General features: G+C 41.5%; 2 protein-coding genes and 1 pseudogene across 3 annotated transcripts; all 3 read left to right on the forward strand.

The window, feature by feature from the left end:
- The window catches only part of LOC117517992, a 26,955-nt pseudogene extending 19,004 nt beyond the window's left edge, over window positions 1–7,951 (forward strand).
- A 26,398-nt stretch (window positions 7,952–34,349) lies between these two features.
- Window positions 34,350–90,213, forward strand: vps11 (VPS11 core subunit of CORVET and HOPS complexes). Its single transcript, XM_034178858.1, has 16 exons — window positions 34,350–34,522; window positions 36,581–36,729; window positions 36,822–36,957; window positions 37,068–37,231; window positions 37,547–37,794; window positions 37,981–38,182; window positions 38,588–38,739; window positions 54,801–54,987; window positions 55,187–55,330; window positions 56,770–56,967; window positions 62,609–62,770; window positions 66,493–66,626; window positions 73,302–73,504; window positions 73,740–73,911; window positions 89,283–89,505; window positions 89,698–90,213. Exons 1-16 carry the CDS (start codon window positions 34,381–34,383, stop codon window positions 89,860–89,862), a joined length of 2,781 nt encoding a protein of 926 aa, XP_034034749.1. The 5' UTR covers window positions 34,350–34,380; the 3' UTR covers window positions 89,863–90,213.
- A 2,387-nt stretch (window positions 90,214–92,600) lies between these two features.
- Window positions 92,601–135,654, forward strand: hyou1 (hypoxia up-regulated 1). Of its 2 annotated transcripts, none has more exons than XM_034178860.1 (24): window positions 92,601–92,605; window positions 102,124–102,196; window positions 102,835–102,928; window positions 105,664–105,742; window positions 105,883–106,037; window positions 107,873–107,949; window positions 108,029–108,210; window positions 109,706–109,821; window positions 114,072–114,258; window positions 114,395–114,529; window positions 114,699–114,781; window positions 114,949–115,081; window positions 118,572–118,756; window positions 118,884–119,022; window positions 119,114–119,171; window positions 119,528–119,604; window positions 121,377–121,550; window positions 124,620–124,786; window positions 124,883–124,970; window positions 127,110–127,366; window positions 127,442–127,526; window positions 127,624–127,888; window positions 129,213–129,305; window positions 133,223–135,654. In XM_034178860.1, exons 2-24 carry the CDS (start codon window positions 102,130–102,132, stop codon window positions 133,270–133,272), a joined length of 2,946 nt encoding a protein of 981 aa, XP_034034751.1. In that variant the 5' UTR covers window positions 92,601–92,605; window positions 102,124–102,129; the 3' UTR covers window positions 133,273–135,654. The 2 variants fall into 2 exon arrangements, with proteins under 2 accessions (XP_034034751.1, XP_034034750.1); XM_034178859.1 differs by lacking the exon at window positions 92,601–92,605 and adding an exon at window positions 98,475–98,649 and having other exon boundaries at window positions 102,122–102,196.
- Window positions 135,655–143,660: the final 8,006 nt, after the last annotated feature.

The raw sequence follows: 143,660 nt of genomic DNA on the forward strand, positions 1-143,660 counted from the left end.
CTTTGAAGCAGGCTGTTCATGCTCTGTAACATCCACAGACGGACTTGAATGCTGAGATGGCTGCAAACCGCTCTTCTTGCATGTGATTAAGCCCTGGGTACCAAAACTTGGCACCGAAAGACGAGGCATGTTTTGATACTCGGTACTACCAAAGCATTTTGGTCTGTGCCACAAAAGAACCAAAGTTCGGTACCCAGCCCTACAATAAACATAATTTTACAGATACATTATCTAACTCATAAGAAGGAATGACATGCCAACCTATCACAATATAAATATTATGAATAATTACCTTTTCAAGACAATTCCAAATGTGTTCTCCACCTCATGAAGCACACGAGACAAGCTGGAGCTGTAGATAATTTCTCTGTGATTCCAAGAACGATGAGAGAATGTTTCATCAGCCAAGTTCTGAGAGTAAATGAGTCATCGGGTATGAAATAATTATTTTATATAACGCAGTGTCCAGCGGCACAGAGCGTGGCATCCAGTAGGACAAAGCGGGTCGCATTGGCACAGTGAATTGCACGGCAGTGCGGGGTTAAATTTGTGCAAGTGTCAAGGTGCCTTCAGTGTAAATAAAAGTGTATCTCCATCATGCACTTATTCAAGTAAAATTAATATTGTGATATACACTTGACTTTTTAATCCCCTTTGTTTGTTTCGTTTCTTTGTTTGTTTTGGTTTATTTATAAACAATATAAATTCATGTAAAAAGTAAACATGCTGATAAGTATAAAGTCAGCTTCTTTAGTTGAGTTTCCCATCCTGGGACTAACCTGTCAGATGTGTAGTTTTAAAACATACTTTTTGCTAAAAGTTTTAACATTTTACAACTTTTCGGCATCAATAACAGTAACAAAACAAGTCAGAGGCTGCATTGCCATTGTGCTGCAGTGCTGCTGCTGAGAATTTTTTTTTAATTTTCTACAGAAGACAAAACTCGGGACCTGAACCAGGAACAGGAAAAGAAGCCATTATCCCAACAGACGTTATGCAATGACACAGGGTGCTACAGTAATCCCAGACCAGTGGAGGCTGAGAGGAACACAGCGTCTCAAGAACTGCCCTCTTTCTTCAGCCTGGCAGCCCTCGCTGAGGTGGCAGCCATGGAAAACGTTCACAGGTATCGCTGAAACCCAGCTTTTATGCGACATTGTCTGAATAAGTTATAGCATGCTACACTAAATCAAAGAGAACATAGTAGCAAGAGGCGACACTCGATAGAACGCCCCAGAGGCAACAGATTCCCCCATGGCTTCCTTGTGCCAACAACATGTTGGACTGTTTTAAACCTGTCAGAGTACACGATATGGATGACGAAAGAGGCCAAGATCACCGCAGTTGTTGCAGAGGTGAACTTGTCTTCTCCTCAAACTTTGATGCTTTGAATAAGTAAAAGAATTACATTAACACATGAATAGCCTTAACATGTTAATAACAGGTAATGAGCCAACACTTCAACCGTACAGTCGCTTTCACTTATTGGGGTCAAATCTCACGTATTGGAATAATATAGTTTGACATCACAAATTTAAAGCATATTACAGATAACTGAATACGCGCCACAAAATGATGATCTGATGTATTGACAGCATTGTGGCTCTTCCTCAAAAATCAAAGCTGACATTGGAACATTATGCTTTATTTTGCATTTGCGTTGCTTCATGTTGGTCATTAGAGTGTGGGTTTTCTGACCTGCGATTCATATTTCTGTCCAAATCCAACGCTGTTAATATCTCTATTTCCATTCTAAAGAAATCCACGGCCAGCGAACAGGAAGAATTGCTGTTAGATCCTGTATTTAATTATTTTTAAATGAACAAAAACAAAATTTATATCATTTGAAGCCGACCTGTTAGCAGCACAGAGTAAATGATATATTTTTTAATCTGTTGCCACTGTTTCTCTCAGAATTAAAAATCTCAGTTCAACAAAACTTAAATTCCTTATCGTGTGAATAACCGCAGCATTTTTAAAGAAGTCCCTCTGTGTTTGCTCAGGATGCATTTCTCAGCCGCCAACCAGCAGAAAATAAATCAGGTATTTTAAAAGCTGAAAGTCTTTTCTGTAATTATTTTGCTTGTCACAACTGTCCCAGCATTCACTACGGCTATCCGTTGTGTCTTTAGTATTCTGCTCATGGGGAAAATAAACCCCAATAATGAGCCATCAAGACAAAAAAAAAAATGGTATGTTAAATTACACTGTCGTGGATGCTGACGTTATCATCAGCAGTCCAAGATGGCGGCAGCGCTTCCACAGCGCCGCCAGTGGACATTTGGTGCTCTATTCTCTTAGACTAAATAGCACATCTGCTTTTATTGTCTCTTGTTGTTTTATACACCAGTTTATCCATTTTAGGCAATAATCATTTTGTCACACACCGTAAACATGTCTTACCAGTCACATTGTGTTTTTTTTTAAACTGAAACTCGTGGACTTATGCTTAGAGTTAAAATGATTACTCAATCTGAAAAATAACTCAATTTTGCTCCTTTTTGCTTTTATTTGGGGTAAAAAATGTTCTGTGTTTTCCCTGCTGCTTTGGGTGGGATGCACCCCCTCCCATTCCTTCCCCTAGTTTCATGGCAGGGGAAAATGTGTCGTCGTACTTGTTCAATTTTATCTCAGTTGAAAAGTGTCTGCTGAATTTTGCTGGCATTCATGGTTGTGCCAGTTTCCGCGATTTTAGTGTGTGTGGGTGGGTGGGTGGGGGAAGAGTGCTGGCTGAGTTTAGGGCACAGACAAGAGGAGAAAGCGATGAAGTAAAGAGTATGTTATATAAGTTGACTACTACTCGTTATGATACTGTCAGTCCAACAAAGATGGACAGATGCTGACACCAAACATCTCAAAGTATATCTGTATTTTCTTTAATTAATTAATTTGTTTATTTATTAGAAAAACACCCACCCTGAATCTGATGTCAGTGGTAAGGATGATAGACTCTCTGCTGCTGATGTCAGAGAACACAATCCTGGCCAGAGTGCTACAGTAGAGTTTTTGGCACCCCTGTATTTTTGTCTGCAGAAATAAAAATATGTTCAAGTTATTGAACAGCAATACAGAAAAGCTTTCATATAGTGTAATAAAAAAAAAACTGGTCAAATGTATGTGTGATGCTTTGTATTTTGTCCCAGCCAGTTTTCTTTAGAGAAGTCAGGGGTTAATGAACATTTCCAAGTCACTAAACAGTCAAGTCTTGGACTTGATTTACATCGGCCGTTAAGAAATACAAACAGTATTGGTACTGGATGGTAAATCTGTGTGGAATAGGCAGTTTTTAAAAACTGAGTGACCATGCAAGAATGACTCTCTTGAGGGAAGCCACCAACACACCCATGACAACCCGGAGTTACTAGTAGTTACAGGCTTCTGTGTATGTGACTGGAGAAACCGTGCACAGTGCAACCTTTGTCTGTTGTATCACCACTAATATAGATTTATGGTGGCAGCTTGTTTAAGCAGCTTAAAATATTTTAAAATCATTTTTAAAAATATAACTCAGTGGTAAAATACCCTCGGGTATATGAGCATAAAAATAGGAAACAGAATGAGACCTTTTGATCTTGTAAAATAGGTCAAGGTTAGCCATCTTTGAACTTGTCCAAGGTCTGTGTTCTAAGAATGTTCCATGTGAATTTGAAGACCCTGGCAGTAATATGAATGAACTTGTGCTGATGGCCATATTTTGGCCTTGGGTAATCAATAGTAAATATACTTTTAAGATATTTTATATCCTACACTGGTGGATTGATTGAGAAGAAGTGTGCACATGTCCTAAATTATCATTAATGTCCTGTTTCAGAGGCCAGAGAAGCTCTTCTGAGAGTCCGAAGAAAGACCTTCCACAGACTCCAGTCCTCATCTCCTGTGCTGACCAGTGAAATGCCACTGCTGTTACGAGAAGCCACTAAAATGAGACACTGGCAGTGGAGCTACATTGAAGGGAGACCTGATCAGGAAACTGTGGACACAGTGAATTTGTTAGTTCGGTTTCATGGTGGGGAAAACAATCCTCTCATCCTCCGTGCTCCTTACTATTTCAGTGTTCTCTCGAAGCCTTCCTTTGTTTGGAGGGATGATGCCTTTCTGATCTCCTCTCATCCTTGGTTAGGGCCTGTGGAAGAACTGAGCTCTCTCCCTGTGCATGGCTTCCCTTATAGATAGTTGTCATGGGTTCACCTTGTTGTCAGATAGACTATAATACGGTCAAGTCTTGCAATTAAAAAAATAGCGTTTTTGGTTGGAAGAACCCCAGCACAGCATTTGTTTTATCGATAAACACGGCTTTCTGTCACATTTTTACCTCACGCATAGCTACTGAAGACTTCCCTTCATGCTTGGTAAAATACCTCTATATTTGAAAAGCTCTTATCACCTTCAAGCTTCAATCCAAATGACTCTAACCACGGTAAATATTCAAGATGGATGACTTCTGTTATTCTTAGCATTCCCCTATAGTACACCAATTTGGTGTGCAAACGATGAGATAGAGGTAGACTATTTGATTTAAAGAACAGTGCTACTGTGAAGGGGGTAGCTGGAAATCTTCATGTAGACTGAATGTTTAGTAGACCTTTGTAGACCCTTTTGCATTTGAACTAGTTTTGCCTATAGCTGAGGGTTTTTCTTTGTCCTGCATTCAGTTCATTGGCTTTCGTTGACCCAGTCAGGGTCATGAGCTGGTGAATCAACTTACAACTGCTTCCTGTGATAGCGAGATTGTGTGGAAATGATTGAAATATAGCCTTAACCCTCCCGCCTGGACACTCTAGTCACTGCTAGCTAGCTTATCGCTTAATGCCATCGCAGTCCTGAAATGAGTGCAAACATTTGTAATAACAAAATCACAAAATCAAGTTTTTGTTCATTCTTGATATTATTGCAAAGCAATGAGTTTTATCCCTTGTCTGCAGCCTCTTTCCATGGGGTAGGTGTTTTTATTGTAATTTTTATTACATAAACACTGCACTAAGTTGTAGCTGAACTTTGAGTTGTTCTCAGTGGAGGTCTCAAAATGCCTCGTCTCTGCTCCTTAAACACAAACTATTTGGTCACTGCTAAGGCTTTTGCATTTGCAAATCCGAATACAATGTTTGCACCGTTCACTTTTGTTAAATTGGCTCATAAAATGAGCAACATGTAGGAAGAGCACAGAAATTAAAAAATTCTGTCTTCTGATTTTATACCTTGGGAACATAGTTGGAGGAGGATCACGTTGAATATCATTTTACCTGTAGTACGATTTCTTTTTAGTATTTGAGTGGAGAAAGTTTTTTTTTTTTTTCTCATTTCCAACTCTGCTTGAAATTGTCTTGTAATCCCTCCATCATCTAGGATGAGTTCTTGAATTTCAGAGTCAACTGTAGAGTCAGTGTGGAGAAAAGTAACCACAGTTGCTTCGGCATTTTTGTTATCCTTGGAAATCTTCTTGGCAGCACCAAAAGTAAAATATTAGCTTTGATGGCCTGTCTTTGGCTATTACCACAAATCAGGCAGATTAAGAGAGTTTTTATGTATATGCCATGTTTTTGGCATCCAATCTGATCCCCTCTGTGTGTTCTGCTTTCGATGTAATCACAAAATGTATATCAGGCCACGCCGCGCTACGGTTTGTCTCAGAGCAAATGGAGAAAAGGCATTTAAAAAAACTGTCCCTCTTTGTTTCCTGTAAGCCTTTTGAGATTTTATTACCACATACCAGTCTACTCAGAGATAATAAGAGATTTGTAACAGTATTTTTATTTAGGCACAGCCTGGTGGTGTTCATTCTCTTTGGTGTTGTCTTTTCCTGGGCAGAATCATTCCGTACTTTGGTTTACCGTGTTTTTGCTGTTAAGTTCCAGGTTTTCTTTGCAGCATTTAAAAGATCACGTTAAGTTGCGGCAGGCAGGTTAAACCAGACTAACCACGAAACCCTCAACCTTTTATTCTTGTGTGTTGACCAATGTATTCATCACAAGTTTTAGATTATAGTCAGCTTTATTGCTTTTGAAGGTTTTTTTGTGTGTGTGTATATTTGATGCTCTCCTTTTTAAGCTAGGTCCTTTTTCTTAACTTTAATGATTTTGTTGAGGTCAAGTTTACTGATTTAAGACTGTTGTCAAAAAGATCAAGCTCATTGGCGGCACGTATATTGATGCTTACCTGCTCAGCAACAACAACAAAAAAGAAAATGCTGAGAGGAAACGCACAGACTCGTCAATGAGCTCATCTTTTCACCTCTGGAGACATTTCTTGGTTTTGTGTTAAGATGTGTTTGAAACTAAAACACTTAATGATAACACAGACAACTAAGATATACTGTACATGGGTCTTAAAGAACTCATATCTTGAAATAGTATTTTTCTTAATCTAAAGGCATTGCTTGGGTGGCAAAAATGCGTTGCTTATAAATGTCCTTGTGTAAAAGTAGTGCAGCACATACAACAATTTTCTGATTCTCGTGAAAATTGTACTTAATGAACTGTTTCCTAAAACGTAAGGGAACCACTGTATGCTTTACGATAATCCCAGTAATATAATATATTTTCTGATATGAGAGAAACTTACATTAGGGACGATTTTATTCAAGCAGTAAACTGTATACAGTAGTTCTTCTGGTGGACATCAGTGTAGCTCTTTGCAAAGACAAATTGTCTTCCCCCGAAAAAGAGAGATATTTGCTTACAGAAAGTGAGTTTGACGTTTGCCAAAGAAGGAAAAAGGTATATTAAAATGACACGCGAACCAGTTGCACTGCATTTTCTAGACGTGTAAATCTTCAGGTAACGATATCAGCACAATTCAAATGGGGGGTTCTTTGATGTCTGAACCCAGGGTTGGAATGATGTGCAACAATATAATCAATGCCTCTTTTAATATACAGTATTTGCACCTTATGACCCAAACCAAATCATGACATTTAAAGAAAATACACAATTTTTACCCATTCTGTGGAAATTATGCATTTTAACTCTAATATGTGAGAATCAAGTCAATAACAAATCCACACATCTATACAAACAGCCATAATACTGTCATTTCCCCATGATCACACTTTTTCTATAGAAAATGCTTCTATAAAGTTGAAATTCCTATATTAGTTACCTAAATGATTATAATACCCTTTGTGCTAGTACTGTCTTCTTGAATGTAATCATTTTGTACTTGTATTTTTCTAATTCAGTCTTGATTGTACTGTATGTATGCTGTTCGTAGGTGCGTAGTTTGTTAAAACAAACGGTTCTCACAGCAACATTGCTGCTGCTGCTGCTGCTGCTGCTGCACTGCGAACCCAGTGGAAATGTGTGGAGGAATGAAGTCCAAAGGACTTAACCTTGTGACTGACAGTTGAGATTCCTGCATTTTTGAGTGGTGGGACAATATCGTCCCTGGTTTGCTGTTTAGTTCTTTTTTAATTTGCAGTAAACGTCAAGTCTGTTTAGGACAGCAAAGAAAAACAGGGACACTCCTGCAATCACACAGAACAACTGAATGCTTGAGTTTCAACTTATTTATTACTGTTCCTTTTTATAGGTTTAGTTGAATAAAAAATGAAATATACAACTGAATATGCATCCATTCATACATGAACATGTTATAAGATTATCTACCCTTTACTGGAATGTAGAACATGGATTTTTTTTTTTATGTGAAGAGGTCATGCCAGATGTGTAAATCGCTTTTCTCTGATAGTTTATACGACGTGTGCTTCATCTAATTTATGTTGATGGTAATCCTCATGACAGATAGGTATTTTGATTGTTGCAGCCCTAATGGTAAATGCAGCCTTGCCTTACTGGAACCCCAGCTTAGTGAGGGATCCCTCAGCCACCTCTCCCCACCTACCTTACCCCCAAAACCGATGTCATAACACTGTTTGTTGATGCAAGAATTATTCCTTTTACACTTTCTGCTGACGCAACTATACCTTCTTGAACACCTATTAAAGTTACATCTATTACTCGTGTGTAAAAAGCTTCTGTTCCTTGTGCTGCTGATTTATTTTGCAGGTTTTGATTCATTTATGAGCAAGTAAGCCAAAGTATGAAATGACTCATGGAGAACACATGTCCACAAAGACCAAATGGCCCTCTAATTACTCCTTTTAAAATGGTCAAATGACAGAGGAGGGTTGAGATTATTGTTTCTCAAAACAATTCAGTGGTTTTTCCTTTATGTAACATTACAAGATAGCTTTTCCCCTTATCTCTTCATGTAATATTCTTGCCTTATGACCTCACATCTGATGGAGTCCCATTTCTGTCTTACTAGAAGTAATGTTTAATTATTAATTTAAAAAGATGGTATGAACTTTAAATAATCTAAAATTAGGCAATAGCACAAATGTGCATGAAAGTGTTAAGGGCTGTGTTAGGTTTTTGAGTGCAGTTGTCTGGTAAACAATATATTGCCCTGATGGAAATCTGCAGGGATTAAAGTTCTCCGTCACAATGACAGATTTCAATCAATTGGACTGCCAAAAGGCAGCGTTCGCACTGACGCCGTCCTGATGTAAAATCAAGGCTGGACACAAGATACAAAATTACCACGTTCATTTTTTTTTAATAACATTTCTGTTTTATGTGTGTTTTTGTTTTCTCCTGGCAGCTAGTTGTGTGTCTTTCTCTGTGTCCAGTCTGCACTCTGCAGGAGGAGGAACGCATTTTTTACACGAGTGGGGTTTTGTCACTAATCTGACGCCATAGTCTCAGCGCCGCCGCGGTGACAAAAGCGAGCAAAGAGCAGAGTTTTACAAACATATTTTTAAACTTTTCTTTCAAAGTCTGCTCTGAGTGTCTCTGTCAGTGTCCTTATTGTGGTTAAACTAAACACAGCTGCAGACACGCAACACATTAAACATACCTTTTTATAGAGTTTCTATAAAAAGATAAATGCAAACATCTTATATTTAATAATACCCAGATTATCAACTGTGCGCTAGTTAATGCACGTTCCGTGATGAACAAGACTTTCATTTTGCAGGATTTCTTCTCCACACACTTTTTGGATGTATTGTTTGTGACTGAGACTTGGATCTCTGTGGGTGAGTCCTCAGCTTTTGTTGACCTGGTTCCTTCGAACTGCTCATTTATTAATGTTCCAAGAAGCAGTGGTCGGGGTGGTGGCATTGCTACTATTTTCAGAGACAGTTTGGCATATAAAAGTATTGTGCCTGGATGTTTTTCGTCATTTGAATTGTGCTGCTTTGAACTGGGACACCACAATCCTGTGTTGTGCGCACTTATCTATCGCCCACCCAAGCACAACAAAGATTTTTTAAATGATTTCTCTGATTTGCTTGCAGCTGTTATTCCACAGTATGATCGAATCTTACTTCTGGGTGATTTTAATGTTCATGTTTGCTGTCCGTCCAAGCCTTTGGCTACTGAGTTTTTAGAATTGATTGATACCTTTAATTTTATGCAACATGTTACTGAAGCAACGCACATATTTGGTTATAGGTTGGACTTGCTTTTAACTAATGGTTTTGATGTCAGTCATGTTCAGCGTTTGGATGCAGTGTTCTCTGATCACCGTCCGGTGTTATTTAATTTTATTTTGGACAGCAGTAATAAACCCAGTGTTTCTGCATGCTGTCGGCGGCAGCTGAGGCCAGAAGCGGGAGATCATTTCTCCTCCCTTTTTGTTGCCTCAAAAAACAATGTAGCTGTCACATGCCAAGACACAGAACAAATTGCATCTACTTTTCTTTTGGCATGCAATACCATTATGAACACTACTGCTCCACTCAAAGCTATGCGCCCTAAACCCAGGCAGGAGCCCTGGTTGAATGAAACTGTGCAACAGGCCAGACGTGAGTGTAGGAGGGCCGAGCGCAAATGGAAGAAAGATGGACTGACCGTCTCCTATCAAATTCTTAAAAAAAAGTTGGAGAAAATTCCAAAATATGGTCAGGTCTGAAAAGGCAAAATACTTTTCCAATCTAATTTCTGATAACTGGGACAAACCTCGTGTGCTTTTTAAAACTATTGGATCTTTGTTAAACCCTGGCCAATCCACCACTTTGGAAGCAACTCAAGTTGTTTGTAATCGCTTTTTAAATTTCTTTTGTGATAAGGTCGCCAGTATTAGGGCTGGGATGACTGTCACTTCGGCCAGTTCAATCATGGCTCACACCTGTTCTGCTGTGTTAGACCGGTTTGAACCTGTGTTATTTTCAGATTTATCAAATATTGTTAAAAATCTCAAACCTTCATTTTGTCCCTCAAGACTGTATCCCCCCACGACTCTTTAAAGAGGTCTGGGGAACTATCAGCCCTGATGTTTTGGTCAACAGCAGGCTTGTGTCAGGAAAAGTTCCTGCGTTTTGTAAGCAGGCTGTAGTTGAGCCTCTTTTTAAAGAAAGTGAGTCTTGATAACTCTGTTATCTCTAATTATAGGCCCATATCTAAGCTTCCTTTTATTTCAAAGATTTTGGAAAAAGCTGTTCTTGTACAACTACAAGAGTTTTTAGAAATGAACAACATTTTAGACAGTTTTCAGTCAGGTTATAAATTATTTCACAGCACGGAGTCTGCACTTTTAAAGGTTTATAATGACCTGTTTTTAATCACTGATTCTGGTGATTCTGCCATTTTGGTGCTTTTAGATTTGACTGCTGCCTTCGACACAGTTGACCATGCAACTCTTTTATCTCTTCTTGAGAACTGTGTGGGTGTCAGGGGGACAGCCTTGGACTGGTTCCACTCTTACCTTACAGGCCGTTCATTTACTGTCAGGCTGGGGGAGTCCACCTCGTCTTCTGTTCCTCTGAACTGTGGAGTCCCCCAGGGTTCTATTCTTGGGCCTATTCTCTTCACCCTATACCTTCTCCCGTTAGGTCAGGTGTTTAGAAAACATGGCATATCTTATCATCTTTATGCAGATGATACTCAAATTTACTTGCCTATTAAGAAGAACTCTAGCAGCCCCCTGACACCCTTGCTTGTGTGCCTGGTAGACGTCAAGGCTTGGTTGGCTCAAAATTTTCTTAGCTTAAATGAGAACAAAACCGAGGTGATCGTGTTTGGGCCCGGTGTTGGTTCCACAGCTCGATTAGACCTGGGCCCTCTCAGTCAACACATGAAGCCCACAGCCACCAACCTTGGTGTCATTATGGACTCTGATCTTAAACTGGACAGGCAGGTCAAGGCGGTTGTTAAATCCAGCTTTTATCAGCTTTGTCTTTTAACCAAAATTAAATCAATTTTATCCTTTTCTGACTTGGAGCGTGTCATGCATGCTTTTATTTCTTCACGCCTGGACTACTGCAGTTGACTTTTTTTGGAATTAATCAAAATAACTTCACAGATTGCAGTTAGTCCAGAACGCTGCCTCTTAACGGGGAGCAAAAAAACATGAACATATTACACCCGTTCTTGCATCTTTGCACTGGCTCCCTGTTAATTTTAGAATTGATTTTAAAATTTTATTTGTTTTTTAAAGCTTTAAATGGACTTGCCCCACAATATATTGTAGACCTCCTCCAAATTTACTCCCCAGCACGTGCTCTGAGGTCTGAGGGCCAGCTCCAGCTTGTGGTGCCTAGGACAAGACTTAAGACCAGGGGGAATAGGGCCTTCTCTGTGGCTGGGCCCAGACTCTGGAACGTTCTGCCGCTCCACGTTCGAACAGCCCCCAAAGTGGAGTGTTTTAAGTCTCGTCTGAAGACCCACTTTTATTCTCTGGCTTTTAGCTCTGCATGAGTTGTATGGTCCTCTGTTGTCTTTGGCCCAGTGTTTTATTTATTTATTGTTTTTATGTTTATTTATTTATTAGTATCTGAGTGGGTTTATTGTTTTGTATACTTGTATAATCATTTTTATGTGCAGCACTTTGGAAACTGTTCTGTTGTTTAAATGTGCTATATAAATAAAGTGGATTGGATTGGATTATATTTGACTGTCAAAAAAATTAATCTTTACCCAAGTGATTGACCTTTGGCTAATCTTGTCAGGGCAGTTTCAGACCCCTCCTACATACAGTAGTGTTCAGAATAATAGTACTATGTGACTAAAAAGATTAATCCAGGTTTTGAGTACATTTCTTATTGTTACATGGGAAACAAGGTACCAGTAGATTCAGTAGATTCTCACAAATCCAACAAGACCAAGCATTCATGATATGCACACTCTTAAGGCTATGAAATTGGGCTATTAGTAAAAAAAAAAAGTACAAAAGGGGGTGTTCACAATAATAGTAGCATCTGCTGTTGACGCTACAAACTCAAAACTATTATGTTCAAACTGCTTTTTTAGCAATCCTGTGAATCACTAAACTAGTATTTAGTTGTATAACCACAGTTTTTCATGATTTCTTCACATCTGCGAGGCATTAATTTTGTTGGTTTGGAACCAAGATTTTGCTCATTTACTAGTGTGCTTGGGGTCATTGTCTTGTTGAAACACCCATTTCAAGGGCATGTCTTCTTCAGCATAAGGCAACATGACCTCTTAAAGTATTTTGACATATCCAAACTGATCCATGATACCTGGTATGCGATATATAGGCCCAACACCATAGTAGGAGAAACATGCCCATATCATGATGCTTGCACCACCATGCTTCACTGTGTTCACTGTGAACTGTGGCTTGAATTCAGAGTTTGGGGGTCGTCTCACAAACTGTCTGTGGCCCTTGGACCCAAAAAGAACAATTTTACTCTCATCAGTCCACAAAATATTCCTCCATTTCTGTTTAGGCCAGTTGATGTGTTCTTTGGCAAATTGTAACCTCTTCTGCACGTCTTTTATTTAACAGAGGGACTTTGCGGGGGATTCTTGCAAATAAATTAGCTTCACACAGGCGTCTTCTAACTGTCACAGCACTTACAGGTAACTCCAGACCGTTTTTGGTCATCCTGGAGCTGATCAATGGTTGAGCCTTTGCCATTCTGGTTATTCTTCTATTTTGATGGTTGTTTTCCGTTTTCTTCCATGCGTCTCTGGGTTTTTTGTCCATTTTAAAGCACTGGAGATCATTGTAGATGAACAGCCTGTAATTTTTTTGCACCTGTGTATAAGTTTTCCCCTCTCCAATCAACTTTTTAATCAAACTACGCTGTTCTTCTGAACAATGTCTTGAACGTCCCATTTTCCTCAGGCTTTCAAAGAGAAAAGCATGTTCAACAGGTGCTGGCTTCATCCTTAAATAGGGGACACCTGATTCACACCTGTTTATTCCACAAATTTGACGAACTCACTGATTGAATGCCACACTACTATTATTGTGAACACCCCCTTTTCTACTTTGTTTTTTTTTTTTTTACTAATAGCCCAATTTCATAGCCTTAAGAGTGTGCATATCATGAATGCTTGGTCTTGTTGGATTTGTGAGAATCTACTGAATCTACTGGTACTTGTTTCCCATGTAACAATAAGAAATATACTCAAAACCTGGATTAATCTTTTTAGTCACATGGCACTGCTATTATTCTGAACACTACTGTATGGGTGACGAGATTTGTCCAAAATCAGTTGAAAATTAAATTCCTTCTCCTTGAAGGAGAGTTTCAGTGTTGACCGAATAACCACCTTTGGTATGTGCATTTACATTACATTCATTTACCTGACATTTTTAGCAAAAGAAGATTTCAAAGTGAGGCATCACAATGAAGCTACGGTTCATGGGCGGAGGGTTCAACACAACAATAAACACGGTCTTTACAATTTAAAGGAGACTTTAGCATAATGATGAAAGGCTACCTATTAGATACACTTAAAATACAATCTGCCAAGTGAAATTTTAGAAGGTAATGTGTGTGTGTGTGTGTGTGTGTGTGTGTGTGTGTGTGTGTGTGTGTGTGTGTGTGTGTGTGTGTATATATATATATAATTATTTTTTTTTTTTTCCCCACTGAAATGCAATGCATAACAGTAGTAAAAAAAGAATGAATAAAATTATGATAAGAATGAGTTAGGCATGTTGGAGAGCTAATTTCCTATTTGGTCTACTCCCATTTTGTCTGTACTAATTTTGACAGTTTTCCCATTTCATCTACCTTTGTCTAAAAGTGCTGTTTGCACTCGGGGTCGCCACAGCAAATCCAAGGTGGATATGCATATGCACACGTTTTTAGTACTTATAGATACACAGGTGTGACTGATAATCATCACACCATAGTAAATCACTTTACACTTCTAACAACATGTTATTACAAAGTTTCGTGTAACAATATCACTCGTCTGATTTATTTATAAGATCAATACTTTTGGGTAGTAGACAAACTAGGAGTTGACAATATGGGAATAGTGGTCAAAATGAATGTAGACGAAATGGGTGTAGACCAAATAGGAATCATAGAGAAGATGTTCGAGAAAGACCAAAAAAGTCTGATGTGGACAAGAATCCATGGAATTTGTCGCTGGCTTCATGAACACAGATGAAATGGGAAAAGTGAACTGTGCCATCAGGAAACATGGTATGAATTTTTCTCTTTCTGGAAAATAATCATTGTGCTGTTCAAACAGGATTTTAGACAAGATTATGTGACTTTTTTCATTAGTCTAGATGTTCTTTCATTGGAAAAAAAGACTGGCTTTGAATGGATTTAAATGAATTTACACAATAATATAAATTATTTTTTATTAATGTAGACCTTTTTTCATGGGAAAAAAGACACTGTGGCTTTGAGTGGATTTACAGGAATTTACACAAGAATATGTGGGTTTTAATGTATGTTATTGATATTTTACCATGACTTTGAAAATATTCTCCAAGCTTTAGCTTTTTGAAATGCTGTTCATGTCGTTTATTGTTCTGCGTTAATCCATAATTTGGTTTACAATTAAAAGCAAAATCATTCCACATCATATTCTGTTATTTCAACATGATTATTGACGGTTCAAATAAATGTTTGAATACAGGGTTATTTAAATATGCACGAATTTTTAGATTTTTTTTGTTCCAGGACATGCTGAAAATGTATCATTAGATAAAAAATTTATTTGGTTTCTGGGATCCCATGGGGCCCGAGACCTCAGCTCCTGGGGGCCTATGAGAGAGTAAACTGAGCGATCTTATGTCAAAAACTGATTTATGGCCCTGTCAGCCAATCAGAATCGACTACGTCACTATGTCCCGCCCTGGCTCCTCCCCTAACCCGCCCCTGGCTCCTCCCCTAGCCCCTCCCCTAACCCTGCCCCCAAGCTCCACCCCTAACCCCACCCCTAGCACCTCCCCTAACCCCGCCCCAAGCTCCGCCTCCAAGCCCTACCTCCCCTCCCACCTGGGTCTAATATTTTAATGTCATTTTATTTCATGAATTAAAGAACGATTGAAAAAAATACCTAGATCTTTTTTAATGTATTAAAGAATTAACTAATTCTGAAATAATTAAACATAAATCAGTGTCTAATATTTAATAACCCTTTAATATTTTTTAATTCTTAAATTAATGCGTCTCCTTTTCTGTTTTTTAATTCTTAAATTAAAGAAGGGTTAAAAATAACCGTCTCTCGGCTGTAACGGCTGTAAGTCTTTGCAGCAAGATGGTCAAATACCCACGCATAGAGCTCCTCACGGAAACATGACCCCACGGCTGTAATACCTGTTGCAGACGCTAGCTGTGTGCGTGTGTGTCTGTCTGGGGGTGTGTGTGCGTGTGCGTGTGTGTGTGCGTGTGTGTGTGACCTGCGCAGCGGGGGTGTCACACCGGATGGTCTTTTATAACATAGTAGACAAGCTTGAATCTTTGGTTGAAGCTTGAATGTTTTATTACATCCGATTTCCTGATGACGGGGTCACGATAGATGCAGTTTCTTTTAAGATATTACCCGGTCGATCAGGGGCTGCGGGACACCCGCTGATCAGAGATGCCGTCCGAGGTGATGAAGGCGGAAAAAACAAAGTTTCTTCTCAGTCACGTCCCCCTCTGGGAAGGAGTCACCGCTCATTTCCACTACGACCGGTGAAGAGTGAAGGTGTCTGGACCCCGCGATGGGTATAAAATAGAATTAATTTGCGGTAAAAAAAAAATCCCCTGGTCCTGAAAAACCATGTTGTTTAATTAAGTTTTCTTGTTTTTCTTGATATTGATGCTTTTGATACTGTTGACCATAAAATTTTATTACAGAGATTAGAGCATGCCATAGGTATTAAAGGCACTGCACTGCGGTGGTTTGAATCATATTTATCTAATAGATTACAATTTGTTCATGTAAATGGGGAATCTTCTTCACAGACTAAGGTTAATTATGGAGTTCCACAAGGTTCTGTGCTAGGACCAATTTTATTCACTTTATACATGCTCCCCTTAGGCAGTATTATTAGACAGCATTGCTTAAATGTTCATTGTTACACAGATGATACTCAGCTTTATCTATCCATGAAGCCAGAGGACACACACCAATTAGCTAAACTGCAGGATTGTCTTACAGACATAAAGACATGGATGACCTCTAATTTCCTGCTTTTAAACTCAGATAAAACTGAAGTTATTGTACTTGGCCCCACAAATCTTAGAAACATGGTGTCTAACCAGATCCCTAGTCTGGATGGCATTACCCTGACCTCTAGTAATACTGTGAGAAATCTTGGAGTCATTTTTGATCAGGATATGTCATTCAATGCGCATATTAAACAAATATGTAGGACTGCTTTTTTGCATTTGCGCAATATCTCTAAAATTAGAAAGGTCTTGTCTCAGAGTGATGCTGAAAAACTAATTCATGCATTTATTTCCTCTAGGCTGGACTATTGTAATTCATTATTATCAGGTTGTCCTAAAAGTTCCCTGAAAAGCCTTCAGTTAATTCAAAATGCTGCAGCTAGAGTACTGACATGGACTAGAAGGAGAGAGCATATCTCACCCATATTGGCCTCTCTTCATTGGCTTCCTGTTAATTCTAGAATAGAATTTAAAATTCTTCTTCTTACTTATAAGGTTTTGAATAATCAGGTCCCATCTTATCTTAGGGACCTCATAGTACCATATCACCCCAATAGAGCGCTTCGCTCTCAGACTGCAGGCTTACTTGTAGTTCCTAGGGTTTGTAAGAGTAGAATGGGAGGCAGAGCCTTCAGCTTTCAGCCTCCTCTCCTGTGGAACCAGCTCCCAATTCGGATCAGGGAGACAGACAGTCAGGTGAGGATTCAATAATTGAACGAGGTTTATCGCGAAACATAAACTGTTGTCAGGCATTTGGATTTTTTTCCTCAGAACCTCGTGATGGAGGAGGTCATTTATTCTGCATTTCCCCGTGCCGTTCTGGTTGCAGATGACTTGGACCACTAATTCCAGAGACTCCTCGGATAAAACGTTGGAATTCGATTGTATCAATCGTTCTAGCAGATTTTGGAAGCCCGTCACATCGCCCGCGTCATTATATGAGCTGATCAAAGCGGCCTCGTTGTAGACTGAGTCCCCACGAATCTCCATTTGGATAAAGTCCCCAGCCCTGGCGTGTGTTAAAGCCTTTTCGACCGAGTTCTGAAGAGTCCCAACGACGTTACGATAAAATTCCGCGTAGTCGGGAATTTTGTTGACGCGGTGGAAATTTAGAGGCTGCCTGATTTCGATATTGTTAAAAGCCGGTCTCCTGATGATGTTAGCAGCCCCACCGCCCGTCATGGGAGAGTGTCGACTGGACCCCGGTCGTGCATCATCCCCGCCTTCCATCAAAACAGAGATCGCCGCGTTTATCGGGGTTAAACGAGCTCTGTTTAAAATATCTTCTCCGTGCGCATTGCGCGGGGAGGGACTTCTTAAAGGTGAAAAAACGCGCGCGTCGTTAGGCATTTGATTTAATTCATCCACCGCGGATTGGACGTGAGGATTAACTTCACACGCGAGGAGGTTTACGGCGTTATTTAGAGGAGTCAGACGTACCTGGTTCAACGCCGCGGGACCGGACCCGTCTGGAGGTGAGGTGTGCGGGGGGTCAGGGGGCTCTTCAGTATCAGACTGGACCGTCGAATTTATCGCGTTAATCGCAGAAATGATGTAGGGGTTAATTTCTTCCGATTCTCGTTCAGCCGCCAAATTGTTAAGAGCATCATTTAGCGGTGTTAAACGAACATGACTTAAAAGTCTCTCTCCGGACTCGATGTTATTTCGAGGCGGCGAATTTAACGCCTCGGGTAATGGGCCATCTGTTCCAGGAGCGCTACCCGCTGAGTCGATTATTGAAGCGTTTAAATCCAATACACGTCTGAAGTTATTTTCCCGACCTGAATTCTCTCCTTCCATCTTTTAAAATCTGTACCAGGATGAATCTACCTCAAGAAAATCAATTAATATACCTCTTCAAAATGAATTCTCCTGTTCCATCGGAATAAGAAAAAAAAAAAAAAACAGAATACACCTTTTCCAAAAAGTTGCGAGATGAGATTAATCCCAGCTCAGAATATCTTCGAGCCTTGCATCTCGGTGGAAAATAGACGGTCTCCCTCCACCGTGTGCTGAAAAAAAAAGAGAAAAACGTTAGTTATTAAATATTTAAAATAAATAAATAAATAAACTCCGACTCCTTACCGTGTAAATCCGTGGATCGTTTTACGGCTCTCTGCCACTGACCCGCTTCTTCTCCACGGGCTGTAACAGAACAAATCGGGTTATTCCAGAGTTTTAACCGTGATTTAATTTCGGTCGGTGTACTTACACCTGCGTGGTGAAGTCAGGGCTTCCAGCCTTCGAACTTCTTCAGGGGGCTCTGACTTGATTTCTAGAATTAAAATAAATAAAAAGCAGTACCCTCGCAAGCAGATATTCTGTAATATTTCAAATATATTACCGAGGCCGGGTCCGAACGCACTCTGGAGCGTCTGCATGGTTTTGTCTAAAAAAGACACAGTTTCAGACCGCGTGCATCATTTAAAAACAGTCATTTCTATCAATAAAAGATTACTTAAATCACTTACCTTGAAAGCTGATGTGGTTTTCACACTCTGCTCGAAGACAAGAAAACTTAATTAAACAACATGGTTTTTCAGGACCAGGGTTTTTTTTTTTTTTACCGCAAATTAATTCTATTTTATACCCATCGCGGGGTCCAGACGCCTTCACTCTTCACCGGTCGTAGTGGAAATGAGCAGTGACTCCTTCCCGCAGGGGGACGTGACTGAGAAGAAACTTTGTTTTTTCCGCCTTCATCACCTCGGGCGGCATCTCCGATCAGCGGGTGTCCCGCAGCCCCTGATCGACCGGGTAATATCTTAAAAGAAACTGCATCTATCGTGACTAAGAATAAGATTTGTTTTCCGTCTTCAAACAAGCCCAGCGAACGACCCCGTATCCTGATCAAAAATGACTCCAAGATTTCTCACAGTATTACTAGAGGTCAGGGTAATGCCATCCAGACTAGGGATCTGGTTAGACACCATGTTTCTAAGATTTGTGGGGCCAAGTACAATAACTTCAGTTTTATCTGAGTTTAAAAGCAGGAAATTAGAGGTCATCCATGTCTTTATGTCTGTAAGACAATCCTGCAGTTTAGCTAATTGGTGTGTGTCCTCTGGCTTCATGGATAGATAAAGCTGAGTATCATCTGCGTAACAATGAAAATTTAAGCAATGCTGTCTAATAATACTGCCTAAGGGAAGCATGTATAAAGTGAATAAAATTGGTCCTAGCACAGAACCTTGTGGAACTCCATAATTAACCTTAGTCTGTGAAGAAGATTCCCCATTTACATGAACAAATTGTAATCTATTAGATAAATATGATTCAAACCACCGCAGCGCAGTGCCTTTAATACCTATGGCATGCTCTAATCTCTGTAATAAAATTTTATGGTCAACAGTATCAAAAGCATAAATATCAAGAAAAACAAGAAAACTTAATTAAACAACATGGTTTTTCAGGACCAGGGGATTTTTTTTTTAACCGCAAATTAATTCTATTTTATACCCATCGCGGGGTCCAGACGCCTTCACTCTTCACCGGTCGTAGTGGAAATGAGCGGTGACTCCTTCCCAGAGGGGACGTGACTGAGAAGAAACTTTGTTTTTTCCGCCTTCATCACCTGATCGACCGGGTAATATCTTAAAAGAAACTGCATCTATCGTGACTAAGAATAAGCTTTGTTTTTCCATCTTTAAACACCCAGCGAACGACCCCGTCATCAGGAAATCGGATGTAATAAAACATTCAAGCTTCAACCAAAGATTCAAGCTTCTCTACTATGTTATAAAAGACCATCAGGCGTGACACCCCCGCTGCGCAGGTTACACACACACACACACACACGCACACACACACATACCCCCAGACAGACACACACGCACACAGCTAGCGTCTGTAACAGGTATTACAGCCGTGGGGTCATGTTTCCGTGAGGAGCTCTATGCGTGGGTATTTGACCGTCTTGCTGCAAAGACTTACAGCCGTTACAGCCGAGAGACGGTTATTTTTAACCCTTCTTTAATTTAAGAATTAAAAAATATTAAAGGGGTATTAAAATATTCATGTTTAATCACTAAATTGAAGAAAACCTCCCATAATTGTGCAAAAGATACAGGTATTTTTAATCCTTCTTTAATTGAGGTATTAAAAACCATAAAAGGACGCGCTTTAATTTAAGAATTAAAAAATATTAAAGGGGTATTAAATATTAGACACTGATTTATGTTTAATTATTTCAGAATTTAATTAGTTAAAACTTTAATACATTAAAAAAGATCTAGGTATTTTTTTAATCGTTCTTTAATTCATGAAATAAAATGACATTAAAATATTAGACCCGGGTGGGAGGGAAGGTAGGGCTTGGAGGCGGAGCTTGGGGCGGGGTTAGGGGAGGTGCTAGGGGCTGGGTTAGGGGTGGAGCTTGTGGGCAGGGTTAGGGGAGGGGCTGGGGGCGGAGCTTGGGTGGGGCCGGGGGGGGGAGCCAGGGGCGGGGCTTGGAGGCAGGACTAGGGGAGGGGTTAGGGGCGGGACATAGTGACGTAATTGATTCTGATTGGCTGTGATGTCATAAGGGGTGGGGCTACGGCCGGGGCTTAGTGACATAGTCGATTCTGATTGGCTGACAGGGCCATAAATCAGTTTTTGACATAAGGTCGCTCAGTTTACTCTCTCCTATGCTCCCCAGACCCCCTGCAAATTTCACAGTTTTCATTTCACAGCCCTGAGGTAATCAAAACAAATGATTACTGACAAGTGTCCATGTTGCATTTGTTTTTCTTTTTTCTTTTTTTGTGCTGGCAGGATGCTGGAAAAGATTTCATCCCAGCGTCTTCATATTTTTTAAAAAGTGCAGGACATACAGCGGTCATGTATTTCAGATTCATTTTAACAAATGTTCACCTTTCTGTAGCGGTTGTTAGCTAAAATAGTTTGTTCATAATTACAAGCGGTTTTTAAAAACACATTGTACATTTTTTACTGCGGATTATTCAGTGTTTAGTGTATTTCTACATGCCATACACTGTAAAATATAATAAGTTAACTTTACAAAAAATATGCAAACTTGCTGCTTTAAAAAGAAATTTATGTTGTCTTGAATGAATCAGATTTGATTAACTTAATTATTGCGAGTGTGCAGTACTCAAACTTAAAAACCTAGATTATAGTAACTTGTTTAGTTTGCTGTACTGAAATAAATGACAGTAACGTATTTACTGTGAGCATCTAGCAAGTGACGGCTTAATTCTCTTTAGTTTTGTTCATTCATCACATTCAGGTCAACTTAATTTTCTTGAAGCTACAGCTTGAAAACTGAGTTCGGTTAACTTATCAAACTTGAGTCATTTGCATGTTAGCATTTACAGTGTACAGAGAGAGTGCAGTTTAAACCTTGTATTCTGTGGATACTTGGCCATTAAAGGCTGTTCTGATTCAGATTCTGATAAACCAGCAGGCGTTTATGAAGAAAATAACTCAGCCACATGGGGTGTGCAAACTCAGCCACATGGGGTGTGCAAACTCAGCCACATGGGGTGTGCAGCCAGTACATTCTGAGTGCCGGTTCCAAGCCCGGATAAATGAGGAGGGTTGGGTCAGGAAGGGCATCTGGCGTAAAATAAGCCAACCCAACTATGCAGACTAAGAATCGAATTTCCATACGGGATCGGTCGCGGCCCGGGTTAACAACGTCCGCCACCGGTGCTGTTGCCCAACAGGGTGCCAGTGGAAATTGGGCTACTGCTGGGCGAAGACGACAACAAAGAAGAGGAGGAGAACGTTTCCACAAACAGCGGGAGAAGAAGAAAACTAGAAGGGTGGAAATGAGAGTGGGGACTTTGAATGTTGGTAGTATGACTGGTAAAGGGAGAGAGCTGGCTGATATGATGGAGAGGAGAAAGGTAGACATATTGTGTGTGCAAGAGACCAGGTGGAAGGGAAGTAAGAGCAGGAGCATCGGCGGTGGGTACAAGTTGTACCATGGTGAGGACAGGAAGAGAAATGGTGTTGGGGTCATTTTAAAGGAAGAGTGTGTTAAAAGTGTGTTGGAGGTTAAGCGAGTGTCTGACAGGGTGATGAGTGTGAAGTTTGAAATTGAAGGGGTGATGATGAATATCATCACTGCATATGCCCCACAGGTAGGTTGTGAGATGAAGGAGAAAGAAGATTTCTGGAGTGTGTTAGATGAGGTGGTGGAGAGTGTGCCCAAGCATGAAAGAGTGGTGATAGGAGCAGACTTCAATGGGCATGTTGGTGAAGGGAACAGAGGTGATGAGGAAGTAATGGGTAGATATGGTATCGAGGACAGGAATGGGGAAGGACAGATGGTAGTTGATTTTGCAAAAAGGATGGAAATGGCTGTGGTGAATACCTTCTTTAAGAAAAGGGAGGAGCACAGGGTAACATGTAAGAGTGGAGGAAGGTGCACACAGGTGGACTACATTCTTTATAGGAGATGCAAGCTAAAAGAAATCAGAGACTGTAAGGTGGTGGCAGGAGAGAGTGTCGTTAGACAGCATAGGATGGTTGTTTGTAGGATGACTTTAGAGGTAAAGAAGAAGAAGAGAGTGAGAGCTCAACAAAGGATCAGATGTTGGAAGCTGAAGGAGAAAGACTGCTGTGTGAAATTTAGCGAGCAGGTGAGAGAAGCACTGGTTGGAGAGGAAGCAATTTTGGACAACTGGAAAAGTACTGCAGATGTGGTGAGGGAGACAGCTAGGACAGTACTGGGTATGATGTGGACAGTGGAAGGAAGACAAGGAGACTTGGTGGTGGAATGAAGAGGTCCAGGAAAGCATAAGGAGAAAGAGGTTGGCGAAAAAGTTTTGGGATAGTCAGAGCGATGAAGAAAGTAGACAGGAGTACAAGGAGATGTGGCGTAAGGTGAAAAGAGAAGTGGCAAAAGCGAAGGAAAAGGCATATTGCGAGATGTACAAGAAGTTGAATAGTAAGGAAGGAGAAAAGGACTTGTACCGACTGGCCAGACAAAGGGACAGAGCTGGAAAGGATGTGCAGCAGGTTAGGGTGGTAAAAGTGCACATGGTAATGTGCTGACAAGTGCGGTGTTGAGAAGGTGGAGGGAATATTTTGAAGAGCTGATGAATAAAGAAAATGAGCAAGAGAAAAGGCTGGATGAGGTGGTGAGAGTAAATCAGGAAGTACAAGAGATTAGTAAGGAAGAAGTGAGGGCTGCTATGAAGAGGATGAAGAGTGGAAAGGCAGTTGGTCCAGATGACATTCCAGTGGAGACATGGAAATGTCTAGGAGAGATGGCAGTAGAGTTTCTAACCAGATTGCTTAATAAAATCTTGGAAAGTGAGAGGATGCCTGAGGAGTGGAGACAAAGTATGCTGGTTCCTTTTTTCAAGAACAAGTGTTATATGCAGAGCTACAGTAACTACAGAGGCATAAAGTTGATCAGCCACAGCATGAAGTTATGGGAAAGAGTAGTAGAAGCTAGGCTTAGAAAACAGGTGAAGATCTGTAAGCAGCAATATGGTTTCATGCCGAGAAAGAGCACTACAGATGCAATGTTTGCTCTGAGAATACTGTTGAAGTACAGAGAAGGCCAGAACGACTTACATTGTGTGTTTGTGGACTTAGAAAAAGCTTATGATAGGGTGCCAAGAGAAGAGCTGTGGTATTGTATGAGGAAGTCTGGAGTGGCAGAGAAGTATGTTAGGGTAGTGCAGGACATGTACAAGAATAGTGTGACAGCGGTGAGATGTGCAGTCGGAATGACACTCATTGGGATTACATCAAGGATCAGCTCTGAGTCCTTTCTTGTTTGCAGTGGTGATGGATAGGTTGACGGATGAGATCAGACAGGAGTCCCCATGGACTATGATGTTTGCAGATAACATTGTGATCTGTTGTGAGAGTAGAGAGCAAGTGGAGTCTAGTCTGGAGAGGTGGAGATATGGTTTGGAGAGAAGGGGAATGAAAGTCAGTAGAAGCAAGACTGAGTGCATGTGTGTGAATGGGAGGGAGCCCAGTGGAATAGTGCAGTTACAAGGAGTAGAAGTTGTGAAAGTAGATGAGTTTAAATATTTGGGGTCAGCTGTTCAAAGTAATGGAAAGTGTGGTAGAGAGGCGAAGAAGAGAGTGCAGGCAGGGTGGAGTGGGTGGAGAAAGGTGGCAGGAGTGATTTGTGACCGAAGAATATCAGCAAGAGTGAAGGGGAAAGTTTACAAGACAGTAGTGAGACCAGCTATGTTGTACGGCTTAGAGACGGTGGCACTAACAAAAAGACAGGAGGCAGAGCTGAAGATGTTGAGATTCTCTTTGGGAGTGACGAGAATGGACAAGATTAGGAATGAACATATCAGAGGGACAGCTCAGGTGGGACGGTTTGGAGACAAAGTCAGAGAGGCAAGATTGAGATGGTTTGGACATGTGCAGAGGAGGGACCCAGTGTTGTGAAAGTGTAGTTGTTGGGAAAGTGTAGGAACACGGACCCACAACGGGGCGCAAATGAACGGACAATGGAGGAAGTCAAATAACACTTTTACTGTTGTGAAATAAGCACAACAAACACAACCGATTACAATAACAGACAATAAAGCCGAATCACAAAGGTGTCATGTGGGCAGGCTCGAAGATAGGAGACGTCTGTCCAAAGCAGAACCGGAACCACACGATTTCCTCCGCCACCGAACCCCGGGAATACTGGAGCCGCCAAGTCCCGAACTCCCAGGTGGCCACTGCCTCCGCTTGTCGGATCCGGTACTGCTGGCGAGAAACAGAAACAGTCAGATGTGGGTGCGCCTGCACCCAGCAACACGTATGGTGGAAAAACCACCTCCACCTCTCGTCAGGAAAAACACTGTAGTGCAGGAATGTGAGTACTTATCCAAAATACAGTCTCCTGCTGTTCTTTTCTTTTTTCTGTGTAAAGGCAAAAAGTATTTAATGGTCAAAAGATAATCTGTTTGGCTGGATACGTTACCTCCTTGGTAGAGCGATATCTCGGCAGAGAAGTGGAGATGACGTCTTGCAGATATACCGCTGCGGATCAGAAGATTGGTAACAGCTGTCGTAGGTGACAGCTGTCACCCTGGCTGCTCCTGTGAGATGGCAGCGCCCTCTGGTGCCTGGAGCCCGCACTCCAGGCAGGGTGCCCTCTGGTGGTGGTGGGCCAGCAGTACCTCCTCTTCAGCGGCCCACACAACAGTAGTGACACGGACCCACAACAGGGGGCGCAAATGAACGGCCAATAGATGAGCCAAAAAGTAACAATTTAATGTTGTGAAATGTGCACAATGAAATACAATCTCAGAATATAATTACAGTCAATTCACAAAGGTGACGTGTGGGCAGGCTCGAGGATAGAAGACGTCTGTCCTGAGAAGAGCCGGAACCACACGATTTCCGCCGCCACTGAACCTGGTGAATACTGGAGCCGCCAAGTCCCGAATTCCCAGGTGATCACCGTCCCCGACTGTCGGATCTGGTACTGCTGGCGAGAACAAAGACAGTCAAGTGTAGGTGTGTGCACACCCAGTAACAACAACGGTGGGAATGCCACCTCCACCTCTCACTCAATATGTGTTGCAGCGGTCCCTCAGAGGAAAAAGAGTGCCGTCCTGCACAGCCTCCACAAACGAAGGACCGGTACTCCTGCAAACACTCACAATAGACAGATTCAGAAAATACCACAAAGGCTGAGGATATTACCTCCAATGAAGTACGATATCTCGGCGATGAGGTGGAGATGACGTCTGGGTTTTATGGAGTGAGATGATGAAGAATGAGTGACAGCTGTCAGGAAGTAATGAGTAACAGCTGTCACTCCCGGCTGAGTCCGTGGCGGCAGCGCCCTCTCGTGCCTGAAGCCCGCACTTCAGGCAGGGCGCCCTCTGGTGGTGGGCCAGCAGTACCTCTTTTGGCAGCCCACACAACACCCAGGGTATATAGGGAGAAGGATGCTGAGGATGGAGCCACCAGGTAGGAGGAGAAGAGGGAGGCCAAAGAGGAGGTTTATGGATGTGCTGAGGGAGGTCATGCATGTGGTTGGTGTGACAGAGGAAGATACAGAAGACAGGGTGAGATGGAAATGATTGATCTACTGTGGCGACCCCTAACGGGAACAGCCGAAAGACAAAGAAGTTTATGAAGAAAATGCTGATGAACCCTGTTTTATTTGAAACTTCAAAGTTGTTGCTTCAGTTCTTTGTCACAGTTATCTGTGATTTTCAGGGAACACTTGACATAAAATGGTGACGGCTGGTGTTCATATTAAAAGAATAGATGTCACACTCGCCCTTTTGAAAACTCTCCCAAGAAATCTGATCAGAGTTTCTTGATGTCTTCAGAGTGTATTAAAAAACTAACCAGGAAAAAGCTGCTTTCAAAAACAGTTTGTTATTTTTTGACTCACTTCAGATGTTTCTTGGTCAGAATGAGGCGGTAAAGCAGGAACTTGCAACAATACAAGTGAGCAAAGAAAATATTTAGATTTAGGACTTATATCCAAGCTGCTGGCATTTGAACGTTGCTGTGACCATAAGTGTTGAGATAACGTTTTGATGTTTGAATCCCAAAATGTGTAAAATATAATAAGTTGACTTTACTAAAAAAATATGCGAACTTGCTGCCTTAAGAAAGTGTCTTTGAGCAGACTCGCCACAGGGGAGTTGAGTTTATTGTACGCAACTGGAGACATCATAATCATCTATTAGCTAATTTACCGCGACACCCAGATGGTGACCGTTTAATAAATATGGACGTATGCTTTTTTCCTTCATGATTTCCTTTATGTAAGCGGGCTTTAATAAATGTGAACAACTGCTTTTTTGTCTGTGTGACTTTAATGAATGTAATAAACCACGTATTCTAAAACTTATACAGCCTGTGTTCTTTCCTATAATAGTGTTGAAAAGGGTAAATTGTTTTTCAAACAAGGTTTTTTTTTAATAAAAGTGTTTTATGAAAAAAGGTTACGGTTCTCTTGAGATTCTAATCATCATATATTTGAGGTATGCACACTTTAAAACAGCATTATTAAAGGCAAGCGCTAATCTCTATGTGCTCCTTAAAGGTCTTCGGGGCTCATGATTGTGGTGCAGAAGAATTACACCACCTTTTTTTTTTTTTACTCTAAAAACAACCCCTCCCTCTCTGCCATTCGGTGTGACACACACACACACACAGGGTCTTGTTTCAGTGAGAGACTTCTGTTAACAGGAAAAAGAGTCAACAACTTTGCAAAGGCTATTTCTTTAATTACTCCAAAAAAGCCTTTTATTTTAACATCGATTAGGTATTAACCGGTATTTCATTAACGTTAGCGGGACACTCTGTGTGCACCTTAAAGGCCTTCAGGAGTGCTTGGTTGGTTGTTGTGCAAAAAAGAATTAGCCCTCCTTAGTGTATTAAAAAATCTGTCCACAATTACATTAAAGATACGGTTATTTTTTAATCGTTCTTTAATTTAAGAATTAAAAATATTAAAGGATATTAAAATATTAGACACTGTTTTAGATATTCAGGTTTAATTATTTCATAATTAGATAAAGAAATCCACCCATAATTACATTAAAGATACGCCTATTTTTTAATTGTTCTTTATTTCCAAAATTAAAAAATATTAAAATATTAGACACTGTTTTAGATATTCAGGTTTAATTATTTCATAATTAGATAAAGCAATCCGCCCATAATTACATTTTAAAGATACGCCTATTTTTTTAATCGTTCTTTAATTCAAGAATTAAAAACTATAAAAGGATATTAAGATATTAAAAGGATATTAGCAAGACATGCATTCTGGGCACCCAGCATTGGAAAGGGTCTCAGTGTTGAATTTTAAGGTTCATTTCATTGGGTGACTGCATATACTCACCAAGGGTGGAATGTCTTGGTTCAATGACCAAGTTATTTTGGTCAGCGTGACCTCCAAGATGCATGTGTCTTTGGTAATGCATGTCCTGCAGAATTTCCCACTTCTCTGTGTGAGTCTCCAAGCTTTCAGGAACAAGGCCAATTTGGAGTAGTCTCTTAAACCTCATCCATGAGGTCTGATTGAGACATCTTTGTAACAACAGAAAGATTGCTCTTGTTTTTTAGTGTCATGCAACTTGTGCAGTTGCAATCTGATCTTGCAACGTTCCAATGAGTGAGCTGTCACACAATCCACAATGTGATAAGGGAAAATGTGTAGAACATTTTTGATGGCAGCATATCTGACCAAGATCAGATCCAGTTCGCAGCAGTGCTTTGAGTGCATAAGTCTCCACGAAACCTCGTGTTGAGGTTTGATCTGAAACTAAGAACTGCCAAGGCACAGGTCATGCGCATTTTGAACAGCAGGTGTCCATTATCATTCATTTTGCCTGTGTTGACCTGACCAAGAGTGGGAGGCCACAAGTCATGTACTGCAACCACTCTTGGCATTTAAAGTGTCCCTGGTGAACAAGTTCCTTCTTGTTTGGTATGCTCGTGATGATGGATGTGAGATTCTTAAAGAAGTCCTTCATTGCATCTGCAGTGGCAGACAGTGCTGGGATGTACATGCTGATATGGGTAGCAGGGTCTTCGTGGTGCAGAGGCAGAGAGTCAGGAGTTGCTTTGACCTGATGCTGCCTGGTACAGCATACTCAACCACCAAGTCACAGTGAAGCCAACTGCATCCTCTCGGTGCTCATCAGAAGTCTTTCTATGCTAGCAGAACATGTAGTCCTTCTCCTTCAGTGTGCCATGTCTGCCAGCCTTCTTTCAGAAAAGCTAGTAAAATCCCAAATTCCTCTTGTAAAAAAAGGATGTTGTATGCACCCAACCAAAGACAAAAAGGACCACCAAGTGTCATGATTGGGGTCTGTGGGGAGTGTGTTTTGTTTTAACTTTATTTTGTCTCTGCTGGTTTTCTGTCACTGTCATGTTTGATTGGGGTTTTGGTGGAGAGACTTTTCTTGTCTGCTGTTTAATGCTTGGTGATGGGTGTCCCCTCCCTGCCCTCTCTCCTGCTTGCCACGCCCCTTTCCAGATCCTTCCACACACACCTGTCTTGCATTTCCTCCTAATCACTCTCTCTATTTAAGTCACACCTTTCACCTTGCCTGGTTGCAAGATTGTTGAGATTTGAGCCACATTTGAGCACTTTTCTTCTGAGCATTTTTTTTCCCTAGTTGAGCCTACCTGTGTTTTTTGACTTTGTCTCTGCCTTTTTTGGTTTCTGAATTCTTTTTCAGATCATTTTCACAGAACATTGATTATCTCTGGTATGCACAATTTGTCATTGCTTTTTGGCACTTGGTTTCTAATAACTGGAAGTCAGACAAACATGCATAAAATGGGAACCTCCATCCAATTTAGGTGGTGTAGTTAAATCCATAACAGAAAAATGACAGTGACTGAAGCACTTTTTGATTGAGATATAATGCAAAATGTACATCAAATGAGCTTTTCAATATTAAATTTAAATGTCCACAAAATCCACAATCTGGGTCAAACTTTGCCAAGTGATTGTGAGTGCCAGTCTGCACCTCACTTTAAAATATGAGAGTGATTGGGGCACGCAAGATTTGAATATAGTGTAAAATACACATTAAATGGGGTTTTCAATATTAAAATTAAATGGCCACAAAATCTGTAATCTGAATCTGATCCTGATCAAGCTTTGTCAGTCAATAAAGGATACCATCCTACATAATGCTCTCAAATACAAAAGAAATTTGATCTTTTTTGACAGAGGTATGAATTTTTGAAAATTCATTCAATGTTTAAGACAGGGATTTTTCCAATATTCCAAGATTTTTCCTGACTTTGACCTTTAACCTATGACCTTGAACACTGAACCATTTCTTGCCTATCAGGATATGAATCTTCAGTAAAATTTCATAATGATATATGAAAAATTGTGGGCTTCAGACTTTTCATAAACACAGTGGTGAAAGCATAACCTCCTACAAATAAGCACAGTCAGGTGCGTTGAGTCCATTTCAATATTCGCCTTATTTCAGGATGAGGTTCAGTAAAAAATGAGTGGAAAAAGGCCAAATAGTACAGGAAAGAGTAGTTTTCCATTCATTTTCATGTGTGACCTTGACCCTAAGGTCCAAGATGAAATGCAGTTGGCTCAAGACAGCTGGAATGAATGATTTGCTATAGGTGTTCAATGTAAATTTAGGCTTTAGAAGAGAAATTTGGTGCTGAGAAGGCAAAACCTGGGCAGAAAGTTCAGTTTTTTATCCATTTAGATGTTTGACCTCGACCACGACGTTCAAGGTGAAATGTAGTGTGGTAAAGGAAGTCAGGATACATGATTTGCTGTAGGTGTTCATTACAAATTAAGATCTAGGATTGATATTTGAAGTGAGAAAGTGGAAATCCTCTTCCTCATTTCATGGCGGGGGCAACAAGTCCAGAAGCCAGGGTCTGTCAGTTGTGTCAGTGCCATTGTTAAAGGTAATTTCAACTTCTGTCATGGCACCAGTAATGCCGGAAAGTTTCTATTCAATTGATTGGGAAAGTGTGTCCAAAGTTGTGAATTGTAGTGTCTAGTTGTAGCGTGGCAAATTTTGAAATGAAAAATGCAACAACAATGACTCGGTCTTAAGTGTTGTGAGAAGGAATGGCAACATTACATTTTTGGAATGTGTTGCAGGCCTTAAATGCAGGAATGAATATGTATATTAAATGAAATGAAGCTGACCACACAAAACATGAAATATCTTGTGTTCATATGTTCTGAATTGAAATTGAAGTCGAAGAAAATGTAATTTTCATTTCATTTCTTGGATTCTTCAGATATCCCAAATTTTTCAGATTTGGGGTTGTATTACACATACTCCTGCTCAGAGAAGGTAGGGCCTGATTACTGCATATGGTAACTGTTTGTCCACTTTTACAAATGCTTCCCCCTGATCTGTACCAACAAGAAAGGGTTATTCACATTTTGTGGATCACACTAGAGATCTTACCATTGGGCATCAGATTGTGCCAAAAATGTAATTGGGTATCAGAAAAAGTCAGTAGTCATTTCCACCACTAAGCAGTGTTCCCACAGTTACTTTGAAAAAGTAATCCAATTACTGTTTACTCCTTGAAAAAGTAACTTAATTACTTTACTGATTAATCAATTTTACAAGTAAATAAGTTACATTACTAGTTACTTTATTTGTTGCTTTCAGCAGCTGGTAACAACAACCCCCCTGCCACCTCAACATGAAAATGATAACCAGTTATATTGTAAGTGCATTTTTAACAGTAACTTAAACTAAACAATGTATGTCCTGACATTTTAAATTGAACTTAAACACTGTTTTCTGAAAAAAAAAGTTTTTGTAAAACATGTCTTTCTTGACTTCAATGAACATAAATACTTGTTTTACAAAAAATAAAATAAAGACAATCTTTGTTGACCTCATATTTAACTGTTGACAGCACTGTAATGGTAAAACTTACAATTTATAATTGCCATTGCTTATAAATTTAACAACTAAATTCTTTCTACTATTTTTCTAAATTTAAATTCTTCCTAAACATTATAAATGTTGAAATTATTATTATTATAAGTAGTAATAGTATGAAAAAATGGCTTCAAAAGTTGACCTTTAATCTAGGGGTGTTGTAGGGTTCCGCGTCCCTCCTCCCCATGCCCCCTTTCCATCTAGATTCGTCCCTGGTTTGCTGTCTGACCAGGAAGAATGGTTAACGTGTATTTATGCTGAAATCACGACCAGTTTTGACAGGTAAGACATTTTATCTGCGTTTTTTTAAATCATGTCATCCTCAGAAAGAAACTTAAGGTGCATTTGGTTGAAAAAAGTATTTGTTAACACGTTGCGGGTCTTCAGCTGTTTTAGCGAGGACACTCACAGAGCCGCTCAGAGTTAAAAAAAAAAAAAAAAAGCGAAAAAATGTCTTTGTAAAGCTCAGTACAGATGTGCTGCCATCACCGAGTTTTGAGAGACGACAACTGTTTTTTTCAACTCGGAGCTGCTGCACAAAAGAGCAGATGAACAGCTCGCAGCATGAAATGCTAAACATGGGCGAACTGGACGGTTCAGATGAACCCCCAACCTCCCCCTGCCCACGGACCAGTTTTAACGCTGTGATCGACCCACAAAACAAAAATAATTGTAATGCACAGTGGCTTGGAGAAGTAACATCAATCTGATTACAGATTTGGAAAGATTAACACGTTAGATTACTCATTACTGAAATAAAGTGGTCAGATTAGAGTAACGTGTCACCGGCATCCCTGCCACTAAAGTACCCTTGAGCAAGGTCCTTAATCCTCAAATGACTTCTGATGTGCAACTAAGCTGCTGACATTGCATTAAGAGTGTGTTTCTGAATGGGTGAATGTTTGGCACGGATGCAAAGCACTCAACATGCGCTTTAAGAAACACTATAAAAATGCGGTCAACTTGTTTTGAAACATCAGTCACGTGATTATGTTGATTTCATCTTATTTATAGTAGGTACTGCAACAGCTGCAGTACAAGGCTCTGTTCACTTTCAGCACAACCAATTAGATGATAGTAGAGGAGGTACTCTCGGGAGAGTTGGGCTTTCAAGAGATTCTTGAAAGTAGAGAGATACATGGCCCTAATAGCTCATTCCAATATTTTTTGGCTACTCCCTTCTTCTTACTCTGGGTCACCACAGCAGAGGCGAGGTAGATCTATGTGTTGATGCTACACCAGATACCATTTCTGATACAACTCCACATTAGTCGATGAGCCAGTCATCAATTTTGACCTAATCGGTACCACTTAAAGTGATGAAACGACACTTAAAATCCAGCGTCAATCTACCATGGCCTACACAAAAATTAAAAGGATTATAAATGGAATAGTTTTGACTGTTGAATGTTTGGTCTCCAAAGTAAAGGTCAAACAAGGTCGACATCCATTGGATTCTATGTCATGTGACATATGTTACCCTGTAACATGATAACTAAGCATGACAGATGGTGCAAACTATTTCTTTTTAGAGCCATATTAACCCAATCAACAATTTGCATAACCGTTTACAGAAAATGGAGCAACTTTAACTTTTGACCCCTGTACTTTGTCACCATTTTTGCTGTTTTTACCCCATAACTCCAGAACATTCAGTCATAGATTGTCCAAACTATACATTTTTGGAATCTTTATGACAAATGATGTGATATAGTTTTCAACATGATTGGAGCATTTTTACATTTTGACCTGTGCAATACTTCACTGACCCCTACCTGGTTACACCTGCCACCCTGGGATGACTGTAATATATTTTTGTGTTGGCGATGGTACACTGAGCCTGGATTCTAAGTGTCATTTCGTCACCTTAAGTGGTACCGAAAATCTGCTTCGCCCATGGGCTGCATTACATGGAGAATGGGTAGGGGTAAGGTTTTAACCGGGAGCCTTTGACACTGAAAACAAGCGCACTTAACAACTTGGCCACTACTCTTGCCATAGCTCTTGGCTCATAGCTCCTTCCAGTATCAGTGAACAAAACAAAAATCTGGACTGTCAGACACCCCTGTAAAGGACCTTGGAAACAGGTCAACAAACAGAGAAGACCTTGACCCGATCTTTGACACACTTTGTGAAATTTGGAGTGAATTTCTAAATTTTAACCTTTGATCCCAAGGAGAAAGGGGCAACAGAAAACATTCAAATTATAGTACAATTGCAGCATGACTTGCTGAGATATTGCACATTTTTCGGTGAGCACAACTGGATTCTTGTAGAGGCCTCACCAGTACTGAGCAGTGGAAAGCTCAGATTCACATCATGGATGTCACGTGGAGTAGATGTCACTTTAGTAACTAGGATGCAGCTGCCTCTGACTTAAGTTACTATTTAGTAACTAGGATGCAGCTGCCTCGGACTTAGTTGCTATTTAGTAACTAATTTAGTAACTAAGTCGGAGGCAGCTGCATCCTCAATGCTACGTTATTGAAAATTAAACAAAAGCTTTATAATCTACAATTTCGATTTACGTGTGACACCGTAAATGTACTTCCGGGTCAGCAGGGATTAGTCACGTGGCTTTTGTTAGTGTCACGTGACGTCGTTGTCTTCCTGGAGTTGCTGTGTTAACTAGCCCCAGCAAAAATGGCAGTGTTCTTACAGTGGAGAAAATTCGTTTTCTTTGATAAAGACACGGTGAAGGATCCAGTGGATAATGGGAAAAAGTTTGGTCTTCCAAGCAACATATCGACCTGTGACTCCGGCAGGGGTCATATCGTTCTCGGAGATATCCTTTTATCAGCGCGGCTAATTAATGCTATGCTATTCGAAGCTAATCACTAGCTCGTAGACCTCAAATGGTCAACTTTCCAGTTATTATTGTTTTAAAGTGAACTGCAAATTGGGGAAATATGTGTGACTTCTGTAGGTCACCGCATTCTGTGACTTAATAAGAAATTTTAGCTCTTTCAACTGAACTGCACTGTCAATATTTTTATTCATTGATTAAAAAAAAATCAGCTCTGTGTCAAATGCAGCATTTCTTTCATAAATATATTTATGAAGTGTTTGTTTGTTTAACAAATTAAAGTATTGGCTCATCAAAAACATAATGTAGGTCAGTTTTGCCTGACAACCACTTATGCCAATTAAGGGTCACGGGGGTGGGGGGGTGGTGGAGTGTGCTATCCCAGAAGTCCTAGGGCATGAGGTGTGTGCACCTTGGATAGGACAGCAGTCTGTTGCAGGGCCACATATAGACGAACGACCACATTAACACCCACACGCACACCTACGGATAATTTAAAGTTTCCTACCAACCTAACCTGCATGTCTTTGGATATAGGAACCCACGCAAACACAGGGAGAACATGCAAACTTCACACAGAAAGGTCACAGGCTGGAATCAATCCATGACCTTCTTGCTGTGAGGCAACAGTGCTAACCACTGTGCTGATTAGGGCTGCAGCTAATGATTATTTTCATTTTTGATTAATCAAGGAAACAATCAGCTGATTAATTGATTAGTTGTTAGGCCCATAAAATGTCAGAAAATGCTGATAAATGTTGGTCAAGTGATTTCAGAGATCAAAATAATGCTTTGAAATGTTTTGCTTTGTTCACAGCCCAAAGATACTGAGTTAAGAAAATTGTAAAATAAACCACAAAATATTCAGTAAAAAAAGCTGGAATCATGGAATTTGGACTTTAAAAAAAGAAGACAAAGTGATTATAGTTGTGAATTAGTGTAATAGTGAATAAAAGATTAATTTGTTGCAGCTCTAATTTAAATAAAGTCAGTCAGTATTAGTTTGTTTCCCCACATAATTTTATTAACATCATGCATATACAAACCCTACTGTGACTAATAATTCAAAACCGTTGTTAATTAAGAATGTTCCAAAACATGGGTGTTGCCAAGGTTTTGAAAAATTCTGGTGTATGGTTTGAGTTTGAACTAATTTTCAATACTGTTAAAAAGTTTTGGGATCATCACCAGCTACAAGTTCTATCGAATGTTTAATTTTGGTTTTACATTGCCGTTCTGTTCAGGGTTCTTGCCAGCACAGTTAATCATAGGGGGCCCCTTTGCTGTGATTTAACTAGCATGGGGGGCTTTTCTGTTTTTTTGTTTGTTTTTTTTTTCCTTCTTCTTTTTGAAAGGACATGTCACACATCATTTAATGTTCCAATTAGCAACACAAAGTGGCACTCAAAATGCAGGAAATAGTGTTTATTATAAATTTCAAAATTTTCTTGAGTAGATTCCCGGCCCCTCCTACAATACTTGTGCCTGCAGTACTCGTCATGTGGCTATACCCTGCTAAGTTCCCCCTATGCTGTGAAAAAATTCTTTTAAGAACCTTACTGTTGTATATTTTATCCCACATTTGTATTTGTACTGGGCAGCATGTTTCTTCTCATGATTACTAGCTTAACATGTTGGTTGAAGGTGCTCACATGAACCATCCAGCAGTTGGCAGACATTTCTGGGATATTACATAGTCAAAGCAAAGTTGCTTTTGCAGTGATGCATCTCAGTTAACTGGCATATAATCACTTAATCCTTTTTGTATGATGTTTTAATTTGGTGAGTTATAAGAGCGCATTTATTGTTTTTGAATTTTTACCTACACAAGCTGTAATAACATATCCCACAAGCTGTAATAACATATCCCATTCATCTGCATTTTTGCTGTTGCCAACACAGGTAAAAAAACATGCATTTGTGTGCTAGATTGCTGGTGCCATTGAGCATTAAAGATAATAGCAGCGATGCATTGACTTTTCTTATTATTAGCTTCCTACCACTTTAGACCATTATTCTTAACACCTATAATATTACATATGGAAGGCAAGATCTGGCTTTTGACACGCTCCTTGCAATTGGCATCTTTTCATGCCTACAAGTTGCGTGTAACACACCTCTTCCAGCTAAAGCAGCACAGCATTCTAGTGTCAGTGGGGCAGGATGAACAGGGAATAAACCCTCTGGTAAGCAAACAAATAAAAATAACCAAAAGTGGAATTCTCATTGATCAATGTGGATTAACACTAAACTGAATCCATACTCACTCATCTCACAGGTCAAAGTCTGGAACCTAGATAAGAGAGACAGTGGGAACCCTCTCTGCACTAGGATTTTTCCTGCAATTCCTGGTAACAAACCAACAGAAGTGTCTTGCCTCAGTGTCCATGAGAACCTAAACTTTATGGCCATTGGTAAGACACAGTCGGCATTAAAATGTCTTCTGTCCATTACATGTTTCCTCATTCCGTGGCTATCACAGAAGCTTCTTTTTCCACATTACGCATGTGGTATCTTTTTGCAGGCTTCACAGATGGTAGTGTCGTTTTGACCAAGGGTGACATCACAAGAGATCGCCACAGTAAAACCCTGACACTACATGAGGGAACCAGTCCAGTTACAGGCCTTGCCTTTCGCCAAGTGGCAAAGGTCACACATTTGTTTGTGGCCACTCTGGAGAAAGTCTATGTAAGTCTAGTAGCTTCCTGAATCACTTTTACTTTGTTCACACGTGTCACTGTGGAATTGTCTTGTGTATCAGTTTTTTGTTACTGTTGAGTTTGTGTGCCAAATAAATTCATTAATTCATTCATTCATTCAATCATGAAGTCAAAGGTATCTTCGTGGTTGGCACTTTTGCCTTGCATATTTTGACTTTTAGCCTGATTTCCCCACCCCCTAAATTTCACTTAGATTTACCATAGATTTTAACATGATAAATTCTTAGAAGATACTGTTCTCTGACTTTGTATCTCTTTTCCTTTTTTAATCCCACATGATCAGTGCTACACTTTGTCCATCAAGGAGTATCCTAAAGTGGAACTCGACACACATGGCTGTGGCCTGCGCTGCTCTGCCCTCTCAGATCCCTCGCAGGATTCACAGTTCATTGTTGCTGGTGATGAATGTGTGTACCTCTATCAGCCTGATGAACGAGGGCCCTGCTTTGCCTTTGATGGACTCAAGCTGTTGGCCCACTGGCACCGTGGCTATCTCTTCTTACTTATCAGGGATGCAAAGTCACCAAACAAGTAAGAATGAGATTAATTTGATTAGTTGAAACTTTTATAATTGCTAACAGTTAATTGGTGCTATTAAAGTTATGAAAAAAATTTGTATTAATTGCTGACCAACAAAAACAGTTAAAAGTACTTCTGTAACTTCTCTGAGTATTATGCCCTACACAATTGTTTCTGCACTTTATTTATTTGACACAGGACAGGGTTTGGGAGCAGAGAGAGCTCTCCATCAGATAAACAGCTTCTGACCATCTATGACCTCGACAACAAGTTCATTGCCTACAGTGCCTCTTTTGATGACGTTATTGATGTGGTGGCGGAATGGGGTTCTTTCTACATCCTCAGCAGAGATGGAAACATGTTTGTTCTTCAGGAGAAAGACACACAGACTAAATTAGAGGTGAGTCTGTGTACACCAACTAAACCAAAGTTATGTTCACTCTCGTAAATGCTTGAGAGAACAAGGGCAGATTTCTAGATTTACTCATGGAAGATATCTATAAGGGGTGTTTTATGAACTTGTGTTGTATTTATATTATTTCACAGTCATATAATACAGCAAATGATGATACAAGTAAAGTAATGTGCTATAAAACATGTTTGATAAGACGCTTAGAACTAGTGGTGCATAATAAGGCTGAGTATAACTGTGGCTGCTGTAAAAAGGCCTGGACCTGAAACAGTTGGCAGTATATTAAAAAAAATGTCTGGATGGATTAATAGATAAATTCATTGTTTGGAGTCTGGGGGTTTGTGTTCTTGTTCTGAATCAAATAACAAAGTTGTAATATCTTTGTCATTTTAGATGTTGTTTAAGAAGAACCTGTTTGTGATGGCTATAAACCTTGCTAAGAGTCAACACCTGGACACTGATGGACTATCGGAGATCTTCAGACAGTATGGTGATCACCTTTACCTGAAGGGGGACCATGATGGTGCCATCCAGCAGTACATTCGGTAATCATATCACAAAATTCAATAATTTCTCTTATTCTTCTTAAAGGATCTCAAGGCTAAAATGATCTTGATTCCATTGGAAGTCTGTGGGCCGAGGTCAGTTTTTGCATGCTTTTGACAAAAGGGGCCAGATCTTAATCTGTTACTGCAGTCTTGCTATGAACTGTAGCATCTACTGTTGCTTATCGTTTCTGGATTTGGTTCTGTTGTGTAAGAAGGCAGGTGTCGTGGTCCTTCTTTTGATCGTCTCAGGATGTCTTCGTTAGATAACACAAGCTAACTGCAAGTGGTTTGCTAGAAAAGGACACAACACTTTGGAATAATTCAGCCTTAAGCGAGATAAAATGCACAGAGTTTTTAAGTTTATTTAAGCCTTCGACACAGAGCTTATACAAACTGAGTCCTCTAGAGAGACTGAATATGTGACGACCGCGCTCATCTATTTATTGGAGACCCGCGGGCATCGCTCCTCCTTCGACTTTTTTATTTATTTTATTCCCAAGACATGGTTTTCTATTGGAAGCGTCCTCTAGTGAACCCTAAGCAGGTGTTAGGCCATTATTTCAATGTGACAAACGCTCCCATTAAAACTTGAAGGATTTACAACTGATTTTTTTAAAAGACCTTCGGCCACAGGTGCAGCTGGCCTGAGGCCCCCTGCACCTGGCCTGCGGGAAAGCACCTAAGAGGCCTTGGAAAGCCCCTGACAGACCGAATGACTAATAGAGCCCTTTTCTTTGGGTTGAACACCTGCTAGTTCAGCCAGAGGACATACAGTTCAGATCAGGACACTTGATAGTTCATCATAGTTCAAATAAGGACCTAAAAATTCTTCTACAGTCCCTCCTCTGGGACTCGAAAGAGTCCCATTACATCAACTATACTCTTGGGTTGTTTACTGACAAGACATCCTCATTTGTGCATTGCAGTAAAAAATCACATCACTCAAATTACTGATAACTCTGGTGCGGATATGAATATAAGTGATACTTTACACTGTAAATATATTTAAGTGCAGGTGAACCTACATACTAAGGCACAAGGTGATCAATTAGCTGGATTATATCAACGCAAGGTGACATTCAAACATTGAGTTTTGGTGTAATTCAAGGCACTTAAAATGGCCACATAAAACAAGATACAGCAACCTCTTAATCATGGCAAAGTAAAGGCATTACATTGACATTAGTGCAACCAATCATCTTCTGGCATCTATTGTCTCACTCAACCAGAGGCTCCAACCCATTATACTTGGTTCTACATATTATTTTGTTAAAGCGTCACACATTTATTTTTTAAATGCATCAAATAACCCCTACGTTACCACTATTTAGTCAACCAATCAAGAAACTATTCTAAGGTTAGCACAGCTATATCTAGTTAAATGATAAACACAATAAATGGTTTCCCTTCATGTCCGTCCTTAAGTCATTTGCCTTAGTCAATCATATAATGGTTTTCATTATAGGCCATTTCTCAACATTTTCCACTTTGTTTTTCTTCTTTTTCAGCTTGTTTTCTAATGCCCTTTTTGGCCAGATGCCAAATTTAGGTGATGCATGTCTCTTGAGGCATGCTATAATTTAAGAAAAAGGGGTCCCTATGGTGCATCTTTACTACTAAATCTCCAAACACGCTGTGTAAGGGTCCCCTTTTTATAACTTTGCAGTGTGATATCTATGTGTATGCATTTAGCTTTATCTGTGTTACGCAGATGATGGTAAGGACAGACATTTACCCGACCTTTGTTACTAACATATATCCTTCTTTGTTTTTATTTACACTCGGATTTCTGAAACCAGTCCGAAATTCAAACTCAAGAACCAAGGTCATCGTCCGTTTTCAGTGCCATTACATCAGTCCGCGCTCCTCAGCATTTACTCAGCGTCTGAAGTTTTGGGAGAAGTTGGGGAATATGGGGAGGTTGGCCTTTCAGGGGTAGTGGGGGGAGGATCAGGAATTTTGGCTTTCAGACAGTCGCGCAGTTCTCTGATGGATCTTTCCAGCTCCTTGTGCTGCTTGGCCAGGTTGTACAGGGCCCCCAGAGAATTCTTGCCCACATTCAGGGTGGTGGTGGCCAGCCCTAGGTGTTCCCTCTCCATATGCTCCATCATGCTGGCTAGCATGTCCATACTAGACTGAAGACCACACAGTTGAGTATGGAGGCCCTCCTGAGCACAAGAGATGTTGGCATTGTCACGGTGTATCCTTAACAGGTATGCAGCTGTCTGACTCAGTTGTGGCATGAGTTCCTCAAATAGTCCATGGGGAATGTGATTTGTGAGGGGCAGGAGCTGCTCCAAGGTTTTTGGAGCAGACTCTTGTGGAAGACAAAGCTCTCGAACCAAGATTGCCATGTCCTGTGGGGTGACCATGACCAGATTAAGGTTGTGCAGTCCAGGGGACAGGAAGTACAAGGGGGAAGGCATCTCGTGTGTGGGGGGAGTATTGCTGATGTCGCTCGGGTAAGTGGTTGGGACACTCTGGGCATTTAGCAGCCTGTACAAAGCTCCCCTCTGTCCTGGTCGGTGAGTTCGGCTAAGGTCCACCCCTGCTGATCCTCCTCCAGAGGTACTGGGCTGATCGGAATATCTCTCCTGCCTTGGGGGTGGAAAGCTGGGGACAGGTCCTAGCAGTGAATTGGGTCTAGGATGCACTCGGGCGGTTGCTGCATATGGCCGACCTTGGCTGCCTCCCCTGGAGGGTATCGTTGCCACTGGCACATGTGACTGTCTCCATGGCATCTGCGGAAGGGGTGTGTTCCCGAGTCCAAAGGGTCCTTCAGATGATGGTGGAGTCCTCGGGCCGACTCTTGCTGTAGGCAGATTCTGTGAAGCCGTCATCGCCAGGTGCTGGAACGATGAGGATCTTTCTGTTGCCAACTGGTTTAGCTGCTGGATGGATGGCGGCTGTGGCGACCAATCATGGCTCGACCGTCCCTCCAGTATATCCTCTTCTCCAAACAGTTCTGAGAGTCCAATCAGACTTGATAGAGGCAGATCAGGCATAAGTCCCTGATCAGGGGAGTCTGGTCTCTCAGCCATACTCCTGTGTCCTATTAATATACATATACATTCATTATTACAGCTCCATGTCATTCTTTCAGATACTGTCTATCCTATCCCTCATTGTTGTGGGTGCATGTGTGTGAATGTAAATGTGCGTGCATGTCTTCTTCCTCGTCTACAATATCACCAAGCACGGTCCATCCCAGTCCTCCCTATCTGGGGTATACGCCACAATATTAGGTAGCTGGGGGCTGTCGGGGAGGATAATTGGTATTTCATCCATTTCCATATATTCTGGTTCTCTGTCTATTTCGTTTGTGCTTTCTTCTAGAGCTCGGACGGCTAACAGTGGGAGCTGTCCTACTGTGGATGTAATCAATTTATTGACCAGAAATTTTATCAAGGGAATACCACAACATATTACCAGCAAGACCGCCACCCCTGTTAGTGCCAAGAGTACACCTATCTGATATAACCAGTCTTTCCATGATATCCACCCTCTCCTTAGAGCCCCAAATAGTGTAAATAGTGGGCCAATATTCACTCCATTCCCTACGATGTATCCAGAATCGTCAGTTTCATTTCTCCCTCCTATGGAGTTACTTAATAGTTCCTGTTGCATCTCTTCAAGTGTGGTTAAGAGCTCTGTCAAATTTCCATCTTCCCCTGTACGCATGGGAATAGCTGTGCAACATTCGGTGGCTTTGATCATAATACAAACTCCTTGTTCATCAGCCATCATCATCTCGATAGCTAATCTATTTTGCATTGTCATTAGCGAGGTGGCGTGCAGTTGTTCGGTTAAGGCTCCTACAGCTGCCAATGTCCAATTCAAATATCTTTGTTGATTATACCACAAGTAATTAATCCACTGCACCTCCTGGAACCTAGAACGGATTTTTGGAGTAACCCCGAACAGAGCCAATGCCCATCCCCATTTATCCGCGTCTTCATCTGCTTTAACTCTGCTACTGTCTATGGCTTCTAATTGTCGGGGTATCCCTTCTGGTATCCCGTTTCTTACTGTGACGTTGTAGTCTGTTTTAAACGTCATTATTCCTCTTTTCTTACAAAGTTTCTGTGGCATGGGTTGTATTGAATTTGGCATTTCAATTACTGTTATTGCTCCTGTGAGCATCACGGGAGCACAAAGGCCTTTCCAATTCGGGGACAGCGATGACAGGAGTTTCCTTTTTTGTCCGCATATCCAAAAGATGTCAGCTAAGGGTACCGTTCCCTTAGATAAATTTGGAGTAGATACCCATGAAGCATGGGTGAGATTCAGTCCAATTACAGACCCCCCCTGTGGCCGGTACTATTTGTTCACACTGTATGCCTGCTGCAGGCAGGGTGTGACATACGGTAATGTTCCATGATGCTTTGGCCGGTTTATATTCTTGCTGCTTTTGCATACACTGTATGTGGTGTTTTGACTGGGTCGTCCCTACCTGCCAATCGCTTATGTATTGTGCTACTAAGCCTTTAGCTATACAAAATGGGTGTATCATCCCTTTCTCTATCTTAATCATAGGTGGAACGGTTCCTTCTGTACTTAGAGGCACTGGACAAAGTTTACTGTCGGCAGCATATTTTTCGTCCCCTACTGCCATTTTCATAACACATTGTGTATAGCACTCTGCTTGGTCTGAGTTATGTTGGGGACTCCTATAACAGTTGTTGATATCAGGTAGGGGTTTAGCCTGAGGTATCACACCCTTCCGGTGACAGGCTATGCAAGGCTTTTCACTGATCTGCCTAGCCGAAAATTTCAACCATTGGTAAAATAAATTGGTCTTCAACCCTTGTGTGCGGGCTAGGTCTGTACTGGGATCCCATCTCCCTAAGTGACTGCTTGTTTCTAGGCTTCTAATTGTCCTCTTTTTCCTTGGTTTGATTTTTACCCATTTTGTGGCTTCATGTACTGTAACAGTTATGTCTTGCTTGGTTTCCCTGCATCCTCTTTTATCACAAATTACCTCTATGTTGAGTGTTCCCTCCTCTTCACATTTGATGCTAATGGCTTCGCCTAATATGTAATCCCCCAGCTTTCCCTGTATTCCTATGTTCTTGTAGGCTTTTGATTTAATGTATACCAAATTATATGTTTTTCCTGTGTTTAGAATGCCTTGTTTAGTTGCTATTGCGGCCATGGCCACGGCACAGTCCGTTGTATGTTTTGGATGTCTATTTTCTCCCATACTGACCACCAGTAGTATGGACAATCCCTTGACTAATTCCTTAATCATTGCTCTGATGACTGTTGAAATGTGCTACTAGATGTGCTACTGAGTGAGCCGTCGCTAGATGAGCTGTCACTAGGGATGTGTGGTGTATCTGTGCTTTGTCTGGGTTGTACTTCCTGCGGTTCTTCTGTCGGTAAATCTACTGAGTTGCTGTCCGAGTGTGATGTCTCCTGTGGCCTGTCTATCTGTCGGTCTGTATCTCTGTCTGTCTGTTGGCCTGCGTCTCCAGTTGTTTCTGAGTCTGCATCTGAGTCTGTCGCTGCTCTATCTGGCAGGGATCCACTACTCTCTGAAGCTGTGCGTCGTCTTTGTTCAATCAGTCTCTGTGAGCGCCTTGGCTGGTGTTCGCCTGGCTGCAGGGAGGCGTGGCCTTCCCTCGGTGCTGCTTCTGGCTGCAGGGAGGCGTGGCCATCCCTCAGTGCTGCTGTAGGGTCTCTGGCTTCTCTTGCTTCCCCCCTTGGCCCGGCGGCTCTGCCAAGACGAGCTTGCCGAGGCTGCAGGGGCGCTGGGCCACCAACCCTACAGCAGTGGTTTAAATGGAACCAAGTGTCCTTACCGTCTACTTTGACTGCTGTACGTGAGGCAAGAATAACTTTAAAAGGACCTTCTCGGCGGGGCCTGTCCCACTTCTTTTTGAACACTTTGACGTAAACCAGATCACCAGGCTGGACGGTCTGATTTTCGAGTGGAATCCCTGCTTCTCTATCTTCTGTAGCACCTTTGACCTGCAAAAAGATAGTTTTGTGTATTTGGGTTAACTGTCTCAGATAATTATGCCATTCGTCTTGTAGCTGCTCCAGCGATGGTCCTTCGTAGGGTCCTCTCAGGTATGGAATAGGCATCGGCCGACCTGTAAGAGCTTCAAATGGTGTCAAATTGGTTAGTCGGTTAGTTTGTGAGCGCATTGACAATAAAGCAAGCGGCAACGCATCCAGCCAGGTTAGTTTGCCATTGCTGTCTGCTATGATTTTTGCTAGTTTGTTCTTTAAAATGCCATTAGCCCGTTCCACCACCCCATTTGATTGGGGGTGATAAACACACCCAAATTTCTGTTTGATACCCAATTGTTTGAATGTTTCTTGTGTAACCTTGGCTACAAAAGCCCTACCGTTGTCAGATGAGATAGTATCTGGAATGCCAAATCTTGGAAAGACATCTCGGCACAAGAATTTGGCTACCGTTTTATGGTCTTGATTTGCAGAGGCTACTGCCTCAATCCATCGGCTGAATCTGCATATCACTCGATTTTCAGCTCCCATGTCTATGAAATCCATCATAAGATGTCTGAATGGCCCATCAGGGACCGGAATGTGGGCTAAAGGGGCTGTGAATGATTTCCGGACATTGTACTGTGCACATACCTCACACTCATTCAACAAACGGTCCACTGTAGCTGCCATATATGGTGACCACCAGACAGCTTTTAGTTTGTTCATAATTTGGACTAGCGAACAATGATCAGGTCCGTGGGCCCAAATGATTGCATGTCGTAATAAATTGGTGGGTAACACAAAATGTCCATGACTACTGCGCCACAGCTTGTCCGCTGGCCCCTGACTACGTGTCTCAATAGCGCCTCGTTTAGCCCACATTCGTTTTTCTTCTCCACTGGCCCTACTTTGAGCCACTATCAGTGCGTCAAGTGAAACCAGTGGGGCACAATCTTGGATGGTTAACAGGGGAAACATATTTTTCCCTTGTGCTCCTTTGCGAGCTGCGTCATCTGCTAGGTTGTTACCTTGAGCTATGATGTTATTATTCTTTTGATGACCTGCACATTTAATGATGGCTACCTCAGACGGTAATTGGAGAGCTTGTAACAGTTGGGAAATTGCTTCTCCATGAGTGACAGGGGTGCCATCTGCTCTCAGGAATCCCCTTTGTTTCCAAATGTTTGCATGTATATGACATACGCCATAAGCGTAGGCTGAGTCTGTGTAAATATTAACACGTTGATCTTTAGCTATCTGGCAAGCCATAGTTAAGGCTTTGATTTCTGCCAGTTGGGCTGAACAAGGCTGATCAATTCCTTGGGATTCCAGTAATTCAAAGGTCTCGCCATCCGTGTTTAGTTTAACAATCCCCATACCCGCATGCAATCCCGCGGCATCCCGAAAGCATGAGCCATCCACGAACAGGGTTAGATCTGCATCTATGGCGTGATTATACAAATGTTCTCTGGCTCTCAAAAATTTCTCTGTCTCTGCCACACAGTTATGTGGAGTACCATCTAACGGTGTGGTCAATTTGGTGGCGGGATTCACCGTGTGACAACGTTGTATTGTTATTTCTGGAGCGGACAACACAACTTCATATCCAGTGCGTCTAGCTTGTGTTAAGACAAAACGTTGACTGGTTAGCAGGGCATGTAACTGATGCGACGTGTACAACGTTACTGCATGTCCCATGATTATGGATGATGCTTTTTGAAATGCAAAGGCAGCTGCTGCTAGACCCTGATAGCATGGTGGCAATCCTGTTTCAATGTTGTCAAGCTTTGTACTATAATAGGCCAATGGTTGTTTTCCTTCATTTGTTTCCTGCATTAGTACAGCACAAGCATATCCAGCTTTTTCAGTAACATACAAATGGAAAGGTTTCCCATAATCTGGGTTACCTAACGCGGGAGCAGATTGCATGTCTGTTTTTAGGGCCTCAAAAGCTCCCGTTGCCTCATCTGTCCAGACGAGGAGAGCTGCATTGCTTGTTTGCCCCACTGCTCTAATCATGGCACGCAAAGGTGCAGTTTTTATAGCATAATCACAAATCCACGGCCGACTGTACCCTGCCATCCCAAGGAATGAAAGCATCTGTCCCACTGTTTGGGGTTTGGGAGCCTTGATTATAGCCTCCACTTGGCTTGGGGCTATACATCGCGTGGTCCCACACAACTGTCTTCCCAAGTATTCTACTTGTTGTTTGCAGAACTGCAATTTGTCCTTACTTACTTTATGACCTCCATCTGCCAATGCATGCAATACAATTAATTAATCTTTTTCACACTGTTCTTGAGTCTCTGATGCAATAAGGAGATCATCCATATATTGCACCAATGTACTGGGTATGTCAAGGTGTTGTAAATCTTCAGCCAGGACTTTGTTAAAGATGGCTGGGGACAGGTTCAGTCCCTGAGGTAGCCGTGTATATGTTAGCTGTTGTCCCAGAAATGTGAATGCAAACAAATGTTGTGAATCTGGGTGCACAGGCACACTGAAATAGGCTGAACACAGATCGATTACTGTGTACCATTTTGCTCCAGCAGGGATGCTTGATAGTATAGTATGCGGATCAGGTACTATAGGTGCATCCATTTCTATTATTGCATTGATAGGACGCAGATTATGTACCAGCCGATACTCTTTGGTATTGTTTTTAGGGATAGGATAGATAGGAGTATTGCATGGGCTTGCAGTTTTTATTAAAACTCCAGCTGCCATTAGTTCCTTAATTACTGGTTTTATGCCTTCAATAGCCTGAGGTTTTAATGGATATTGCCTTTGGTGAGGCAGTTTTGCTCCCGGTTTTACTTTTATTGTTACTGGTAAGGCTGTTTTTACTAATCCTACATCTGTTTTGCTTTTGGACCACACCACTGGTGGTATTTGCTCTAACAATTTCTCTTGTTGGGTCGACAACACCATCTGTCCCTCTGGTCTAGGATTGAGCTCCACTTTTTGAGCTATAGCCTCATCATTTACTTTTAAGTTAATTCGTATAAACTGCTGGTCTTTTGACAGATGTACTTGTGGACTTTACATGTTCTGCCATTCTTCAACTTCTGAGGCTGTCTTTACCATTGGACTTAGGTCATGGGATTCGTACTTTTCAGAGACTAAAAGGGTCACATGAGGCGTGGCATTCGGCACTTGATACCATTGTTGTTCAGCTGAAGTTAGCTTGACAGAAGCTGCGGCCCCTTGGGGGCCTAAATAAATTTCTGTGGTGGTTATGTGAAACAGCCGTTGATTCATCAATGCATCTCAGCAGAATGCATAGTCAGTCTGTTCTTGTTTGGCATCGAACATCAGGGTGACATGTAAAGGTAAACTAGGTGTATATACTGCTGCATAGTGTTTTTCTGCCCAGGGCTTCCATTTTTCCCATTCCAGTTGGAGATTTGAATTTTCTGGTTGTAACTTCAGCCAGTATACCATGGGTTGCACAGGTCGGACCTTGTTTTCCATGTCCATAAGCACCATAATGTTGGTGAGTGCTTCGTCAGGAAAGTGTATTTGCAGTCCTTGATGGGTACACACTATCTGGGTTTGTAGCTTACATAAAATGTCTCTTCCCAGCAAATTCACAGGTGTATTTTGTGAGTATAACAGGGGTGCTTCAATTGTTTTTCCTGCAATCGTTACAGGAAGTGGGCGTGTAAAAGGTATTATTTGAGTTTTCCCAGAGAAGCCGATGGTCTTAATTACAGACCCAGAGAGGGGGAGATGAGCGCCCATTTTCCCTATGCAAGAGTATGTTGCCCCTGTATCCACCATGAAAGGGAAATCTCTGTTTTGTATATTAACGGTGACGGTTGGTTCTTCCTTAGGTATCATCGAAATAGCCAATGCCACCGTTTCCCCCCTCTGTCTTCTCTAGGCCCCCCTATTGCCAATAGGCAGAGGGTCCAACCCAAGGTCAGGCCGGACAATTTCTCATTCGATGTCCAGGTTGTCCACAGCTCCAACACTTATTGGAGGGTTGATCCCCTATTGGGGGTGTTGGTCCCATAGGCGGTCCCACTTGACTGTTCCTGGGAGCTGAGTTTTGGAATCTGCTTCCAAATGAAGGTTGGCGAGATCCTCTTCGCCACCCTCCTCTTTGACCTTGAAAGTTCCGTGACTCTCCTCTCCACCCATGACTGTAGGTGGGTCCATTCCTGGGTGTGCCAGTGCTATGGTAGTGATAGTGATGCTCCACTGGTGCTGAGACTTCTCCTGCAGGAGTGCTCCCTGCTGCTCCTTGGGGGCTCTGTGTGGCTGTTACCACAGGTGCCTGTATGGTGGCAGCAGTGTTTGCCATAGGGCCTGTGCTTGCCGGCTCAGAAGGAACAGGGGTCATCATTGGTGCCTGGGTCTTTGTTTTTTCTTTCTTGCCTTTGGTTAGTTCTCCCAACTGCATCTGCACCAATTTTTTCATCAGGGATTTTGCTGCATCTTCTTCTTTTTGTTTTTCTTTCTTATAGATTTCAAGATGGTGACAAATATGCTCAGAGTATAAAGCCCAATTCATTTTCGATAGTCCCACGACTCCATCTAGGGCTTTCTGAACCTCATCTGGTAGAGCCTTTTTTACAGTTATTTTAAACAGGATTTCAGTTGCTGGAGAATGGTTCCATGCATTTCCTGTTTCCTCCGCCCATCTCTTCTGGAATCGGTGCAGGAACTTCTTTGGGCACTCTTCATGTGTCCACTCCTCATCATCCAATTTAGAGGGATCCAAGACCTCAGGGTACTTTCTTCTCAGTCCTTCCCACATGGAGTTTCTATAGCGATTAAAGGGGACTTCATCATGTTGATTAGTGCCCATCATCTGTGTTAGTCCAACCTTTCCTGCTAATTCTTCAGTGTCCTGTTTTCCCATGACATGCATTAGCAAGGCTTTTATGTCACCTAAAGACAAGGTTACCCCTGCAGTGCCTTCTTCTAAGGCAGTTATCCATCTCCCAGCTCCTTGGGTGATGTCTGGCAGCCTGTTGGCCAGCCCCACCATGTCTGTCCAGCTCCATGGGGTATACACATGATGACCATTTCTAACCACCAGTGGGCATATGAGGTCTTCGTCCTCCTCTTCTTCTGTGGGGGCTCCATATTGTCTTCCAGATCGAGTGCGACTGACTGGTCCCTGGCGGTCCATCCAGTTAGTTATGTCCTGTTCTAAAGCCGTTATGTCTTTGGCTACACATTGTTGTCGGGCCTCTTTTGCACTCTCAATGACGACCTCACCAGAAATCTTCCGGGTGGGTGGCTCTATAATGTGATTTCCTTGATTGGGCGTCGATTGTTGTAATATTCTTCTTTCCTCGGCGTCCCTATGTCTTTGCATTCTTTCCTTCGCTAGCCGAAATTGCTCAGCTAGTTCTTCATTATCTCTTCTGGCCAGATCCAGTGTGTCACAGAAGCTCTTGTGCCACTCTTTGGAGCCTCTATAGCCTGAGAAGGTCCAGTCGGTTGACTTATGGTGGGAGGGGACGGTTTTCAGTGGACCTCGATGTGCAGGTGGGGCCTTCAGGTCTCTCTCTCTATCCTCGTTTGCCTCAGTGTCACCATTATATGTGGCCCCCCCTGCTGGTCGTGGTGAGCAACCACTTACTTCCGGACTTGGAGACCTTGTATGATCCATTTGACAGGCCGAGGACCTGTCTCCTTGTGGCTCCCGAGCTTTTAGTGTCAGTGTGAATTTGCCCTCCACATCCATGCCTTGGTCCTCTTCACGAGTTCCTAATACAAATTGTCCAGCTGTTCTTCCCATATCATGACGTTTATATGGGGGTGGCTCTGCTTCCCAGCTCGGTGCACTGGCTTTAGTTTCTTTGGATCTTTCCTCTGTCATTTTTTCTCTTTTCTGCTGTAGCCTCTGCGCTTCCTGCTTGAACAAGGCCAAAACTTCTTTTTCTTCAGTGCGTTTTTTGTTGTTATTCACGTTCTTCTGCTGATCTTTAATTTCTTTTTTCTGTATTTCTACCGCAACTGCTTCACACATCACCGGATCAAATGATCCCTCCAAAGGCCATTGCCTGCCCCCATGTGACCTTTTGTGCCACTTTCTCATACATTGGTTGGCCTTAATGCGTTTTCCTGGATATTTTCTTAGTACTAAGTCTAGCGGGGTACTTTCCCGACCTTGACCTTGAGAGTTACCCATGTAACCCTGACAAACACTATGTGAGATGTTTCTATGGTGTTCTGGTAGTCCCTCAGGGGCTGTCCTGATCCAGACCAATAGCTTGCCGGCTGTAACACCTGTTTTATATTTTAAACCCTTAAAAGGATTAAATTTCCAACTGTTTTGCCTGTCTTCTTTTTCTTTAACTAAATATGAAAATTTACCTGTTTCCCACCGAACCTTCCTTGGGACCACAGTCAGAGTCAACCTAGGAAACAGTTCTTCACCTGGATCGGTTGGTAGAGTTATTAAATAATTTAATGGTATGCTAATTTCTTTATTAGGATCAGCACAAAGCAGCTCCAGCCACGGGGTTAAACCCTGATGCCACAGACGTCTTATCAGCAGCTCCCAATTAATTAGAGGGAATTGTTCTTTCTTTTGCTTCAGATTGACTACCTTAGTAATCTGCCATAATTTCTGATTGATCTCTTGTTTGTCCTGCCAATGTTCTGCTCCTACACTGTCAGAATAGGTCCTTTCCAGCCAAAAATGTGTTCTGATTCCCTGGGTTTCAATGTCTCCGTCAGTCAAGTAATGTTCTGGGAGTTGTTGTATGGCTGGGGGGGCCTGGCTGCCTTTTTGTTTCTGTCTTTTGGTTTTCCTTCCAGGTGGCTTGCATTTGGGACTGAGTGGCTGTGTAGCTGAGTTTATCAGGACCTCACCTGCGGCTCGTCAGGACTCACAGCTGTGGTGCATCTATATGGATTGGAACATGGTGGCATTTAAGACTGGAGTATACAGTGTGTATTTGCCAGAGACTCGACCTTGTAACCAGACGGGTGAGATCGTCGTCTCGGGAGCCATCTCATCATCAGTGGATGCAGAGAACGTCCAGGGTTTGATGCACGGTCTGTGAAAGAGGAGGGGGTGAGGTCTCACGCTCGTCAGCACACTTCCTGAGGTACGTTAGATTTTGTGACTAACGTTTATACAGTCAGTAAATGTGGTGTCCCTCACGCCTTATTATATTGAGCTGTACGTTAGTCATGTATCGGCTTCCACTGCAGTGGAGTTTTGTGAACTGGATGTTCCATGCCTGCAGCTTGGGAAGCTGATTAGTAATTAAGCCAGGAAGTGTTTGCTGTTTATGTACACCTTTGAGTGGTCTCTCTGTGTGTAGAGTGTGGACTCACATAATGGTTCCTTCTTTCACAGACTCGGTTTGTTGCGGCCACCTGGGGGGTGTCGGCGGGGTCCTTGGGTCCGAACGGCTTCTGGCTCCGGACCGTTAGCGCTGCTGGGAGCGCACCGTATCACCACCACGCCAGACCGCACACTCTTTTGTTGTTTTGTATCACATCACTGTTATGTATTAAATTCAGTTAGCCTTTGTACCGTGCTCTGCTTATTTCATACTGGGTCCTTCAAACGCTGGTCGGTTCTCCGAGCTGCGTCCGACACATAACAGTAGTATTATTTCATCATCACTTAAGTCTCCCATCAATGACTGTCCCAAGCATTGATCAGTCTGTCAGCTTTTTCACTGTAATCCAAGCCTTAACTCTTTTGATTTATAACCAACTTTATTTCTTTAATCCTCTTACAACCCTAACACTTCCTAATGTCTTTGCTCCCGACTTTCTATTTTCCTTCTAATTTTCACTTTCCGCTTCTCTTGTCTTTTTCTGCTATGTTTGTTTATTAGTTTTCTTTCTTTGAAATAATATCTACCTTCTTTGTATTTACATAGCAGTCTCTTCTCCTGTCTTTTTCTTCACTGTCTCTGTTTCACACTTTCCTCTTTGCCTGTCATGCACCTCCCAAGTCCTTCTGTTGGGTCTAAACGTCTCCTCCTCCTCGTACTCTTTACATTAATCTTGTATGTTAGCCAGCCTGCAAGCCCTCACAGCTTTGCCTGCAACTCCCCGCTTACTCTCCGCTCTCCCACACACCAATCTTCAAAAGCTTTATACACAAAAATGATTAAAAACAACTTTCTATATATCTCTATCTAGACTTCTGCCACCCTTTACTCCGTGGCTTTAAACAACCTTTTTAATCACTTAACACCAATGTGTTTTGTTTGATTATCGTTAGACAGCTCTCCGGCGCTGCCAGCAACTTGTATATTATTTTTAACAAGTTGTGCTTAATATATTATTTTTAACAAGCTCCTCTCTGAGCATACAATATTTCATTTACTTCTACGCCTTACCGTGCCTCGCGTGCGTATCCTGTGCTTTTCTGCACTTTCTTCTACTTTTTTTCACTTACTGAGCTCCTCGTGAGCTTAATGTGCCTTTGCACTGAAAATACTCTCTTTTTCCAATTCTTTTCTTATAAAAAAAAACTCATATTACTGTGTACTTAATTACTTATTCTTCTCCCACGCCCCACAAGCGTGTATTTGGTGCCTTACTGCACTATTTTCTGCTTCATTAATTCTCATGTATTCTGCACTAACTCTTCAATTTTTTTTTTTTTATAGTTTTTCTCTTTTCTTAAAAAATGACGTCCTTTATTGAGCTCTTTTTACTTACTGTCAGCTGTGCTACTTTGCACTTTTCTCTTTAAATCTCTTTATCACGTACGGTATTTCTACTGCGCCCCCTCAGGCGCTTATCTTGTGCTTCCTCTGCACGTATTCTCTGTTAAACACTTTTTTCTCACTTATTTTACTTCTGTCTCTTTTTTCTTTAAATAACCTCATATTACCTTGTACCTATTTGTCAGTATACTCCCCTAAACTAACCCTACAGCGCATGCTATCAGCCGGCACATTAGTAACGAATTTCAACACCAATTATTCCCCAAGCATCCAGGTTAGTTCTCCACGCACTCTTTTCCGCACCAGAGTTTATGAACATTCCTGACCTTTCACTCACACAGACATTCTTTTTCCCGGGAACACACACACCTTCTGAGCATTTTATCTACAAGGCCTGATAATTTTCAATCTTATCTTTTTTAGTCTCTTGTCAATTTTCTTAGTCCAGGTTCTTTTGGGTAAGAGGCAATTAAAAAATATCACCTGTCAACTTGGGTGGAAATCCCGACTCACTCCTCCAGATCGTGCAGAAGTTATAAAAGGTTTCTGCTTACCTTTTAGTCGTGATCACTGTTATTTACGGTCTGGAGGGATGAGCTGGACTGCCCCAGGCTGCCGGAATGCCCCTGGACCCTCCTGAAGCCGGCTCGACAAGTTCTGTCGTGGTCCTTCTTTTGATCGTCTCAGGATGTCTTCGTTAGATAACACAAACTAACTGCAAGTGGTTTGTTCGAAAAGGACACAACACTTTGGAATAATTCAGCCTTAAGCGAGATAAAATGCACAGAGTTTTTAAGTTTATTTAAGCCTTCGACACAGAGCTTATACAAACTGAGTCCTCTAGAGAGACTGAATATGTGACGACCGCGCTCATCTATTTATTGGAGACCCGCGGGCATCGCTCCTCCTTCGACTTTTTTATTTATTTTATTCCCAAAACATGGTTTTCTATTGGAAGCGTCCTCTAGTGAACCCTAAGCAGGTGTTAGGCCATTATTTCAATGACAAACGCTCCCATTAAAACTTGAAGGATTTACAACTGATTTTTTTAAAAGACCTTCGGCCACAGGTGCAGCTGGCCTGAGGCCCCCTGCACCTGGCCTGCGGGAAAGCACCTAAGAGGCCTTGGAAAGCCCCTGACAGACCGAATGACTAATAGAGCCCTTTTTTTTGGGTTGAACACCTGCTAGTTCAGCCAGAGGACATACAGTTCAGATCAGGACACTTGATAGTTCATCATAGTTCAAATAAGGACCTAAAAATTCTTCTACACAGGCCAAGCAAAACAAGTACAGGTATTCACAACTAAAGGTTCTGTGATTGCTATTGAGTTCCAATGTATGACCCGCACTTATTGTTTTCATTTTTTGGAGACTGGACTACCAGGTGTTCTTCCTGTTCTCTAATGTACCTTTGAAACATCATATTTTATTACAGGACTATTGGGAAACTGGAGCCGTCTTACGTCATCAGGAAATTCCTGGATGCACAGAGGATCCATAACCTGACTGCATATCTACAAGCTTTGCATAGGCAGTCACTAGCCAATGCTGACCACACCACCCTGCTGCTGAACTGTTACACCAAGCTGAAAGACAGCAATAAGCTTGAGGATTTCATCAAGGTGAGTGTTGGAGGCTGAATTATGCTCCCTCACATGAATGTACAATATACTAAAGTACATGGGTCAAGCTCAGAGATGTTCATTTGGAAAAGTGTTATAGAAATACAGTTAATTTACTATTTACCCTCTTTCATAGTAGTGTGTAAAGTACTAAAGTGTTCATTGTCATTTTGTCTTTTTGATATCGTATCATCAACAGAGCAGTTTAAGTGAGGTCCACTTTGATGTTGAGACTGCAATCAAAGTTCTTCGGCAAGCTGGCTACCGCAGTCATGCTGTTTTCCTTGCTGAGAAACACATGCACCATGAGTGGTACTTGAAGATCCAGCTGGAAGATCTCAAGGTAAAGTAGAGTGCCAAGGGCCCTGCTCAGTTAAAGCCCAAGGCAAAATAGCCATTTTCGGCATGAAAATGGCCTCCATTTCCAAATGAATGAATCTATGCAAATAATTTTGGAACGTGAACAATGTCAATAATACAATAACATGCTTTTGGAGGGCGGTATGCATTTTCAAGAGGCCCGACGTCCATGCCCAGTCGCCCAAAATGACAGCTATTCGCCCGAGTTAGATGAGGGCATACCGCACGACAACAGCATGTTATTTGCATTATTATCACTTTACTGAAATACACAACACGTAACACGTACATAAAAAGTTGGCTCACTTTAACTTTTGTCATGTCGGCTGGCGCGCGCTGCTCTCCAAATTCGGCAGTGCGTCCTGATCAAGCTGGCTGCTTTGGGTGCTGTTCATTGTCATACCATCCATGAGAAAATCATCTGGAATATCCATATTGGGACCAACACACACTTCTCGCCTTTTTATCTTTTCCTCTGCGGACAGTTTTTCTTTTTTTTTTTTCCTCTGCGGACAGTTCTTGGGCTGCGCGCGCTATGACGTCATTTGTTTACTAACAGCAGGCGGGTATAGCCAGGTAGCGTCAATGTAAATCTACGATACCGGCCCAGCAACGCCCCGGTAAAGTGATAATAATGACCAATATTGTGCCCTTGTTAAATTAAAAGTTATTACAGTTTTTGAGAAAATTGCCTTTAACTGCTCAAAATGGCTATTTTCAGTGTGAAAATGGCCGACATTTCCAAACGAACGAATCTACAGATATGATTTTTAGATGGGAACAATGTCAATGACCAGTATTACACCCTTGCCAAATTAGAAAAAGTTAAGTTTTTGGGATATTGCAATAAACTGATGATGCCGATGACTACGACAGGGTTAGCGGCCTATCGGCTGGTAACCCCCCCACCTTCAAAAAAGGAAATACAGTAGCTGTACAAACTTATATATTTGGACATGTCAAAATTTGGGTAAATGTGCTTATGAAAGCTCACTTATTAAGTTTATACATACCATGGTATAGTATATGTAACGGTATAGTATACCATTACATTTCTATTTTTGTGGGCCCAGTTTTAGTGATTAATTTACATATGGTTCCAGATGTTTGTGATAGCATAATGGATGCTAAGATGAATGTCCCCAGTATATGTATACATTTTTGAAATGTAAGAGATGAAGAAAAAAAAAAATCTCACAAAATTAAAGAATTAAAGGGTAAAAGATTTAGTCTCTGTTTTGATCATATTGAGGTCTTCTCTGTTCATTTTGTACAGGTACGTTGCAAGAAAGACAACAATTGTGTGTGTGTGTGTGTGTGTGTGTGTGTGTGTGTGTGTGTGTGTGTGTGTGTGTGTGTGTGTGTGTGTGTGTGTGTGTGTGTGTGTGTGTGTCATTGCATCATTTTCTGTGTCTCTCTCAGAACTACCAGGAGGCACTCCGTTACATTGGACGTTTGCCTTTTGACCAAGCTGAGAGCAACATGAAGCATTATGGAAAGACGCTGATGCACCATGTTCCTGATGGGACCACTTGGCTCTTGAAGGGCTTATGCACCAATTACCAGCCCAGTGGAGAAACGGCTGAAAAAGACAACCAAGATAAAAGTCTGGTTCATAAGGTTTGCTGCTACATTCCGACCAATGCAGTTGTCATTTTTGTGCTCAGTGCTCGACTACCAAATATACGTGTGCTCATCTGTGTGCCCTTGGGCCTGTTGGTGTTAAAATGAAGTGTGGTCAGGCGCAGTGCTGGTGCATTGCGGTTTTGAGCCAGCAGCAGAACCTCCTCAGAGGTCAAGCACAGAGTTTTTCTACTATTTATGTGGTGCCGTGTTTATAAACACATCACATAGTTGGGTTCACGACGTGTGTAAGCTCTGCTTGTACCCACAGCAATGTACGTATGTTAGTACATCCATCAAATGTCAGTGAAACGGAGTTGGTCACAAAGATGAAGGAACCACATCATGGCCAGGAATCTGCCTCTGGACACAAAAATCTTTGACTTGACAAGTTCCATGTAAATGACAACATCAAAGTAGCCAAAAATTTCAGGCAGCATTTTCTCTTGATCCTGTTCTTTTGTCAGCTAATTTGTGTTGTTTATGATGGTGAGGATAATACAGTCACAGGTTCAGCTGAAAATGCTGAAGTCATCAGTAGAGCTGGCCTGAGATAAGCTGTGGCCCAACAGGACAGTTTGTTGCAACGTTATGCTGCTGTGGTTCTTCCTCATCATCTTATCCACTGTTATACATACCAATAACCTCCTCAGTTCTAACATCTTAACTGGTTTCTAGAGACCTTAGGACCAGCGATCTCGGAACCACTACGATCTCAGAACCACTACGATCTCGGAACCACTATGGTCCTTGGTACAACATGTATTAATGTCATAACGTTCTTAATGTGTAATGTTTTCATTTTATAAATTAATTTCTTATGTAGATGTCTGTGTGTGGTCCACTCGTGGAGGATCATCTGAAAGTTGACGAATACGCCACGTCAGGGAAAGGAATAAACGCTCAGCTCCTTCAGACTTTACAGAGCAACAACACTGACATTAGGTGCAATCACAATCGCGGTGTTGCCGACCGAACGGTCCCCCCTAAAAATCAGTCCGTCCTGCCTTCACTGCGCGATGTTTCATTTCAGAGCTCAGCAGCGTCATTTCTGAGCGCCACCAGCAATTCAATGATATCACCTTGTTTCTGCTTGAACCTGCACTCCAGTTATCATCTTATGTCAGCAGTAGATATCTGAAGCTTTTGTACAACAGTCATTTCCTCATAAATTCAGAATTATTTCATAAAAAAGACGGCGGACCAATCAGAGCACCTACGTAATTTCAGAGCATCAGTAGCGACTCACCAATCATCGCCTCGTTTCTGCTTAAAACTGACTTTAAAATGATTTAAGGCAGTGGTTTTCAAACTGTGAGGTGTGCCCCACCTGGGGGGTGCTAGAGTTCTTCAGGGGGGGCGCAAGGGATGGCTATCGAGAACCAGCTCTTTTCAAGAATCGTTAAATGATTCGATCGACTGACATCAATAGCCTTTTTACTTAACGATTCCCTTATTGGTCTTTCAGAGCGGCTGTTGTTTTGACGGTGTTTTATCGGGAAAATGATAATTTGTCTGTGTTGATTGCAGACCCTGCAGCAGGTCTGTAATCAACCGCTTATGCAGCGACTGTTCTTCAAGCTTGAAGCAGTGAAGTAGTTCTCCGACCCACTGCTTCGTTGGTTCATTAACCCCTCTCAAAGCCATTTAAAAATGTCAATCGTGAGTCACTTTTGTTCAGATTAAAGTCACTAACTGGGACTCTTGTCTTGTTGCGAGCAAGAAACGAGAATCGTCCTCCGTTCCGTTCTCACAGCTCCAAACGCTGCGCCACTCTGTCAAGTTAGAGTTCGGCCGGAATTAATAACTTCAAAGTGAATCACCATTTTAAATCAAATGACACCTCTTTCCAAACATTATAAAGACGACAACTACAACAGACTAAAACATTTTTTTTTCCCAAAATGAGATGTCCTGCATTCTTTATGAATTACATTGAAGTTGACTTGCAGCGCAGTCAGCTGCAAGAGCTCAGCTCAGAGGTGTGTAATGACATTCATGTCATTAATGTCTGAAAGGAAATGCTTTTGAGAAAAACTACAGATTTTGTTTATTTTTATTTATGTCCAGAGATCAAGGATCCAGTGACCAATTTCATATTTATTTACTTTACGACTCAATAAAATGTTGTTGACAAAAAAAAAAACCTGTAAAGCCTACTTTTAGTACACAGAAAATTCACAAGAGGTATTGATAAGGGAATTGGTAAGGAATTGGATTGATAAGCAGAATTGATAATGGTATTGATATAGATAAAATTGTTGTGAAAGTGTAGTGACACGAACCCACAACAGGGGGCGTAAATGAACGGACAATGAAAGAGTCGAATATAAACACTTTACTGTTGTGAATGAGCACAACACAGAGCAGATTATAGAATAAATACAAGTCAATGGAAAAAGGTGTCGTGTGGGCAGGCTCGACGATAGGAGACGTCCGTCTGGAGAAGAACCGGAACCACACGATTTCCACCGCCACCGAACCCGAAGGATACTGGAGCCGCCAGGTCCCGAGTCCCCCAGGTGACCACCGTCTCCGCGTGTCGGATCTGGTACTGCTGGCGAAGAACAAAGACAGTCAAGTGTGGGTGTGTGTACACCCCGTAACAACTACGGTGGGAATTCCACCTCCACCTCTAACACACACTCGTGCAACGTCTGTGTAACCACTTATCTGAATCTGCAGGCTGAGAAGGTTACCTCCAAAGAAGTACGATATCTCGGCGACGTGGTGGAGGTGTCATCCTGCTTTTATCCGGGGTGAAGTGCAGATGATCGGTGACAGCTCTCATAGTTGATGAGTGACAGCTGTCACCTCGGCTGTTCCTGTAAGGCGGCAGCGCCCTCTCGTGCCTGAAGCCCGCACTTCAGGCAGGGCGCCCTCTGTTGGTGGGCCAGCAGTACCTCTTCTGGTGGCCCACACAACAAAAATCTTATCAATACCCATCCCTGTTTGAATTAATATTATTTATGTTAAAAATTATTTATGTTAAAATGTGTTAGTTATGCCAAAGACATTTAAAACACAAAGATGTTTAAATGTAAAAAAAAGAAGAAAAAAAAGCGATGTTTAAATATGACAAAAGGTAAAAATAGAAGAATAGAAAGTTCTTTAAAAACATGTTTAAAATGTTTACAAAGGCTGTAAAATATATAAATGCATAGACAGTTCCTTAAAAACACACAAATGTGTTTAAGATGTGTAATAGAATAAAAAGAAACGCACGAAGATATTGAAATTGTGTGTCCGGGGGGGGTGCAGTTATTCATTTGTTCCCTGAGAGGGAGCTCACTCTCCCACACTTTGAAAACCCCTGATTTTAAGAGGTTTTACTTTGTCAGTTGATGGTTAATAATCACATTATTTCCTTTGATCGATCTGGGTGTAGAGAGTCCGCCTCAGACGTGCTGCTGTGGTCCCAAATGACGCATACGCAGTGAAGGCAGGGCGGACCAATTTTTAGGAGGGATTGTTCGGTCTGCGACACCAGTTCGGAGTCAGTGCCACAAAACTGGTCGTTAAAAATGGGCTCCAATTTGTAAAACACTGTGCTTTACTTGAGGGCACTACAGCAGGAGAAGAACACTCAACAGCATGTACTCTTCAACCTGTCTGGTTCCGAGGTCTCCATTTACCATCTTAAGGGCCCCTTCACACATAGTGTGAAGTTTGGACGGCATTTGTACAAAAATGGCAAAACAGCGCAAAACAGATTGAAATTAGCGCACCACGAAACATTGTGCAGATGGGCAGGCATGCACGAAGCCGGTGCGAGAGTTGGTGCATGCGCCGGTGTCTTTCAGGGCAGGAACACACAGTGCCAGGTGTGGCACATTGCGCCGCTTATGCGGTACTTGTGCGACCCACTGGACGCGAACCCGCACTGTCCAAAAGCTTTGATTGCCAGTTAGACCACTGAGCTATGGAGCTATGTACTGAGCTATGTACTTTGAAAACTGTGGGAATCTGCCTCATATCAGGAAGGACATGGAAGTATTACAAAAAATTAAAATCACACACCATATAAAAACAACGCGTTTATCAAGCAAGTAATACAAATATGATCTGTCTGTTTCTCTGTAAATGACCCACAGTCACAGACATATAGTCATGAAATGACATGAATGAGAAGCAGTTCGCTCCTCTCATTCATGTCCACATCTGCTGGCGTGTCTCCAACCAGCCACGCACACGTCTTGGGGACGACGCGCCGCAGGACACCGCGTCATGTGGAACAGAGCTTACGTGGGTGACGTGACAATGAGATCGCCTGCTGCGTGTTCTGATCTGACGGTCCATTTCAACCTGGGAGCAGCCTGTCCATGTGCGCACCGTGCGTCTGCTCGCTCGCTGCAGCATGTTGCCACAGTGATATATGTTTTTATTTATGTCCACTTGAAAACAGCAAACACACACGCGTGTCACAGTGGGCAGTTGTTTGTCCATGTTCATCCAAACACAGTATGTCCAGATCCACAGAATTCCACAGCTGCTTCAGTGGGAGGACACACCTCCTGTCATCTCAGCGCACAGACCAAAGCCACACTCGTGTGGGACTTAGACAAATTTCTCTGCAAGTACGAAAGTGATTGTCTGCAGTCTTTTATCGTGCCAAGAGTGCAACTGGCCACACATTTTCTCAGTGCCATGCGAGCGGTGAGTGTCCCCTGGAATTTGGCCCGGCACCTGTCTCGAGAGGGTGCGATGGGTTCGCACAGCGCACACTTTTATCTTTCAGGTGCTTGTGTGTGCAAATAGTTGCAGCAACAGTTGTACAAGGTGTTGGAGACAGGGACGACATTTACACGGTTTGCACACGATTGCTTCGTCATTTGCACTGTGTGCACTTCGTCCAAACTTCGCACTATGTCTCAAGGGGCCCTAAAGTCCGCTGCAGAAAATGCACTACGGCAGACACAAAATTTATGAAAAAAAATCTCCTTTCCCCCCTTTTTCCCCCCTCATCATTTTTGAACTCATGGAGACTTAACAATGAATGTTTCTATGAGGAACACCACATTCATAAATAAATTTAGCACGATAGGACAAATATTATGTGAGATGAATGCATATGAAACACATATGACATTATTTAATATGTTACTGAGATCGTAATGGTTCCGGTACCGCAAAACATGTAGGGAATTATTTGTTGTGGTACTGAGATCGCAGTGGTTCCGGGACAGAGATTGTAGTGGTTCGTAGTGGATTAATACAGCTGGTTCAGAGATCGTACTGGTTCCTAGATTGTAGTGGTTCCAAGATCATATCAGTACCACTGTTACCAAGATTATTTGGTTCCAAGGTCTCCAATTACCTCTCAACTCCTTTTTCTTGTGACCTGTGTGTTGAAATTTTTGGGGAGGGCAGGACGTGGAAGTTGTGTGTCCCTAGAAGCAGAAAAAGGGGATTCTAATGTTGATGATGCTTGTGATGATGATGGTTACATTCCTTATAAGACGAGACTGAAAAGTTCTTGTGAAAATAAGCCTTTGTAAAAACATGGAGGACCTATACATACATATATGTATGTATGTATGGCTGCGATTCTTAAATGGCTAATGTGATGTTTTTGTTTACCACAGGGGCACCTTGATTGTTTCCTTTATCCAACTACAACTGTTGTTTTTGGTTTCAGGCCAACTCTGAGGAGTTCATCCCAGTTTTTGCAAACAACCCTCGAGAACTGAAAGCCTTCCTGGAGCACATGATTGAGGTGGATCCCAGTTCTCCTCAGGGTGTTTATGATACACTGCTGGAGCTCCGACTGCAAGACTGGGCACATGAGCAGGATCGTGAGGTTAGTGTAACTAACTAACACACACACCACGCTCTCAAAATTAATGTTACATGTAATTGATGTCTCACTGTTAGGAGTTTCTTGTAGAATCTCAACAGCATTTAGGAGTGATCTAATAATTTTTTTCTCTTCTCATTGTCAAACACCTGAAACAGAAAATTATGTAACTTTGAGGACCACAAATACGCACTCACCTATAGCGCAAAACAGTGTTTTGTGGCTGTGAGACTGTCTACATCACAGCTTTTATCTGTTGCTTCAGCAGTTGTAATGTTTTGGTAGAATGACATATACAGGTGCTGGTCATATAATTAGAATATCATGAAAAAGTTGATTTATTTCAGTAATTCCATTCAAAAAGTGAAACTTGTATATTATATTTCATTCATTACGCACAGACTGATATATTTCACGTTTATTTCTTTTAATTTTGATGATTATAACTGACAACTAGGGATGGGTATCGAGAACTGGTTCCTTTCGGGTATCGTTAAGAAATGATTCGATCCACCGACATCAATAACCTTTTTACTTAACGATTCCCTTATCAGTCCTTCAGAGTGGCCGTTGTTTTTGGGGGTGTTTGTCAGGAAAATGATCATTTCTCTACATTGATTACAGACCCTGCAGCGGGTCTGTAATCAACTTTTCTGCAGAGCGGTTTTGCTTTGAACCTTGAACCAATCGAAGCAGTGATTCGCAGATCGAAGCAGTGCTTCGATCATTGCTTCGTTGATTAATTTTTTCTTTCGCTTTCCCCCGCTAAAACCCTAAAGAGCATATGGCTGTGAGTATTATTTACCTTTTTTATGTTAAACCAACCTATTATTGTCTTCTGAAACAGTTGATAGATGTATTTTATAACTTAAAAACGGGACCGATGCTAACACGTTAGCATGTCTATGGCATTTTTGATGTTAAAGTTAGCATTAAGCAGTTGCAGCTGTCAAGCGTTTGTTGTCGTAAAAGAGTCAAATGTATTACAAACTGTAATATTTTTAAAATTTATTTTTGTTTATATATTAATAATAATAGCAAGCACAACAATAATAGTAATAATAACTAATCTAATGATTATATACAATTTTAGAAAAAGAGACAAAAAGAACCTGAATAAAAACACAACAGAAAATATAAAACCAACTAACAATGAACATACAGAAATAAATAAATACATACATACATACAGAAATAAATAAATAAGTGTTTCCTGTGAACACCTAGTGACTCTTCATGCTGCATTCACACCGGGCGCGACGTGAGCGACAGCAGCGACAGGTTGCCATGTAATCCCTATGGAATGACGCGTTTTGCGCCAAGTCACGCAGAGCGACACGATGGACGCGAATGAAGCGACGCAAGTGAAGCGATTTTGAGCGATTGGCGCGTTTGGGGTGCGATATTGCGTCGCATCACGTCACGTTACCCTCCTCCCCAAGTTGAAAAATCTGAACTTTTTTGTCTCGTCGCGCTGCGATGACCGATCAGGGACTGAATATGTAGTGACGTGGAGATGTCTGGAGTTTGACTGAAGATGTGAACATGTCCTGTATCTGGTAGCAGCCTGTGAGCAGGTCTTATGTCTCTTTTGTCCTTTATTTCACAATTATGACAGAGTTTTTGGAGCGAGCAGCAGCACCACAGCAGCGGAGAGCGGAGTTTCTATTTTTTTACGTGCGCGCGAGAGCGAATCGTCTGTGGAGAATATTTTATTAATTAACTACACAGATGTATAATAAAGCAAATGGTGACTGGTTTCTAAACACAATTATGACAGAGTTTTTGGAGCGACCAGCAGCACCACAGCAGCGGAGAGCGGAGTTTCTTTTTTTTACGTGCGTGCGCGAGCGAATCGTCTGTGGAGAATATTTTATTAATTAACTACACAGATGTATAATAAAGCAAATGGTGACTGGTTTCTAAACACAATTATGACAGAGTTTTTGGAGCGAGCAGCAGCCCCGCAGCAGCGGGAGCAGAGTTTCTTTTAATTTTTATTTTACGTGCGTGTGCGCAAGCAAATCGTCCATGGAGATTATTTTACTTATTAACTACACAGATGTATAATAAAGCAAATGGTGACTGGTTTCTAAACACAATTATGAGCTGCAGCCCCGTAGCAAGCAGTTGAGTTTCTTTTTTTGTTGTTGTTGTTTACATGTGCGCGCGTGAACGGGACAGGAGGACCTCAAACTGGGTCCCGCAGAGGCAGAAGGACCGCTGAAACCAGCCATCATCCAGACGCAGCTCCTGCAGCAGATAATGATACTCCCTGTATTGGGAGCTTTCCACAACAACTAGCGCCGTGTGATCAAGGTCCGTCATGTTAACTTGACTGACAACCGGAGCCGGCGAGCAGAATGGAAGCTCTTCCTATTTGATGACGCACCGGGGCGAATTTTCGCAGCAAAAGCAGAGTGACACACCGGGCGAAGGAGGCGCGTCCGTCGCCACGCGACCCCCGCGAATTTGTAGCATCTGATCGCGCCCGGTGTGAACACGGCAACCTCTTACTTCATCCCTGTCTTATTTAAGTTTAATGACAGTTTGTTTCGGTCAAACCATATTTTCAATTTGTTAATTTTTTCAGTGATTTCCTCCAGAACTATCTGCCAAGCTAGAAAATCCTAGTAAGAGCAGAATACTACTGGAATTAATTTGAATAAGGAATTTTTTTTTTTTTTCTCACTAAATGGATGCTGCACTCACTGCAGTTTATTGTCTGGAATAGCCCCAGATTGCATTTCAGAGCTTCTAGAATTGAAACATTTTCGTGCACATGGTGTTGGGGGGTAATTTTGGGTTTCGGCTTTTTTTGTTTTTCACCACTTTCATCCCTGAATATGTGAAATCGTGAGTCACTTTTGTGTGGATTAAAGTTACTAACTGGGACTCCTGTCTTGTTGTGAGAAAGAAACAAGAATCGTCCTCCGTTCTGTTCACACAGCTCCAAATGCTGCGCGGCTCTCTGCCGAGTCAAGTTAGAACGATAGAATCCAGTCGGAATTAATAACTTCAAAGTGAAATGAAAATAATATACAAGTTTCACTTTATGAATGGAATTACTGAAATAAATCAACTTTTTCATGATATTCTAATTATATAACCAGCACCTGTATATTATGTAAAAAAATACATCAGATGTTGGACTGAGTCTCCGAGAGGCTTGCGGCATTGTCTTAATCTGTCCTTGATTTATTTTGTATAAAGATAGCTGAATTTTATTTTTATGCCATGAAAAAAAAATGTGTGGTGCCTGAGGGGATGAGTACATTTTACTGTCACCTTTCCACCAAATTAAGCCATAATTCTGTGTCTCGCACCAGTATAACGTTATGCTAATGTTTTCCTGTTTTATAGACATTTAGACAGTGATAAAAAACAGCTGTAATCAGAAAGGAACAGGGCGAGACGTGCATGTACAGGTTGTGTGCATCAACATGGGTTGCAGTTTGACACAATTATCAAGTTGCTTGAGTGTTAAATTTTGACTTGGCTGCATCTCACAAATAATGATTCATTCGTCGCGCTTTTGAGGATGGCCCAGTAAGTTACTGTCTCCGTCTGTAACAGAAGCACAGGGAGCATGAATTTATCAAATAGTCATGATTTGATGAACAGTTTTTCTTGTTTCATTCCAGGATGTCTCGGGGGGCTCTGTGTACTTGTACTTTTGAGCGTAATTTCTGTTACTAATGTGTTTACTGATGCGTGTTTGGCAGAGGAAAAAAGTCCTGCAGGAGGCAGCACTGTCACTGCTGAGGAGTGACCACACTGTGTTTGACAAAGCCCTGGTCCTCTGCCAGATGCACAACTTCAAAGAAGGTGTCCTCTACCTTTACGAGAAGGGAAAACTGTGAGTGAGTCAATGTGGCTGTTGGATGAAAATGGAAGGTGTCTTCAGCCAACAGAGATGCATGCTTTTTTTCTTGTCATCTTCTTTTCTTTTCCCCCAGTAGTCTAATCTGGCCTTCCTGTTTTTAAGTGTTTGTCTGCACCTTATCATAAACCTTCTGTATTTACATTCATGAAGGCATCTTATTTGACAATGATTTTGTTTACGTCTTCCAGAGTGTTCTTGACATGGCTAGATGTTGTGTCCCAAAGAAAGAATTCTGCCATTATCCACTGTAGTTGTATTCCTTGGTCTTCCAGGCCTTTTGCTTACTTGCGTATTCCTTCTTTTTAACCACATTGTTGATTTGGGATAGATTTATTTTATTTAGCCTACATATGGTCGTCATCACTTGTGGCGATGCCTTATTGAGAGTTCTAACAGTCTGTGAACAAATGCAAATTCAGAACTTAGAATCTGCTCCTCACCTTTTTATCTGCTCAATTTAAGAAATACTGTGAGAACAGACCACACCTCGTGGTGAAACTGCTTGTCAGTCAATTTTTTAAAAGGGATTATTCAACATTAATTCTCTTTTAAAAAGTTTCTTATAGAGATTGACAGTTGTATGACATTTGAGAGAGTCTACAAGGTTAATACTGATTACATATTGTTCAAATTCAAATTGTTGTTGCTCAGTTGTGTGCCGGATAAATAAATAAATTCAATTCAAATTCAATTCAAATTCAACCAGAAGTCCGTCTAAATTGGGGGTTAAAACATCTGCTGCGTGCACACACCACATCCACAAACTCTCAAAGTAAAAAAAATTCTGTAATTGAAAGCTCCATTGAAAATAACACAAAGCAAAAGATGAAAAAAAAAATTAACATTCCACTTACCCCAGTGTAAAGATTTCCAAATTAGTCCACAACAAAACGAAGTCCTCACGCACATGTCACGCGCGTGCGATCGCAATTGTGATCACCAGTCATGGAACGGTCCACTCGTCCTCACTCGGATCCACAGCCAGAGATCATTTTCAAGTTCCACTCGGCCAGTGAATAATGTTCATGTCCGCTCCACTCTCAGGCTCTGATTGCGCGCACGGGCATAATGTCTGATCGCAGCTCTGCCTTCAACTCAAATTCTGTTATGATTGTGAAAATAGCGTCTTAGGAGTTTTTCCAATACGAGACGTAAGTCTGCGTGTCCAGGCACATCCATGATCACAGCAGCAGTAAACCAGCATCCTGTGACACAAACAGCAGCATCACGACACTTTATATTCCAAAGTTCGACAGACTCTGAAAAAGTTAAGAGTTTCAGGGTGAAGTGTATCGTCTCCTCTGTAAATCCGAGCCACTGCTTTCAAAGAAAAGCTCAGAAGCTTTGTTATCGGACATAACTACATTCGTTTTGCTCTGTCTGGGATGTTTCTGTTTTGCTATTAACTATGTCACACGCAGAGAAATGCTGAGTGAGACGTTTTCCAAAAATGCACCTGTTACCTTGCTCAGGGAGAGGAATAAAAACCATCAGAAACCCCACTAATTATGAGCCCATGTTTGCAGGTAGACTTACAATCATGAGTACTTTGATGTTTTGTTGTTAACTGGAATGTTAAAAAGCATGCGACATGTCCTTTAAGTTACGTTCAAAAGTCACATTCTGTTTCAGTTTTGGTTTTGAATAGCGGGCGTGACAGCCAGTTGGAGTAGAGGTACACCGTGATGTCATTGGCTGGTCTCTCCAAATTTGCTTCGTTTGTGTGTTTATATACAGGTTTCTCATATATTATGTAAAAGCTAGCAAGAAATAAACACTTATCAAATTGAAAATGCTGTTTTTTGAACCTAATAACACCTCTGAACGTATTTACAACACATTTCACGGATGTTAGCATGGCGACATCACAGGCTGGTAGCTAGCTGCAAACTCAATTTTGTTTGTGTGTCAATATATCCTCTTTGTCATATATTATGTAAAAGCTAGCGAGAAATAAACGCTTCTAAAACTGAAAAAGCTTTTTTGTAACCTGATAACACCTCTGGAGTCATTACAAGACATTTTGCAGACGTTAACGTGCAGCTAACTTCTGTTAACTCAGCGCTAATTCCAATGGCATTGTCTCATTAATACCTGCAAATGCACAGAGGGTGAGCTACAAAATTCCTTGATTTGCATAACGTCTGCTCTTACAACATAAATACTGTTTTTGACTGTGTTTGATAGTTGGGCTTTATTGAACATGTACATATTGTACGTAAGACAGTAGGATCTTAATAATTAAACTGCAAATTATAAAGAACACAATGCTCATACAGCTGAGGGCATTTTAGCATTGCGTTATATTTTACATTTAAATTTTTTTAACAAAGTTGCTATTTGTACATAGCCAAATCAATAATTCCAAATATTGATCTGTATGTAGCATAACTGTGTTTGAGGTTATGATGATGGATTGTGGTTAGGGTTGAGAGTTGTAAATTTACATTTCAAGTTTCGCCGGTGGTTTGTCAGATGACTTAGGAGTCGAGTTAAGGTTAGGTTGTAAATTTAAATGTCAAGTTTCTCCTCAGATTCTTGAGACAGCGGCACAAATTTGAATCCCAATCATATTAATTAATTTTTTTCATTATTACTATTACCCAGCAGCTGTAACATCCTAGCTGTTTGTAACAACTATATCAACTGGTGAACCAGCGACTTTCAGGAAAGACTGAATGACAACCAGGAACAGACTGGTGACATCTGGAGAGACAGAGGACATCCAGGAAAGACTGGAACCAAGGCACAGAGGGCCAGCAACCCAATGTGACACCTTTGTAAAAAGGTACCTTCAACTAACTACAAGTATCGAAACAGAGACACACCCTCAGGGTCTTCCGAGAGGGAGGGAGGATGAAAGACCCAACAGGATGGAACAAACGGTAACGACAAGGCTTGTACAAAGGACTTTGACTGGAACAACCCTAACAGAGCCAACATGCCACTGTGACAAAGTGTGCAAAAACCTCAGGGGACTCATGATCCATCAGGCGAAATCCAAATGTAGAACTGGAGAGAGGCAACTGGAATGCACAGCTGCAGCTGGTGAGACGGTGGAGGACCACAGTCAGGACCAACCCCACAGTACTGAGGACCTTCAACCAGTTGTGACAAACCAGGAACACAGAAGGAGATCAACTGATGAACCAAGAGTTACCTGCAGAGGACTTGCAGATGAGAAGAAGGGGAGGATAAACTGGCCTCCAATGAACAGTGGTGAATGGCAGAAATTTGATAAGGATATGAACAAGCTCCTAGAGACAACACTAACAGGACCAGCTGAAAAGAAGCTGGAAAGCATGTGTAAATTGGTGTATTGTGTTGGAGAAGATCGGTTTGGGAAGCAAGGAAGAACCAAAGAAGAGAGAACTCATCAGCCTAGTAGAAGAGGGAGAGAGAGATTACCAGCATAAGACGAGAGATCAGAATGTTGCCCAACAGGTATAAAAGAAGTAGTGACAAGGAGAAGGAAGGGTTAAAGCAACTGAGACAAGATCTAAGAAGAAGGCTTAAAGAACTCAGGAATGCAGAAAGGATAAGGAAGAACAAACGTGATAAGAACAAGAAAAGGGCAGCCTTCATTAAGAACCCTTATGGCTTCGCAGCAAGTGTTTTGGAAGGGAGAAGATCTGGTATGTTACAGAAACCAAGGGCAGAAGTGGAAGCATATCTGAAGGAAACACACTCTGACGAGTTTAGACACGAGGCACTCAGTGGAAATAGCAGGATAGAGCCAGGTGAACAGCCGGAAAAAGTACTAGATGAGAAAGAACCTACCCTGGGAGAAGTAAGAGACATTGTTAAGAAGGCAAGATCACGATCAGCACCAGGGCCTAACGGAATAACGTATAAGGTCTACAAGAAGTGCTCCAAGCTTCTCACTAGATTGTGGAGGCTAATGAAGGTCATATGGAGGAAAGGCCAGATACCATTGTGTTGGCAAGTGGCTGAAGGTTGCTTTGTGCCAAAAGAGGAGAATTCAATAGAAATCAAGCAATTTTGAACCATCTCTCTCCTCAATGTAGAAGGGAAAATCTTCTTCGCGGTGCTTGCCAGAAGAATGATGTCCTACATGGTAAAAAACAAGTACATTGATACAACATTACAGAAAGGTGGCATTCCTGGGTTCCAGGGGTATGTGGAACATACAAGCATCATTTCCCAGCTCATAAAGGAAGCAAAGGCAATAAAAGGAGACCTGATAGTCGTGTGGTTGGACTTGGCCAACGCTTATGGAACAGTGCCACACAAACTCATTGAAAAAGCATTGGAGCACTACTACATCCCTGAGAAGGTCACCAAGATACTAGCAAGCTATTTGGAGGGGATACACCTTAGATTCACTGTGCATGACTAACATCATGACAGCGAGTAGAGAAGGGCATAGTAACAGGATGCACCATTTCAGTGGTTCTCTTCGTTATGGCCATGAACCTGATCATAGAAGCTGGGAAAAGAGAAACCAGAGGGCAAAAAACCAGGACAAATATTAGGCAACCACCAAGCAGAGGGTTCATGGATAACTTGACCATTACAACCACATCACATGTCCAAGCTAGATGGGTCCTACAGGCACTGGAAGAAACCGCCACATGGGCAAGGATGAAGTTCAAACCTGCCAAGTCAAGGTGTATGGTGATCAAGAAAGGCCAGATCACCAAGAAGTACACCCTGAAGATCCAGGAAGAAGAAATTCCATCAATCATAGGAAACCCTATCAAGTGCTTGGGGAAATGGTATGATGACAGTCTTAAGGACGTTAACAACAACAAACGTCTGGAACAGCAAACAACAGAAAGACCGGTGAACATTGACAAATCAGGGCTCCCAGGGAAGTTTAAAGCCTGGATCTTCCAACACGGACTTCTACCTAGAATAATGTGGCCGATGATGCTGTATGATATTACGCTGTCAACAATCTAGGGCATAGAGAGGAAAACCAACAGATCCCTCAGACGGTGGCTAGGGATACCACAATGCTTCTCCGCAACAGGACTGTACAGCAAATCAGCAAAGCTTCATTTGCCACTTTCGTCAGTTGTGGAAGAATTCAAGATGGGGAAGGCCCGTCTAATTATGACTCTGAAAGATTCCAGAGATGCGAAAGTGCGTGATGCAGGAGTAGAAACACAAACAGGAAACAAATGGAGAGCAGCTGAAGCTGTAGAAGAAGCAGAATACCGCCTACAGTACAGAGACATTGTAGGAAGTGTGTGCAAGGGAAGACAAGGTCTAGGTACCAAACCCACAACTAGGTGGAAAGGTGCAAAGCCAAAGGATAGAAGACATCTGAGATAAGGAAGAAAGAGGAAGAAACCAGATATGTACGGGCAGTGCAGATGGGAAGCCAAGGAGCCTGGACAAAGTGGGATACAGAGCAGAGAGAGCTGACATGAGACCAAATATGGAAGTACACACCTTACCAACTGCAGTTCCTGCTAAGATCTGTGTATGATGTAATCCCAACACCATCAAACCTGTGTAACTGGGGAATGATGGAAGATGCAGCATGCCATCTGTGTCAGAAACCAGCCAACCTAGAGCACATTTTGTCAGCATGCCAGGTTGCCCTTAGACAGGGGAGATACAGATGGAGACATGACCAGGTGTTGAGATCTCTAGCCCATAGTTTGGAAATTGAGAGGAAGAAAGATCATATAGAGAACAAGCCAGCTTTCATCAACTTTGTCAGAAGTGGACAACATGCTCCAGCTAATCAGCAGCAAAGGGGTGGCATCCTGAGCATGGCAAAAGACTGGCAGCTGAAGGTTGACCTCGGAAAGAAGCTCGTATTTCCACCAATAGTAGAGACAACTCTGCGACCAGACGTCCTGCTAATTTCAGAGAGTAGAAGGAAATTAGTTGTCATTGAGCTAACGGTACCATGGGAAACCCGTTGTCAAGAAGCCCACGAGAGGAAGCTTGTAAAGTATGATGAGTTGTTGGCAGTCTGTAAACAACAAGGCTGGCAAACATGGAACTGCCCTGTTGAAGTATGAACACGTGGTTTCCCTGCAGTGTCTTGCTGGAAGATGATGGCAGTCTTAGCAGTAAAAGGAAGAGAAAGGAAAAGAGCAATAAACACCATGGCTCAAGCAGCAGAGAGAGCATCCAGTTGGTTCTGGCTACGAAGGAACGACAGTAGCTGGAAGCTTGACCGTCAAGAGTAGAAGACTGATCACCTTCTGCTGTCCCACCATCTTGAGGACTTTCCGGGTTAAGGGATGAAACGTCTGTAGACGGATCGACCTGACTGATGACTTGACGGCCCAGCAGCTGTAACATCCTAGCTGTGTGTAACAACAATTAATTATAAACTAGTTAAGGTTGTAATAGTTAAAGTTGTAATATTCAGATCATCATCATAATCACATGACCTCCATTGTCCAATCAGAAGTGCTATGTATGAGCATCATTGATATTTATCCAAACAACTCACTACATAACTTATAGTAAAGTAAAAACAGTGGGTATAATTCTTGTAGAATTTTAGGGAAAATAAATATTTTGACAGAAGTGCAACTCAAATGTTCCCCCCTCATGGAGAAACCAGAATGAGCTCTAAGAAAGAAAATCGACTCAACAACTGTGATTTTTTTTTTACATTTATTTATTTTATTTTTTTTTTTTTGCATCCCTGTGCAGGTATCAACAGATTATGCACTACCACATGCAGAATGAGGAGTACAGAAAGGTGGTGGATGCCTGCAAACGTCACGGAGACAAAGAGGCTTGTCTTTGGGAGCAGGCGCTGGGATATTTTGCCAGGAAAGAAGAGGACTGCAAAGCCTACATCAGTGAAGTTCTGCAACACATTGACCAAAAGAACCTCATGCCTCCTTTACTTGGTGAGCTGTTAGCATTGACAGTTATGTATATGTGAGCTTTGTGAAATTTGACTAGTTTGTTACTTATTTGAGTTTTCACTCAGTTCACTTCTCACTTCTTCTTCACTTCTTTGATCTGAGATCAAAAAATCTGGTGGATAACAAATGGAATGCTGAATATTTAAAAGACTTGCATCAGAAAGAGACATGTATTTTTAAAAAGTTGCTTTGTCCTGGATTTTATATATGTCTGTAGTGGTGCAAACTTTGGCACACAACTCAACAGCAACACTCTCCGTCATCAAGGATTATCTCATCAATAAGCTGCAGAGAGAGAGCAAGCAGATTGAGGGCGATGAAAATAAAATACGTCAGTACCGGGAGGAAACGGCAAAACTACGCACTGAGATTCAAGAGCTCAAAACCAGGTAGGTGATGCAAGGGATAAATTTCATTTTATTTTTGATTTATTATTGTATAAAAAATATCGATTTTAATAAATGAAATTTAAATAAATAAGTAAATGGATATTTTTTGTTGACAACCCTAATTCCAATGAAGTTGGGACGTTGTGTAAAACGTAAATAAAAACAGAATACAATGATTTACAAATCCTCTTCAACCTACAGTGGGGTAAAAAAGTATTTAGTCAGCCCCTGATTGTGCAAGTTCCCCTACTTAGAAAGATGAGAGAGGTCTGTAATTTTCATAGGTACACTTCAACTATGAGAGACAAAATGAGAAAAAAAAAATCCAGGAAATAACATTGTAGGATTTTTAAAGAATTTATTTGTAAATTATATATTTTGCGCTTCATAATGCACCACACATTTTCAATGGGTGACAGGTCTGGACTGTAAGCAGGCCAGTCTAGTACCCGCACTCTTTTACTACGAAGCCACACTGTTGTAACACGTGCAGAATGTGGCTTGGCATTGTCTTGCTGAAATAAGCAGGGACGTCCCTGAAAAGACGTTGCTTGGATGGCCGCCTGTGTTGCTTCAAAACCTGGATGCACCTTTCAGCATTGACGGTGCCATCACAGATGTGTAAGTTGTCCATGCCATGGGCACTAACACACCCCCATACCATCACAGGCGCTGGCTTTTGAACTTTGCGCTGGTAACAATCTGGATGGTCTTTTTCCTCTTTTGTCCAGAGGACACAACGTTCATGATTTCCAAAAATAATTTGAAATGTGAACTCAAGAGACCACACCACTCCACTTTGCATCTGTCCATTTCAAATGAGCTCGGGTCCAGAGAAGGCGGTGGCGTTTCTGGATGTTGTTGATGTATGGCATTCACTTTGCACGGTTGAGTTTTAACTTGCACTTGTAGATGTAGCGACAAACTGTGTTAACTGACAATGGTTTTCTAAAGTGTTCCTGAGTCCACACGGTAAGATCCTTTACACAATGATGTCAGTTTTTACTACAGTGCCGCCTGAGGGATCGAAGCTCACACGCATTCAATGTTGGTTTTTGGCCTTGCTGCTTACGTGTAGAAAGTTCTCCGGATTCTCTGAATCTTCTGATATATTATGGACTCTAGATGTTGGAATTCCTAAATTCCTTGCAATTGAACTTTGAGAAACCTTGTTCTTAAACTGTTGGACTATTTTTTCACACAGTTGTTCACAAAGTGGTGATCCTCACCCCATCTTTGCTTATGAATGGCTGAGTCTTTTGGGGATGCTCCTTTTATACCCAGTCATGACACTCACCTGTTTCCAATTAACCTGTTCACCTGTGGAATGTTCCAAACAGGTGTTATTTGAGCATTCATCAACTTTCCCAGTCTTTTGTTGCCCCTGTCCCAATTTTTTTGAAATGTGTTGCAGGCATCCATTTAAAAATGAGCAAATATTTGCACAAAAACAAAAAAGTCTATCAGTTTAAACATTTAAATATCTTGTCTTTGTGGTGTATTCAGTTGAAGGTTGAAGAGGATATTTGCAAATCATTGTGTTCTGTTGTTTATTTACATTTCACACAACGTCCCAACTTCATTGGAATTGGGGTTAATTTAATTGGAATTAAATTTATTGTATTTTTATTTAAATGCAGGTGTGCACATAACTGGTATTCATGTGAGTAAAAATAAGTGATGCGCAGCAGAACACTGGTGGAATCACTTATCAGGAAAACTATAATGACAGATGGTAGGAAAACCGCTTCCCTCTGTGTTTACTCTGTGCTTCATTTGTTTAGCATGCACGAGCACCAGTTATGTGCATGCCTGTCTGTATTTACTTACTACTAGACAGACAGAATACATATTTGTCAGGTCCCAAGTCAGATTTTTTCGGAACTAACTCATTTTTAGTAGTTTTTTTTTCAGCATAAATAAAAACACTTCAAGCCAAAATGTCTGTTACCCTGTCGTGCAGGGTTTGCAGACACACACACTCTGCGTGTTTTCACATCTACCTTGGCTGCATTCAGCCCAGACACAACATAACCAAACATTTGTTGAAATGGAAACATTGATCATGTTATGGGGCAATTTTTTATGTAAATGTTACTTCACATGCACCAGAGTAACAATTTCAATTTATTTCATGTATATAGCGCTAAATCACAACAAAGTTGCCTCAAGGTGCTTCACACAAGTAAGGTCTAACCTTACCAACCCCCAGGGCAAGCACACAGGCAACAGTGGTAAGGAAAATCTCCCTCTGATGATTTGAAGAAAAAACCTCAAGCAGACCAGACTCAAAGGGGTGACCCTCTGCTTGGGCCATGCTACAGATACCCTTGACAGTACAAATATACAGGAAATTTTGGAAGTCCATGCTGGTGTCCAGGACAGGAGCCTTGCAGAAGAAGACACCCATTCCCACTTTTGGATGGAGCCACATCTCAAATATAGTAAGAAAAAAAACTGAATCAGGCAGCAGAAAGACAACAAATACAGTATAATTTGTCAGCATAATGGCCCAGTCACATGGCACTTAACGAAGGGTGACGAAGCCCCGACGAAACAAGAAATCTGGACTTTCGTTGACTTTCGTTGGCATCGTTTAACTTTGGCGCAGCCTCGTTCCTGCAGCTGGCGCTTTGAACGAAGAGCGCTTTAAACGAAGGGCAACGAAAACCTCAATTCGTCTGTGTCTCGTTTTGCTGTCGTTCTTGACGTTTTTTAATCGTTTGTGTAGTTTTTGTAATGTTATTGTTTAATTTGACTTCGTTGGAGCATCTGAACGTTTTCACACTGTGCAGAAGCCGGTTTGTGAGTGCTGCTTCTGCTGCTGCGTTCATGTACCATCGGAAATTACAGGGCAAACTCAGCCTGTTTGCTTGAATTTTTTTATCTGTGTGGGGGGGCAGCTTCAATGGGCTCAGGCACCTTACATAGGCCAGAATTAATCTTTTGTGTGAATATAATTAATTATTTTGCCACAAGCAACTGTTGAATTTGAAACAACAAAACATTTGTGTAACTTCTGACGGTACTTGAATGCAGCATCAGCGGCAGCAGGAGCAGCTCCTGCGTGCGCTTATTATTTTGTATTAAATATAACAATATGAGTGTAGGAATGACAGTCCAGTCCTTCTGTACATGTGGAAACGGGTAGATGAATCAAAATGATGATATAAAGAGCTGTTCTGGAAGGAAGAATTCACGTTGTGGATCAGTGATCAGCTGGTGGAAATAACTGCACATGTGAGTCAATGCGCGCGTTCACACGGACTGATTAATTTACTGCTCTGATATATTCAATCATCTTTACACTTATATTTATATTTATTCTCCCTTTGGACAGTTTTCTGTTATAAATCAATATATATATGGTTTAGAACATAAAACTGTGCTACAGCAGTGACCACAGCACTTTTTTTTAAATTGGAGGAAGACGGAGTGCGCAGCATGTCGACAGACAGTGTGGATTCTGATAATGATGAAGATGATCCCTCTTTTTTTCTGAGCGAGGAACCAGAGCAGGTGGTCCACCGACGTGCACACAGATCTCCACAGATTCTGTTTGCAGTTTCTCCAGGACTCAGGCGCTATGAGCTCCGTCCCAGCGCCGAGTCCTGGAACTCAGAGATGCAGACACACACAGCTCCAGCTGTGGCTCCAGGCACGTTTCGTCGAGATCGTGAGCTTTGGTTTTGTTAAGTTCCTCTTTCGTCCCTCTTGCGCTCTTGCTTCGCAGACTGTTTGGTGATAAAGCTCTTTCGTCCACCTTTTCTCAACGAATTGACGTTTTTTACTTTTTCCCTTCGTTCAGGAATCGTCGTGTGCCGTGTGACTGGGCCTTTAAGCAACAAGAAAAACAGAAGAAATACGTAGGTGATTGCTGGCCACTAGCCCTAAGCTTCACTAAAAGACCCAGAATTTAGATAAAGTTGAGGCTGCGACCCACTCTGTTTACTAATAAAATGAATTTAAAAGGGTAGGAAGCATAGTACCATACTAAGCCAATATGCTAGCCATACAAAAAGGAAAATAAGTGCGTCTTAAGTCTGGACTTGAAAGTCTCTACAGAATTGGACTATTTTATTGCTGCAGGGAGATCATTCTACAAAACGGGCATGATAAGAGAAAGCTCTGTGACCCACAGACTTTATTCACCCTAGGGACACAAAGTAACCTGCTTATTTGATCCTATACCAACAAAACTGTTTAAGGACCTGTGCCCCACTCTTGAGCTGACTGTGCTGAAATTATTAATTTGTCATTAACCCCTGGATCTGTTCCTAAATGTTTCAAATCTGCAGTGATTAAACCATTACTTAAGAAATCTAATCTAGACTTCCGGTTGGAACACCGCGACGCTGGCAGCACAGTAGAGAGGCTCCTGAGCGAACCTGAGAAATCTAATTAAAAGGCCCATTCTAAGGAGAAATATCAGATACACAAAGTATTAGAAGGGGGGCCGGACATCACCATAAACTAATTTTCCTACGAAGAAGGGAAAGAAAAGTACGATTTGGGTTCCGAGGACGAGGCCAGCTAACACCTGTTCAGCAAATCCCACGATGGCGGACTCCGAGATCCTGCACGAGTTGAAACAGTTTCGACAGGAAAGCAGGGGCCAATTTGAAGAGTTGAAACGTGACATTTCTTCGGTTAATAATAGGCTAGAGGCGACGGAAAATCGAATAGAAAAGGTCGAAGAACGAATTCAATCAACCGAAGACGTAGCTACTGGCTTGCTAAAGCTATGCTCGAAGTTAGATGAACAGCTAATCGACATGCAGGCCCGAGGCAGGCGAGAAAATGTGAGAATCTACGGGGTCAGTGAAAATGCAGAGAAAGAGGCATCAGAAATGAGAATTTTTGTGGAAAAACTGCTTCGTGAAGGTCTTCAGCTGCCAAATGACGTGGAGTTACACATCAAAAGAGCACATCGCTCCCTGGGACCAATGCCACCCCCAAGCGCTCCACCCCGCTCCATCATTGTGAAGTTTTTAAGCTTCCGAACCAAGGAAATGGTGCTGCGTAAATCCTGGCAAATGAAAGGTTTCAAGTGGAACGATAAACAAGTAACCTTGGATCAGGACTGGAAAGCGGAGAGAATATGCCGAAATCCGGAAAGTGTTAAAAGAAAAAGACGTGCGGTTTCAAACACTCTTCCCCGCCAGGCTGCGGGTGAGACACGGCGATGGAGTTATGATTTATGACACTGCAGCGGAGGCGGCAGAGGATATGGTGAAACGGGGATACGCAGTCAAGCTCATACAGACACCAACGTCGCTTGTGGAACGCATCCAACAGATGACCTGGACCCGGGTGGACCGACACGTGAGGAAGAACGTACCCGATTCAGAACGGGACCCCAGCTACAAGGAGAAGTTACGTGCATTCAGGAGAACATCCCCGAACCCAAACACGGAGTAAAGGTTTAAGACTGCGAGGTTTTTTTGAACAAAAATGTCCCTTTGACTGAAATATGATAAGTTCTAAATGACTGGGTGAGTAAAATATCGTAGTAGTGAAGGTTCAACTATGAAAGTTTACGAACACTGTCATAGCCATGAGGATCCCCTGCACTGTTAACAGGAGCAGGGCTACTACCTTACAGCGCCCCCTGGGACACATGAGGGTCTATTGCGCAGACCCCAACATAGGGAGTCATGTTCATTTCTGTTTTTTTTGTTGTGTTGTTCTACATTTTGCTGTTCTTGGTAGGGAGGGGAAGAATGCCATGTTTAATGACTTTGTTAATTACTGATACACTCAGATGTCATCCCGGTCCATAAAATTTGTTTCACTAAATATAAATGGGATTCACAATCCAATTAAGAGATCAAAGATATTATCACAATTGAAAAGGGAGAAAGTCCAGATAGCATTTCTTCAGGAGACTCATCTGGACGATGGTGAACATGCCAAACTGAACAAAATGGGATACTCAAAAGTATATTTCTCTTCGCACAGCTCGGGAAAACGTAGAGGAGTCGTAATCTTGTTGTCCAACGCAGTGAATTTTGAATACATTTCTGAACGCAAGGATAAAGAAGGAAGATACATATTGGTTATAGGTAAATTGGAGGGAACAATAGTGAGTCTGTTAAATGTGTACATGCCACCTGGCAGTGACTGGTCAATATATAAACATGTATTGGAAACACTCACAACTAAATGTCAAAGTATTCCAATATGCGGAGGTGACTTTAATATTCGACTACAACCAAAGACTGACAGCTCAAATGGTAGACCAGATGCTAAGAATATCTATAGAAAGGTTAATAATTTTATGAAAGAAGTGGGAATAATTGATGTCTGGAGAGAAAATAACCATAGAGTGCGTGACTATACTCATTATTCCTCAGCCCATAATGTATATTCACGAATAGATTTTTTTTTCATGTTCATGCATGATACGCACAGAGTATTAACTTGTGAGATTGGAACTTGTGCCATATCAGACCACGAACCAGTGTATTTAACAGTCAACATTAGCAACAGGACTAGATCCACCCTATGGAAGCTAAATTCCAATATCTTGAAAGATACTGACATTCAAAACACTCTGAAAATGGAAATTCAGTCTTATCTTGAACACAATGACACCGATGAGGTTTCCCCGGCAATACTGTGGGATGCTTTGAAAGTCGTAATTCGAGGAAAGATAATAGCAATCTCTGCTACTCTAAAGAAACGTAAAATTCAGAGAATACAAGAATTAGAAACCAAACTTAAAGAACTTGTGAAAGAGCACTCCACGTCACCAAATAATTTGGTCAAATCTAAAATAAAGGAAATGAAAAATGAGATAGATGCTATAAACACACAGGAGATCCAAAAAAAGCTCCTTTTTACAAAACAACGATACTACGATACAGGCGGGAAAGCACTCAAGCTTTTATCTTACAGATTAAGAAAACAAGAGGCAGAACGGACAATATACAAAATAAAACACCCAGTAACAAATGCTGTGGAGACTAGCCCTGAAAAAATACAAGAATGCTTTGAAGAATATTACCGGAAATTGTATTCTCAACCACAATTAGGGAGCAGTGAAGATATTGATGCATTTATATTATCCCTAAACTTACCTAAAGTTTCAAAGGACCAAAATAAGAGATTGACATCAGAAATAACAAAGGAGGAAGTTTCAGCATCAATAAAGAGATTGAAAAACGGCAAAAGCCCAGGGGCCGACGGATTTAACTCAGAGTGGTATAAAGTGATGCAAGAACACCTAGTTTTAACATTGGTGAAAACGTTTAATTGGATTATCGACAAGAAAAGTATACCACCTTCATGGAAAGAAGCCATCATTTCCATAATCCCGAAAGAAAATAAAGATAAAATGCAATGTGGAAACTATCGCCCCGTAAGTGTGCTCAACATAGATTACAAAATTTTCACCTCTGTTATATGCAAAAGATTAGAGACAATTCTACCAGACCTTATCAATAAGGACCAGACGGGTTTCATTAGACAGAGACAGACTCAGGACAATATTCGAAAAACATTATTAATTATGAAACATGTAAAAAAAATGTAATTTGGAAACACTTATAAGTTTAGATACTGAAAAAGCATTTGATTCGGTAAGATGGGAATTCCTATATAAAATAATGGCTAAATTTGGCTTCCATCATAATATTATTGATACTTTTGCATCACTATACAACAAACCAATTGCTAGGATAAAAATTAATGGAGATTTGACCAAAACTTTTGCCTTGGAGAGAGGCACTCGTCAAGGGTGTGGAGCTTCCGCACTTTTATTTGCTCTATTTATCGAACCGCTGAGTCAAGTTATAAGACAGACTACAGAAATCAAAGGTGTAAACCTCGACTCAGGTGAACAAAAACTAGCCCTTTTTGCGGACGACATACTGATATTCTTGACTGAGCCCTCGCTATCCCTACCCAAACTAATGCAGGTGCTGGATAGATATGGCTCCCTCTCAGGATATAAAATCAACATAAATAAAACTCAAGTGTTAAAACTAAACTATAAACCACCAATAAGTATAAAAAACACATATAAATGGAAATGGGACTCAAATAACATCAAATATTTGGGAGTGGTTTTAACAGAAGATTTTGAAAAACTTTTTGACGCAAATTATGGTCCATTAATCTCAAAAATTAAAATGGATTTACAGAGGTGGAGTACAATCCCCTTCTTGGGAATACATTCTCGTGTGGAGTCAATCAGAATGAACATCCTTCCAAGATTGCTGTATTTATTTCATTGTTTATCGGTTTGGATACCACAGAAATATTTTGATGAATGGGATAGAATGTTGGGTAAAAATATTTGGCACAATAAAAAAGCTAGAGTTAAATACAAAACATTACAGTTGAGGAAGGAGAAGGGTGGACTCGGGCTACCTTGCCTTCAAGAATATTACTTTGCGGCCCAACTTAAACCCCTGGTATCTTTAGGTTCCCCATCCTACTCAGCCAGTTGGAAGGAGGTTGAAAGGGTAGAAACAGAAAAAACACCAATTATGGCAACATTGTCAGATAAAAAATTAAGAAACAAATTTAACATTATGAAAGATTTTATGTATGAATCTATGTTGAAATGTTGGGATGGGGTACTAAAAATTTGTAAATTGGAGAAAATCTCTTGGATATTAAGATGGATAGCGTATGATTCGGACTTTTTGCCAAATACTCAAGATAATAGGTTTAAAACTTGGATCTCAAAGGGTCTGACTTCGTACTATTCTTTCATCCACAAGGGGGAGTTCATGAGCTTTGAAAAGCTGAAGGGGAAAAATGGTCTTCATCAAGATGACTTCTATAGATATTTACAAATCAAGCATCATTTTGACCAAAACATTAAAGCCCTATGGGAAAACAGTGAATTAAGATTTATTCACACCATTTTAACTCTAATAAAATCAATTTCTGTGAACAACATAATATCCAATTTGCACAAAGCAATTCAATTAAGTAAAAAAGGTAACACAGAGCACATTAAGAAAAAATGGGAAATTGAGGGCAATCTGAACATTTCAATTGAAAGTTGGGAAAAGATTTGTCACCTTCAGTGGAAGACCACAGGATCGGCGAGAGTTTGGATGGAAAAGTATTACGAGGTTCTTTATCACACCTGTTCAAAAAATACACAGAGGGAGAGGGGATTCATGTTGGAGGCTGTGTGGCTCCTCTGGGGCCAACCACTACCACATTTTTTGGGATTGTAGTATTCTTAAGACATACTGGTCACAGATTTGTAATCATGTAAATAATGTTTTTGGCTACAAAGTGTCATTTACATTTGAATGCATATACTTGGGAGATGTAAATGTTCAGAATTGGAGAAGGAATGAAACAAAATTATTGGCAATCCTATTAATAGCAAGTAAAAAAGCCATCACAAGAAAATGGTTGAAGGCAGACCCCCCTCCGGTGGAAGAATGGATAGAAATAGTCCACGATATCTACGAGATGGAAAAACTATCCTCCATCATTCGGAACCAAAGAGACTCTTTCTATGAAACATGGTCAAAGTGGACAGAATATGTGAAATATACAAGATCGGACTTTATCTGAACAATATATATATAAATTTTAATTAGCGAATACTGATCATTTATTTTCTGAACAAATGTAACAGCACTCTTCCCCATTGTACATAGTTTCTTTTCTGTTTTTTCCCTCTGTTCTTGTATGTTTGGATAAAAAATAATAATAAATAAAAAAAAAGAAAAAAAAAAGAAATCTAATCTTGACTCTGATATATTGAAAAACTATAGGCTAATATCAAATCTATCATTTTGCTGTAATATTGTGAAAAAAATGGTTTCACAGCAGCTCATGGATCACCTTACTGAGAATAATCTTTTTGAGCCGCTGCAGTCTGCATTTAGAAAAGATCATTCCACAGAGACAGCTCTCACTAAAGTGGTGAATGATCTTCTGCTTGCAGTGGATTCGGACACCACTACGGTTCTGGTGCTGTTAGATCTTAGTGCTGCGTTTGATGCTGTGGCTCATCATATTGTACTCGATAGGCTGGAGAATCATTTTGAGATTACTGGGAATGCCCTTGCATGGTTGACATCATACCTGACCAGTCGTTCTCACTGTGTTTTGTACAACAACACTAGAATATAGATCCTGCTGATCTTAGAGGAGTACTGAACCCTGCTGTGTTGTGTGTACAATGGGGAAAATGAGTATTTGACCCCCTGTCAGTTTTGCAGGTTTTCCCACCTACAAAGAATGGAGAGGTCTGTTATTTTTGTCGTAGGTACACTTCAACTGTGAGAGACAGAATCTTAAAAAAAAAAATCCAGAAAATCACATTGTATGATTTTTAAATAATTAATTTGCATTTTATTGCATGAAATAAGTATTTGATCCCCTAGAAAAACAGAGCTTAACAGTTGGTACAGAAACATTTGTCTGCCTTTACAGAGGTCAGACATTTCCTGTAGTTCTTGACCAAGTTTTCACACACTGAAACAGGGATTTTGGTCCACTCCTCCATACAGATCTTCTCCAAATCTTTCAGGGTTGGAGTTTCAGCTCCCTCTAAAGATTTTCTATTGAGTTCAGGTCTGGAGACTGGCCAGGCCACTCCAGGACTTCCCACTCCTTGAAATGCTTCTTACGGAGCCCCTCCTTAGTTGCCCTGGCTGTGTGTTTGGGGTCATTGTCATGCTGGAAGACCCAGCCATGACCCATCTTCAATGCTCTTACTGAAGGAAGGAGGCTGTTTGCCAAAATCTCGCAATATATAACCCCATCCATCCTCCCTTCAATACGGTGCAGTCGTCCTCTCCCCTTTGCAGAAGAGCACCCCAGAGTATGATGTTTCCACCCCCATGCTTCACGGTTGGGATGGTTTTCTTGGGGTTGTTCTCATCCTCTAAACATGGTAAGTGGAACTGATTCCAAAAAGCTCTATTCTGTTCTCATCTGACCACATGACCTTCTCCCATGCCTCCTGTGGATCATCCAGATGGTCACTGGTGAACTTCAAACGGGCCTGGACATGTGTTGGCTTGAGCAGGGGGACGTTGCTGCCCTGCAAGATTTTAAACCATGACATCATCATGTGTTACTAATGTAATCTTTGTGACTGTGGTTCCAGCTCTCTTCAGGTCATTGACCAGGTCCTCCTGTGTAGTTCTGAGCTTTCTCAGAATCATCCTTACCCCACAAACTGATATCTTGCATGGAATCCCAGGCCGAGGGAGATTGACAGTCATCTTGTGTTTCTTCCACTTTCTAATAAATAATCATAGCAGTTGTTGTCTTCTACCAAGCTGCTTGCCTGTTGTCCTGTAGTCAATCCCAGCCTTGTGCAGGTCTACAGTTTTGTCCCTGGTGTCCTTAGACTGTTGTGGCTGGCGTGCCTGGCTGGCTTTTGTTTGTCTTCTGTTTCTGTCTTTTGGTTTTCCTTCCAGGTGGTGCGCATTTGGGACTGAGTGGCTGTGTGGCTGAGTTACCAGGACCTCACCCTGATCACCTGAGGCTGATCAGGTGCGGCTCGTCAGGACTCACAGCTGTGGTGCATCTACACCGATTGGAACATGGTGGCATTTAAGTCTGGAGTACACAGTGTGTATTTGCCAGAGACTCGACCTTGTGACCAGACGGGTGAGATCGTCGTCTCGAGAGCCATCTCATCATCAGTGGATGCAGAGAACGTCCAGGTTTGATGCATGGTCTGTGAAAGAGGAGAGGGTGAGGTCTCACGCTCGTCAGCACACTTCCTGAGGTACGTTAAGTTTTGTGACTAACATTTATACAGTCAGTAAATGTGGTGTCCCTCACACCTTATTATATTGAGCTGTATGTTAGTCGTTTAATCAGCTTCCACTGCAGTTGGAGTTTGTGAACAGGGTGTTCCATGCCTGCAGGGTGGGAAGCTGATTAGTAATTAAGCCAGGAAGTGTTTGCTGTTTGTACACCTTTGAGCGGTCTCTCTGTGTGTGGAGTGTGAACTCACATAATGATTTCTTCTTTCACAGACTCGGTTTGCCGCGGCCACCTGGGGGGTGTCGGCGGGGTCGTTGGGTCCGAACAGTTTCTGGCTCCGGACCGTTTGTGCTGCTAGGAGCGCACCGTAATCCACCACGCCAGACCGCGCACTTATTTGTTATATCTTTTATCACATCACTGTTATGTATTAAATTCAGTTATCCTTTGTACCGTGCTCTGCTTATTTCATACTGGGTCCTTCAAACGCTGGTCGGTTCTCCGGGCCGCGTCCGACACATAACAGTAGTCTCTGGCCAAACATCACGGACCCAGCGGTAGCAGAGACGGTAACGCGCCGGGAAGGTGGCAGCAGACGTTCAGAAGTTATCCGGATCAGTTGCGGGTGCTCTCCGCCCGGATGGTGCGTGTTTGAGAACCCATTACTGAATAACTGATTTGTGCTCTCTTGCAGCCGTGTTCCTGTGTTGTGCCTTATCCGTGGGTCGTGGTGGAGTGTGACTGGCGACGGCTTCGCGTCACACTCCGACCGGATAAGAGGTTTAAACGGGAGCTGCAAGAGTGTGCTGCGGGGTTTTTTATTTTTAGCACTTTGGCTCCCTCTGTTGGTGACTGAGTCACATTACCGTTAAGCTCTTAAGTTGGAACAGGTGTGTTCCATTTGTTTGAGCTTAACGGTATACGTCACTTATTAGTTTTGTGTTGGTTCATTTTTTGTGGGTGTTTTTTGAGTTGGTTTTTGGTGTGGGATTTTTTTTACACTATTTAGTGTTCTGGGGTCGTGACCCTGCAGTCTGTTTGGAGCAAAAAAAAAAAGGACCCAAGCAACTTTATGTTAGTCTGTTAGTCTTTCTTTTTATTTTTTTTAGTTTCACCTCCCCAGGGTTTGATGGGACGGTCCCCTGGGGGGTGAAGGGGGGGTAATTGGGTTGTTTTTTTCTTTTTTCCGTTTTTTTTTTTTGTTTTTTGTTATGCCCTCTCTTCTCCTCTGACTCCAGCCGGGTGAGCCGTACGTGTCGGCGTTGCTGGAGTGGTGCAGTTTGGTTATGCTGGGCGTTTCCCAGGTAACTTCTGCACCTGGGGGGAGGGGGGGAGGGGTGTTGTTGTTTTTTTTTTTTTTGTTGATTCCCTATTCCACCTCCGGCTTCAGCGCGCCTTTGAGCCGTCTGCCATCGGCGTGGCTGAGGTTTGGGGCAGTGGGATATACCCGCAGCTGGTGGCTGGTTTGGAAGTCGGAGGAGTGGCGCCGTTTTGTGCCGTCTGCCATAACCGCTGTTCCACTCCTCCCGGTTGGCTTCTGGGGTATAGTCACGGTTGGTGACGCTGGACGTGCTTCCAGTTTCCACTGCGCCAAGGGGGTGGGGTTGGGGTTGTTTTGTTTGTATGTTTTTTTTTCTTTCCTTTTGTTGTTCCCCCCAGTTTCCGCCCTCAGGGTGTGACTGTGGTGTCCTCTGGGGGGGAAAGGGCTGTGGGTCCATCTAGCCATAGACGGCCGGGGCTGGGTCCGTTGGTCATGAGGGGAGGCGTCTCCTGGGGTTGATGGAACGGTCCTCTGGGAGGCGCTGGGAGTCCCCGTGGGTGACTTTGGATCCCAAAGGGACCTCGGCTGTGGTTATTACTCCTGGAGCTGGCGGGATGTCCTCTGGGGGGTGTTGGTCCCTACATGTCGTTGGGGGGGGGGGGGGGGGGGGGGGGGGGTTGTGTTATAGCGTTTTTATTTGCAAGCTTAAGTTTGGGTTGTTTTTCTTTTCTCCTCTTCCCGGGGTTTGATGGGATGGTCCTCTGGGGAGGGGGGGGTGGTTTTGTTGTTTGTGTTTGTCTTTTTTGTTTTATGACTAATCAGACTATGAACATGGTTGGACAAAGGCTGACCGCACAGGTTTAAGAACTCCTGGCCACACCTGTGCTAATTGACTGACAGAAACAAAGGCAAAGATGCAGCCAGAGGAGAAGACGTCAACCGTTCTGTTGGATGAAGATTCTGTTGGAAGATGAATGCAGATACGGTTTCCAGCCATGGTCCCTGGAGGGGGGTGTTTCTCCTGGGCCAGGTTTGTGTGGTCGCCGGGAGGCTTCCCGTGAGGGTGGGGTGCTGTTGTGGCTGGTGTGCCTGGCTGGCTTTTGTTTGTCTTCTGTTTCTGTCTTTTGGTTTTCCTTCCAGGTGGTGCGCATTTGGGACTGAGTGGCTGTGTGGCTGAGTTACCAGGACCTCACCCTGATCACCTGAGGCTGATCAGGTGCGGCTCGTCAGGACTCACAGCTGTGGTGCATCTACACGGATTGGAACATGGTGGCATTTAAGTCTGGAGTACACAGTGTGTATTTGCCAGAGACTCGACCTTGTGACCAGACGGGTGAGATCGTCGTCTCGAGAGCCATCTCATCATCAGTGGATGCAGAGAACGTCCAGGTTTGATGCATGGTCTGTGAAAGAGGAGAGGGTGAGGTCTCACGCTCGTCAGCACACTTCCTGAGGTACGTTAAGTTTTGTGACTAACATTTATACAGTCAGTAAATGTGGTGTCCCTCACACCTTATTATTTTGAGCTGTATGTTAGTCGTTTAATCAGCTTCCATTGCAGTTGGAGTTTGTGAACAGGGTGTTCCATGCCTGCAGGGTGGGAAGCTGATTAGTAATTAAGCCAGGAAGTGTTTGCTGTTTGTACACCTTTGAGCGGTCTCTCTGTGTGTGGAGTGTGAACTCACATAATGATTTCTTCTTTCACAGACTCGGTTTGTCGCGGCCACCTGGGGGGTGTCGGCGGGGTCCTTGGGTCCGAACAGTTTCTGGCTCCGGACCGTTTGTGCTGCTAGGAGCGCACCGTAATCCACCACGCCAGACCGCGCACTTATTTGTTATATCTTTTATCACATCACTGTTATGTATTAAATTCAGTTATCCTTTGTACCGTGCTCTGCTTATTTCATACTGGGTCCTTCAAACGCTGGTCGGTTCTCCGGGCCGCGTCCGACACATAACATAGACAGCTCTTTGGTCTTGGCTATGGTGGACAGGTTGGAGTGTGATTGATTGTGTGTGTGAACAGGTGTCTTTTATACAGGTAACAAGTTCAAACAGGTGCAATTAATACAGGTAAAGAGTGCAGAATAAGAGGGCTTCTTAAAGAAGAATTAACAGGTCTGTGAGAGCCAGAATTCTTGCTGGTTGGTAGGTGTTCAAATAATTATTTCATGCAATAAAATGCAAATTAATTATTTAAAAATCATACAATGTGATTTTCTGGATTTTTTTTTTTTTGATTCTATCTCTCACAGTTGAAGTGTACCTACGATAAAAATTACAGACCTCTCCATTCTTTGTAGGTGGGAAAACCTGCAAAACTGACAGGGGGTCAAATACTTATTTTTCCCACTGTATTTCCTAACAAGACTCTTTATTTGTTTACCCAATGATTTCATTCCAGTGCCAAGATTTTCCAGAAGACAAAATGTAACCTGTGCAACAGCCCACTGGAGCTGCCCTCTGTGCACTTTCTGTGCAGCCACTCCTTCCATCAGCACTGCTTCGAAAGCTACGCCGAGAGCGAGGCCGAGTGTCCAACCTGCACTCCGGAGAACCGTAAAGTCAAAGACATGCTGCGAGCCCAGGACCAGAAACGTGACCTGCATGACCACTTTCACACGCAGGTAGTGTTACCCCATATGAGACGAATGCTGAAATGTTTAATTCCCCCCCCCCCCACACACACACACACACACACACACACAATATATATATTTTAAGGGTTCAAACATGTTTTCAACAACCTGATGATAATCTGCTACCACGGTAAGGTATCAGTCAAATTCAAGCTCCCTCTTCTTTTATGTGCTTTTCAGTTACAAAACTCTAATGACGGCTTCTCAGTTGTGGCTGACTATTTTGGGCGAGGAGTTTTTAACAAACTAACCCTAGTCACCGACCCACCTGGAAGCAAAACAGTTGGAAGTCTTGAAGTCAACCTGCAGAGAGATCTTCTCATCCACATCAAGAGGAACAACTAGCTCTGACACCGACCTGAGGAGGCACTTCTCCGGCTTCTCTTCGGTGCAGGTTCATCACCACATGGCTTGTGAGACAAAATGTCAATTTATTTTGCAGAAAACACACTTTTGCCTGGTTTTCGCATTTGATGGGGATGTGTTTACATAAATGCTGAAAGCATATGTAAAATGTCCTTTAGGTTCAGTCAAGAATTACTGTGTTTTAAATGTTGCCGAATCACTCCTTCATGAATATTTGCTTTAGTGTTGGCTAATGCTCAAAATGTAATCTTGCACATGAAAAAAAAAGTCATTAATTTATTCAATGCCTTTGATTCTAGCTTGAAAAATAAACTTGAGTCATGACCATCAGGGTGTTTTTATTGATTGCAGTAGAGCTGAAATGATGAATCAACAGCCGTTATGATGAAGTCATTTATTAAGCAAAAATGCCAAACATTCTCTGGTTTCAGCTTCTCCGATGTGAAGACAAAATCTTCTCTTACTTTTAAATCACACTACATATCTTTGAGTTTCGGACACTTACAGCAAGTTGGCATTTGCAGTTGTCACTTTGGTCTCAGAAATTCTGATAATTTTATTATTTTACAGACTAAACAATTACAGTAACAAAAAAGAATATAGTTGACTGCAGAAATGGTCATTGATCCCCTACTGTGCTCCATAATCAAATAATCTGCCAATTTTGATCACGAATAATTGTCTCATAATAAGTGCAGATAAGTCCATATGCACTGAACAAAAATATAAATGGAACACTTGTTTTTGCTCCCTTTTTTTCATGAGCTGAACTCAAATATCGCAAACATTTTCCATATACACAAAAGACGTATTGTTCACAAATCTGTCTAAATCTATGTTAGTGAGCACTTCTCCTTTGCTGAGATAATCCATCCCACCTCACAGTTGGGGCATATCAAGATGCTGATTAGACAGCATGATTATTGCACAGGTGTGCCTTAGGCTGGCCACAATAAAAGGCCACTCTGAAATGTGCAGTTTTGCTTTATTGCGTTACTACGCAGTGCAACACATCTCCTTTGCATAGAGTTGATCAGCAGCCCAATGCCATTGAAAGTGAGCTTTTGCTGTCTCAAATTGATTATGACGAGGAACTGCAGTCAGGTTGAGAACCCGATGAGGACAGCGTGCATACAGATTTGCCTCCCTGAAACGGTTTCCGACAGCTTATGCAGAAATTCTTTGGTTCTGTAAACTGATTGTTGCACCAGCTATCTGTGTGGCTGGTGTCACATGATCTTGGAGGTGAACTTGCTGGATGTGGCGGTCCTGGGCTGGCGTGGTTACACGTGGTCTGCGTTTGTGAGGTCGGTTGGATGTACTGCCAAATTCTCTGAAACGCCTTTGGAAATGGCTTATGATAGAAAAATTAACATTAAGTTCATGGGCAACAGCTCTGGTTGCACACTCCCTCAAAACTTGTGACATCTGTGGCATTGTGCTGTGATAAAACTGAACATTTCAGAGTGGCCTTTTATTGTGGCCAGCCTAAGGCACACCTGTGCAGTAATCATGCTTTCTAATCAGCATCTTGACATGCCACACCTGTGAGGTGGGATGGAATATTTCGGCAAAGGAAAAGAGCTCACACAGATTTAGACTGATTTGTGAGCAATATTTGAGAAACGGGTCTTTTTGTGTATATAGAAAATGTTCTAGATCTTTGAGTTTAGCTCATGAAAAAATGGGAAAAAAAACAAAAGTGTAGTATTAATATTTTTGTTCATTGGAGTTTCTCCATACAAAAGGCATCTTGAACCTGTCATTACCAGTAAAGGCTTTTGTATGAAGTATTAAATTCTCAGTGAGCATGTTCAATACTTTCCCCCGTGTTATTACATTTTATTACACATAGCTTAATTTATTAGTTTCTTTGTATTATAGTAGTATAGTAAATTATAGTAGTATAGTAAGTATAGTAAATTATATTTACTGAAATAAAAGGTGATGTGTTCAATACTTCATTTTACCAATTTTGCATATTTGACATCTGTCTTTTAGCATGAAGTGCAAAGAGGAAACTTTAATTTCAGCATAGCAACCTTCACACCAGGTTAACATTGACACATATACAAAGAAGACAGAATCTGAGATAGACTCTCCCAAGTTCCTTTTGGCAATCTCATGTCGGGCTTAATTGTATTGCTACCTGAGGCCAAAATTTGCATCCGTCTGTCCGTCCATCTATAGTAGAGAAGCTTGAATCTTCAACTGGACTGGGTTGCTTGATGTGAGGACGTTTCGCTTCAAATCACAGAAGCTTCCTCAGCTAAAATTCTTGCTCTGGATGTCTGACTTCTGTCTTGACTCTTGTAGAGAAGAATAAACCAGAAGCCAACAAAAGCTGGAGTTTTTTTTAACCTAACCAGACCCCACCTACCGAGAGGCTGACTGCTATAGGCTAGTGACTAAACAATAGCTCTAATTAGCACCTATTGTGCTCTAGTTAGCACTCTCCTAATGACAGGACGGAAGCCTCCCCTGATGGCTCCCTTGACGACTCTCTCCTGATGACGTGAATGACTCATTACCATGAACCAATCGACTGAAACTGCTTTGACCTGAGTACCACATTGTAAACAGGGGACAAAGCGTGTCTGAGACCCGCTCTGCGGTTAAGGCTGGGTTTCAACTGTTTTACAAAGAATGCTTCCTTGACACCTCTCTCAAACCATTTCTTCTCTCTGGCTAAGATTTTAACTTCCTTGTCCTCAAACGTGTGGTTAGTGTCTTTCAGGTGGAGATGAACTGCAGACTGAGGTCCACTGGCGACCTCTCTGCTGTGCTGGTATAGCCTCTTGTGTAAAAGTTGCTTCGTCTCACCTATATAGTGTTCATTACAGTTTTCCTGACATCTGATATGATACACTACATTGCTCTGTTTGTAACTAGGGATCCTGTCCTTAGGGTGAACTAATTTCTGTCTCAAGGTGTTGACTGGTTTAAAGTAAACTGGGATTTTGTGCTGTCTGAAGATCCTCTGTAGTTTTTCCCCTACTCCTGCTAAATAAGGGAGAGACACTCCTCTTCTTCTTGTCTCTGTCTCCTGTCTATCTGGTCTCTTTGTTTTCTGGGACTTCTGCACTTTGTCCAGGGACCAACGTGGGTACCCACATACTGTGAGGGCTTTCCGTACGCCACTCCATGCATCTATGGACTGCTCAAAATCCACAAACAGGACGTGCCACTCAGGCCTATTGTATGTAGCACAGATCCTTGTCCTCGTGCATACTCAGTTTTCTTTGCAGATTTATCATACAGTGCGTGCTTTCTGTTTCTTAATCATTTAACTCCACTGAATACGTAAATCTTGAAATCAACTGTAGATATCTTGTTTTATTTGTTGTCTGATCATGTCTGTATTGACTCCAACCGCCCTTTGTTTAACCAACACTACAAACCTAAATAGATGTCAAGTTACTTATCAAGTTGTTATTCATTCGGCTGCTCCGTTTTTGTTCGGGGTCGCCACAGCGGATAGATCCGCATTGGTATTTGGCACAAGTTTTACGCCGGATGCCCTTCCTGACGCAACTCCAGTTTTACCTGGAGAAACATACACAGCCGCTGATGTTCCAAAGAGGCTTCCCATCCAAGTACTAACCAGATCCTGCTCTGCTTAGCTTCTGAGATCTGATGGGATCAGGCTAACACAGAGCAGACCGGCTGCAAGTGACTTATCAAGATAATTTAAAATTTTCATTAAGTATATGTGTTAGGTAGGGACACGATCAGAATTCCAAATCAGCAACAGCCTTTTGTTTAACCAACACTAACCTAAATAGATGTAAAGTGAGTTATCAAGATAATTGTGAAAATTTTGATTAAGTATATGTATTAAGCAGGGACACGATCAGATTTCAAAATCAGTCTGTCTTGGAAGAATCAGCACATCATCTGGCAGGAAGATTTTGAGACATGGACAGAAATGAGGACCCAAATGGAATGTGACTATATTTCCTCGACAGAACCCTAAAAGTTGAAGGAGATTGCTTGGGAGTTGCCAATGTCTACATGAGAAGGTGTTTCATATACGAGAGCACTCTGAATATCCAGATAAGTTGAAGTGCACAATTTCATGGAAATTCCAGGCTGTTAGGAAGCTGAGAAAGTGGGTTGTGATGGCCCTGAGGGTAGACAAGGAAGCATGTCTCAGAGGAATGTGAGATCCAGTGATCCACCATCTGTGGTTTAGTGACCCTCAGCCTGCTTACACAGAAATCAAAGCACTTCAAACCTACACAGTTATGTCACAGTTATGACAGGAAATGACAAATTTGTCAGTCCTGACAAATGCCTCTGTTGTACTGTCCTGTCACACTGGCTACTTTGAGCAGATGTATAGGCCTGATCCTCCTGTTGGGATGTTCAACATCACTTGTTACATGGTCCTTGTGGTTGATTCTCCAGTCATTGCAAACCACCAAATATTATGTAACGAAGACAGTGAAAAGACTGAAGGCATGGAAAGCTCCAGGGATGGATGCTGTTCTCCTGACAATCTGTTTCAATCTGGGACATAGATATTACCCCTACAGACTGGAAGAAAGAAGTAATCCGCCCAGTCTGGAAGGGATGCTCAAGTGTTTTCAAGGATTATTTTGAACAGGATTTTGTCCCTGGTACCTGATGTGTCTAGAGCAGCATGACTCTAGATGCATCAGCATAAGTCAACCATAAACTGCATCCTAGCTCTCTACTGAACGCAAGCGCGAGTATCGGCAGTGCTTCTGTGCAGGCCATTTTGATTTTTGCAAAGCATTTGATACATTTGACCAGGCTGCTCTTTGGGACATCCTGAGAATTTGTGGGATCCCCAAAAAGATTCTAGGCATCACATACCGTCTATACTTGGGCACTGTGAGTGCTTTGTGGAATGAGGCTGTAGTATCTGACTTCTTCCCAAAGACTACCGGTGTTCAGGAAGGATTTGAGCTGGGCTGTGTGTTGTGTAGCGTTGTGGAAACCAGCATCTTCTGTAAACATTTCCTTATTGTTGATGAGGAAAGGTTTACCAACCTTGACTTTATGGACGATACTGTGATCTTTACAGAAACAACGGATGCCCTGATTGCAACTCTTGAGAAGCTGAATGAGGAGTCAGAGTAATAATAGTAGTAATATTGAGATTTGAATGCTAATGATGATAATGAGGACTGGGTGTCTTCGGTACTCTCTTTTGAGAGAATCCTTGTAGTCCAGCAAATAAGAGAATATTTACAGAGGAATCCTTCAAATGGTGATGCAAACACCAAATTAGGCACAAATACTCCTTAGACATTACTCTTTTGAAAAAGAAGAGTGTACACTTGAATTTCCAATAGGTGGCCAGGTAGGGGTCAATTGAAGAATTACATGGGGTCAAAATTTAAATACTCAAATCATATTGAAAGGTATTCCATATTATTTGTCTGATCATAAAGATTTCAATAAGGTATAGTTTGGACCATCTATGACTGAATTATATGGAGTTATGGGGTAAATAAAAAAATAGCAAAAATGGTGAGAAAGGTCAGTTTCAGTTTGTACAAGGATCAAAAGTTAAAGTTGCGCCAATTTTGGTAAAACCTGGTGAAAATTATTGGTTGAGCTAATAGGATTAATAAATAGAATAGTTTTGACTGTTGAGTGCTTGGTTTGCAAAGTAAAGGTTAAACAATGTCGACGTCTATTGGATTCTATGACGTGTGACATATGTTACCCCATAACATAACTAAAACATGACACATGATGCAACCTATTTCATTTTCAAACCCTATTAACCAATAATTTGCATTCATTTTTTTCAAAGTTAGTTTCTTTTCCGGATGCCCCCTGGATGCCTCGCTGGAGAGGTGTTCCGGACACGTCCCATCGGGAGGAGGCCCCGGGGAAGACCCAAATCACGCTGGAGGGACTATGTCTCTCAGCTGGCTTGGGAATACCTCGGCGTTCCCCTGGAGGAGCTGGGGGAGGTGTGTGCGGATCGGGAGGTCTGGGTGGCTTTGCTTGAGCTGCTGCCCCCGCGACCCGACCTAGGATAAGCGGAAGAAAATGGATGGATGGATGGATAGAGCTCCTTTAACTTTTGACCCCTGTACAAACTGAAATTGACCTTTGTCACAATTCTTGCTGTTTACCCCATAACTCCATAACCTTCCGTCACAGATAGTCCAAACTATACCTTTTTGGAATTCTGATCAGACAAATAATGTGGTATAGTTTTCAATTTGATTGGAGCATCTTTTAATTTTGACCCCTGTGCAATCCTTCAATTGACCCCTACCTGGCTGCCTATTGAAAATTAAGTAGACACCCTACCTTTTCAAAAGAGTAATGTCTAAGGTGTATTTGTCTTTTTCTGTTATCCATTGCACTATTGGGTACTACTTTGTGCCAGACAGTTACTTGGGGATACTCGGACGAGGAGTATCATTTGCATAGTAGAACATCAGCTGCAAAATTTTGGTAATGTGATGCCTTTCTCTGGTTATGATCCAACATGCAGGTTCTTCAGTATTGAGGACTCCAGCAACTGGAAAAGGCTAACGTGATACCTCCATTTCACTTGGCTGTGACAAACAGTATTATAGATGGACTACCTGTCTCCCGGGCTGCACAGTGGCTTAGTGGTTAGTAGTGTTGCCTCACACCAATAAGGTCATGTGATTGCTTTCCACATGGGACTTTGTGTGGAGTTTGTATTTTTTACACTTGGGTTCCCTCTTGGTACTCTGGCTTCTTCCACTTACAAAACCATGCAGGTTAGGTGAAATGATGACTCTAAAGTGACTGTGTGTGTGTGTGAGACTCTTGTTCGGAGGAAGGGGGTATAGAAAATGAATGCTTGTCTGCCTTGGTAGTTGCAAACCAGGAGCCAAGGTGATTCCACAGTGTGGTGGTGTTTTTGAAGAGACACTTTGACTGTCAGCAAGCCAATCTTCGTACATATATAAATGAAACAGAGGAGGGAAATGGACAGATGAGATAAGACACCTCATTATACATTGTATCACCTTTTTCATTACATTTATGGTTAGAAAAAGTAGCCTGTCTAAAAATACATTATTGTGACGTTTTCATGCCAGTTTTCTCTGCAGAACAAGTTGTGTTAAATGGTGATAACCAATAAATATGGTTTATAGTCTACTAGTTGATGTGTTACCATTCGCAGATGACTTACCTGTATGTGTCGCTATTGTTCTATGATGACAGAATACTGCATCTTGGTGAGTAGATTGATTTGCCCTGACTACGATAGTAGGAACTCCAACTTCAAGTGCCATTTCAGTGCGCTTTTCCTTGTCGGAGCTTTGAAATTTCAGACTTTCCAGTTTTCTGGAACATGACAGAAGGCTATATACAATGTATAATGATGTGTCTTAGCTCATCCGTCCATTTCCCTCCTGTGTTTGGTTTATGTATGCAAGAAGACTGGATTGTTGACACTCTTCAAATCCAAAGCAAATATTAGCTTATCGCGGTTGTCCATATTTTTTGTTTACATTCAACTTCGTTTGCCTGGAACACTTTGAGGTTGGATGTTGTACACTCCAAGTGGTGTAAGTACAACATCAGTTTTCTAGAATGGAACATGAGGAGCACAGTAAGCCAGTTTTAAGTATCTTTACTATATGGCTCAAACTGATTGACATTAACATAAGTGATTAAGAAAAAAAGAGTTACTTTGAAGTCTAAATTCTCATAGCAGTCACCAATATATGGCTTTTATACAAAACTTTGTTTATTTAAAAAAAAAGAAGTTAATTTTTAGTACACTTGTAAAAATGAAAAGTAAGTAGTTTTTTTTTTTTTGTTTTTTTTAAAGGCAGGTGGATGACTCGCGCAGACTTAGCTAGAAATGTCGTCATTAAATATACGCCTACTTTCCGCACGTGGACCAATGGGAACCAGCCAGAAGTCGTTTACTACGTCACCGGCCTCACGTGGACCAATCATAGTGGAGTGCGTGGAGCGTGGTAGGCAGGGCTCGTAGTGGAAGACTAAGCGTTGTGGCCATTCAAAATTGTCAAGTTTGCCGCAGGCAGCAAGTGAGCTTCCCTTCAAAATAAAAGTGATAGTCCGAGAAAACGACCAGGTTTTTCAGGATTAGTCTTTGGTAGAGCAGTGACAGCGGGAAGACAGTGAACCCACCACCCTAGAGGACAGAGAGTAATAAAGGGGTTTAGGGTGTCATAGAGGCACGATGTTTCAAATTTGTGCTTTATTATAAATCACTGGTCCTCAATCAACTGACAAAACATTACAATCAACATTAAATTTGGATTAAAAAAAATGTGCCAATAATTATTTTTTTTGGCCTTAAGTTATAGTGCTTTTAACCTCACTGTTTGATTTTTTTTTTTCTTTTTTTGGGGGGGGGGGGGTGTCCACCAACATATTTTAAAAACTGTATGCTACACACTTGTAATACGCTATATATATATATATATATATATATATATATATATATATATATGACTTTTTTATTGTATTCTACCATCAGTGAGTCAGCTTCGGATTTTGTTCTGAAAGGCTCACAGGAATCACTGCTGTAGTTTGCGTTTAACTTGACGGTAAAGTCTCTCGGAGCGGCGGCTTCAGTGGATCCAATGAGATGACGCCGCGTTCCGGGCCCGACTGCCGAGTGTAGCCGGCGATAAGAAGAACTGAAAAACCACCCAGTCCGACAGTAAAGAAGCTCTGAAACACAGTGAAAGACGGGAAAACCTGTTCTATAACTCGTCCGCTGCTGACGGTTCTTTTTGTGGTGACTGTAGGAAGAAAGGTGAGTTTATCCCGGAACACGCTGTGTCAGTCACGGTTTTTACAGTGATGCCTGTCGGTGAGCTAGCTAGCAGCGCCTGCTTGCTATTATTGTTATAGTGTAAAACTTTTTTCTTCTTCTATATATTGTTTATTTAAATGCGAGCTACATCATGTGCCAGTTAAATTAAACCGCTAAACTGTTGTTAATATGTTACCTACGACTTAAACTTAGTTCATTCAAACGGTATCCATTAAAGCTCACACAAGTTCTTCTCCATCCTTAATAAATTACAGTTGTGGTAATTAATTTGTTTATCGTTAAACAGACCTCACCAGAAGTTACTGTTTACACGCGGTTGTTATTAATATTCTGTGTCTGTCTGTTTTGAGGAGAAATGAATGAACTGGTGCTGTGTGGATTGTTCCAGATATGTTCAAAAAGTAAATTAAATGCCACGTGTTTGGAGCTCACACTCCTATGGGAGAGTTCACAGGTTCCGCAGGTGGATGTCAGCAAATTGCAACCATAAAAGCAGAATTAAATAGGAAACTCAACCACAAGGTGGAACTTAAGTTTGTTTGCTATATTTGAGTTTATTATGAAAATGGACCTCGAGCAAAAAAAATACTGGCCTAGCGACTTAAAAAAAAAAACTGGACAGATCCATCTTTAAAATTTAAAAACCCTGTTACCAACCAGATGTGCTTTACACCAGATGAAATACATAAATCATTTGAAATATACTATAGAAATTTATATAGTCAACCTGAACTAACCGAACTCCCGTTAGTAAAGCAGTTTTTAGATTCTCTGGACCTTCCCTCAATTGGCGTAGAACAAAACAGATAACTGCTGATATAACACAAGCGGAGTTTGATAAAGCCATTTCAGAATTGAAAGCAAGCAAGGCACCAGGTGGAGATGAACTACCCGCTGAATGGTATAAGACTTTTAGGAAGTCCATAACACCTTTACTGCTAAACTGTCTTAACCATGTGCTTAAAGGAGGCGAGACACCACCATCCTGGAAACAAGCAATAATATCCGTCATACCAAAACCAGGAAAAGACAAAACGGAATGCAGTTCATATCGACCCATCTCTGTTTTAAACACCGACTATAAAATTTTTACTTCAATAATTGTTAGCAGACTAGAAACTATTATCCCTGAACTGATTGATACGGACCAGACAGGATTTATTAAAAGCAGACGTACACAGGATAATGTAAGGCGAGCACTACACCTTACCGACATTATGAGTAAGAATAATATGAAATCTTTAGCAATTAGTTTCGATGCTGAAAAAGCCTTTGATACTGTACGCTGGGAATATTTATATCTGGTCCTACGTTTTGGCTTTAACAATACAATTATAAATTGTGTGAAAGCAATATATAATTTGCCAGTCGCCCGGATTAAAATAAATGGCGGCCTCTCAGGAGCAATTCCCCTGGAAGGAGGATGCCGGCAAGGATGCCCACTGAGTCCCATTCTCTTCGCACTTTTCATAAAGCCACTTGCCCAAAAAATTAGGGAGGATCCAGGAATTAAGGGAATTGTATTTAAGGGAAGAGAATACAAAATATGTCTATATGCCGATGTCTTGGTGACCTTATCTGACCCCGATGCCAGTCTACCTAATCTTATGTCCAGTTTCTATCAATTAGGGCTCTACTCGGGTTATAAATTAAACATAGAAAAAACTGACATTATGCTTCAGTTACGCACCCAGAGATGATATAAGTAAACTGTACAAATTTAAATGGAAAACAAAAATCATGAAATATTTAGGCGTTAATATCACTATAAATTTAAACAAAATATATGAAGCAAATTATGGCACTATGACTAACAAAATGAAAAATGATTTGGACAGATGGGCCCCCTTAACACTTGACTTGTATAACCGAATAGAAATTATAAGGATGATTGTCTTACCCCAAATGTTGTTCCTTTTCCAATCCTTAACATTGGAAATCCCTAGTAAACAGTTCGAGTGGGACCGAACCATCTATAGGTTTATATGGCGGAACAAAAAACCGAGGGTACGCTATAAAACTTTACAACTACCAAGAGTTAGAGGATTGTCACTCCCATGCTTGAGAAATTATTATAGAGCAGCACAATTGCAGTATGCGGTGTACTGGTGTGAAGACAGGTATGATGCAAAATGGAAGGAGCTACAATTGAGTCAATTTGACATTCCCCTTCAAGCTCTGCTGGGTGAAAAACACCTTATCACTAAACATTCAGAAAAGTTATGCACTTACACTCGGGCCCCCCTCAGCATCTGGCTCAGAGAGCTCCGTAATCCCCTTTTCGAGAGAGGAACACGATTACTAAAATGGATTGAACACGATATGGATTTTAGACCAGCACAGCTTGACTTTAGATTTAAAGAATGGACCAAAAAAGGCATTACTTCATATGGTGTCATCTCTTCTGGATCTGACCTTGAAAGTTTCCAGCAACTGCAGGAAAAATTTGATCTCGACAAGCGAGACTTTTTCAGATATTTGCAGCTCAGACATCATTTTAATAAAAATGTTAAAACATTAGAAAACAACTATCAAGATATTGTTAACATCTTTATTGATGCCTACAAAGGCAAATCCTATAGGAAGAGGCTATCTAGAATATATGTGTGCCTAGAGGCCTACAAAAAAACATCAACACTATACATTAAAAGTATATGGGAAAAGGAAGCAGAAACAATACTGACAGAAGATGACTGGCTCAACATATGTCAAATTAATTCCACCACCACAAGCTCAGGGCAATGGAGGGAATTTACGTGGAAGAATATTGTTAGGTTCTTTATAACTCCCAAAAGGACATATCTTCAGACAGGCAGGGCTGAATCTGGGCATTGTTGGAGACATTGTAATAATGTGATGGCTGACCATTTTCATATTTTCTGGGGTTGCCCATTGATTCACTCCTGTTGGTTAAAGGTTGTCAAAGAGATGAGATTAATTATTGGCCTGGAAATTCAACATAATTTTCAAACTATATTTTTATGCAATCTACCAAATAAAATTAACCATCGGGATAAGTACCTTTTGAAAATATTACTGATAGCAGGGAAAAAAATCAATAAGGAAATGGCTTAATGGGGACCCACCGACGATGGCCGAATGGTCAGCCACCGTAGAAGAAATTTGTGAAATGGAAATGCTTACCTTTTCCCTAAGACTTAATAGTAACAAGGCCCAAAAATATTGGTCAAAAATGGTTAACATATGCAAAGGCGAAAGAAGCATAAAATAATGCCCTATCAATCAGAACATGTTCTTTCGAGCTTTAGTTTTATTCATTTCCAAACTCCCGGTGTGGAGGCCACCACTGCTAGCTTATAAGTGACTTCACAAACAAAAAAATCATAAAAATGGCTGTTCAAACCTGTCAGTGGTGCCTGAAAATCCAGATGCAGGTTACTACTCATTTATTCTGCTGTTTGTTTTTCACATTGCTGTTTGTTCTCTGGCAGCTCATCATGGAGAAGAGTCTGGTGTTGTGTTCGGTCTTCTGCTTCGTTCTGACAACGTTGCTTTCTCATACAGGTAATATAAGCTATATATAATCTCAGTGACGTGCCGGAGGTTTATGGCTGGTGAGCCACCGACTTCATCACAATCAGATTTACAAACATAAACCCCAGAGTAGCTTATTCACCGTTTGATTGGCAGCAGTTAACGAGTAATATTTAGTCCAGGCGAGAGGAAAAAATAAATGAATGACTGCTCTCGTAGCTTGCTATCACTTATTCTGCAGCGGAGGAGTTACTGCAAGAAGAATCCCTGGGATCACTAGTGCCCCCTAACATGAGGCAGGAGAACTGCGTGCTTCACTTTGTCTTTTTGCAGCCGTTTTGTGATCGCTCAGCACACGAAACACGTTGCACACACATACAGTTGTTGACAAAAACACTGTACATTATGCACATCAGCTAAACTATGGAATTTAAGTTCATATCACCAAAGTGTTTGACCATTTCAATAGCAACATACAGAGACTCCAGTGATTGCGCAATCCATGGTGAGGCGTAGCTGGCTGCTGCCTCACCGCACGTCTCTTTTCAGTATTTGAATGGCAAATTTGAAAATTCAGTCCTGTGCCCACAAACAGAAGAAAGTTGATAATCCAGTCGCCTTTGGGATAACTGCTATTTTTGTGTGTCATATTGGTTTTGTCATTGTAGAGTCTGTAGCTGTCATGTCAGTTGATCTAGGCAGTGAATGGATGAAAATGGCAATCGTGAAACCTGGCGTGCCAATGGAGATTGTTCTCAACAAGTGAGTGCAGCTGTACAGCTGTTAATCTTCATGTGGTACTGTGGGCAGTTCCCTTGCATATAACAGAAATGCCAGTTTTTAAATTTCTCCTTAAAAGCACATTGCAGTCATCAGTATTCAGAACTCTGCTAAGGTCCAACAGTCAAACAAGAAACTGATAGGAATATTGGAATATTTATTTTCTGTCCCTGCCAAGCATGTGTTTGTTCATCAGTCTTAAAGGTGTCCTCAGTCTAGTTCTCTGAAATCTGGCTCAGACAAACCTTGTTACACTTAAAGGAGACCTGCATTGAAAAAAATGCAGTCAGAACAAAAAATGACTTACATTTGCGCATGAGATCCTTCTGAATGTAGTAAAGTAAATCTGCAAGCCCAGATCTGTCATTCAACGGAGAAATTTTCATTTGAAAATGACAAATTTACAGCTAACACTTAGCCCTCCGCAAATTGTCCCTCTCATCATGGACGCTGCCGAGGCGTCACGGACAAGACCCTCTCCCAGCATGCATTGCGCCAATTGTAATTTGTGGATTCACGTCAGTTTGCATCTGCACCTTTTTCTTGTCTTATACAGAAGGATCTACTTTTTTTAAATTAAATTATTTTGAGGGACTTCTTCATACGCCCGTTTGAGTGGTGTCACAATGAAAATCTTCTGTTTTTCGCCTCCGGTACCATCGCGGGATATGGAGGCGAGACCCGCAAAGAATCCCAGTCATTAAAAAGATATAAACCTCTCTCAGCGTCCATGGAGCTCTGGGGCTCCGATTGCCGAGACGTGCGGTGCTGTGGATTTTGCAGCAAGAAGTCTGTCCTTGCAGCAACAAGTGTCACCGGCTGCTCCACATCAAAACGGCGAGCGTAGTCTCTGGACTTGTTCCAGGTTGGCTGCACCTCCATTCAGTAGACAGAGAGGTGATGCCGGTGTTGTGCGCTGAATCTGGCACAACACCGGCTGCAAAGCGGACACGGGCGGTATGAGTGGCCCGTCGGCGGTTAACGAGCTCGTTAACGAGCCCACAGACTTGATAAGCGCAGCAGAGGCAGAGAGCGGGAGAGGAAGAACTGCGCCCGCTGTCGACGTCGTTGCTGATCTTAGCACACAGATCTGTATCTCGCATTCATTGCAGCTTACTTTTGGATGTTGAAACCAGGACGTGTATAAGTAACATTACTAACAGATAAAATCAATTTCAATGTGGGATCGGACTGAAGGCGGGAGCGCGTCGTCTTGTCCCTGACATCATGGAAATGATACGGCTGTACAAACTGTTTTCACAGAGGGCTAAATTTTAGCCGCAAATTTGTCATTTTTAAACGAAGATTTCTCCGCTGAATTACAAATTTGGTCTTACAGATTTACTTGACTGCATTCACAAGGGTCTTATAAATACATATCAGCTATTTCTTTCTGAAATCTGACCACATTTATTTCAATGCAGCTCTACTTTAACTGTTTTGGGTCAGTTTATTTAATCCAGCAAGGCGGCGGGGGTGGGGGGTGAGGCACTGTCCACTTTGGAGTAAAGTTTGGTCTTGTTAAAGGTGCTATAAATGATTTTGTGCCACTTGATGTTGCACCAAAACCTTATGACCACGCCTCTACAACTAACCCCCTGGACCCCCCCCCACCCTCCCCGCATCAAAGAAGGAGAGAGCATATCTCACCCATATTGGCCTCTCTTCATTGGCTTCCTGTTAATTCTAGAATAGAATTTAAAATTCTTCTTCTTACTTATAAGGTTTTGAATAATCAGGTCCCATCTTATCTTAGGGACCTCGTAGTACCATATCACCCCAATAGAGCGCTTCGCTCTCAGACTGCAGGCTTACTTGTAGTTCCTAGGGTTTGTAAGAGTAGAATGGGAGGCAGAGCCTTCAGCTTTCAGGCTCCTCTCCTGTGGAACCAGCTCCCAATTCAGATCAGGGAGACAGACACCCTCTCTACTTTTAAGATTAGGCTTAAAACTTTCCTTTTTGCTAAAGCTTATAGTTAGGGCTGGATCAGGTGACCCTGAACCATCCCTTAGTTATGCTGCTATAGACGTAGACTGCTGGGGGGTTCCCATGATGCACTGTTTCTTTCTCTTTTTGCTCTGTATGCACCACTCTGCATTTAATCATTAGTGATCGATCTCTGCTCCCCTCCACAGCATGTCTTTTTCCTGGTTCTCTCCCTCAGCCCCAACCAGTCCCAGCAGAAGACTGCCCCTCCCTGAGCCTGGTTCTGCTGGAGGTTTCTTCCTGTTAAAAGGGAGTTTTTCCTTCCCACTGTAGCCAAGTGCTTGCTCACAGGGGGTCGTTTTGACCGTTGGGGTTTTACGTAATTATTGTATGGCCTTGCCTTACAATATAAAGCGCCTTGGGGCAACTGTTTGTTGTGATTTGGCGCTATATAAAAAAATTGATTGATTGATCAAAGGAAGCAAACCAGTTAGAGACCTTTAGCAGTGTTAAGGATTCTTTGACTGAGAAAAGCCATGAGAAAAGCCAGACCTGTATTGACTGTAGTCCAACCACTTTCTTAGTCCAAATCCTGTTAGCCTCTGAATGTGGGCTCTTGGGGAGGAGTCATTGTGTCAGTGGTCCGTGCGGCAATAAAAAGAAAGATCAGAACAATTTAGAATACAACACAGATGCATGGAGTGTTGCTTTGTTCTTTGCATGGGATGCTATTATGGCTCTACATCTTAAATGTATAAAATAGCTATGGTCACGACTGTCTCCACCCCCAGGGAGTCGAGGAGGAAAACGCCAATGGCTGTCTGTCTTAAGGAAAATGAAAGACTTTTTGGAGACAGTGCATTAGGAGTGGTAAGACTCATTCACAGATGGCTGCAATGGACTGAGCGCGCACAGCAAATATATTTGTGCATGGCTGAAATTTTGAAGTCGCCTCCCAGATGCTAATAATCCTTTCCTTGGGTGCTTTTAATGTGTTTATTACATTTCAGTCTGTGAAGACTCCCAAAGTTGTCTACAGACACCTTCAAAGCCTCCTGGGAAAGAAGCACAGCAACCACCAGGTGGCGCTCTACCAGAAACGCTTCCCTGAGCACCAGCTGTTGGAGAATCCAACCAGAGGCACAGTTTTCTTTAAACACTCAGAGTAAGTCTACACTTTGTTGCCTTTTTGTTGCTTGTTTTATTCAAACCGATGTGTGTGTGTATATATGGTTTGGAACAAAAACTGTTTATTCTGAAATGAAGTGAGAAAATAAATCGCGACACTATAGTCCACAGCAGGGGTGGGCAATTAGTTTTTGTAAAGGGCCAAATGAGAAGCAGAAAATATTGTGGAGGGCCGGGAGAAAAAGGTAAACTGAAGTCTGCACAATAATAATTTATTCCTATATAAAAAGCAGTAAATATTGTTTTGACAAACTAGATGCTCTGATTATGCAATGAAAAAAGAGGTTACCTTACAAAAATGTAATTTATTCACTCAAATTTTCCAAGACAATAGTGAATAAAATGTGAAACATTTCTGACTAATTACATTTTTGGTCATTTTCATTCACATTGACTCCAAAACACATTTTGAGTTTAATATACTGTTGAAACTGAAACTTACTGTTGGAACAAGGAGGTTCTTAGCTTTCTGAAGACATCACATCAATTGTCATTGTCAACCAAAGACTAGTCACAGTATCACTGAACTGTGCAGAAAAAAAAAGTGTCCCAGTTCACTAGTTCTTATGTCTGTGCATGACTACATTTGTATTTTCCAACACTTTTTACATTTTTGTGTTTTTCAGTTCTTTTTTCTTATTCAGTGAGAGAAATCTAGTCTCTGTTGATCTTTAACAAGAGTATCAAATGTGACGCAAAGCTGACAGATGATCATCAGTGAGAGAGAACTTGTACCTGGATTTATTAAACTTCAAAAATCCACGCTTTTTTTTTTTTGCATGAGCAGATATTTTTGGGGAGCAATGTACATTGATTTGATTAATCATTTCCGAGGGGGGAAAAAAAACAGGCCTCAGAATAAAAGCAATGCAGTTTGTTCAGTCATAAAAGCCTGGTCACACAACGACAGGAGGACAGCTGAACGAAGGAGAAAAAAGTCAGGAAAAGGTGGACAAATGATCTGCACCGTTCCTATCACCGAAAAGCCTGCACACCGAGTGCATGAGGGTGAAAACGAAATCCACTCCTCTCACTTTTTAGTAGAAATTTTGAGAAACTGGTTGTCAGTATTGTAGAACAGGTGACATGCAGTGATGCAACGCAGCCCAAGGATGTTAAGTTCATCTTCTGTATATCACATATGCCTTGGTGCATAGACTCATTTACCTAGTCCAGTCAGTTCTTTGATTACATCATTACTTCCTTGATGATGTAGACAAAAGATTTGTCTTTGCATGCGTTTTATCCTTACAGTTACACACATAACAACTAAGACGCATCGTAGAAAATTCCTTTCATTTATATTTTTCAGTGTAGAGTCTGAATCAGTGCGTTAACTTTGAGAAGTAATCTATTATTCTATCCTGTGATTCATTAGCAAGAAATGTTTCTCTTGATTTATGATAGATATTCTTTACTAAAATTAGCTCATTTTACAGTTTTCGCTAGAAGTGCAAATAGCTGATGTGTGTTGACAAAACAAATGTTATCAAATACCTTGAAATGTCATCAGAATGTCGTAACAGTTGTACCAAAGCAGTATTGTTTCGGAATGGTTTTCCTGAAAATACCTAAAATTGTATTAAATTTTCACGTAACCTTCAGTTACCAATTGTTTTTGTTGTGTGTTGTGGGTTTTTTTTTTTTTTTGCAACAGCATGAGTGATTAGAAATCTGCGAGTTTCTTAGGCATGACAGCAGCTGTTCTGGACCCAGAGCTCAACTGCAAAAGCTGTGTTCAGATTATAAAAAGAATGTACAGAATATACATTCACTATTTGTAGAGCTAACCTTCCTGCTTTTCTGTGTCAGAGAACTGCAGTATGCACCTGAGGAGCTCCTTGGCATGGTGCTGAATTATTCCCGGGTTCTTGCTCAAGACTTTGCAGGCGAGTTTATCATTTTAACATTATAAGATTGTCCAATAAAATGTCCAACACTAATTATTCTTTGTGTTTCAACGTGCAGAACAACCAATCAAAGATGCTGTCATCACCGTCCCAGCGTTTTTCAACCAGGCAGAGCGAAGGGCGGTCCTGCAGGCTGCACACATGGCAGGTCTGAAGGTCCTCCAGCTGATCAACGACAACACAGCCGTGGCCTTAAACTATGGAGTTTTCAGAAGGAAAGATATCAATGGCACTGCTAAGGTGAACTTTCAGTGAAAAACTTCAAAATAAGACATTGTTTTGCATTTCAGATTTATGTAGTGATGGACAGGAGGCATCCTAAACTTGTGTAAATCATCTATATGTTGGACTGGCCCTCTACCCCTTTTTTTTTTTTTTCTTTTTTCTTTTTTTTTTTTCTTTTTTTGAGAGAGGACTCGTGTATGATAACACTGATCTACAGTTGAAATGCTTCTGAAATAAATGCAGTCAAACTTTACTAATTTTGGCCACTGAGAATGAAAATGATGTTTGAAATGGTTGATTGGCTCTTGTTTTTAGATATGTTACTACTATGCTACTAAGGGTTACCTTTTGATGATTTTTAAAGTGTTACAAAAAACAGGTGAAATATTATATGAACAGTCAGAGAAACATGAAAAGACCGTGTGTATGATTTATCATGAAAACTCTATCAACACAATTATGTAGACTTAAAAATGTAAAAACTTAAATATCTTAGAAACAGTAGCCAACCAGTCATATTTGAATTCAGCATGCCAAAATCCATCTTAAATAGCACATTATATTTCTGAAGCAGACAACTTATTAAAATTTGTCAACCAGTGAACCTTTGGCAAAAATACTGTGCTCCATGGTAACTCACATTTAAACAAACTATGTGTCTGCCTCTGTAGAATCACCCGTTTAATACCGTGTGCTGTTTTTTATCTAGCTTCTTCACTACACTAGATAATGTTTTCTATCTATGGCTCCTCACTCCAAAGGGAGCATAGGTCATTGACAACAGCTTGCCAGCGAACTTGAGTTTGGGCTTTTCGTACAATGTTCCTCCAGGTGTATCCCATCTTAATTTCTGCATCCGTGACATTGCCAGCTGTTTCTGGGTCGCCCTCTTCTTCTCTTCTTTTTGGGGTAAAAGACTGACTCATTGTCTCCAAATACTCTAATTTCATCATTCACGTCAAGATTTGGATGTTACACCAACAACACATCTCTGCTGTTCATGGTGTATAACCTTCAGGCTAACTGCTAAGCTACACTGTCTCGGGGTAAAAATGATGGCTGAAGTTGTCACAGTTTGAGGCCTTTGCATGCCAAAGACTTATAATATGTGGGTAAGACTAGCCCAGGTGTTAGACGCTTCTTAGCTAGCCAAGCAGCTTAATTTCAGCTAGTTATTGCTGTTGCTGCTTTTCAGCTAATTCTATATGGTGACTTTTTTCGGGGGAAGGTGTAACTTTGTGAAAATGCTCCCAGGCTTATCTACACCATTTGACATCTGCCCTTTTACGCAAGGTTTCATGAGAATCTCATAATTGTGATTTTGACTAAAACCAATGTGCTAACAACCACATTGCTAACAAAACAAACAAACCTTTAGCAAGTTTCATAAAGATCAGGCTGATCATGGGTCACATGTGGCACACCAAATGATGCTTTAGGGTTGCACTGAGTCCTGTGAAGTGTGTCCTTTCCTGGGGAATTGACCTGAAACTATGTCTTCCTCTTACAGAATGTGATGTTTTATGATATGGGGTCTGGCAGCACAACAGCAACTATCGTCACTTATCAGACTGTCAAAACAAAGGATTCTGGGACCCAACCCCAGTTACAGATCCGAGGTGTTGGGTAAGTTCATGGACCACACATCTCAGTCTCCATCACCAAAAGTATTATTCATAACCACAGTGATGACTTGTAGTTACAAGGCCACTTTTTACAACTGCACAGCTGCATGCCGCTGACATCTTTACCAGTGTGCACACACAGTTTCATGTTTGTTTGGCTTAACGATTTCCACATTACCACTGGGGCAGTGACAAAATGTACCAGAAGATGCAGCATAGAAGAAGCCAGGGATATGAACTGTTTCCAGTCTGTTAGCATAGCTTAGCATCTTATCTCTGCCATGGGTGTAAAATTTAATACGTATAAAACAAAGCATTCTCCTGGGATTTGTGTAAACAGAGTTGCTCAATTTTCTCTGTTATATTTTGTCCAAGCTCATCACATCACCAGTACCTTCCTTCGTGCAGCATAGACAACGTGGTCTTAAGAATTGGAAGGATTGCATGACATCCTGTCAAAAATTCTGTGCATTACTTGATAATCCATAATCATTTTCTTGGTGTTGGCCAATAGCAAGACTGACGTGCAGTGGAAAGTTGGTGAAAACTAGCCTTCAGGCTCATATCAGATGATAAGGAATGAGGCAGTCTTGTTGTTGGTATGACATTTATCTTCTGGTGTGTCAGAGGTCCTTATGAAGGATATTAAAGTTATGTGTCCAGACGTCAGTCTCAGAAGGTGCTAAATGTATTTCCTTTATATTAAGTGTAATGGCAATACTGAAGTCTGGCACGATATCAGAAGTTGGATCCATGGCACTTTGCCATGTTTGCAGAGATAAAACTCGACCTTTTCAGCGCTTTGACCAAGATCTTAGGGCCCTGTCACATCTTGACAATTTAGCCAGCGTATGCCAACCGTATTAAACATGCTGGCATACGTGGGTGTATGTTTCCACCGAGCAAGTCGGTACTGTACGGGTTGGAACAGTTAAGTCTGGCTTAGTTTGCATTTCCACCGGCGGCAGAACCCTTTTGTCTGGCAGGTGGAACACTTAAATATTGACCCACATGTCATCGAATGCGCACAAGCTGTCTCGCGGCGTCTCTGCTCCACACGGAGGCAGAACAGAGTAATTTAACATTATTTTATTTTTGTCTTGGTGGATCTTGGGATTTATTTTCATCTCTGCAGACTGTTGGAGTCTGAACTGATGTCTGTGATAAAAGCTGAACGTGAATGAATGAGGCATTGTGACTCTTTCACCTTTTAAAATAAGTTAATTGTGTTGTTGTGGTGCAAAGTGTCAGTTTTGTGGTGTGATCATTCCCCCGACCTCGTCTGATCAGTCCCTGTGCCTGGTTCAGGCTCAGAAATGCACTGGGAGCAGAAAAACCACATACGGACTTCTTCTAAAATGCTACATTTCTTCAGCCACAACAAGGAACTGTATTTTCAGACGTCGTTTTCCAAAATCAAGACGCTTTATGTGGATATGTTTTCATCAGGCTGTGATGAATCCGGCTGAAACAACACAACAGGTAATATTAATTTACTTCGTGTGTGAATGGTTTTAATATTTGAAAAAGTTTGTTTGCATGAGGACTGCTACTTTCAGCCAATCAATAGACAGTATTAATGGACGTATTTCGACTTAGGAGTTACTTACAAGAAACGTGTCAGCAATCACATAACTTGTGTCCAGTCCCCCGTGTGGCACGTATGAGACATAGGTCAAAAATATTGTGCATACTGAAAATTTTTGTGCATTACGATGTATATCAGCATGCTTCAACGTGCGTTTAACTTATACAAAACATACCCATCACTTATTAGATGCAGCGACTTCAATACGGCCGGCATACGCTGGCTAAATGGTCAAGGTGCGACAGCGGTGTTGGGAACATTTTGGATGTCTTTTGTATTATGAATGTTACTGTCTGTGAGTGTTGATTCTCATGTGGACATTTTCTGCTACTTTCTGGATTGATGAAGACATCACGTCATTGCAACTGTTGAAATGTTTAACTCCACCATCTGGCAGCTTAGTGGAATTGCAGCTGAATATGATTTTCTCTCAAGCACAGCTTTAACATACAGGCTGTGTAGGACAGATCTTTTGTCAAACTTTTCTGATGATCATTAAGCAGTGGTTACACAGGCAAGAGGAAATCACTTTCATTCTGGTCCAAGGAAGCCTAATGAGCTTTAATTTAATTTTAGAGCATCTTTGTCAATGTGATAGTGTGCTGTCACAACATACATACAACTTTTGAAATGAGAATATGTTGAGTCATGCTGAAATGTACCTTTTTTATTTGTTTATATAAAAACTGGTATTTTAAACTAACACACTTGTAGTTTGGAGTTCATTAGTCATATTGTGAGGATGGGGACTGTACTTAAAATTTGAACCTCGTCCTGTCTAAATAACAGGACAAAAACTGCAAATAGACCATGTGCGCACTATATGGGGTATGTCTTGTATATACAACGGCTGATGAATGAAGGCTGTGCTGCATGTAGAATTAGTTACTGCAGTGGACAGATGAGCTCATTTGAAGTTTTCTCAGGTTTCCAGTGTTTAAAATAAAAATTGTATTAGAAACAACTAGTGTCAGTATTTGTTTTCCCAGATTGCCTAAAATGTAGGGGTTTTTTTTTTTTTTAGTGTTTGTGTGTTTTTGTTATATGTATGTATGTGTTTAACAGGACTACATCAATTGATAGAACAAATTGTTAGCATAAAGTTAATTGCTGACATGACCAGTTTTAAGTAGCTTCGCATTTCGTGAGGTTATCAAATCGAGCATTCTAAATGCAGAAGTTGATGGAAAAACTTTTTTTTTTTTTTTTTTTTTTTTTTTTTTTGAGCTAATAGGATGAATAAATGGAATGGTTTTGACAGTGTTGAATGTTTGGTCTCCAAAGCAAAGGTCAAACAAGGTTGATGTCCATTGGATTCTATGATGTATGACAGATGGTACAAACTATTCCTTTTTAAAATGCTATTAACTCAACCAATAACTTGCATAATTTTTTACCAAAATTGAAGCAACTTTAACTTTTGACCCCTGTACACACTGAAACTGACCTTTGTCACCATTTTGGCTGTTTTTACCCCATAACTCCATGGAATTCAGTCATAGATAGTCCAAACTATACCTTTTTAGAATTGTTATGATCAGACAAATGTATCATTTTCAACATGATTGGAGCATTTTAAAAGTTTGACCTCTGTGTAATTCTCCAGTTGACTCCTACCTGGCTGCCTATTGAAAATTCAGGTGGCTAATCGGTTATTTCATAAGGGTAATATCTAAGGAGTATTTGTACCGAATTTGATGCTTGTTTTTTGCAGGATTCCGCTCTAAATATTCTCATCTGCTGCACTATATAGGATTCAAAAAGTGTCAGTTACAGAAATATAAGGAAATATGCCACAGAACAAACAGTGGTTTTTGAAGGTCATGGTCACCCTGTATGAGGAATCACACTCACCTTTTTTATCTACTCGTCGAGAATTGAGAACAGATATGGCAAATTTGACCATTTTTACAATATTTTAATGAAACACAATCTGAGGCCATTTTGACATCAAATTTTAAACTGACCCAAATTCAAGTAAAATTTTGCCTGATGGGAAAAACTAACTTTGCCATTCTTAATAAATCTACTTGAAGGGTATATGGTGAAAATTTCATCAAAATTGGAGTCTGTCATCCAGCCAACCCCACATGATTTTCTCTGACCGCTCATTAAAGACAGTAACTAGGGAATTTGACATTCACTCAGTAAAGGTCACTTTGCTAATTTACACTGCAGTATGCCACACTAAAAACATTTAGAAAAATATATTTCCCAAATTCTGGTACACAGGGAACAACAATACTACAGGCGTCAAGAATTGAGAACATTTCACTTTCAAAATCACCTTTTTTTACTCTATATTTCAATGTAGAGACGGCAAGCATGGGCAAAAGTGGATCATTTTAAAAATTATCTAAAGTTGTTAATGTTTTATGGAGTGAAAAAATGTTATGGGTCCAAGTTTTTGTGATTGTTCTTCACTTCTGGAAAGTTTCATGGAAATCGGTGATAGTCATCCAGCCAACTTCTCTTTTTCTGCATGATTTTCTCTGAGACAGCTCATTAACCTTTTATGGGAAGTTGACCTGACACAAACTTAGCAAAAAGCCTGTTGTAATGGCACATGTGAAACTGGAAATGTACATGAATGATCAGTTGATCATTCATTTAGCCAGTTGATCAACACTGGCTAAAGTTTGCTGACCTACTGCTGACTTTAGGTTTGATCGGAGCCTGGGGGGCTTTGAAATGGACCTACGACTCCGAGACCATTTAGCCAAACTGTTTAATGAGCAGAAGAAGAGCAAGAAGGATGTGAGGGAGAACCATCGGGCCATGGCCAAGCTCCTGAAGGAGGCCCAGAGGCTCAAGACAGTGTTGAGTGCAAATGTAGACTTCATGGCTCAGGTGAGTGTAGCAAGGTCAACTCTTGTGGTGTCCTTGGTTTGCAACTTGCAGTGTTGATTTAAAACGTGGAACTAAACTAATCAGATGTCACTCATTGCAGTAGGAAAAAAATCCTTTGTATTTCTTCTTTTTTTAGGTGGAGGGGTTGATGGATGACATAGACTTCAAAGCCAAAGTGACCAGGGCTGACTTTGAAGTTTTATGTGCAGATATTTTTGAGAAGCTGCCCCTCCTGGTGCAGGATGCCCTCAACGCTGCAGAAATGAAGCTGGTGAGATGACCCTCTTTGAAGGGACGCTTTATTAATAATTGTTCAGAATTTCATCCTAATATGATGTTTTGTTATGTAAAGGTTGCTGCGTACGTTATTCAATGTCTTCCAGCATTAAAAAGATTATAAATTTGCTATGATTCTGAGTGCTTCAATTTTCTGCCAACAGGAGGAAATTGAACAGGTGGTCTTAGTAGGTGGTTCCACACGTGTCCCAAAAGTCCAGGAGGTGCTGCTCAAAGCTGTGGGGAAGTAAGTGTCTACCTCATATTTGAACAACCTTGATTTTCAAAAATGAAAATACAACCGTAAGGTCTCCATTATTCCATAGAGCTAGGCTTCCACAGTATCTTGTCATGGATGTAATTAGAGAACTGTCATTAGTGGTTATCTGTATTGATACGTTTTTACTCTTGTAGAGAGGAGCTGGGGAAGAATATTAATGCTGATGAAGCTGCAGCGATGGGCGCCGTGTACCAGGCTGCCGTCCTCAGCAAAGCCTTTAAGGTCAAACCCTTCCTGGTGCGAGATGCAGCCGTTTACCCCATTCAGGTCAGTGCAGCTCATCAAGGGGGCGTTTCCATCCGTGTGGAACATAATCAGTGCAATTTGCAAACCTGGTTTTGATCTGTGTTGGTTTATAACACCATAAAAAGGTATCTGATTGGAACCAACAAAACAAAACCACAGGATGTGAAGTGGAAGTCGTGATGATGGCATGAAATTTGCGGTCTGAACTTTGTTCTTGCCATTGTTGATCATCTTCTGCCGGATTATCAAAATTGAAATTTGTTAGACTTTGTACACAAAGTAACATTTGTGTGAGCAGTCACTGTCTATAGAGCTTGGAATGACACAATCTGTCAACCTGAGTATTGTAAAAGCAGAGGACTTGTTTTTGCTGGTCAACAGTCAGAAACTCTGCTACAGTGTAGTTCCCAGTGAGTGAAGGTTGCCATACATTTTGTGTAGTCCATGGTACACTGAGGCTGTGTTGTTTTGCTCTTTGATTCTAAATAAGTCAGAATTGGCTGTGGTCCATGGTCTGTTGCCTAACAGGATAAATTATCTGTACAGAGACTGTTGGGAAGTCACAAAAATTCTGGGTTAAAGTCTGTGGATGTTGAATTCTACAGAAGAATTCACAGCACAGATTTTATTTAGGAGATAAATAGGAATCACAGTGTCTGTTCATGAGACTTTACAATGCCTCCTAAACAATTTGGTGTGCCCCCCCCCCCCCCCCCCCCCCCCCCCCCCCCCCCTGCACTGACATTTATGCAGTTATGACTCTAAAAACAATACAAGTCACCATGCAAGAAATCTGTATTTCACATTATTATGGAAACTTTATTGAGCAGTTAAACTGCAATTGATTTGGATGCTAACTCCGAGGGGTGGATATGGGTGCATCCATACAGATCAGTTGATCCTTTAACTACCGGTCACACGGCACTTACCGAAGGGCAATGAAGCCCAAACGAAACAAGAAATCTGGACTTTCTTTGGCATCCTTTAACCTTCGCGCAGCTTCATTCCTGCAGCTGGCGCTTCGTCATGATTTTTAAACTGTCAAAAAATTTGAACGAATGCTGCCGAAAACCTCAATTCATCCGTATTTTGTTCTGCTGTCGTTCTTGGCTGTTTCTTATAGTTTGCATAGTTTTTGTAACGTTGGCGTTCGACTTCGTTCGACCAGCTAAATGTTTTCATACAGTGGATATGCCGATTTGTGAGAGCTGCTGCTGCCGCTGAGTCCATGTACCGTCCGAAATCGCAGGGCAAACTAATTTTTTATTATTATTACTTATTTATTTTTTATCTGGGTCGGGGGTCAGCTTCACTGGGTTCAGGAACCTTATATAGGCCAAAATTAATCTTTTGTGTGGATATAATGAATTATTTTACCAAAAATAAAATGAAAACCACGCTCCTGCCACAAGCAACTGCTGAATTTGAAACAACAAAAGTTGTGTAATTTCCGACGGTGTTGAATGCAGCAGCAATCGCCTCCTGTGTGCACGTATTGTGTTTTTATTAAATATAACAATGAGTGTAGGAATGACAATCCAGCCCTTCTGTACATGTGGCAACAGGTAGATGATTCAAATGATTATATAAGAGCTGTTCTGGAAGACATAATTCACATTGTGAATCAGCTGCACCTTGTAGAAATAACCGCAGATGGGTAGTCAGTGCTCAGCGTTCACACGGACTGATCAATTTACTGCTTTGATTATATATTCAATTACGAGGTCTGTTAGAAAAGTATCCAACCTTTTTTATTTTTTTCAAAAACTATATGGATTTGAATCATGTGCGCTTGCATCAGCCAAGCTTGAACCTTCGTGCGCATGCGTGGGTTTTTTTCATGCCTGTCGGTTGCGTCATTCGCCTGTGGGCAGGCTTTGAGTGAGCACTGGTCCACCCCCCTCGTCGGATTTTCATTGTTAGGGAAATGGCTGAGCGATTGGAGCAGCGCTGAATCAAATTTTTCCAGAAACTGTGAGACAGCCAGGTGGAAACCATTCGGAAGATTCAGACAGCTTTTGGTGAGGATACTCTGGGTGTCACACAGATTAAGGAGCATTACAACCGGATTAAAGACGGCCCACAGCGGCGGAGCGCGCGCCGCGCTCTGCGCGGCCATCGACAAGCTGAAACGACCAGATCATTTCCAAAGTGAATGCTGTGTTGATCCGGGACGTCATCTGACTATCAGAGAAATTGCAGAAGGGGTGGACATCAGCACTTTTGCGGCACATTCCACTGTTAGAGATTTTGTAATGAAAGACGTGCGAAGGAATTTGCGCGTTGGGACAGAGCCGCAATGGTGCACAACAAAAAGCACGTCGGTGTTGGAAACCATTCGGAAGATTCAGACGGCTTTCGGTGGCTTTTCAGTCGAGTGAGTATCCGAGAAATTGTGTAACAGCTGGGCATGTCACAACTTGTCCTGTGAGACTTCCAACACGGACATGCTTTTTGTTGTGCGCCGCTCCAATCGCTCAGCCATTTCCCTGACAATGAAAGTCCGACGAGGGGGGTGGACCAGTGCTCACTCAAAGCCTGCCCACAGGCGAATGACGCAACCGACAGGCGTGAAAAAACTCTCGCATGCGCACGAAGGTTCAAGCTTGGCTGATGCAAGCGCACATGATTCAAATCCATATAGTTTTTGAAAAAAATGAAAAACTTGGATAGTTTTCTAACAAACCTCGTATATTAGCATGTGTGGTGTTTTTTTTTTTCTCCTCTTCCAAATGAGGCGTCTCATGAATATTGAGCAAGCGCTTCAGTTTGTTTATTTATTTTTTAATTGAAGCAAGACGGAGCACGCAGCGAGTCTTCAGTCTGAACCAGACAGTGAGGATTCTGATGGAGATGATCCCTCTTTTGTCCTGGATGAACAACTGGAGCAGGTGGATCCACTGACGTGCGCACAGATCTCCACAGTGGGTCAGATTGCGTGCTTCTGTTTGCAGCTTCTCCCGAACTCGGGCACTACAGAGCTGCTTCCCAGCATTGCTTCCTGAGACACAGAGCAGGATGCAGACACACAGTGCTCCAGCAGTGGCTCCAGGCCCGTTTCGTTTAAAGCATCGAGATCGTTAGCTTTGGTTTTGCTTTGTTCCTCTTTCGTTCATTTTGCGCTTTTGATTTGCAGGCTATTCGGTGATGGGAAAAGTCAGAAGCTCATTCGTCCACCTTTTCTCGACAATATGTGACTTTACTTTTTTCCCTTCGTTCAGGAATCGTTGTATGCCATGTGACCGGGCCTTCACACTACTTCAAATATATCTTGCACTGCAGTGGTACCCAGAGTGGTACCATCCCAAAACACCCACAACTTCAGCAGCCCTGTACCACCTTTGGGGGCCCTGATGTGTTACAAGGGTGCAGCCCCCCCCCCAAAAAAAAAATACATGCAAGCTACTGGTATAGCTCAGTGGGGGCAGATCTTGAGTTCTTTTTCCTTTTGCGTAGTTTTAATGTTATAAGTCATGACCGTGTTCATACTAGCCACTTTTGTCTCGACCAGGTGGAATTCACCCGTGAGATGGAAGAAGATGGCATTAAAACCCTGAAACACAACAAGCGAATCCTCTTCCAGAGGATGGCACCTTACCCCCAGCGCAAGGTCATTACGTTCAACCGTTACAACGATGACTTCTCTTTTGATATCAACTACGGTGACCTCAGCTTTTTGAGACCTGATGACCTCAGGTTAGCTGCCTGCTTCAGGAAGATGGTCAAATTTCATCTTCTAGTGATTATTTTAAAAGGCATTCTGATTCCTCAGAATGTCGGTGTGTTTTAACTAATAAGTTGAAAATGTCATTTTTTTGTAAAGTGCATTTGGTTCTTTGAACCTGACCACAGTCAAGCTGTCTGGTGTGGGAGCCAGCTTCCAGAAACATGCAGATGCGGAATCAAAGGGCATCAAAGCACATTTCAACATGGATGAAAGTGGAGTTCTCTTGTTGAATCGGGTACGTCACACTAGAACCTTATCTGTGGCTTCATGGTTTAAACCAATTTCAGGGTAACTTGGTTGTTTGTTGCTGTGACTTTGTTTTGCAGGTGGAGTCGGTCTTTGAAACCATTGTTGATGAGAAAGAAGAGGAGTCTACCTTAACTAGTATGTTTTATTAAGGAGTAGCATCAGTTTCAGCCACCCAAAATGTACATAAGACAACTTTAAATTTGGATGATCACTTAATGGATTTGAAATAATATAAATATGGATCAGTTATTACTTGTTTGCACAGAATTCACAAATGTTTGGGATGATCAAATCCTTAATTTTTATGGGTGAATAAAAAAAATCTTGTTTTATCAGATTGTACCAGAGAATCATTTGTGAGAGCAGATGTTTTACAGTATAAACATCTGTGCACAGCTGTAGCTGTAAAAATTCTGGAGGTTAGCAGGTAGTGTGAGTAGGTTAGTTAAACATCTGTCACTACATAATCACAATGCCTTGTTTTCTCTTAGAACTGGGTAACACGATTTCCACCTTGTTTGGAGGAGGATCTTCAGAACCTAGCCCAAATGTGACAGAACCTGTCCAGGTAAGCTGCTGCTGGATGCCGACAAAAACCATTTTCTACATTTCGTCAGGGAATCGTAAATGGACTGCATTTAATATAGCGCTTTTCCATCTGCATCAGACGCTCAAAGCACTTTACAGTAATGCTTCACATTCATCCCGATGTCAGGGTGTTGCCATGCAAGGTGCCCACTACACACAGGGAGCAACTATGGGATTAAGGACCTTGCCCAAGGGCCCTTAGCAATTTTCCAGTCGGGCTGGGATTTGAACCAAGAATCTTCTGGTGTCAAGCCCAACACTTAACCACTAGACCATCACCTCCCATTTTAAAAAGTTTTAAACAAAAATAAATAAATTCAGCACCTTCAACCAGTTTTGTATCTTACAAACCTGCTGTTTAACTCAGCAGCTCACTTTCCCCCCAGTTTGTAGTGGAACCATGGCATCCTTGAATAATACACGTCTAACGGTGCGGTGGCTTAGTGGTTAGCACTGGTGCCTCACAGCAAGAAGGTCTTGGGATCGCTTCCCATCCTTTCTCTGTGGAGTCTGCATGTTCTCCCCATGTTTGTGTGGGTTTCCTCCGGACGCTCCGGTTTCCTCCCACAGCCAAAACATGTTTGTTTAGAGTCTGCTCCTTTCTCTGCCCCTGACCAAGGCAGCATCTCTACATCTGGAGTTGGTCCCTGCGCTCGGACTGTAACTGCCCACTGCTCCTAGTGGGTGGATTGTGTCTAACTGTAATTAGGATGGGTTCAGTGCAGATGACAGGTTTTGCTGTATGTATGTACAGTGACAATAAAAGCTGCTGCTTCATTCTTTCACTGCTAATACTAGTGATGTTATCATAGTTCTTAGCTCTGGTCCTGCTGCTGTCTGGTTTTTAAATGAGATTTAATTTTTGAAACATTTTTCAAAAGCCTCTGACAAACTAAAAATTTGTTTTAAAGAACTTGTTCTACGTTGTTGTCCACCTAATGTCTGAGGAGAAATGTCTATATATATATATATATATATATATATATATAAAAACCACCACTACACCTACAAACAAGTAAATTTTATTCTGTTATCAGTTGTTATGTTTGCAGCATGATGTTGGCTAAAATGTTGTCACTTCACGTGTTCTCATTGTTCATTGACAATTAAAGGATCCATTTAGTTTGAAAGTGGCCTGCTTTATCTTTCTTTGTTTAGTTACATTAGCTTGTTTTTCCCACGGCATGGCCGGTGGGCTCGCCATCACAATGTGCACACAGACACACACTCAATCAATCATGCAGCATTTCACATGTGAGCGAGTTGACCTCAGCTGTACTTGTTATGTGCATTACGCACAGTCACTCCCAGAAGCCTGTTGATTTGGGGATAAAAGTTCAAGGTCAGTAGAGCATATTTTGATTAAAATCTTACGGCCGCAATAACGTCTTTTTTTCTGGTATGTGTGTTAGGCTTGATGAAGCCTATTGATTTTTGAGGTCAAAGGTTAAAAAAATCACTGAACTGCACTTTATAAATGGCTTCTGCAGAAAAGTGTCAGTTGTCAGTGGAAAGCTTATCATTTGCCCAGGGTGCTGTACTAGTGCACAGATGTTTTATGTTGTCTAGCTTAGTTTTCTTATTTACCTTTTTAGGAAACTGCAAAGCTCTTCTTTTTGGTAATAAATATATTTGAATTGGCTCAACATCTGTGTAAGTTGTGATATTTTTATTGCTGAAAGAGCTAGACTTGAGCAGAATTGGAATGAATTGTTGCTCTTCTTGCTGACACTTTGGTGCTTTTGCCCCCAGGATGAAGAGGAGGTGCCTCCAGACTCTGGGAAGGAGGGTAAAGAAGAAGGTGGTAAGACTGAAGAACAGAAGGAAGAAACTGCTGAAGAAAAGGGGGAAGGGACGGACAAAAGCGAATCTCAAGAGAAAAGCCAGGAGACGACTGAGTCTGCTGGTACAAAGACTGATGCCAAGGTAGGATCGATCAGTGAAAAGAATTATTATTTTTATTCAGCAAAGTAGATAAGTCCAGAAGCTAATGTTACCAGCTCATGTTGATAGTTTGCTACCTAGAATGATCAGGTAGTTATGATTAAGCAGTGATTTCTCTTCAAGTCCTGGGCCGGCCCGGTTTCATCAAGCAGTCAAATCTTGTTTAGTGGACTAAACTCACTGAGTCAACTCATTTTTTGGCGTTAGTCATTGCACAAAGTGCTTAGTCGGTTAAAGTTTCGCGTTACCCAACTCAAGTTTTTAGCCTGGTACAGAGGAGGCTAATCTTACCGTATTTTCCGGACTATAAGTCGCACTTTTTTACATGTTTTGGCCGGGGGTGCGACCTATACTCCGGTGCGACTTATAAATGAAAAATATACCGGTAGGATCTCAATTAATTTACTGTAACAAAACAATTTTACGTGACAGAGTCGATCTATGTTTTAAAATGGCCACCGGAAAAGGAAATGCAATGCATCATGGGCACTGTAGTATGACGGCCATCCTATAGTTCACGCTGGTCGCGATAACCAATCAGAGAACAGAACTTTGGATGCGTATTCCTCACCTCACCCACAGCGTGTGAAGCTGACGAACTCGGTGCTTGCTGTTATTCCGGCTTGGCGAACAGAACAGCTTCAACCCTTGGATATCAATGTGAGCAGAGTGTTTAAGTTGACGCTGAGAGCTGCGTGGGAGCATTGGGTGAGCGACGGCGGAGGATTAGCGTGTGCACTTGGAAGGAGCTGGCGTCGATGATTGTGAAAAGCGTTTCAAGCAGACGAACATGGTGTTTATTCCGGGACGGCTAACAAGACAGCTTCAACCCTTGGATATCAGTGTGAGCAGAGTTGACGCTGAGAGCTGCATGGGAGCACTGAGCGACGGCGGAGGATTAGCGTCTGCACTTGGAAGGAGCTGGATCGACACCGCTGGGTGGTCATGAGCTGCGCAGGTAGGTGCTGCATGGTTCGGCTCGCAATGTGGTCCGCAAAATACAAACATATCCGTAGGTAAAATGCAGCTCACGAGAGGGCACTCGAGGCTTGTGTGACTGTTCCTGCGACTTCTGACTACCATAGAAAAATAAAATTTTAACGTTACTGATAACATAACAAGACAACGGAGAAGGCCCGAAAAAATGCTACCAAAAAGAAAATCATACTCTGCAGATTACAAGTTGCGACTGGTGAAATATGCATCCGAAAACGGTAGCCGTCACAATATTATCATCTGAACTTTTCATGTTAACATACCTGTATGTCCATGGGACTTATAGTCCAGTGGACCTTATTTATGGTTTATTTTTCTTTATAATGGATAAAGTGGCTGGTGCGACTTATACTCCGGTGCGACTTATTTATGGTTTATTTTTCTTTATAATGGATAAAGTGGCTGGTGCGACTTATACTCCGGTGCGACTTATAGTCCGGAAAATACGGTATTTTTGTCAACAAAACTTCAGTGTCTTACCTCAAAAAAGGCAGCTATCATGTGCCATCACTTGATGGAGGAGGAAGGAAGGAAGGAGAGATATGTGGCAGGAGTGGGTTTTCCAGGGCCAGAATAATCCATTGGAGATGTTTATGTTTAGGTGGGGAATGCTTCTCCTCTGTTGCGGTGGACTCGGCCATGTTTGGACCAGACAGGCCAACCCGAAAGTAAACAAAATTGGCACGCATTGGAGGTGTTTATTGGCAACTGCACTCGTAAGACTGCTATGAACGTGAAAATCGTAGACTAACTTAAGGTGGCTAATCTACATGTTTAGCCATAAATGTGAAATGGAGATTAGAGGGATAATGTTGAGCGACTTAACTATAGTCGACTAAGTAAGGTGATTAGACTGCTTTATGAAACCGGCCCAAATCTGAATATCTTTACAACATAATAAGTGCAAAAATTAAAAATGAGTAGGTTTTTTTTTTTTTTTTTTTTTTTTTTTTTTTTAAATGTCCCATTACTGAACAAAAATGCTTTTATATAGTGAAGTAAAGATACAAAATATATGAAACACTTACTGGCACGGCTTTGAATTTGTCCCTCAAAAAGCACAACAAATAAAACTCTTGTGCTTAATTGTCAGTGTTCATATCACCTCATGAGAGAGTGATATGAGATGAGAGGCTGATCTAGAACAGGTGTAGCACCTGTCATGGGCTTCTGTGCCCCAATGTTGTCTTGTTGTCCATACTTCACAAGGTTTGTTTACATTGTGCCCTGAACCGGTGTCGCAGACGGAACGCTACCCCTAAACATCGGTCTGCCCTGCCTTCGCTGTGCATCTGTCGTTAGCCGCGGTTCAGGGATTATCACCTCATTTCTGCTTAAAACTGCACTCCAGTCATCATCTGTCTCAGCGACAGATATCTGAAGCATTTGTTCAACAATCATTTCCACATAAATTCACCATTATTTCATAATAAAAGAAGGAGGAAGTGATCAGAGTGCTGCAGCTATATGAGCTGCTAGCTGATGTATTCACTGCACATCGGTCATTTCAAAGCGTCAGAGTATCGCCTCGTTTCTGCTTGAATCTGACTTTAGAATGATTTAAGAGGTTTTACCTTGTCATCTGATGGTTAATAATCCATTTGATTGCTTTGGGTGAAGAGACTGTCTTAGACAAGTGGCTGAGTTCTGAAATGACTCATGCGCAGTGGAGGCAGGGTGGACCAATCTTTAGGGGCAGACCATTTGGTCTGCGACAGCGGAACTCTGCTGAAACTGACCTCTTACGTCAGTCACGGACCGCGAGATTCACAACTGCGAAACAGCAAATAGCCCTTACAACAGGTATATGTGGATTCTGCTGTAGATTTGGTCTGAGAAGTTCCTGCGTGTGGAATTGCTGGCAGGATTAGCATTCTGGCTGCTACAAAGGTTTTCACGAAGCTCACAAACAGCTGAGGTGTAAAAGTGTCACCAGATGTGGATGCTGCACAAGTACATCACATGATCTTCAAGCTGACCTCACCTGGTCCAGATTGCACGCTGAGTAGAGAGTACCCTCCAGAGTTACTCAAATGACTACTTCTCCTGTTGAAGGAGGAGAAAGATGGAGATAAATCGCCCAATGCTGAGGCAGAGAAGGAACCTGACAAGGAGGTGAAACCTCAGAAAAAGACGAAAATGTCTGAAGACATTACTGTGGAACTCTTAATCAACGATCTACTTGATCCCACTGCAGAAGACCTTACGTCCTCTAAAAAGAAGTAAAACTATTTTCTTTTCACATTATGTTTTAAAGTTTCCCTGTTGGTATTGATGATTGTGTTTGAGAAACAAGTTTTGTTTTTGTTTTTTTTCAGACTGCAGGATTTGACAGACAGAGACTTGGCCAAACATGAAAGAGAAAAGACTTTGAACAGTCTTGAAGCCTTTATCTTTGAAACGCAGGTAAGAATTAATTCTGAAACATGTTTCGTTTTAATCTAGGAAATTGAAGTCATCAAGTTGTCTTAAACATAAGATATAATTGTTATTGGCATATCTGCAGGTCGAAATGAAACATTTTCTGCGTCATGAATTCTACTCTTCCTTAAAGGACCATACCAACCATTTTGTACATTTGAGCCCAATATGTCACCCTAGTCAGAGGTTAAGAGCGCTCTGGAGCATGTTTTCATCCAGGATGTCTCTGTACATTATTTTTCCCTCAATCCTGACAGTCTTCCAGTTCCTGTTGCTGGAAAAACATCCCCACAGCATGATGCAGCCACCACCATGCTTCACTGTATGGATGGTGCCTGGTTTCTTCCAAACATGACTCCTGGCATTCACACCAAAGAGTTCAATCTTTGTCTCATCAGACTAGAGAATTTTGTTTCTCACGGTCTGAGAGTCCTACTGGTGCTTTTTGGCAAACTCCGGGCAGGCTGCCATGTGCCTTTTACTAAGGAGTGGCTTCCGTCTGGCCACTCTACCATACAGGCCTGATTGCTGCAGAGATGGTTCTCCTCCTCCTGTAAGGTTCTTCTCTCTCTACAGAGAGCTGGAGCGCTGATAGAGTGACCATTGAGTTCTTGCTGACCTCCCTGACTAAGACCCTTCTCCCCAGATCACTCAGTTTATACGGGTGGCCAGCTCTAGGAAGTGTCCTGGTGGATCTGAACCTCTTCAGATTTACAGATGATGGAGGCCACTGTGCTCATTGAGACTTCCAAAGCAGCAGAAATGTTTCTGTACCTTTCCCCAGATTTGTACCTTGAGACAATCCTTTCTCTGAGGTCTACAGACATTTCCTTTGACTTCATGTTTGGTTTGTGCTCTGACATGCACTGTCAACTGTGGGACCTTATATGTAGACAGGTGTGTGTTTCCAATTTATGTCCAGTCAACTGAATTTACCCCAGGTGGACTCCAATTAGGCCTCATTAAAAAAAAAAAAAAAACATTAGTTCATCATCCCCGTCCGCATGTCGAAATCGGCCCGCATTAATATATATTTTTTTATTTTGCCGAATTTTGACTGTGGTACAGCTGGTGCAAGAACCGGCACATTCGCTACGTGGTGAGTGTGCTTTGGCCAAAGACGGCTGAAGTTTACCGAGCCAGACCTGGAACTTATTGCTTGTCGTTACTGACAGCCACAGACGCGAAGACGGTGCCATTTATCGTGATAGATTGTCAACAAAGCCAATAAGCTGAAGCCATGGTACGGAGTGAGCGTTCCCCCCGGGGCGACCATGAGTGATATTTGCAGCCAGAATGCATGTGGTATGCAGGACAGTGGAGGTAGCTTGGATGCTAAGTACAACGGTTGCCAGGTGAGATTTTCCTCATTCGCATCTTCTGCTTTGGTGACTCATTAGTGCCAAAAAGCACTCGCACTTGGTAGTTTGGTTGCTTGGTCCAGCCTACAAGGTTTTTTTTTTTTTTTTTTTTTTTTTTTTTTGAGGATACTTCTGGCATTATCTAGATATTTTTGTGGATTTTAATCAAATAGTATTGCAGAGCTGTGAGCCTGGTTTTGTTATAGTTCTAAATGAAGCTTGAAATGAATACTTTCTGGATGCACTGTATGTATCAAATAGCCCTCCATGGTTTAGTTTTACCTCATAAATAAAATTCTCACCCCCTACTCATCTTCCAAGATTTACCAATGTATTCCAAAATTCTATTGGAAAAAAAATCCTAATATATGCAAGGTGAATACTTCTACATCGTGCAGAAATGCCAGCAATCGTTTTATATATGGAGTTGTTGAATTTAAAATTTCAAAGTACACTTCGCATTTCTTTTGCATCTTATGCTTTGATGACATAGTGAAACTGAGATCACACATTGAACATAATGCAGTGGCAATGTGACTTTTCATCACATCCTGCGCCCCTAATTGAGCTGTGAGTGGACTGTTTAAACAAACACCAGTACCCTCATAATGTGTCAGACGATGACTGCAGAATAGATTTTTCTTCTAGCCGTTACAATCCCTGATGACTGTGGCTGCTGTCAGTAATGCAACATTGCTGTAATTAAAATAAATCAATTTTGCATTTAGATTATCTTAACTAAAACAGTTAATGCACTCTCTAGGACAAACTTTACCAGGACGATTATCTGCTGGTGGTGTCAGAGGAGGAGAAGACTCAGATCTCCACTAAGCTGACTGAGGCCTCGGCGTGGATGGATGAGGATGGCTACACGGCTACCACCAAGGAGCTGAGAGCGAAGTTGTCTGAGCTGAAGACCCTGTGCAAGGACATGTTTTTTAGGGTGGAGGAACGACGCAAGTGGCCAGACCGCCTGACTGCCCTGAACAGCATGCTCAACACTTCCAGCTTCTTCTTGAAGTGAGTGTGGATGGCGGTGGCAGGATTTTGTTGGAACCTTTCTGACTTTTTCATATTTCACTTCTTACTTTAAAGGAGTGCAAAAATGATTCCAGAAGATGACCAAATCTTCACTGAAGTCGAGCTGAACATGTTGGAAAAAGTGATCAATGAAACAACGGTACATGGCACATGCTGTAAAAGTAACTGTGTGTGTGTGGTCACTTGTTGAATGTCCTCCCTCACCTTCCTTGCCTTCCATAATGTCTCTGTTCCAGACATGGAAGAATGAAACTTTAGCAGAGCAAGAGAAACGGTCACCAAAGGAACGCCCGATTCTGCTGTCCAAAGACATAGAGTCCAAGCTGGCCCTGCTGGATCGGGAGGTGAACTATTTGCTCAACAAGGCCAAGTTTGCAAAGCCAAAGGCTAATGCTAAAGCCAAGAACAGCACCAACTCTGATAAAGGCAACACGTCCGACAACAGCACCACCGAGGAGAAGATAATTCCTTCCACAGACGAGAGCGAGGCCCCCAAAAAAGGTGGGTGAAATTGACGCAAAGCATCTCCATTTTATGTGCTGTATTATAATAGTCAAGTGCTCTCTGTGTGTGTGTGTGTGTGTGTGCGCGCGCGTGTATATGGCTTTGATCATGGAGAAACTGGGGAGACTTGATGTTTGCCATTTGGTGTGCTTATGTATTTTGGGTCAAGAATGAACACTGCGAAAACAGAAAGTTGCTAGGACTAATGATTTTGGAGAAATGAGCAATTTTAGCTAACAACAATGCACCATGGGAATTCGGGGTTTTTAAATGTTATTATGGTTCATGTTAGTGTAACTGTTGTTGATTTATTGTTTTTGTAGTTGAGTTGGTTAAGTCAGTTTAGTTAAGTGTCAGGTTACTGTTACCATGAGTGAAAACTGTAGTGCTTTTGATGTCTTCCACCATCGTCTCTTTGTGGGTATGTAAAATTAAAAGCGCCTGCTTGCAGCAGAATGCAGAAAAGGAAAAAAAAACTCTGCGTGTGTGTGTGTATAATTCAATCACAGACAAATTGGGGAGAGCTGACATTTAGCATGCTTATATATTTTGGTGAAGGATGAACGTGGCCAAAACAAAGTTGATAGGACTAATAGTTTTGGAGAAACTACAGGGATTGGCTAACACTGAACAATGTAATGATTACATTCTGGACACACACACCATTCCAACAGAGGGGGGTAAATAATTTATACATTAAAAGCGTACATGTGTGATTTCATTAAGTAAGTTCAGTGTAAGTGTGTAGTGTAACTGTAAATATGCTAAAAAAAATACACAAATGCCAGAAAGTTCCATTGTGTCCATATAAAAAATCAAATGATAAAATATAATAGTGTGTGTGTATGATAACAAGAACCTAAACAATGTATAAATAAATTAACATTAAAAAATGTCATTAACAGGAAACAAAAAGGTTGAATTCTTTTAAAAACTGTTGAGGTCTCAGGTTCTAAAACATTCTGGATTTGCATGCAATTCCAACTCATTATATAAACTGCACAATTTCTATTCCTTTTATATATTTAAAAAGGGCGTTTTCAAAATTACTGAAGGTGTGGCTGGATACACTTTAGCTCTGTTGCAAGCATTAAGAAGTGTTTGATAGGAGTTCTTTGGCTGAGACCACATCGTAAATGTACATAGTTGAACTGCAGTTATCAAGGTGAAGGTTTGTCATAGACCTCAAACAAGTACTTGGAAATAAAAAAAAAAACTAAATATTATTTAATGTAAACATCACATGAAAATGTCATATTTATTGCTGTGTGTTAGTCTGAACTTTCTTAATGGAGGTGTATTTTTGTTTGTTTTTTATCAGAAGAGGTACCGCCAGAAAAAACCCCACCTACTGAAAATACTGCACAGAAAGACTCAGATAGCCAATCACAGCCCACAGAAGAAACGACGACAGGTTGGTCAAACCAGTTACTAATGATAAGGTTTGGGCACTAAAACCTGGTTCAAATATGACACCAATTTCCCTTCTTTTATTGTCTACTGGATTGAATCAGACCAGAGATTTTAGAGCAAAGTTAGCACTTGAGGGCATATACGAGCACTGAGAAGGCAAACTGAATGAAAAGACTAAATATTCAGACCAGATATGAATAAGGCTCATCATAGAAGGGTTCTTTCACTTCAGAGCAAGAAAATGTAAATAAGATTGAAGTTCCTCCTTAGGACACATCTTGAAAAGATGTGGTACCATGACCAATTGTACAGTCTGTTATATGAAAGTATAAGAAGATTGGGACCATATAGTCTTTACAGCACCGTAGGAGGCCCAAATTAACACTCAGAAAAAAACTAACGTACCATTGTTCCAAAGGTCCAACAGAACCTCAGTATTACAACTAACAAATGAGTTTGAAACATGAAACCCACTGAAACAGTTTTCTGATTTTTTTTTTTTTTTTTTTTTTTTTTTATAATGTTGATTTGTAAGTATGGTGTCCCATGAGTGGCAGTGAAAATTTAGGGCCTCGACAGACCAGACCAAACCTGGGCAGCAGAGGTTACGTCATCTCGCTCTGGTGGAAGGAGCCAGAGCTTGTGCAAGAGGTGAAGTGCTACCGGTTAGATCTGGTGGGCCTTGCTTCCACAAACAGCATTGGCTCCAGAACCACACCCCTTGATGGAGTTGGACTTTATTCTCTTGAGTTGCCCAAGGTGTGAAGGTCCAGGTGGTTGTGGAGATACTCATGAGTTCCCGGCTGAGTACCGCTACCATGGAGTTTACCTCTGTAGATGAGAAGGTCAACTCCTTGTGCCTTTGGGGGGGCGCTCTGACTGTTGTTTGTGCATATGCACCAAGCAGCAGTTCAAAGAATTTGGCTTCTTGGAGTCCTGTATGGGGCTCTGGTGGGGGACTCCATTATTCTGCTGAGGAACTCTAACACACACGGGCAATGACAGAGACACCTGGAGAGGTGTAGTTGGGAGGAACAGCCTCCCTGATCTAAGCCCGGGTGGTTGTTTGTTATTGGACTTTTGTGCTGGTCACGGAGTGTCCATAACGAACACCGTGTTCAAACATAAGGCTGTTCATAAACGTACATGGTACCAGAGACCCTAGGCCGAAGGTCGATGATAGATTTTGTGATCATATCATCTGATCTGGGGCTGCATATTCTGGACACTGCGGTCAAGAGAGGGGCAGAGCTGTCAACTGATCACCAACTGGTGGTGAGTTGGATCAGAGGGTGGGGGAGGACTTTGGACAGACCTGGTAAGCCCAAACAGTGCGGGTGAACTGGGAACATCTAGAGAATCCCACTGTCCAACAGCTCTTCAGCTCATACCTCCGTTGGAGCTTTTCTGGCATCCCTGTGGAGGTTGCATTGAACCAGAATGGCAATGTTCAAAGCTTCCATTGCTGCAGTAGGGAACTGTGGCCTGAAGGTCTTCAGTTTGGTGGGCTCAAGGTCTCATCACTGTTTTTTTTTGCAGATGATGTGCTCTTGTTAGCTTCATCGGCCTGTGACCTCCAGCACTCACTGGATCAGTTCACAGCCAAGTGCAAAGCGGCTGGGATGAGGATCAGTACCTCTAAATCTGGTTCTGAACAGGAAACCGATGGACTGCCTACTCTGGGTAGGAAATGAGGTCTTGCCCCAAATAAAGGAGTTCAAGTACCTTGCGGTCTTGTTCTTGAGTGAGGGGACAATGGGGCACGAGATTGGCCTGAGAATCGGTGCAGTGGGGGCGATGTTGCATTCACTCTACCGTACTGTTGTGCCAAAAAGGGAGCTGAGCCAAAAGGTGAAGCTCTTGATCATCTGGCCAATCTTCGTTCTTACTCTCACTTTTGGTCATGAGGGTTTGGTCATGGCCGAAAGCACAAGACTGCGGGTACAAGCAGCTGAAATGGGTTTCCTCAGGAGGGTGGTTGGTGTCTCCCTTAGAGATAGGGTAAGAAGCTCGGTCATTCATGAGGAGCTCGGAGTAGAGCCGCAGCTCCTTCGTGTTGAGAGGAGCCAGCTGAGGTGGTTCGGGCATCTGGTAAAGGATGCCTCCTGGACGCCTCCCTAGGGAGGTGTTCCAGGCACGTCCAGCTAGGACGTGGGTTAAAGCAATAAATTTTCATCCGACTGAAATTTTTTTCCTGGCAAAAGTCAATGCCAGCAATTCCCTAAAATGTGACGTATTGGGGCCACACACTCTTCTTTTTTTTTTTCCTCAATAAATACTATAAACACATTATACAGTATACAAATCTATTCTAAATAGCCTCTGAGGGGACAGGGAGATAAAAAGAATGCAAAATGTGAACATAAAGGTACATAAAAGGGTGGTGGGAAGCGGGGTGTGGTCTTGATTCTGGGGGATCTCCCCCAGAACATTTTTAAAAGAGCAAGTCAAATTTTGTGTATCCTAGTGAATTTTAATAGGTATGAAGCCCTCTGAAACTCAGAAATTTCACTTCAATCTGTGAAGTAAAAACAGTATTGGGGGGTTTGGGGGATCTCCCCCAGAAATTTTTTAAAAGAGCAAGTCAAATTTTGGTGAATTTTAATGGTTATGAAGCCATCTGAAACAAAGAAAACTCATTTCAAACTGTCAAGTAAAAGTTCATCTTCTGTAGTATTTTTATTGGTTCTAGTCCGGTAAATGCGCCAAAAGGGTGCTGTGTCGCTGGCTGTACAGTCAGAAGAATACAAAATTAGGGCCTAAAGCAATTGACAACGTTGTTCTGCTGCACACCTGTTTTGAAAATGCATGCGCACTGACAAACTCAACACTGGCTCATTTACATTTAATCGGTAAAATGCTCTCACTCGTAAAACAAACTAGGGCTGCAACTTGTCTTAATTCTCATGTGTGCCATTATTACGGTAAACAAGTACAACCCCTGGCAAAAATTATGAAATCACCGGCCTCGGGGAATTCATTGTTGTTTAATTTTGTAGAAAAAAAGCAGATCAGACATGACACAAAACTAAAGTCATTTCAAATGGCAACTTTCTGGCTTTAAGAAACACTATAAGAAATCAAGAAAAAAAAATTGTGGCAGTCAGTAACGGTTAATTAAGATAAAACAAAGAATCAACAAAGCAGCAGATCGAAGCAATGCTTCATTGGTTCAAAGCAAAGCCACACCCTGTTCTACTTGGGGAAGGTCTGCCAATGTTCCCACGAAGACAGGGAGGAGACGACCGTGGCTCATAGCAATCAGTAAACAGAGCGGAGAGGAATGAAAATTCATACGGTCCCTTCCTCCGCGGTGCAGCACCATCCATGCTGATATTACTGCTGCTTTGATTAGCGTGGAATGGTATGTTGCTTTGACAATGAGAGTATCATATTTCAGCCCCAAAACGCACATGATACCATGTGTGCGCGCGTATGTGTGGTTAAATTTTCCAAATGACGGAAATCTGTTGTGGTGACGGAGAACTTTAACCCATGAGCTAGGAGGAGACCGTGGGGAAGACCCAGGACTAGGTGGAGAGATTATATCTCCACACTGGTCTGGGAATGCCTCAGGATCCCCCAGTCAGAGGTGGTCAATATGGCTGTGGAAAGGGAAGTTTGGGGTCCCCTGCTGGAGCCCCTGCAATCCAGTAATGGATATGTTTGAAGGTGAGTGAGTGATTTGTAAGTAATGGCTCTATTCATGGTCAACAACCTTTCAGGTTGCGGTGATTGAGTAGTCTCCTAAAGGTGGACGCTGTCACATTGTTCATCTTCAGATTCTGGAGGACCTTAGGAACAACATTTCATCAGTTGAACCTCCTTCTTTGTTCAGTCTTGGTGCATTTCATTGTTCTTTGATATATTTAAACATCAACCATATGTACTGGTTTTTTGTTTTGTTCTTGATTTCAGGATCAGCAGAGAAACCCCGACATGAAAACCACATAGAAGATGAATTATAACAGCTGGAAACATTTCACTCTATTTATTGACAGTGTATAAATGTTCAAGTTTCTTCTAGCGCCGTCTTTCCGTTTTTGTTTAGACTTTTTTGTTGTTTTTTCTGCCTATGTTTGTTGACCTGCTGAAAGTTTAAGGATCGGAGACCACTCATCTCCTGCTCTACTATCATGGATTCTGTAAGCAACAACACTTATACACCGAGAAGAACCACTTTATTGTTATGCTCTTTGTCATTCAGCATGAGAGACTTGAAGCAGTGACTGCTTTAAAAGCTGCTACAATGAGCTCACCTCTGTTCACGTGTGAATTTAAAGTCGGCGTAGACTGTAGCTCCACAGCAGCAGTTGATTGAAGTAACAGGAAACTTGTTCTCATCTGTTTAAAAAAGGGAAAAAACATTTTAGTTTACATCATTTAATACAAACTCATCTTCTGAAATTAGGTGTTAAAATTAAAACCCAATCTGTCGCTTTTAAATGCTTTGTTGTGCTAAATATTCATGCTGGGCAGTTGAGGTGCGCAGGACGCCAGTGTCTGTCATCACACTTAACACCGTATAAATCTGTTTCTCCGCCAGACCAGAAATATTTTTTATGCTGCTGATGAAATGATGAAGAAAAAATTAAGCCGAATAACTGTTAATTTTGAAATTGATAATAACTTGAGTGCAGCTCTGAGGCCGTGGTGATCGGAGCTGGATATGGTGTGTATGGCGATTAATCCCCTCCTGTTCTGATGAGTCAAAACAGCTGTTAAATAAGCTTCTTATTGACATAATTCCCTATAAAGTCATTTTCACATAAAGACTCAACAGTCATGGAAATGGCTGAACTGTGATTCTGTTGTGTGAACCAGTGGACCTTTGGTGCTGGCTTGTTTAAGCCTTAACCACAGACCAGACCTTTAACATATAAAATTGTTTAAAAAAATAAATAAATAAAATCTTTGATTCATGTCATTTTTCCATCCAGATTTTAACTGAGAGGGCAAATTTGAAAATGAAATCGGTCCAGGTTAAACTCTTCCTCACATACGCTCATAAATATATTAATCATTGTCATCATCCAAAAAGTGCAAAATACAGTGATATGGGAAGGGTGATCATATCACCCCTCCCTAAAAAGCATGCAGCCTGAACTCTGATCTGTTTGGATCCCCTCTATAACCTGCCTTGTTTCCTCACCACTGGCAGGATCAGGATTTGTCCTGTTCTGGCCTTTCTGTCTGTTAACAACTAGTTGATTTTTGTATTGAGATTTAGGCCACAGTGATGTTGCTGGTGTGTGTGGTTCTGTGGATGATACAAATTTACTTCACTCAAGTCCCTAATTTCTGCATTCATAAACTGTCAGTGTATTAATAGTCGTTTGTTTTTTGTTTTTTTGTTTTGTGTTTTTTTTTTTTTTTTTTTTAAGTGTAAATGTAAACTTGGATTTCAGATGTTCTTGATGATGTGACTGAAACAATTGAGGTGTGGGGTCTTTTTTTTTTTCCCTTCCTCTTCTCAAAGCTTCAAATGGTTTAAAATGTGATGAAGCTTGAATGTACTGCTTGAACAGTTTTTGTTAATAGTCTACCAGGAAGTAAAGTGATGATGGCCTAGTCTCTCTTGGATCTTCCTTCTCAAATATGAGGATTTGCATCTTTTCCTCATGTTTATTCATTATTTTGGGTTTTGCACTAATGGTCAAATGATGAACTTTTGACTCTGACATCATGGTGATTTACTTCTGTATTGTGACATTTAGAAACGAAACAATTAATGAATTGGTGGACTCATTAATTCTGCCCATTTTCATTAAATGGGCCTCAAACTGCTGTTTTGTACTTTTTTACCAACTGCAGTCAGGCTTTTGTTTCTCCTGAAATGAAGCTTAAAATAAGTTTAAGCTCTACAGTTAAAATGTTGTTGGAAATGTATCTGTTGACAAATCTGCTGCATCAGTTTCTCCGCATATACCTGCTAACCCTCATCCTGTTAATCTCGTTGATTGAATTGTAGTCTTTTTTTTTTTCTTTTTCTTATTCCCTGATGCCAATAAAATCTATGAAGTGCTTGAATGTGTCTTAGTGACAAACCCCATGTTTTCAAATGGCCGTAAGCTGCTAAACTTGAGGAGGCGGTGTATCTGTTACTGTTCTTTACCTCATAATGCTGTTTTATGGCACAGCTTCTTGTTGAGATGCTTAGTCCATTTGGCCCATAAGGGTGTATGGGGGGGGAGATTCGGATCAACAGTGTGCTTTTTTTTTTTGTGTGTGTGTGTGCCGCAGCGTCAATAATTTAGAGGGAGGATCTGAATAAAACAAATGTCAAGTGTGGGAAGATGTAAGCAATGTTGTATTTCTAAACTGTTAATTAAATCTCTTTTTAAGAAAAATACTAAGTTGTCTAAGTCTTTGTCGCCAGATCTTAATGGGGTTTAGTGATTGAACCACAAGACTACAGTTGTATTGCAAACTTTCACATTCAAATGTTGAGGCTTTAAATGGCTTCTTTGTTTTTGGGTTTTTTTTTTTCTGGAAAGCGCAGAGTAATATGAAAAAACTGTTTATTTAAAAAGGGCATTGACTCAGTGCAGCTTGCCCTGTCCCCATATATCCTCCAGACTACCGTTCGCAGCACGTCCAGTTTTAAAGTTGTACTCCATGACCTCCCGACTTAATGTGATGCATTTCTCATGAACAAAATGTTGGTATGAGGCATTCATCCCATGTTTTTAAGGCCTCATCCACACTGAAGCTGAACTTTCCCTGGCCTGTACAATCTTTTTGTCATTTTTGTTTTTTTTCTTCCAGAATGGTGTTTATTTGGTCTAATGACGAGCATAATATTGACTTTGACTGAAAAATTGCATTAAAACTGGAAATCGTGCAGAAATTGAGTCTTTCTGAATGTCTGTCCCTTCAACCCAGTACATGAATTCGGCCCCCCAAAAAATTTGTTCAATTTTTTTTTTTTTTTTGTCAAAATGGTGTTCATTTGGTCTAATAACATGAGTAACATCATCTGACTGAAAAAATTACATTAAAACTGGAAATCGGGCAGAAATTGCGAGTCTTTCTGAATGTCCCGTCAACCCCGGACATGAAATCAACTGAAAAAAAAATTTTTTCTTCAATTTTTTTGTTGTCACAATGGTAAATGGACTGCATTTATATAGCGCTTTTCCATCTGCATCAGACGCTCAAAGCGCTTTACAAATAATGCCTCACATTCACCCCGATGTGAGGGTGCTGCCATACAAGGTGTTCACTACACACTGGGAGCAATAGGGGATTAAAGACTTTTCCCAAGAGCCCTTAAGCCCCTTTCACATTTCACACCGGGGTTACTTCGTGTGGTATCATGATGATGCAGGAATGGCTGCGTCAGGTGCGCGCGCAGGGGGTTCTCTGCACAGAGAAATCAAAGTGCACAGTTTGGCTGCAGCCAGACTGTGCACTCTGATTTCTCTTCTTTATATGTGTTCTTGTGCAGGGCTGCAGGTCTGTGCTCTGAGTTCTGTTATAGTTTCTTTCCTCCTCTAACCGTGAGATGCACGCACGAACGAACCGTCTGAGTAAATGTGGAGATACCTGGAGTTATACTTGATGTGGACATGTCCTGTCTCTGGCAATCAGTCTGTGAGCAGGACTTAATGTCCTTTTTGTCCTTTATTTAACACAGCGATGAGAGAATTGGAGCGGAGAGCAAGGAGCGCAGCTAGACGTTTTTTTTTCTCCTTTAATTGTTCACATGTGCACGCGTGAACGAATCGTCCGTGAGTGGACTGGAGATGTCCGTACTTTTTACTGGATGTGGACATTGGCTGTCTCTGGCAATCAGTTTGTGAGCAGGACTTTTATGGACTTTATTTAAACGCATTTGTGAGAGAAGAGCGAGGACCTGCAGCAGCAGTCAGGCTGCAATCGGCAGAATTTTTTTTGTTTTGTTTTTGCTCTTTTTTTGAGCGTGTAGTTTTACTGCATTGTGTACATGCTATAAAAACAATCCTGCGTGATTTATACTTCAGGAACAATGGAACACAGCAGGAATCATAAATTGGCATCGGGCGTCGAGCACAGGACACAAAAAAATTAAACATGTTTAATTTTTGGTGTCCGATTTGCTTCATCCTTACATCATCTTAGCACTGGGTTGCTTCCATGTGGTGTCGTTATGACGCTGCACGACGCAACTCGAAGTGACCCCGATGTGAAAAGGGCTTTAGTGATTTTTTTTCCAGTCATGCTTGGATTTGAACCGAAGATCTGGTCTCAAGCCCAACACCTTAACCACTAGACCATCACCTAAAAATAAGTCCTCCAGAGAGCAAAATTAAGAGGTTACACAGGTTTTATATAGAACAGAGGAGGAGTAAATTACTTTCAGCCTGAGCATCTTCATGTTATATCTCATGAATCAACAGCCGCCTGCTCGTTTAAAAATCACTGGAAAAATACGTGTGTGTGTGTGTGTGTGTATATATAAGGCAACCAGAATTAAATAAGAAATGCCGCTTTGAATAACCTGGACCTCATTTCTGCCATAAAATACGGTGGTTTACTCACCAATATAACTTTGTGTTATTTGGAGTCAGTGAGACAAACATTTTCCTTCTTCTACGAAGGTGGACGAAGTTTTTTTTTTTTTTTTTTTTTTTTTTTGGTACACAGCACCATGTACTGTACTAGAGGGGCCTAGCAGTCAATATGTGTCATTGATTTCAAAATGCAGCTCTTTTCAACCAGATGTGCCGTGACATGTCAATCATCTGTGTCCAATCGGATTTCAGGGCAGTGTAGTGCAACCCTGGCCTCCATTCTAGCTCCACCCATGCAAGGAATTGTTCAACATTTGACATTTCCTGTTTCACTGTGGACTCAAAATTTGGTACTTCCTGTTTCAGTGTGAACTTGCAATTGTATTCCTGCGAGATTCCATGAGATCTCATCTGTCAAGCCAGGAAGTCTCGATGCAGGAGGTGTCTGACATTTGACATTTCCTCTTTCACTGTGGACTCAATTTGTCATTTCCTGTTTGGGACTCCCTGTACCATGAACGAGATTCGCACCACTTTGCTCGTCGCTTTGTTCGTAATATGTATATGTCTCGGACATGAACATGCGACACTTTTCAGCATCTCAACATATCGTTTAGATCCTTCAGACTTATTTTTCATTAAATGCTTCTGGGGAGCATTAGCATGACTAAAAACCTTCAGCTTCTGGGGGGCTTTTCTCCCCAGACTCCCCAACTACACCCCTCTTAACCCCCTGCCACTTTAAGCATTTTTCTTGATTTGTGTCTCACATGCCTGGAAAATCCTCACCACAGTGGCAGCTCCAGGAATTTTTTCCTGCAGGTGCTTTGGGGTAGCTTGGTATTTTTATGAGGGTGTTATGAAATGAGGGCTCATGTATTGCGACAGCACTCTGCTACACGTCTTCTATGTTCATGGTCGTGCATACACATGGCCATGTTCTGATCTGCGACAGTCACTGATGACATGCAGAATGAACAAAATCACACACAAACCTAGGGAAAAAATGGCAATGGCAGGTAGAGGAGAAACCTTTAGCCAACCATTGATGTCTTCAAAACGGCACAGGAATTGTTTAATGTTTGACATTTCCTGTTTCAGTGTGAACTTGCCACTGAATTACCATAAACTTCCATGAGATCTCATCTATTGTCAATCCAGGAAGTGTTGATTCAGGCAGTGTTCCAACATTTGACATTTCCCGTTTCACTGTGGACTCAAAATTTGGCACTTCCTGTTAAAGACACCCTGTACCATGAGCGAGCTTTGCGCCATGCAGCTCGCTCGCTCATATAAATGAAATTGGGGGGACAAAAACACCTCCGTGTTGGTCTCACAGGCCATGTCCTAACATGCCCAGCTCTTGTACCATTCGAAAGATTCAGACGGCTTTCGGTGGCTTTTCAGTCGTGTGACTATCCGAGAAATTGTGGACGACTTGGACATGCCACAACATGTCCTGTGAGGCTTCATCACAGCGTTGCTTTTGTCCCGCACCATGAGCGGCTCCGTCCCGACACGCAAATTCCTCCGCACGTCTTTTCATGACAAAAACTCCTGTAACAATGGAATGTGCCGAAAAAGTGGTATGTCCAGCTGTCTTGCCATTTCTCTGGTAGTCAGACGACATCCCGGATCAACAAAGAATTCAGTTTGGAAATGATCTGGTTGTTTCAGCCTGTCAATCGCCGCTCGGTGCATGGCGCGCCCTCTGCCGCTGTGGGCCTTTTAATCCGGTTGTAATGGTCCTTAATCCGTGTGATGTCGATATAATCTTCACCGAAAGCCATCTGAATCTTGCGAATGGTTTCCACCTGGCTGTCTCAAACAAGCTCTGAAAAAATTTTCATGGAGCAAAGCGGCAGTCGCTCAGCCATTTCTAAACAATGAAAATCCGCCAAGGGGGCTGGACCACTCCTCCCACAAGGCGTGCTCACAGGCGAATGACGCAACCGACAGGCGTGAAAAAACTCACGCATGCGCACGAAGGTTCAAGCTTGGCTGATGCAATCACACATGATTCAAATCCATATAGTTTTTGAAAAAATAAAAAGGTCCGTTACTTTTCGGACCTCGTAAATTAATATCCAAACTTTTCAGCTAGTTGACAGCAGGACTGTACAATATGGCCAAATTATCGTATCTCAGTATTGTCATATCATTAGGATATACAGTATGACGATGCATGAAAAGGATCCAGGATCTGTTCAATATTTGACATTTCCTGTTTCACTGTGGATTCAAAATTAGGCACTTCCTGTTTCAGTCTCAACTTGCCACTGAATTCTTGCTAGATCCCATGAGATCTTGTCTCGTGGGATCCGGGAAGTGTTTGACATTTGGCATTTCCTGTTGCCTTGTATTTTTTCTTCATAATTGATGTAAAAGTCCAAGACATATTCAGTGACTTGGAAATGTTTCCATCTCCTGACTTGTCTGAAGAAAACTGGCAATAAAACTGATTATTATTTACAGGTTTTGTCAAGTTTTAGAGATTTGCTTTCAGTTTCAGTTTGAGGAAGATAATTTTAGAAAATTTAATTATTTATTATTATTATTATTATTATTATTATTTGTATTTCTTGAATTTAAAATGGCATAAACAAATTAAAATTGAAATGCTGCTTTTAACAACCTGGACCTCATTTCTGACATAAAATACGGTTGTTTACTCACCAATATAAGTTTGGTGTGATTAGAAGTCCATAGTTGAAACAACGTGTTCTGTTCAAATCTGGAGCAAACATTTTTCTTCTTCTACTAAGATAGATTAGAACTTTTTGTGGTACACAGCACAAACTACTGGACAGGAGGAACCTAGCAGTCAATGTTTTTTTTTTTAAATTAATTAATTAATTTATTTATTTATTTTAGTGACAATACGACTCGATACTCTCACTGAGCAGTAGATGTCGTAGATGCGTTTCTCACTCATTTTTTTTCCAAATATGATGTACAGTACAACAGAAAAGGAGGGCAACAGCAAACATCCAAACAAGTGATAATAGAGGAAGAAAGAAAATAAAAAATAAAAATGAATATAACGAACTAGAAACAGAAAGGGGTAATTAGGAAAATACAATACTTAACATTAATTGGGGGGGCATATACATATTTACCTGTGGTTACTACCATCACCACAGCTGACAAGATTAGACATACCAATTATGGTAATGACATTATCACAAGGATATATAACAGTAGATATACCAATTAGAAGCACTCGGAGAGCGCAAACCTCCGCCAAGGCCGTAGGGTCACTGATGTCACATGGAATACCCTTTGGCAAAGAGACTTATTCCACATCGTTTCACGCATCTACCATCATGTTTCAGATTCAGTGGTTAACCCTCTGGGGTCTGAGGGCATTTTTTGGACAGTTCAGTTCTGGCCTAAATGTTTTATTATTGTTGTTAACAGCTCTCCCTGCATCCCACAATCAAGTTTTATATCTCTTTTTTCAGGACAACCTGTACTTTCAAAATATACAGTGAGGAAAATAAGTATTTGAACACCCTGCGATTGTGCAAGTTCTCCCACTTAAAAATCATGGAGGGGTCTGATTTTCATCTTAGGTGCATGTCCACTGTGAGAGACATAATCTAAAAAAAATAAAATAAAATCCGGAAATCACAATGTATAATTTTTTAATAATTTATCTGTATGTTACTGCTGCAAATAAGTATTTGAACACCTGTGAAAATCAATGTTAATATTTGGTACAGTAGCCTTTGTTTGCAATTACAGAGGTCAAACATCTTCTGTAGTTCTTGACCAAGTTTTCACACTGCAACAGGGATTTTGGTCCACTCCGCCATACAGATCTTTGCCAAATCCTTCAGGTTTGGAGTTTCAGCTCCATCCAAAGATTTTCTATTGAGTTCCAGTCTGGAGACTGGCCAGGCCACTCCAGGACCTTGAAATGCTTCTTACGGAGCCCCTCCTTAGTTGCCCTGGCTGTGTGTTTGGGGTCATTGTCATGCTGGAAGACCCAGTCATGACCCATCTGCAATGCTCTTACTGAGGGAAGGAGGTTGTTTGCAAAAATCTCGCAATACATGACCCCATCCATCCTCCCTTCAATACGGTGCAGTCGTCCTGTCCCCTTTGCAGATGAGCACCCCCAGAGTATGATGTTTCCAACCCCATGCGTCACGGTTGGGATGGTTTTCTTGGGGCTGTTCACATCCTCTAAACATGGTAAGTGGAGTTGATTCCAAAAAGCTCTATTTTGGTCTCATCTGTCCACATGACCTTCTCCCATGCCTCCTCTGGATCATCCAGATAGTCACTGGTGAACTTCAAACGGGCCTGGACATGTGCTGGCGTGAGCAGGAGAACCTTGCTGGCCTTCAGGATTTTAAACCATGACAGCATCATGTGTTACTAATGTAATCTTTGTGACTCTGGTCCCAGCTCTCTTCTGGTCATTGACCAGGTCCTCCTGTGTAGTTCTGAGCTTTCTCAGAATCATCCTTACCCCACAAAGTGAGATCTAGCATGGAATCCCAGACTGAGGGAGATTGGCAGTCATCTTGTGTTTCTTCCACTTTCTAATAAATAATCATAACAGTTGTTGTCTTCTACCAAGCTGCTTGCCTGTTCTCCTGTAGTCCATCCCAGCCTTGTGCAGGTCTACAATTTTGTCCCTGGTGTCCTTAGACAGCTCTTTGGGCTTGGCTATGGTGGACAGGTTGGAGTATGATTGATTGTGTGAATGGGTGTCTTATACAGGTAACAAGTTCAAACAAGTGCAATTAATACAGGTAAAGAGTGCAGAATAAGAGGGCTTCTTAAAGACAAATTAACAGGTCAGTGTGAGCCAGAATTCTTGCTGGTTGGTAGGTGTTCAATTACTTATTTGCAGCAGTAACATACAAATATTATTAAAAAAATCATACATTGTAATTTCCGGATTTGTTTTTTTGTTTTGTTTTGTTTTTTTTTAGATTGTCTCTCACAGTGGACATGCACCTAAGATGAAAATTTCAGACCCCTCCATGATTTCTAAGTGGGAGAACTTGCAAAACCGCAGGGTGTTCAAATGCTTATTTTCCTCACTGTATACGTTATAGTTGTGTTTTATAAGTGAAATAAAGGTTTACAATCAGAAATAAGAAAGGAAAAAGTAAAGCAGAAAATAATTTTCCACACACATTTATTCAAAACACACAGCCATCTATAATAAACTGGTAACACATCATTCCTCAAAACAATCTTTGTTGTGTCACGTGAGGTGAATCTTCCCTACGATTGGATTTTGGAAAACCGTGTGACGGTGAACCAATTCCAATTGGACACTCACATTGCTCATATCATCACACAGCTTCTGTGAGGAGTACAAAGATGGTGGATGGTGGCTCGAAAGTCCGTGGAGTTAACTTTTCAGCAAAAAACAAAGTTTCTATCTCATATCATTAAAAAGTTATTTATAATTTAGTAAAGCTTGGTCTCAGCCATGAGACCATATATGACCATATATGATGGCTGAGACCAAGAGGGTTAAACCCTTAGATCTTCAGCAAATGTATTCATAAAGAGAAACTGCATGAACTACACGTTTTTTTTATTTTCTAATAAGTTTATTCAATGAGGACAAACAAATGCTAAATTATTGTTGTGTCGTAACTTAATTTTTGTTCAGCCTTTGTGACCCGTCTTCATGAAGTTACAGTGGGGAGAATGGAGAGGTCTGTAATGTTTATCATAGGTACACTTCAACTGTGACAGACAGAATTTAAAAAAAAAAAAAAAAAAAAAAAATCCAGAAAATCACATTGTATGATTTTTAAATAATTAATTTGCATTTTATCAGAATCAGAAGAATCAGAATCAGAATGCCTTTTATTGTCATTATACAT

This window comes from Thalassophryne amazonica, chromosome 9, assembly GCF_902500255.1.
Source record: "Thalassophryne amazonica chromosome 9, fThaAma1.1, whole genome shotgun sequence".
NCBI lineage: Eukaryota > Metazoa > Chordata > Actinopteri > Batrachoidiformes > Batrachoididae > Thalassophryne > Thalassophryne amazonica.

What these genes read in the sequence shown, in the direction of transcription:
- vps11 (XM_034178858.1), top strand. Translation starts at nt 34,381, where the DNA reads ATGGCAGTGTTCTTACAGTGGAGAAAATTCGTTTTCTTTGATAAAGAC. An exon ending in GGGTCATATCGTTCTCGGAG is followed by an intron (nt 34,523 to 36,580) that starts ATATCCTTTTAT and finishes CTATAATATTAC; the next exon opens with ATATGGAAGGCAAGATCTGG. An exon ending in ACACACAGACTAAATTAGAG is followed by an intron (nt 38,183 to 38,587) that starts GTGAGTCTGTGT and finishes TTGTCATTTTAG; the next exon opens with ATGTTGTTTAAGAAGAACCT.
- hyou1 (XM_034178860.1), top strand. Translation starts at nt 102,130, where the DNA reads ATGGAGAAGAGTCTGGTGTTGTGTTCGGTCTTCTGCTTCGTTCTGACA. An exon ending in GAGACAGTGCATTAGGAGTG is followed by an intron (nt 105,743 to 105,882) that starts GTAAGACTCATT and finishes ATTACATTTCAG; the next exon opens with TCTGTGAAGACTCCCAAAGT. An exon ending in AAGTGATCAATGAAACAACG is followed by an intron (nt 127,527 to 127,623) that starts GTACATGGCACA and finishes TCTCTGTTCCAG; the next exon opens with ACATGGAAGAATGAAACTTT.